Source organism: Tenebrio molitor, chromosome 1 (assembly GCF_963966145.1).
Source record: "Tenebrio molitor chromosome 1, icTenMoli1.1, whole genome shotgun sequence".
NCBI classification, from domain to species: domain Eukaryota; kingdom Metazoa; phylum Arthropoda; class Insecta; order Coleoptera; family Tenebrionidae; genus Tenebrio; species Tenebrio molitor.
In genome coordinates this window covers 19,151,538-19,294,433 of record NC_091046.1, presented here as the reverse complement: position 1 = coordinate 19,294,433, position 142,896 = coordinate 19,151,538, and the positions used below count along the sequence as shown (strand labels likewise).

The 142,896-nt window shown below is 32.7% G+C and overlaps 3 protein-coding genes and 2 long non-coding RNA genes across 9 annotated transcripts; 2 read left to right on the top strand and 3 right to left on the bottom strand.

The window, feature by feature from the left end:
* Window positions 1-5,303: 5,303 nt before the first annotated feature.
* LOC138139224 (uncharacterized) lies at window positions 5,304-6,185 on the bottom strand. Its single transcript, XR_011162241.1, has 2 exons — window positions 5,608-6,185; window positions 5,304-5,551 (listed from the first exon to the last, which is right to left on the bottom strand). It is a non-coding gene; the product is annotated as an uncharacterized lncRNA (long non-coding RNA).
* A 27,089-nt stretch (window positions 6,186-33,274) lies between these two features.
* On the top strand, window positions 33,275-33,968 carry LOC138134492 (uncharacterized). Its single transcript, XR_011160742.1, has 2 exons — window positions 33,275-33,724; window positions 33,783-33,968. It is a non-coding gene; the product is annotated as an uncharacterized lncRNA (long non-coding RNA).
* A 16,451-nt stretch (window positions 33,969-50,419) lies between these two features.
* On the bottom strand, window positions 50,420-127,246 carry fz2 (frizzled 2). 5 transcript variants are annotated; one of them, XM_069038334.1, is made up of 3 exons: window positions 127,105-127,246; window positions 93,293-93,370; window positions 50,420-53,990 (listed from the first exon to the last, which is right to left on the bottom strand). In XM_069038334.1, exon 3 carries the CDS (start codon window positions 53,816-53,818, stop codon window positions 51,986-51,988), a length of 1,833 nt encoding a protein of 610 aa, XP_068894435.1. In that variant the 5' UTR covers window positions 53,819-53,990; window positions 93,293-93,370; window positions 127,105-127,246; the 3' UTR covers window positions 50,420-51,985. The 5 variants fall into 5 exon arrangements, with proteins under 5 accessions (XP_068894435.1, XP_068892282.1, XP_068893701.1 ...); XM_069036181.1 differs by lacking the exon at window positions 127,105-127,246 and adding an exon at window positions 103,948-104,334; XM_069037600.1 differs by lacking the exon at window positions 127,105-127,246 and adding an exon at window positions 103,968-104,334.
* Window positions 122,006-125,454, top strand: LOC138124667 (uncharacterized). The gene is made up of 2 exons (XM_069040140.1): window positions 122,006-122,198; window positions 123,927-125,454. The coding sequence occupies exons 1-2, from the start codon at window positions 122,034-122,036 to the stop codon at window positions 125,139-125,141; spliced, it is 1,380 nt and encodes a 459-aa protein (XP_068896241.1). The 5' UTR covers window positions 122,006-122,033; the 3' UTR covers window positions 125,142-125,454.
* An 838-nt stretch (window positions 127,247-128,084) lies between the features above and the next one.
* On the bottom strand, window positions 128,085-130,140 carry LOC138125488 (uncharacterized). The gene is made up of 4 exons (XM_069041191.1): window positions 130,032-130,140; window positions 129,832-129,978; window positions 129,617-129,784; window positions 128,085-128,296 (listed from the first exon to the last, which is right to left on the bottom strand). Exons 1-4 carry the CDS (start codon window positions 130,134-130,136, stop codon window positions 128,147-128,149), a joined length of 570 nt encoding a protein of 189 aa, XP_068897292.1. The 5' UTR covers window positions 130,137-130,140; the 3' UTR covers window positions 128,085-128,146.
* Window positions 130,141-142,896: the final 12,756 nt, after the last annotated feature.

The window sequence follows — 142,896 nt, the reverse complement described above, 5'->3', positions numbered from 1 at the left end:
ATAAGGTGGATGGGATAGAACTTCCCTCCCTAATTCATCCAGCTTTGCCTTTGTTAATAGTGCGGTATGCGGTTTTGCGTTATCTTGTAAAAACACTACCTGGTTTCTGTTAACCAATGCAGGATAATTGAGACGCAGAGATTCTTGAACTCGGTCCAATTGTTGACAATAAAGTGCGGCGGTAATGCTACGACCATTTGGAATCATTTCAAAATGAACCATTCCATCTGAATTCCACCAAACACTTAACATAACCTTTTTCCCAAAAGAATTTATTTTTGGTACTGGTAGAGCAGGTTGACCAGGTGTAATTGATTAGCATGATCTGGGTCTTGAAAAAAGATCCATTTTTCGTCGCATGTAATGATTCGCCCATAAAATCGTCCATCAAGGGCATTTTGGCGTAATTGACGACACAGGTCGATACGTCCTTGCTTCTGTTCAGCCGTTAATTCTCTGGGAACTTTCCGGGCCCTTCTGTTCGCTTTTCCAATACGATGAAGATGATTCCAATAGGTGGATTTTGACAACCGGAGTTCTGTTTCCAATCTCCGAACACTAGTCCTTGGATTGCCTTCAATGTTTTGTCGAAAGTCTTCAAGATTATAAGCTAACGGTCGTCCCGAACGATTTTTATCTCTAAGACCTTCCTCCCCACTCCGAAATTTCGCAAACCATCGCCGACAAGTAGACTCTTTTACCGTCCCCGCACCTTCAATTCTGCATATATTTCTTGTGCCTGCTGCCGCTGAATGTCCACATTTAAATTCATATAACATTAAATTACGATTTCGTTCTTTTTCCATGATAAACAATCAATTACCAGAATGTAACCAATTGAAAATTATCTAACTGAGACATGTCAAATTGTTAATGGACAAGTGTACTTCCTATTTTAAAAAACTAAAAAAAAATACCAATTGATTTTACATTTATTTTATATCGAGAAACAGAATACCACAAAAACGCTCAGAACTTTCTGGACACCCTAATATAAAAAACCTCTTACCCGAAGATGTCAACGTTTTGAAATACAAACAGTGTACTCTTCAACAATGAATACCGCGATTTGTTTCTGGGTCTGCCATCGTGTAAATTTTTCCAATTCTTTCTGGTATCGTAATTTTGATTTTGTAGGCAACTTGTAGGCACTTGCCTCTTCCAGGACATCATCAGGAACATACAGTGTGAACATAAAGTTTGGTTATGTGACGTTTTTAAGCAAATCGCTCAGACGTGTCGACTTTATTTTGAAAAGAAAAATGCCATCCTATGACGTGTAATTTGTTTAAATGACATCATTGGTTTTTGCGCAATGACATTATCACGAATTTTTTTAAATGACAACTCCCACTTTTTTCTTCTCTTTCTGACAGACCTTCGTACTACCAATACGATGAATGAAAAAAATTGGTACCTTACATAACATTTTTTTGAGAAAATGACAAATATTACTTGAAAAATTTTAATTAATTTTTAATGAAAAATTATAAATGACCTCAAACAAAAACAAACAAATATCTAAGGTTAACAATAAAATTTAATGCAAATGTTGAAATTGTCCCTCGCCAACCATTTGGCACTCAACGACATTTTGTACACTGCACTCAATAATGTCAGGGCTTATTTGTTCCATTTCAGCGAGAATTCTGTGCCGTAAATCTTCTAAATTGTTCGGTCTATCTTTATCTTTAATACTATAATGCAAATAGGTGTCCGTTTCGTGTCACAATATGGCGGTACTCACGAAACTGTGTTGCTGTGACACGTCCCTTTTGACAGTAAAACTTGTCATTAATTTTATAAGAAAAATATTACAATAATGGATAGTTTAGACGAACTTGATCGACAAAGAGCAGAAAATAGAGAACGACAAAGACGTAGGCGGGAACACAGAAGCCAAGAAGAAAGAGATATCGAAAATGAGCGTAGAATTTTAAAATTGTATTGATTTTAGTGCGTAAGCACGGGCCGTTCCACTGGTTAAAATAAATCTTATATTTAAAAAAAATTCATAAAAAAAATTACACAAAAATTATATTAAATTTTTTACTTAAAATTTCTCATTTTCTCAAAAAAATTGTTATGTAAGGTACCAATTTTTTTCATTCATCGTTTAGGTAGTAGGAAGGTCTATAAAAAAAAGAAAAAAGTGGGGATTGTCATTTAAAAAAATTACTGATGACATCATTGCGCAAAAAGCAATGATATTACATATTTAAAAAAGTTGCACGTCACATGATGGCATTTTTGGAAATAAAATCGACCTGTTCGAGGGATTTTCCTCAAAACGTAACATAAGGCTATTATGAATTTTGTTCCAAACTTTATGTTCACACTGTATTCCTCATCATCCACATCCACAACGTGTAGGTACAGTTACGGCCACGGAATTTCCTCAGTTATTTTACTATCACTTCGAAAAAATTTATGTAACCTAAGCTTTATTGTCATTATGACTGACATTCAAAATTTTTGTGACAGAAATTCTGTCACGCACAATAAAAATTATTGAGAAATTGACATCCATGTCAAAAATTCCAATGTGGGGTTAGAAATATACAGGGTTATTCTAAATGATTGTAGTCGAAGTAGGCCATGCCCATGTTATTACATTTTTGCCGCTTTCATGTGAACTGTCAGTTTTGTCGCTGTCACTGTCATTTATTAGGTGAGAAGTGTGGTGATGAGATTTTTATTTATTTTTGTTAAATTAACGATTGAATCCAGAAATATTGAGTTGTATTGCAATCAATTTTAAAAATATTGAGTTGTTTTGCACCCAATTTAACTCCCGTGTGTACTCACTTATTCACATCATTTTGATGTTTTTTTATGTGGAGCGACAACCATAAATTTTACATTCAGTTTTCACGCCTACTTCGACTACAATAATTTAGAATAACCCTGTATAAAACCTGTTTTACAGCTAATGTCACTTGAATGACAACGACTGACGAAATTCCGTGGCTGTGACTGACCACAATCACTATATTGACGTTACATAACTTTGTCCATTTTGTCTTTTTTTATTTATTTATTTTTTTCTATAGCAACAGATCCCTCTGAACAATGTGATGATTTATTTATTTTATTTAAAATTTTGAATACAAAGTTACCGACTCACTTTCTAAGGAGGTATGTCAGATATCGAACAAAACCAAATACAGCACTCGAGAGCCGAGAGTAAGGCTACTTTCGTTCGCTTTAATTGCATCGTCTACTCTTATATTCTATTCGCTCGTTTACGAGTGCATTCGAGAATCGCAGCCCTGCTGCGCTTCGTGGACGAACACGAAGTTCGCGTGAACGAAAGCTTTACCTCTCGTAGCGTAAATAACTATTGGACACGTTCATTGATTTTCACAGTAAACAGGAGCTTGGTCAAATGTGGTATTTTAGAATTTATATTGTATAAAATCATAAATAATATAGCTGTCATAATCGTTGATAAGATATCCAATATTTGTGATTTTATTATACGAATCTTGTGTTTGGTTAACTTGAATAGGAGCTTAACATAGAATCATTGGTGTTATTCTTATGTTAACGAAAATGATAATTTTATATTCTAATTAATGGAGAATAGGTGTTTATTAACTTGAATTAACTACCTGACTAAGATCTAATTTTTCATTGTCTTAATTTTACACACGTAAAACACCACCATTTTTTATGTTTGCAACTCTGTGATTCTGTAATTGTGTTGCAAGTGCCTCAATATTTTGAAACCGGTTGATTCTTTAGTTTATTGTATACTCCGTCCAGGGAGAGATTGGGAGATTTTAAATTGTAGACTTGAAACCCATCACTACAAAATGGACTAGAATACATTAATTAGAGCATAATTTCAAGGCAAAAAATGTTATTGCTTGAAGGTAAATAAATAAATAATTTACTCTAGGTAGTACTATGGCGAGCATAGAATTTCGGGCAGCAATTTAGGGGAAGGACGGGTAAGATGACATAGTCGGGCAAGTCGACACAGCAGGCATTGTATTAAATCGGTCACTCCATCTGTCGACTGAGAGCTATAAACAGCTTATAAATATCGGTAATAATATACATAACATTGGTTTAAGTTCAAAATCTGCCGCCATTGTCTTTAAATGTGTTCAGCAGAAAAATACGCGCCAACGTCTCAAGGTAAGTACGAACTTTTTAATGCTGTATTATTACTATTTTATAAAGCATGACCTGGTTCTTTGGTAATATACATCTATATATAGTGGGGAAGTGCGTGGTATTTTGTTTCCTAATACATATATTAAGTCGTAGAAAAGTTTGGTGAAAAATAACCTGTAATCGTGTTCAAGCGGGCAAGATAGCATACCGCTATGCCATGCCATTTACCGACACATTAATGCCTGATGGTAGCGGAAGAAGAAAACCGTCTAAGCGAAAGCACAATTTATATAAAGATAACCTAACAGAAAGTCCTTATTTCCAGAGCCTAAGGAAACAAGAAGAAAAAAAAATGCAAAGAAAAAGTAAGCGAAAAATAGTTACAAAACGCATATTATCTTCAAATTCATCCAGTGAAGAGGTTGTCAAAAGTGTAAAAATTGGTCGCATTCAGAGTGTGCAGGACTTTCCCACCGTGCTAAATGTTTTGTTTGTGAATTATGTAAGTGAATGATTGAGTGTTTCATGGGTGTCATCTTGCCCTATGTATGTCGGGCAAGATGGTTTTTGTCAAAATATCTAAAATATATTGTTTTGCAATTCCAAATAAAGTTTTACAGAGTTTCCTTCTTACCATACCAATCTATTTATATTACCCTTACTTGCCGTAAAAGGATTCTGACTTAAACTTAACAGAAACAATTTTGCAACCTCTCCAAGTTTAAATATGGCAACTTGCCCGCTCTTCCCCTACATGTCATTTAAAAAAACCCAATGTAGTCTAAGCTTGATTGTCATAAATGTCATAATAATAATTTTGACGGAACTTCAAAACAAACTGTCACAGTAAAAACAGTGAAAAATAATAATTTATGTATCAAGGGCATTATGAAGATGTTTATGTTCGAGGGCAACCAGTTTAAAAGGTCGAGGGCCGCCAGGCCCCAAGAGTTTTTAAGTTGCCCGAGCATCAGTTTTTGTGCAATGACGTCATCATCATTTTTTTTAAATGACAACCCCCACTTTTTTCTTCTTTTTTTAATAGGCTTTCATACTACAGAGTGATCAACAAGGACTGAAGCTGTTGGCAACAATGACATCCTGATGAAAATTTCAGTGGAGTTGGTAGCATTACATTTTCAGTTGTCAGTTTTGACGGGCAAATTTAAACTTCAAAATCAAGTGTCATTTTTGTATCAATTTATTAATGAAAATGGTTTTTACACTAGAGCAAGACATTTTTATTGGTATGGCGTACTTTCGGACTGGAAATTTTGATGCTGCTAACGGTTGGCAGTATTCCACGGAGCACGGACGATACATTGCACCAATTTCAACAAATGTTCCCCGAGCCAGTTGGTACTTTGGGCGGCGCGGTACCTTATTCGCGTTTAGGCAGCATTGCACGAGATGGGTGCAACGTTACCTACAAACAGGTGATGTGAAAAAGGCCAAACCTACTGGTAGAACATCTACACTTACAGAAGATGTAGTTGAGAATGTTCGAGGTAGAATGGAACAAAACCCTCGAAAGTCAGTGCGAAAGCTTTCACTCCAAACAAGCGTGATTCTTATGTAAAACACACGCATCCAAAGTTCTTTGTTGGGTACGTTTAATGCAGGGCCTAATAATCCTTACCATTAAAAATCCCGTCATTCCTTTTCCTTACTTTACCGGCTTGTCATATGGAAGTTGCCTAACCATTTTAAAGAAGAAATTAAAGTTCCACCCTTACAAATTTTCCCGGATCTAATCCAGCTCGAAAATAATAACGCATAAAACATGTTTCTGTTTCTCAGGGGGGGCATGCGTGCACGGCCTGTCGCTTTTATGAATATCGAAACAGTGGGCCATTATTAAGTACCGCTAATTACATTTTATACTGTTTTTGGTCGTTTTGTACGTATCGTGTTTTAAAACTACCAACTCGTAACATAACCTAAATTTTTCGACATTCACAACTTGCAGCGGGTGCCAACACTGACGCACAAAAAAATTTCATAATTTGGGAATATTTAGCTGTCATTTGCTGCCAACAGCTTCAGTCCTTGTTGATCACGCTGTAGCTAACCGATTAATGAAAAAAATTGATACTTTACATAACAATTAAAAAAAAAAAGACAAATTTTACTTAATAGTATGTGGTTTATTTAACGAGTTTCACTCGCGTTTTAAAGGCCCACGAGTGCCAAAAAAGGCAAAATTTACACACGAACGAGTTGAATACAACGTTTTTTTGTTCGACGAGCCCCTTAAAGGCTCCAAAATCGCTTAAAATTAACTTGACGTTTCGTTTTGACAAGTTGTGACATTTATCAAAATCCGTTCACAAATTCTGACAGTGTTAATAAAAAAAAAAATTAATTTAATTTTTATTGTAAAAATTTTAATTGACCTTAAACAAAAACAAACAAACATCTACGGTTAACAATAAAATTTAATGTAAATGTTGAAATTGCCTTCCGCCAACCATTTAGCACTCACCGACATTTTGTACACTGCGCTCAATGGGTGTTGGTCAGTAGCGCGCCGCGGTCAGTTTACCCTTTGCTAGAAGTTTGACGGCCCCAAAAGGTACAGGACACTTGCGCGCAGATGAGGGATTAAGATAATAAAATACAGCTATACAGTTAAACAGGTAGGACTACTTATTGCCCTTTGCACTGCACATGTTTCTTTTCATTTTGCTATTCTTAGTAAAATCTGTAGGTAAAGTCGGGTTGTTTTGTGGAATTCTGAAATTTGAGAAAATCTTCAGGGGGTGGATAAATACAATAAATAAAATTCGAAATATGTATAGGAAGCGTTACATATATGTAACCAATTTAATTAAGTTCTACATGTAAGAATAATGGTATCTACCGATTTGATTTTGTAAAAAGTGTTTGTTACCAATATAGCAAGAAATTATATAAATATTTCCCCTAACATTTCAGTGTTTTATATAAATCTGTTACCTAGGTGCGATTCGCAGGTAAACTGACCGCCGCGGGCTACTGACCAAAAGCCTATTACTACTTGGCGCGCAACTGTCCTGTAGGATTAAGCCCACCCGTAGGTTTTTCTGACCGCGGCGCGCAAGTGACCCATGCCCCGCTCAATAATGTGAGGGCTTATTTGTTCCATTTCAGCCCGAATTCTCTGCCGCAAATCTGCTAAATTGTTTGGGTTATTAAAATAAACCTTCGATTTTAACTAAACCCATAGAAAAGAAATTTTTACCATAAAAATTAAATTAAATTTTTTAAATAAAAATTGTCATTTTCTCAAAAAAATTGTTTTTAGAATTTGCGTTTATAATACGTCTATAAACGTCAGTCAGTAGGAGTCGTTTATGGCTTTATAAAAGTACACTGTACTTTAATGAAATGTTTATCAATATTTCAGTGTATTACACCAAAAAACTTCCAAATCAAATTCTACTTTTTAACATCTGTTGCAGATGTACATAGTTGCATCCGTTACCTTGAATTACCAATTAATACGAAATTCCCTAGAATTTGATGATTTTTTTTAATTTAAAAATTAAGACAAGGGTGCAAATTATAAAAAATAACATAACAAACTGGATTTATAGGGGTATTGGCGTACTCGTCCCATAGAAAACTCCCCTACGGGTCGTTTTCTACACCTGGGACTCGTGCGCCAAATCAACCGTTATAAAACTCGTTCTTTAATATACTATAATTGTAATTTTTTTCACTCATCGTTTAAGTAGTACGAAGGTCTATCAAAAAGAGAAGAAAAAAATGGGGGTCGTCAGTTAAAAAAATTGTTGATGTCATAATTATTAGGAGATGAAAAGCTGTCAACATAAGTTGACCTCTTCGAGGATTTTTCTCAGAAATTAGTGCTTACAGTTTTATCGAATTTATTCCGAACTTTACGAATGCACTGTATAAATAACGTAATAAATTTGTTTTATTTTCTTAGGAATCATTTCCATGGGATAGAATGTATACAGGTGTCCCAAAATTGGCGTACTAACTACTTACTACGTTATCGAGGATGTTTAAATGTACACTTCTATTCAGAAAAAAAGCGTACAAGTAGTGAGCACAGTTTTGGCTAGATTTCCATATCGTAAACCTATCTTTTAATTGTTGTTACTTAGAAACCTGCAACAAAACCCGTGATGATAGCTGGATTTGATCGATGTATTTATTCTTCAGAGATTTTATAAATGTTTTGCCTTATTTATTAGGCAAGTATTACCAATTACTACAAACACAATTCAAACTTTTATTCACAAATTTATGGAAAAAGGCAACTCTCAACAATCTAACAACAATTTAAAAATTTATAAAAAACAGTGTTCACACATTTGACATACATACAAAATGTCAGTAATACGTTTTCTTGGAAACGATAAATTAATTTTATCCCCTTTACAGTAGCTCTCAATACGTGTATGCCTTTTTTTTAATAGAAGTGTACATCAAAAAAAAATATGGAAAAAAACTTTTAGACAAAAAAAATCTATTATTGTTATTATTATTAACGGTAATACAATGTAAACAATGATATATTCTTACATCATTACCTTGCAATGTTACCGTAGTGGATTTAAAATAATTTTTTCGATTTCCAAAGCTTCTAAATTCTCTATTATGCAGGATTAGATATTGGTAGTGAGTGGTCTTGTACCTTGTGATAATATGTACGATTAGAGGTAGCTGTCATGACAATTTAATACATATATTTCGAAATAATTGACCCGTTAAGTGCCACTTTCAAAGACCTCCAAATTAGCAAATAAGTCCAATAGAATTTTTTTAACATTTTTCTGACGTTTACGGTAATCTCTTCTACACCGTAGTGCACCGTTAGTACGCCATTTTTGGGACACTCTGTATGTATAAATATGGATGTACAGACTGGCTACGAAAATTGGATTCACTTTTCCACATTTGCCCAATTTCAGTTATTACTATCAAAGTAGGTACGTACGTGTATTCTGAACAGATAAAAGTCTGCTCCTCGTATATGCATTTACGGTACAGACTTACTACATTTACGAGTACTATCTTTTGTTGGTTTCTTACTAATTTAAGTTTTATTTTAGTTATTAGTGAATATATTATCAAATACATTTAGAGTCTGTTATACAAAAAACTGTTACAAGCATGGCAGAACATATTAAATACAACATATTTTAAAGATAAGTTTGTACAGTACTCTTATTGAAAACATTTTTTAATTCTACGGTTGGTGTTATCTTACCTTAATATTTGCTTAGGATATATATGAGTAAACATTTTAAACTGGTATTTGCTTTACCAGGCAATCACAGATATTTACTTACATATGTTCCTTGATTTTGACATGTATAAAAGTGTGTTATCTTTTAAGACTATCACTGATTCTTTATGAATTTGAAATATGTCTACAAATCAAATGTCAATATACGATAACACTATGGGACTATGGGGATGCTTTTTTATCTGAAGGTTTAACGATAATAAAGAAGCTGTTCAAACACATACGGTATAGTAGAATCAAAATTTTTGCAAAAACTTACCTTTACGTGAAATTACTATTCGACATTCATATATGTGATTGAATGAAACTTATTATATTTATAATATTTAATAAATGATAAGTTATCATTTACCATTCACGTATACTGATTCATTACTGTAAATCTTCAAAAAATTGTTAATACAAATATCTTTAAGATAAATTAAGACTACGCGCCACTACTGAATATACAGGGTGTTAAGGAATGATCTCCCAAGAATTTAAGGGTGAGTTTATCCGGGAAAATGTAATCGAACACATTTATACCATTTTTGGATAAATTAAACCGTTTTCAGAAAATAAAATTGTTCCCTGCTGTTTTGAGACTGCTAAAATATTGCTTTGTGCACGAAAAAATCTTATATGTTTCGATTTAAAAATGATTGTTTGATAACGATTCGAAATTTACTACTGTCAAAGTCTGCACTTTAACTTGATGTATGTTTTATCCGTCGCCTGCGAAGATTACACTCGTTTACAATGCCCGAATATTCTATCGAGCAGTATGCAGATATGTATTTTGTGTATGGGGAATGTAGCGGAAATGCCAATGCTGCTGTCCGAAGGTATACTAATGGTCGTGTACTGGGTGCCCCAAAATTCACGAAACAACTCATTGGGGCAGTGTCAATTTATGTTAGAAAATAACGAGAAAAATTCTATACCTTTGAGATTTGAAGATGTGGAGGCTCAAAAGGTGCAGCTTTGATCTCGTTTAATTAAAAAAAAAAAAGAATTTGACAAATTTGTCTTTTACTAGCCAGTGGCATAAAAATTCTGAATGATTGTGATCAGGTGTGCAATTATTCACTTCATTATTTCGAGCATTTCCAAGAAGTGATTTTATGTCGGTTTTACTGACCTCACTTGACCTGATCTGATATTTTAATGAATACTTAACAACGTACTTTTGTGGCACCCAGTATATTGGGTGATTCAAAATGATTATGGATAAGTTTGGCAACTATGTAGGAAATGTATGTGACAAATTCTTCAGATGTATAATATCGTTTTCATCATAATTTCATTTGTTGTGATAAATGATAATTTGAAGACTTCGACTTTATATTGTTTCTCTATTCTCCTGGTAGCGCTTCCGTTTTTTTTTTCTCTTTTTGCCCATTAACCTTCCCATTCGTACTCTTTCGGTAGCGACTTTCCCCTTTGTGCTTATTTTCCAGTTTCCGTTTTCTTTGTCCATCTACCTTTCTATTCATCTTTTTTCGCCGGTTCGTCTTCTCTTCTTCTCTCCTTCTAAAAATTTGTCTTCAGTTTCTCCTCTCTCTCATCCCATATAAACCTTTCCCCGTTTATCTGTATCTTCCTGTATCCTATTTCACCCTTTTTCCTCTATCCCTCACTTCTCTAGCCACCTCTCTTAACTTCTTTTATGTTTTTCTTTCTTCGTTTGTCAAATCGTCATCTATATACATCCTCTCACCTTTTCTTTCATTCAACTTACTCTTATATAGCATAATATTCTTCTTCTGCTCCCAACTTTCTATTTTTGCCAGCATCATCTTGCGAGTATCCTTATTTATTTTAAATGGTTCATTTACGTTCACTTTCACCAATATCTTCCTTTCTAACCATTCTTCCACCTCCTATGTATGTTCCCCCTATTCCGGTTATTATAACATTATTCTTCCTCTCCTTCTTTTCTCTTTGTGCCATCTTTTCCTCTATCATTTTCATCCTCTTCATCCAATCTGCGTCCTCCGCCTGCCATTTTTCTTCTCTTCCTCTCATCTCCTCTCTCATTGCCGCTAATTCTTTCCTTAGCTCCCTCTTCTCCTCTCTCACTGCCGCTAATTCCTTTCTTAGTATCTATATATTTTGTTCTCCTCTTATTCCCGCCGTATCCTCTCTTATCTCTCTAATCATGGTTTTCATCTCATTATCCATTTTCTTGCTTTTATTTCCTTCTTCCCTTCTACTTGGGGATCTGCCCATGCTGGAACTCTTTCTGAATTTCGAGTGTCTTTAACATTACAAATTTGAAATGCGATTCGATGCATAGGGGGATGTAATTTAGTATAGATGTCACATCATAACTCCGTACCCGGCCGCCCTCAATCACGGTCACTTCAAAATTTTAAATGACACCTTATATTTTTAATGGTTGATTATGAAAGAAGACATCTTTTTTTGAACGTTTGTATAAAGAAAAGTGGTTTACTTTAGCTACTTGTGGAATTTTCGCATTTTTTCTTGCCAGACACCCTTAGGGCCTCCTCCTACATCGTTTTCCACGACTCAAACCTTGTGCAAATGCCCTTGTGCCCTGAAAGGGCAACAAATGATAATAATATATGCGATTTCGAACAATTGTTATAAAGAGAAGTTAATCAATTTGGTGAGTGCTGTTATCGGTAAAAACTAAAAAGTAATGTAACTATGTCTGTTACATCCTGTATAAAATCAACAAGAATTGCGTTTTATAGGTAGTTTTTGTAATAGTAGTCAAACAATTTCGTGTTGTTAAAAATATTTTACATGATATACGAAGAAATCATTTTTATTGTATTGCAGATACCGCTGAAATGTGTGTAGCGTAACAGATAATGTTTCTAGTCGAATGATCTCTCTCAATCACCACACCTCATTACCCTTTCATTTACCCTTTCATCGACTCACCCTCTGTCAACGACATATGTAATCCAAAGCAGCTGATGGCTACGCCATGTGAGCGACCACAGTGGTTCTTAACGTTTTCACGCCTTTCGGCTTAAAACTGCAGACACATACAGGGTGAAATCGATATACACAGTGAGTGGCAAAAGTATGGAATAAATTCATTAAAAATTAAACAATATTTTTTTCAAAAAAACTTATGGTCCGGTCAATTTTAGTTTATAAAAATACATATTTTAATACAAAATAAAATTCCAAGCAGTCAATTGTTTTCGAGTTATGACGTCATCGATAGTTTTTTTAAATGGAATTTAAAATGGATTCTGATAGCCCTTTTAATTGTTTAAATGACAGTATAAAAATTTTGTTATCTTACATAAGGAGATTTTTGAGAAAAAAAAAAAGTTGGAAAAAATATTTTTTTTTGTTCGACACTGTCAGAATTTGAAAATTTTCTCCTATGTGAACGGATTTTGATAAATGTAACAACTTGTCAAAACGAAAAGTCAAACTAATTTAAAAAGAAAAAAAATTATTAGATCACTCATATTTGACAAATGCAATTACATATTACAATGACAGGTTTAGTGGATTTTAATTTTTTTCACTAAATGTTGTTGAAGCAATGTTGGCAGACTGTGGTAAGCCATTCCATAGCACACTGTCTCTGGTCAGAGTCATGGCCTGGTAAATGAAGATCGCCTTGGCCTTACCGAGTTTCGTGAATGACTCCCTTAGAAAGTAACTTTTTATTCAAAATTTTAAATATAAAAATTCGGAGGGATCTGCTATGGAAAAAAATAAAATACAAAATAAACCAAGTTCTTTAACGTCAATAAAATGATTGTGTAGACGTTGTGGAAATGAAAGATGGAGAATTATAATATTCCTGATGATGTCCTGGAAGAGGCAAGTGCTGCGAAAGTGCGAAGTACCAAATGTTGCATACAAAATCAAAATTACAATACCAGAAATAATTGGAAAATTTTACACAATGGTAAACCGAGAAACTCCAAGTAAGAGGTTTTTTAATAAGCTATTAGTTGTTTTAATATAATAAATGGTACAAGTTCAGTAGTCTTACCTCCTTTTTGAAAACAAAATGTAGAAACCATGAACCGAAAAAAGCTGCAACTTTTTCAAGAAACGATGTTTGCAAATTTTTACTGGAAGCGGCGCACCAAGAGTAGATCTTTCAGAAAGTTGTACCTACTAATGATGGGCATATTCGATGGCTGGCATTGTGATGCTGATGAAATATGTAAAATGATGAATTGTTAATTATTGGTTATTATTTTCAATATACATTTTTTTTTTCATAAAATCGAATTTCAATTATGGGTGAGTGAAATACAGTGAACGAAATTCAGTAAACTGGTAACTATGGATACAGATTCACTTTTTAGGGAGGTATCGAACAATAGTTATTACTTATTTGTATCACAAGGCTAGAAATATCGGGCCTTCAAATAAATATATATTCAGAGTAGGCGTAGGCGACATTCTAATTCTGTTAACAGTGTAAAGTAATTTTTATAGGTAACCAATTATTCTCCGGAGTTACACAGGTTACATAGTAAGCTTTTTCCCAATTTCATATTGTCATATTTCTTGGAGGGGGAATAGGGAGAATGCACTACAAAAAATAAAAATATTTTCTAACCTAATTTTATTTCGTTAAAATGTCAGACGTTTCTTGTGTCATTTTCTACGCTGGAAAAATGTTGCAAACAATTGAATTTCTATAGGTTGCTATAATATAAATTTATTTGAAGGCCTGTTAGTTATTTTTGATTCTAGATTGCGAAATGCTACTTTTGCATTCGAGAATGAGAACATTGGAGAATGCAAGAGAATTTCGCAATCGAATATAAAACAACGTTTTTTCGAAAACTGCACAGTTCCACATTAGCGGAAACTCAAAGAAAATTGTGTCTACAATTATCTTGATGTTTTATTAAATCTGGTATGCTCTGACCAACTATTATGACAGCAGCTGTCAAACAAACGTAATAATTCTAATTTTGTAAGGTTTGCCTACAATTTTGTGAGAATTACTGGTGTTTAATAAAGAAAGAAGAAAAAACAAAAATGAGTTCCGAAAGTGATGAAAATGATCTGTCTATGAATGTATTAGAAGCGGCACGAAGTGAAGTTTGTAGTCTTCTAGACAATATGAATCTGCTTCAAGCGGTATCAATTTCAAGAATTCCGATTGTACTAAGTATTACAAGTTTAAAATTGTGACCTCTTCTTTAATTAAAAAGGTGCTGAACATAATAGTATATTATGATACAAGTTTATAAGGAAACCTTTAACGTCGCAAGTGCTTTAAAGGCCCTTATAAACGTGTATCATACGCACTACAATCTGAAAATTATAACAAAAAAAATAAATTGAAATACCTTTTCCGAAGTAATCTGTGTCATTAATCGTTGATATAGAAATGGTAAATTGTTGTTGTTTCGTTGCTATTATAAATTGTGTATAAATGTCTATTTACCATTGTTCAAAATATAGGTGAATTTGTTGTTACCTAAGCGACCTTAAAGCTTTAGTGTTTTTTCGCATTTTAGTGTCAAAAACAGGGATTCTGATTCAGGTATAATAAAAAAGTCTTTTTTGTTCTAGATTGTAAAAGACTTTTACATTCAGTGAACAAAAAACAGTCACTTTGACAACCTATTTAGGTCATGTATAATTGTCCACTTACTCTAAGGTTATATTGGGGCCGTAAAAGTAGTTACCTCCTAATAAGCTGCCCCTTTGTGTGGGTTTCAGAAGCCACGCGCCCCTGCATACACTTTCATGCTGCGTAATGTATTACATTTTTTCTGAAATCGCTTTTTAAAAATTTAAAAATAAAATTCTATCGCATCAAGTCGGACACAGTCACCTAGGTAACGATTATAACTATTATAGTAAAATGCCTCGGCAGGCAATAATCGCAAAACTGACTAGGCTTGAAAAGTGACACTTTCCAGATACAACTGCGTCTTGAAATGATCCACTTTCTTGACGATTTCAGGAAAAATGATTATTCATCATATGGTGCTAGTTATTATTAACAGAATAATAACAATACAGGGTCTATCAGAACTGGCGGACCAAAATAATACGGTGAATTCATCATCTTCTGGGCATAATAGGAAAAATGTTTAAAAAAATCTATCTTAAATAGTGATTAGGAAAGAAGCAATTTAAACTGACCAATCCTGTTGTTGATGTTAAGTTACCTATAAATAAGTTTTCCTGCTTTATTTGTAACTATGTAATGTAATTTTATATCTACACGTGATTGGTCAATTAAAAACGTTCTTATTTTAAAATCCAATGAGGATGGATTTTTTAAAATATTTTTCCAATTATTCCCCGAAGATGATGATTTCACCGTATTATTTTGGTCTGCCAGTTCTCAGAGACCCTGTATAATATGCAATCATGTGAATTAGCCAGTAAGCGTACATATCAGATCCTGTGCAAGTGTGCACGTCTTCAAAAATGTATGTTGTAAAATTCTGTGAAGGATATGAAGTGATGACCCGTGACCCTTGGTGCTGATAACACAATTCTATCTCGGTGAGTGGCTTATTATCAAGAAAATTGTGTTTGGCTTCTCTAAAAGTTTGTAAACACAAATTGCCATTCGCTTTGTTAGTACAAATATGGAAATGTACTTACTGTTTTATTGGAAAAATAAAATTTTAATAATAATATTTTCTAGGAAATACGAAATTTCAAGATCAACCTGAATTGTTTTTTCTATGCTTTCAAGTAGGTACAGTTGCGGCCGTTGAAAACTCAGACACTTTGACAACGCCAAACTTTTAACTTTGTAAATGGTATTGAAAGTGACGTTTCTCAAAATGTCACTCAAACATTATCCACATTAATTTCTCTCGCAATGGCTCTTATACTCACACCGTCCCTCAGTCAAACACATATTTGCAAATCAGATAATTGCGGCATTTCAAAAGTTACACGCGATTCTGACCTAATATGTCAAAATACTGACACTGACTTTATAATCCTTGATAAAAATCCTGTTTACGCTAATCAAATTTCGGAATTTATACAGAGTGTTTAAATCTTTCCTGTCTGAGATTTCAACGGCGGCAACTGTACCAGTCGTTGAAAAAATTCCTTTATAGTAATAGTGTTTCTTATGTTCAAAGCAATATACAGTATGGAAACTTTAACTGGAATAAAATTCATAACTTGGACATTGGTGATTTTTGTGAAAAATCCCGAAATAGATGGATTTTTGTTTTTCCTTGCCCGGGATTCCCCGGGTAATTCCCAGATTGTAACGTACTCGTACGTGCTTATGCGTATCTCATCACGTTCAAACTCGAATGCCTCTCCTCGGTTTTCTCCAGGTTGGTGAAAAACATTTGTGATTTAAACTGAGGTTAAGATTGATGTTCTTATCAAAGTGACTTAATTAAATGACAACAAAAAAAATCTACTATGATTGTTTTTGACCCATTTTTTCATAAAATTCATTGGCTCCCAAAGTTTTTTTTGAAAAACTTTTAGTTCCTTTCTCTAGAAAAATATCAACATTTGTATACAGCCTGTGCATTCTCAAACTCGAACATAGGCAATTAACATTGTAGTGAACGTTTTTGCTGATTCCTGCTCGCCAATTGAACTTACAGGTAAGGTAGTGGTATCAATAGAAAGATAAAATTATTGCGCTTGAAATGATACTAATAATAAGATTAAAGGTGCTATTTTTATTTTAAAATACTAATTTAAAACTTGGCGATTTTTAAATATGACATGCCATGATTTTCAAATTTAGTAATTTGTTGGGTTAAGTCAGAGAATTTCGGTAAATTGCTGTCAAAATTATTTAAGGAAAAATGAATAGTTACTCCATACAGATTAAGACAAATTTCTCTTGAAGTAAGTTTATGTAAATCGCGGATACTGAATATCCTCAGGAAGTACAAATATCATCCCTACAAGACACAGTGCCATCAACAGATTTTTGCTGTTGATGAAGAAACTAAGAGTGAAACCTGTTATGAAATACAGGAACGTGTTAATGATCGTCGCTTTCTGTCGACAATTTGTTTCACATACGAATCTACTTTTACATTAAATAACGAACCAAATGTTCAAAACACGCGATATTGGGCTCAAGAAAACGCTCGAGTAAATATTCCTACTAGAACTCAGTATCCTCAAAAAATTCATATCTGGGCTGGGATTTTTAATAACATTTTTAATAAAGGGAAATTTAAATTCAGCAAATTATTTAGATTTATTATTTACTAAGGTAGGAACTGCATTGTAATTTTTTCAAAGAATTTATAATAAAAACTCCTTAAACTGAAGTTAATTACTTTAACATTATAATTTAATTCTTTAATTTTATTGATGTATCGAAATAATGGCATAATATCTATATGACTGAATGCACAGTGTTAATTGCCTATGTTCGACTTTGAGAGTGGACCTGGACACCCGGTATAACAGGAAACAGGTTCAAATATCTGCACAACCTTCAAAGTCAGCCTGTATGTACTATCGGATAGCAAAAAAAACTGGTACAGTATGTTACTATAGACACTTCCAAAAGTCATTCCAACTCATTCAGTTTGGAACTGTCTACAGGAACATACTGTACCAGTTTTTTTTTGCTATCCGATAGTACACTTGCTTTCAAAACTTTCGCGTACACATTCAAAATCAAGTAACAACGATTTTGCAAAATTTAAGCAGTGTAAACGGTTGATTTTGAGATTAGGTTAAAGATGACATTGACGGCAATTAATAAAATTCTGATCGGCCTTCTACTCACGTTCCCTTCTTTTTTCCACTTCTTCTTTACTTATTACTTGTAGAAGAGTGTTTTTATTTAGCCCATTATGTGTAGCAACCATTTTTATGGACCAGTCCTCTTCTAATTTGGAAAGCATCAAAACTTTGTCTTATTCTGTCAGTCGAGGCATTTTGACTTTTCAAAAGTTTAAATGTCAGAGTTGATTAATTACAACCCTAATTTAATACATCGAAAAATAGGTGTACGCGAAAATGGGAACATGGGTTAAATGGGGCATCATTAATAGTTATTTATGTATTAAGGGCATAATCAGGAGATTATGGTACTAGGGAATGTTTAAAGCCCGAGGAACGACAATTATGCCCATGGTACAGTCGATGGACAAATAAAACTGGGACAAAAATGACAATCACGTAAGTCAAAATTTACAAATTTGCATCGTTTAATTACGGCTTTATCACAAATAGGTTGACTTTGGTTTGATTTACATAGATTAAATTTTAAGTTTCCCAGATTTATTTGTCCACCGACCGTACACTTCTATTAAAAAAAAAAAGCGTACAAGTGAGCACAATTTTGGCTTAGATTGCCATATCGTCAACCTATCTTTTAATTGTTGTTACTTAGAAACCTGTATCAAAACTCATAATGATATCTGGATTTGATCGATGTATTCTTCAGAGATTTTAATGTGTATAAATGTTTTGCCTTATTTATTAGGGAAGTATTGCCAATTACTACAAACACAATTCAAACTTTTATTCACAAATTTATGGAAAAAGGCAACTCTCAACAATCTAACAACAATTTAAAAATTTATAAAAAACAGTGTTCACACATTTGACATACACACAAAATGTCAGTAATACGTTTTCTTGGAAACGATAAATTAATTTTATCCCCATTTACAGTAGCCCTCAATACGTGTAGGCTTTTTTTTAATAGAAGTGTACTATGGCGGACAATAAATTTAGGCCGGCTTGTCATTGAGTTGACATCAAAATGTGAAGCTGGCATTATGTTCAACTAACCCCATTTTCGATTTTTGTCATTCTTGTCATCGTGACAGCGATCAAAATTAAAATTGGGAAAAGAAGGGTGCACCAGAGAGAAGTGTTACTACAACACAGTTATGCAAGTGCGTTATGTAAGTTACGAAAAAGGCGAAGGAAACGCCAAACAGCTTGAAAACCTTCAGTTTGACAAAATGTCAGAAATTTGCCGGCCTAAATTTATTGTCCGCCATAGTACAGTTGCGACCGTTGAAATCTCAGACAGGAAAGATTTAAACACTCTGTATAAATTCCGAAATTTTATTAGCGTAAACAGGATTTTCATCAAGGATTATAAAGTCAGTGTCAGTATTTGACATATTAGGTCAGAATCGCGCGTAACTTTTGAAATGCCGTAATTATCTGATTTGCAAAAATGTGTTTGACTGAGGGACGATGTGAGTATAAGAGCCATTGCGAGAGAAATTAATGTGGATAATGGTTAAGTGACATTTTGAGAAACGTCACTTTCAATACCATTTACAAAACTAAAAGTTTGGCGTTGTCAAAGTGTCTGAGTTTTCAACGGCCGCAACTGTACATACAACGTTTTATTCTATTTTATAATTTCTAAAAGATTCAAATAAATATTTAGTATTCCTTAAAGGAAATCAACTAAAAGTTGTGTCCATGCAAATTTAGTTAGCTATTTTGATGTTGTTAGGGTTACTGTGTATATAATGCATGATTTTCTTTAATAAAATAATGTTTGATACCATTGTTTGAATAATTAAACCAATCTTTGCTTGGCAGATTTTTGACAGATGTGTACCATAAAGGCTAATTTATGCCCTCATTTGGGGGCGTATAAAGACGATTATTGACTAAAATAGAATAAAAAGCTTATTTTTTTTAAATTAAATGATATAATAGGTTTGGTGATTTCTTCGATAGAATCTTAGAAAAAAAAATTTCAAACAAATTAATATTAAATTTAATTAATGAAAATGTTGTTACACAGTCTAGTTTTGTCATTTTGGTTTCATTGAAAGCATTTGTTGCAAGGTGTGTGAAACGATATCAAATTTTAAGACCACAAAACTTAGAAAACAATTACCTAATTGAATGATAAAGTGTTAAATATCAAACTTATTAACCCAACTATACAGTGTGGAAACTACTTATGGAATAAATTCAGTAATTTCAAAACTAATTGAATTTGTCGAAAACGTTGAAACAGGTCAATTTTTATTTCTCACTTGTTCATGACGTTATCCATTTTTGAGCTATGACGTCACACTCATTTTTTTTAAATGACAACCCCTACTTTTTTCTTCTCTTTCTGATAGAACTTCATACTAGCTAAACGATGAATGAAAAAAATTGGTACCTTACATATCAATTTTTTTGAGAAAATGACAAATTTTACTTCAAAAATTTAATTTAATTTTCAATTTAAAAATTCTTTTATATGGGTTTATTTAAAATAGAAGATTTATTTGAATAGACCAAACAATTTAGAAGATTTACGGCAGAGAATTCCCGCTGAAATGGAACAAATCAGCCCTAACATTATTGAGCGCAGTGTACAAAGTGTCGGTGAGTGCCAGATAGTTGGCGGGAGGCAATTTCAACATTTGCGTTACATTTTATTGTTAAGCTTAGATGTTTGTTTGTTTTTGTTTGAGGTCAGTTAAAATTTTTACATCAAAATTTAAATCAAATTTTTGAAGTAAAATTTGTCATTTTCTCAAAAAAATTGTTATGTAAGATACCAATTCTTCTCATTCATCGTTTAGGTAGTAGAAGGGTCTATCAGAAAAAAGTGGGGGTTCCCATTTAAAAAAATTGGTGATGACGTCATAACTCAAAAATGGATGATGTCATGAACAAGTGAAGCAACTTAAAATAAGCACTATGAGAAATAAAAATTGACCGGTTTCAGCGTTTTCTACAAATGTCATTAGTTTCGACATTACTGAATTTATTCCATAAGTAGTTTCCACACTGTATATGTATTTATTAACTATTAACCGTTCACGATTGTTTCAAATCCGGACTGTCTATGAAAATCTGACATTTTAGTTGGCAATATTGTGAGTTGGCATAATCAATCTATTTTAGGTTATAATTGAATTGCACTATTATCCGTTCACCTGACATCCGCACTGTCAGTGTCATTTTTTATTCAAATTGGTCGAATGTACATCAAAATTTCGACTTTTCTTTTGAGTGTACATTAAATAAATTACTACTGTCAGATAGAAGAAGTTGGGTTATAAACTGGTGTTTCAAATTACTTTATTTAACGCTATTTAAGGTATTGCATCTAAATCTTCCTCAGAATAGAACTCCAATTCTGATCCTGAATCGGACGCGGCAAGAGAAATAATTGTTGGAGGAACATCAGCAACAGATAAATGACTCATATGCCTTTCTAATGTGACAACATTATTTTACGTAAATTACCAAGTTAGTATAATAGGGATTTTAAATATTACCAACAGCTTGTCAACCTGACAGTGCGGATGTCAAGTGAACGGATAATAAATCAATTAGGGAATTGACAACAAGGCGAATATTTAATAACGAAACGTCATATGACAGGATCTGACGCCAATCTAACAAAAAATATCGTGGCCTCCTGCATGTTTAAAACAATCGTGAACGGCTTATAGGTACTCCTCTATTTACAAAATTTTAATATTCTCAATCTGATGTTTCAATGAGAAATGAAATAATCGACTTCGTCTCGATTTTTCAAACTCTTTCTCGATTCTGTTATAATGTACTTACTAACCTTATATCCCAATACTATAATAAGAAAATAATTCTTACATGATTGAATCTCGGTATCCCAACATTAACAACAGAGTAAAACAACATATCAAAAGAACGCGCAAACTGCGCATCATGTAAATAAACTAGGCAAAAATGAAGACGGAATTTTTTCTTTTTTGAATTTTTTATAACTACAGTTTAAAATTTGTAATGAAATGTGTTAAAAATATGTAAATATACCGGGTATCAACCACCAAACCTGGCCATAGGCACATTGCACATATTAAAATTATATATGAGTTGCTGTGAAATATATTATTGTGTAATGTCATATTGACAGCTATAATTATCATCCGTACAAACAATGCCATCAGGAAACTTTTGATGTAGGTAACGTAGAAAGTAGAAATACTTTTGAAATTTGGAAAAGGGAAGAACGATCACAGAGCAGTATTATGCTCAATTATTGGGCAAATTTGACGAAACAATAATATATTTCATAGCAACTCATATATTATTTTAATATGTGTAATGTGCCTATGGCCAGGTTTGGTGGTTGATACCCGGTATGTACACATTAAATGTAATTTTCAAGTACATACCTGTAACATTTAAAATTTATCTAGTGTTTAAGAATACGGGGAATATTGGCGCTATTACTTTGCTTTCCAAGAAAAATTGTGGAATTCCCTATTCATTTTTGCCTAGTTTATTTTAATAAGGAATCTTATTTAAACAAAAACAATCAGGGTAAGTGTTCAAACTGATTGCCATTTTGTTATAACGGGTGACTGTGTAAATTTTCACTTGGAGTTGGCTTTGAACGAGTTTTTATTTTTTCTGTTACTTCAGACACACGCAAGAACGAACGACAAATGTCAGTCTCAGTCAGTACAATTGAAACATAACCAACTTAAGAGAAAAAACATTTATTGAAATGTCAAACTTGTCAGTGTCTAAGGTGCAACGGAAAACAAAGAATGATCCATAGCCAACCCTAAGTGAAAATTTTAATAGTCACCCGTTACTTAGAACAGAACAAATATTTTGGAAAGTTTTGGGCTGAATTTTCACCCCGAATCCTATCTTTCAGTTGTCCAATTACTAATTTAGGAGGGTTCTTAGTTTAATAAATGTGCATTTTGTCGTTTTAGTTTGTTGATTTCAGAAATTACTTTGCACATTCTGAAATACAGGGTGTTTGGGGTATAAGGTAACAAACTTCTCCTGTGTAATAAGAAATAGACAAAATAAAACTTTTATTCTAGTAACATTTTTTAGTATGTGTTATAATTTTCTAGTAATCATTTTTTCAATTTGAAGAACTACTGTGTGAGATCCACCGGATTTCTAAATTATAAAGGCGGCAGCTAAGGCATTTTCCTTTACAAATCTTTATTAGCTTGGTATTAATTAAATTAATTACAGATACGAACAGTGGCTCTAAAACAGTGGAAACAGAGTTTAGTCAGTTTAGTTCGGCATAATAAAAAAATCAAATTGAAAAAAATATCAGAAAAGTTGTTCATTTAACCTGTGTATCTCAGAAAAGTTTGTTACCTTAAACACCAAACACCCTGTATCGAAGTTCAGCCCAGTGGTTATCAATTTCTCATTAAAGAGCTTGCTTTTTGTAGAAATTTCGATACAAAACTGGGATTTCGCTGCCACCCTCTTATCCCATTCAAAAAATGAAATCTCAGAAACCATCAGTCCAAAGTATGGTGCATGTGCAGCGCATAAATCTGGATTTAAAAAAATGGCGATGACGTCATTGGGCGGAAACGGAAAGGGACGGAAAAATGAAAATGATCAGAAAATGTTTTGACGCTTATTATAAAATGTATAAAATATTATCAATCCATGAGTTAAAATAATCTCGTCCGGTAAAAATTTAATTTGTATTGTGTATGTACGTATCGTATCTAGCACAAGAAATGACAAGTTACAATTTGTAATAGGAATATTAAATCAAAGGGAAATGGCTTGAGCTCTAATACAATTAAAAAAAAAAATTCTTTCTGATTAAAATTTGCAAATTTGATACAAATGTATATCAAAGAATCATCAATTATTATTACTTGTATAAATTAAATTCTTAGCAAGTTAGTTAGCAGGTTTTGTGAGTAACATCACTAGGGTAAATGTTCCACTGTGAATATCTACTTTCTTAATCTCGGTGTGCTTGGTAGTTTAGCGAAGCAATCCATTTTGGTGATGTCAAACTTACAGTAACACAATTTGGAAACTTTACTGAAGTTCTGCCTCGGTTAAATGCTTTTCATTTATAAGCGTCATCAGCAGTTCCTTGCATATAGAACAGATCGACTTTCGCTTATATTCTAATGTACAGAAATGAATTGATCAGGTGCATTTAACAAGCATTTTTATAGTTCGATGGTGACTGAAATATTGACTTTATTTTACTCCATTTTAATTTTTAAATTAACTTCATTCGCTTCAAAGCTTCGAACAAGATAATTACAGTCATCATAATGAATCATTGAACAGTAACAAAACGTTGAAATTGTTGTTACGTGCATTAATTAAATTTGCACATTTTTAGAACTTCATCCACCGCTTTATTCTATAATTTAGTTAGCTGAATTAGGGAACGTTTTAAAGGGCTTTTGAAATGGATAGCTAGACGAATAACGTTGCAATTAAATTTTGTATGCAATTCATTCTTTACCATCCCTTTGCTGTTAAAACTGCCACAATATTGATTTTATAGCTTATAAAATTGTGTTGCGTTTAAATACCAATATAATGTAAAGATATTTTGAGACAGTTAAGCGTCTCATTTATTTATTTTTGTTATTCAAAGTTGTAAAAATCTTAAATTATCATTTATCTATATATACAGGCTGTTTGAAAATTGCTAGTACAAAAAAAACCTGGTAATTGGTGATGGTGAGTTGAAGTCATCGGCAAAAGAAAATTCTAATAAAAATCCTCTAGTTTTCGAGATAAAAATTACTAAAAATTGGGTTAAAATTGTTAGTGCACCACTGAGTTAAGGTATTTTAAAAAGACACTTCACGTTGTTAAGCAATAACGAAATAAAAAATTTGATGTTCTTAAACTGTCAATCTGTCGTTGCCAAGATCTTGCAAAAAAATATAAATTTTTCATATTGTTGTATAGTCCTTCATTATCACTACGATCATCACGCTTGGTTACCAAGGTTTAAAAAATATTGCCCCGCCTGAGGCGTAGAATATGCAGGAATAGGGTTACTTTATCCCTTTTGTTTTAAAAAATTAAAAATTGGTTTCTTGGATTTCTTAGGGCTTCCAGATGCCACAGTTTTTTTTTGTACTAGGAATTTTCAAACACCCTGTATAAAACTGAATGTCTGTTTCTTTATTTTGTATGCAAATCTACAGTTTTACTCCGATCTTGATGAAATTTTGTACACTTGATCTTCAAAACAATGAGAAATTTACTGTCTACTTTAATTTTACAAAAACCAACCCCTACTACCATTTTCAACCCTGTTAAGAAAAAAAGACAGTTTTTTCGAGTTGGAAATACCCTCACCTTCGCCGCTTCACCCCTATTTCATCCTCTGAGTATATCGTCACCTTCGCCGCTTGACACGCACAAAAAGCAACCCCTTTTATCATTTTTAAGTCTGTTAAGCACAAAAAAAAGTTTTTTTGAGTTGGAAATCGCGTTTGCATGATATGTTCAGGTGTCATAGTTACATTTGGTTGTTTATAAGTAGCAATTTCGCAAAATGTGTTTGAATGATTGTGTTTTACCGGAAGATGTCTTAAATGAAGGAGAACAAGCTTCAAATAGCTTAATACCGGAAAAATCAAAAGGCAGGTATCTGAAATCAAACGAGACAAACAAACAATAGGCGGATCTAAGTAAGGTTACAACTGAAAATAAAAGTGTTATGTTGGCGTATTTTCATGAATTGGTAAGTGATCATCAACGTGCGGCACAGTACTTGCAGGGGGTCGGGCCCAATGTAATTTCACGATTTAATAATGGTTTGTCTGTTTCTTGAAGCAGTACAAGACTCGACAGTTTACCTGGCGTCTTATGATTTGAATATTGTTTCCATTATTATTTGATAATTTATTTTTTACTTTACAACCTTATCGAATTTTATTCAAATAAATTCGCTAAACACTTGAGACGCCACCGGACATTGCTTCCGTCTCACGCTGAATAAAAACGGAACAAAAACTCGGCAAAAACCATACAGTCGACCTGTTCAGCAATAAACACCATCGCAAGTCGGATTAACTAGCATTATTCCGTGCACTGATTGCATTTATAATATGAAACCACATCAATTGTGAGCGATTAGTGCTTGGGCTACTTGGTTAGGGTTTTTGCATGCAATTATATTAGGAACTGATTCTCCGCTTCCTACCTAACGCCTATTTGAATCCGATCTCTGGTGATCATAGTGTTAGTTTCTTATCGTATTGATCTTTTTGTTTATGTAGTCGAAGAAAAAAGTAGTCTACAGTAAAGTTTTAATTACATATTCTTCGTAAAAAGACAAACTTCATATTGAAATTACTGCGTTTATCACAATACCTGAAAGTAGAAACATAATTTTAAAACATTCTGAAATTTGCGGGCGAAGCCGCGGGTAAAAGCTAGTTAATTATAAAATTACATATAGGTAAGTAATAACAAAATTTACCTCTAATAGTATATTATATCATAAAGAGTAGAAGTGAGTCTTTTTGTGCCGACCCCAGAGAATGAAGACCGAGACGAAGTCGAGGTCGGCAACTGGGCGAAGCACAAAAAGGACCTTCTACTCTAAATGATATACATATACTATTTTATCTTCAAGTGGATCACAAAAAAAAATTGGACATGAACTCATTTATTTTTTTCCTCCAGTTACTTTAATATTACAATTTTCAAATTTTAAGGCAACACTACCTAATTCCCTTGTAATATTATTGGTACTTACCTGAAATTTTCATAATATTAATAAAGTCTATTACCTAAATTATCCGATGTACCTACTTTCAACAAATTTCCAGGTAAAACTTTCTCAAAACGTTGAATGATGGCGACTTGTAATTTTTAGTATCCTGAACTTTTACTAAGATAACAGAACCTAAATTTATAATTTTTCCTCTAGGGAACTCAGAAATTGTACCTATGTAGGTATATAGCCAGATACTTTTCATCATAGCAAACGATTATAACTTACAACTGTTTACTTTTTAAAACCGAACAACCATCTTGCTTGCTGATTTTGACATCTGACAGCATGGACACGCCCAAACAAACGGCTCGTGAAATACGACAGTGGGGGCGGTTAAATATTGGATAATAATTTCATTATTTCGCTTTTTAGAGGCTTTATTTTAACAGAGGATAATTTAATTATTAAATATTTCGTGTAATTGATAATTGTAATTCATAAATTAATCGTGACAAATGCTTCAAATGACTTTACATTTGACTCAGTCGAGCCGCCTCTGGGACACTTCTACTCCTAGGACTTGAAGTACTTCTACTCCGCTCAGAAAAAAATATGACAGTTTAACCGTCTCTATGGAGATACACAAAGTCGGCATTTTCGTAATAAATAAAAGTTTGGAGTAAAATGAGAAATTTATAAAATTTATTTTCGGGTCACATGTCACTTAGCTTAAATCGATCACAGCGCAACTTGGGACTTCATTAGCAACTAGTTAAGGACAGGAATACATTAGGAGTAATTACATCGAACAGTGTTTGAGACCGTTGCTTAATTGCATGCCCCTGATGAGACCTGCGACAGGTTGTAACTGGAGTAGAATGAGGAACAACGTATCATATTGATAAATCACTGTTGTTTGTTAATTACATATTTGTGAATTGTATAATAAGTAAATTAAAATACAAAATATATAGATAAATCAAAATTAAAATTTAAGAAAAACATTCAGGCTGTCTCCCAAAAAACGTCACAAGCCATAACTCCCTTATTTATTGTCCGATTTCACTATATAGAAACCCAATACGAGTATAAATTATTTTATCCTCAAGCTGTCGAAAATCGCGTCTTTTGTATTTTCATAGAAACGGGTAAAGTGGCATTTTTTTGTGAGCGGAGTAGAAATACTTCCTCGTCCTAGGAGTAAAAGTGTCCACAGGCGGCTCGACCGAGTCAAAATTAAGGTCATATTTAATAATTAAATGATCTCTATTAAAAAAAAAGCCTCTAAAAAGCGAAATAACGAAATTATTATCCACTATTTAACCGGTTTCATTATGGTGTACCACGAGTCGCCCGCTGTGGGCGTGTCCATGGCATGGATAATGGATGTCGATGTCAGATGTCAAAATTAAAAATAGCGCAAGATGACCGTTCAGCGTTAAAAAGTAAACAGTTGTAAGTTGTAATCGTTTGCTATTCACGTTTTGATAATTTTTGTTATATTTAGCGAATAACTGAAGTATATCCGATGCCATTAAAAAAGAAATGCATTGCACTCTTCCAAAACTGAGGCAGTCGCGGCAAATTCTCTGCAGGATTTAATGCCAGCAAAACCCCGAAAAGTGTATGAGTTCTACGTAGTGCTCCTGATGAAAAGTATCTGGCTACAAAGGTAAAATTTCTGAGTTCCCTAGAGAAAGAATTATAAACTATTATTGTAGGATATATTGAGGTTATAACGGGTGACTATTAAAATTTTCACTTGGAGTTGGCTTTGAACGAGTTTTTATTTTTTCTGTTACTTTAGACACACACAAGAACGAACGACAAATGTCAGTCAGTACAATTGAAACATAACCAAATTAAGAGAAAAAACATTTATTGAAATGTCAAACTTGTCAGTGTCCAGCTGGCTGTGTCTTATTTTGCACCTACCACAAGCCAGTAGATGGCGTCGGGGCACAAAAAACTATGGGAGTTTGCGTTCTATAGGTTTACTGTGTTGTCTATGAAATTTACCCTTAACCAACTCCATCTGTTAGCGAAATGGAAAAGAAAAATGTAATTTGAATTGAAATAATCCAATCACAATCACATAACGTATTAACGTGTTTATTTTGTTAGGTTAACACTTTCTATTTTGTCATTTTGACGCAAAATAAATTTTCACGTATACGTTTCATGCATGGAGGTAGTAGTAGTTAATACTACCTCCATGGTTTCATGAATGTAAGAATACCTAATAATTACAATAATCAAATTATGAAACATAATATTTAAATATAAAATGGAATTGCAAAATCTGAAAATGGATAGAGCACAGTAGAAAAATTAAAAGTAAAACTAGCTATCTGCAGGAAGACAATACCTTTCTCGTAAGTTTATAATTTTAAAACTTTCCTACTTGTGAGTTTATTCTGAATGGATTTCGTTTTTATCGTAATCTGTTTTTTTTTTATAAACAAATGTTTAACTTTGGTTTCATTACTAATTGGATAATAACTTTACAAATTTTATCTTTGTGTTTATCACAGGTAAATATGGAATTCTGTATTAAATGTGGATGCAAAGTAGTAACCAGTGGTTGACAAGGATTTTTTGGAATTAAATATTATAAAATTTGTGTGGCAATATTAGCCAAGTTTTTAAAAGCCCCACAAATTTACAGACCCCACGGTCTTGAAGCCAAACTAATCGTAACAAGGGTTCTGGAGTTGCTGTAGATAATAAAGAAACATGTATTGAAATGTTTCATTTAGTTTTTGTTATAATTTTATCAATTTTGGATTTGGTTTGGAGGTTGCTGGGAATTTGAAAATAACTGTTGTAATTTTCTCCACATGCAACGCACTATTTTCCCATGTTAGTACTTCAAGCTTGATGAAATTCAAGGAAATTTAAATTATTGTGGCAATTTACTTGATTTGTAGTTTAATATCTTTAAAGAGATGGCGCTAGTTAAGGGTAGATTTTTTTGAGGTTAGCCGAATCAATCATTCAGCCAGTTTGTTACGGCCGTAATAAGCGCAGCGCAGTTTAGATTTAGTAGGCCATGCTTGAAGATAAAATAGTATATACAGAGCCCCCAGAAATGTGGTAGCAACTTTTACACAAAGTGTCACAAGATGGCACTTTCGAAAAGCCAAATTTGTTCAATCTTGCAACATTCAATTTTTGAATTTTTTCAAAAGAATATGTTAAGGAGGTTTTCCGAACAATTTTTACCCCTGATTTGTGTACTAAAATTTGTCGAGATGTTCAGTTCGAAGGGTTCAGTTATGCATTGAGCATAATGGTGGTCAATTTGAACATTTTCAATAAAATTTAAATTTTAATGTGTTACGTTTGACAATTCTTGAACATTTATTTATCTCAATTTAGATAGCGGCGTTGCCATGCATAAAAAAGGTCTCTGTAAAAAAGTGTCATCTTTCGGGACCAATCGAAAAACTTGCTACCACATTTCTGGGCGCTCTGTATCATTCAGAATAGAAGGTCTTTTTGTGCTTCACCCAGTTTCGACCTTGACTTCGTCTCGGTCTTCAATCTCTGGGCTTAGCACAAAAAGACTTACTTCTCTTAGTGATATAATCTACTATTGATAATATTATAAAATTTCGATTTTACCACTTATAATTTCAGCAACGGGAATAGTACCGCAATCTCTTTTTAAAAATTTAAAAATTCTGGATTTATCGAACACATTGGCAGTTGAAATTTAAAAAGGTATATTATTATACTCATGTCATATCGTGAGGAAGTTCCTTAACATTGACACAGAACATAATAAAACACAACAAAGTCAAAATGTGAAGGCGAGACGCCGGTAATTATGTTGATTAGCACTGCACTATTACTTGATATTAATATCCGTAATAGTGTATGTACTCCGGCAAAATTGCCGTGCCTCCGGGTGGTGGAGAGAAAGTATCGCGCGTTCAAATGAAATCCTGGGCTGGGAAGGCGTTGGAAACCGTCACAAATTGTGCTTTTTTAAAGCGTAGATTAATTGGAGCATGTTGACAGCTAACCTAAAATTTAGAGCCAAAAAATTTTTCTTTTTTTCTTTCTTTGCAATGTTTTACATCAAAAATAGAATAACGTAACGATTCCTATTCTCGAAGCAAATATCTAAGGGCACCCTTTGCTGAAAACAAACATGTTCAATTATGTCCCGATTAAACATAAACAAATATCATTCGTGAAAGAACGGCGGGAAATTCAAACTTTACACTGTTCTAAACGGTTTTATTTTTCCAACGCCTACTCAGCCCAGGATTTCATTTGAACGCCCGATATATTATAAAGAAGCCCTATTTGTGGTTTTTTCAATATCAAACGATAGTCAACTTTTTGTAGAGAATTTTTTCTCCATCTAATGATGCCTAAAAATTTGACTTTGGTACTATCGCGGCCAAAATACTTTGGTCGTCAATGTGACATAAATGATATTCAATTGTAAAGCAAGCTTTAGGATGTTTAACCTTATTTTTTACTGTTGTCAAAATTATTTTAATCTATCAGTGTCATACAGGTGGGGTAAATCCAAGCTGCGGAAGCAGGGTTCAAAAGCAAAAGATCAACATGGTCGTGGTTTAGACGACCTTCAGAAGCAAGTAAGACGATTCTATATTTATCAAAAACTGAAGGTGCCATATTTTTGACAAGAATAATTTAAAATTGTCATGTATATTGACATTAATACTTGATTTACATTTGAAGTGTCAAAAAGTGACGACCAAAGTATTTTGGCCGCGATAGTACAATGTTCAATAGAAATACTAAATAAAATATCGATCATACGACCAGAATGTTGGAATATTTTATTAACATAATGAAAAATATTTGAACAAAACTGCAGAACGTATTACTCAAACTGACCATCACCTGGTTAAATGAATGTTCTGACTGACTACAATTACAATTAAATTTTATATTCGTTTGGGAAAAAACGAACTTCTAAAGATTCTATTATGGTCGTGAAAGGTAGAATATGAATCTGCCGCTAAAGCTATGGCTACAACATTTTCTGTTTATTAAAGTATGGTATAATCAAAAAGTCTTTGGATCACGATAGCCATGAAATGTAAAAACCATTATAGAATTATTTACTTCTACTGCCCGTAATTTTTATGTGTACTTCAAAGTAGCGCTAATCTCTCAGGGAACTCATTTAAACACATAAACGAGACGAATAAACCGAATTACATAGATGAATAGTTAATTCCACGGCAACCCTGATTAAAAGACTTTTTGATCATACTATATAATGTACACACACTCACACAGTGCTAAAGAATACCACTAAAAATTATTCTAAAAGTGAAAGATTACAACTATGGTTGCAACTATTGCAACAAAATTTTTGCACAATAAAGACATCAAGTGTGTGCTACATCCTTCCTATAGTCTTATTCTTGCGACTTTCGTCTCTACGTTCAAATGAAAAAAAAAAAAATAAGAGGCAGCGTTTTCAAACTGAAATTGTCGCCGTATAGGTTTTAGAGGTGATTTTGAAAATTCTTTTAATATACAGCTTTTTTCGTATATCTACAGTCTGGTGATAAAGTAAGGAACAAAATTTATAATTGCGTTATTTACTGTTTTCAAGCAAAACGCTCGGACAGGTTCATTTTATTTTTTAATTAGCCACCTTATGACAAAAAATTTTACTTATGCCGTCATGTATTTTTGCACAATGACGTTATCATTGGTTTTTTTCACTGACAACTCCCGCTTTTTTCTTCTCTTTCTGATAGACTTTCGTACGACTCTTACGACCTAAACGATGAGTGAAAAAATTGGTACCTTACATAACAATTTTTTTGAGAAAATGGTAATTTTTATTTCAAAAATTTTATTTAATTTTTAAGCTAATAGTATATTATGTTATGAGGAGCAAAAATGAAGTTTTATATGCTGCGGATGGTAGACTGGCTGCCGAACGCAGTGAGGCAGACAAAGCAGCCAAAGCACATAAAACCATTTTTGCTCCGAATAACATACATATACTATTTTTTCTTCAAACCTTCATAACAAATTATTTAAGACATGTTAAGAAGCTAGGTAGGAATTTCAAATGATTTAGCTAGTTTACTTTACAGCCGCTCATCAGCGGAGATAACTTCACGGACGCCCTCAGCGGAGATAATAACTTCACGGACGCTCCTCAGCGGAGATAATAACTTCACGGACGCTAGTCAGCTCGTTAGATGCCATGACAATGAAGTGACACTTTAGCATTATCAATGCAGCAGTGCAATGTCATATTTTACGGACGTTTGAAGAAAAACATTTTTTTCCTATAGGTTTACTTAAAATCGAAGGTTTACTTTAATAGACCAAACAATTTTGAAGATTTGCGGTAGAGAATTCGCGCTGAAATGGAACAAATAAGCCCTGACATTATTAAACGCAGTGTACAAAGTGTCAAATGGTTGGCAGGAGGCAATTTCAACATTTGCGTTCAATTTTATTGTAAACCTCAGATATTTGTTTGTTTTTGTTTGAGGTCAATTATAGCTATTAAGACAACAAGGGTTTTATAGACGATTTAAAAATCGAGATCGTAGTTTAAATCAGAGCGACCGCAGGGAGCGAGGATTTAATAGATCGAGATTTTTAAACTATAGAACACGCGTTGTCTTCAAGATTTTTTCTAACACTAACATCTTATCAGAAATTTTAATAAATTCAGAAATTATTCGAGGCGCGTCACAATACACAAAATGCGGAGGTTGCCGTGGGTACTATGGTAATAATATCAACAAATTTGGAAAAAAACAATTTTCATCGTTGAAATGTGTCAAAACGTTCCAGAAGAAATAAGAAAACAGGGGCAATTTGTTACCAATGAAGTCTAAAAGTGCATACGAAAAGGTGTATGTTTCGTTTCAAGGCCGGAACAATAAAAAAAGCATCACGGAGGTAACGGAAGATGTCATTTTGGCTTTTCTTGATATGGGGTAAGTGTGTAGAACTTCATTAAAAGTTAATTCACACTACGGCAAGAATCATTTGAAGAAAATATAAAGATTGCCAGTTTTCGATGGTCGGGCACTTGCATTGGATGAAACAGCAGAAGTTAAAGAAGGAGATGTTAGGAACAAGAGCACGAAGCTAATGTGGCAGTTCCAATTCAATAATTGTACTTTTCACTTTTGTGATAATTACTGTAAAAATGATGAATAAAATGTTACTTGAATAATATGTGTGAGCGTATTTTATGACTCTATAAGATACGTTGCTATTGACGACGTGTCTTATAGAGAAAAGCGTATTTTATGGGAAACATAAGGTGTGAGCTCAAATGCACCATGGAAACAGTATAAGATATTAGTGTTAGAAAAAAAATTGAATTACATTCTTGAAGTAAAATTTGTCATTTTCTCAAAAAAATTGTCATGTAAGGTATTAATTTTTTTCATTCATCGTTTAGGTCGTATGAAGGTCTATCAGAAGGAGAAGAAAAAAGTGAGGGTTGTCATTAAAAAAAAACAATGATGACGTCATTGCGCAAAAATACATGACGTCATAAGCAATATTTTTGTCATAAGATGGCTAATTAAAAAATAAAATTGACCTGTCCGAGCGTTTTGCTTGAAAACATTAAATAACGCAATTATAAATTTTGTTCCTTACTTTAATCACCACACTGTATTTGATTGGTGGTAACAACGGTGGGATAAGATCAATCGGATTCCAGGGTGATTACTGATTGTAGAGAACGAGATAGGGGTGTTAATGCAACAGATTAATTAATACAGTTTTGGTAGTATCACTCTCAGTTTTGTTTGAATATACCGGGTGTATTATGAAAAATCTTTGGTGCTATAACTACCTTATTTTTTATCCGATTTTAATAAATTATACGTCAAACAAAATCGTTTTAGAAACACTATAGCCCGACATGCTATGATTTTTTTTGACATTATATTTTTTGACAGACCCCAGCTAACTTTGTTTTTTTAAGTTGCACTGTATATTTTTTTATCATTATTCTGATAGATGTTTATCTTCTGAATACACAAACATTAAAATAAAAAATCAAAAATTTGTTTTTAATAAAAAAATAGAATTTCCAAAAATCAAGTAACAACAATTTACTATAGCAACTGTTCCAAATTACCTCCATCCTCTCAAAGGCACATTTGACACCTTACATGCCCATTGCGGCGTTTAATAAAAATTCTGGTGGTATTTGTTCACATACTGCTACGATTATTACTCTTACTAAATCATCTCTGTAATCGGCCGGAGTCAAATAGACATTGTCTTAAATGTCCCTAGCTCTCTTAGTCACTTTGCAAAATTAGAATGCACTTTTATTACTGTTTAATGTGACTGCTTGAATTTAAAAAAAAAAAAACATTATTTTTTTATTCAAAATAAAAATCTATAAGACTGAGCAAAAAAAAGTTACTTAATAGTGCAATTTGAAAAAAAAAAGTTGACTATCATCTGTCAAAAACAGAATTCAAGAACAAATATTGGATCAATTGAAATTGTAGCCCATTTAAAACGATTTTGTTTGACACATCATTTATTAAAATCGTATGAAGAATAAGGAAGTTACAGCACCAAAGATTTTTCATAATACACCCGGTATGTACTGCTGGGAGCAAGAAAAGTGGGACATCAACATCACTGTCTTGACCTTTAACGTGAAATGACCCTTATCTGTTTCTAACCCTACTTTGAATTGATTGACGTCGTCGTTCAGTATTGTAGGTTGTAGAAAATGAATGTACCTAAGTAAGCATATAGTGAATAAATATTCCCAATCAAAATCTACCTTTATCAAAAGAAGAGGGCATTTGGAAAAGGAAAATAGGAGTATAAAATAAAATTTTAAACTGTCAGCTACCGTGAGATCATTTAAATTTATAATTAAAGCAGGCTATGACTTTAAAATTATGTTGGCAACACCGCTGACACCTTGTTTTGAATTGTCAAAATGGCGCTTTAAAATTCAATACAAAATATGAAATGGCGAGCTAACAGTTGTATCCAAGCCAGGTGTTTGATACAACTCTTAACTCGCAGTTGCATATTCTGTATAGAATTTTGAAGCGCCACTTTGACAAAGCAAATCAAGATGTCAATGGTGTTGCCAATCTAATCTTAAAGTCATAGCCAACTTTAATTATAAATTTAAATGATCTCACGGTAGAATAGTCTCAAATTTCTATGACAATAATCAAAGGTAAAATGACAATAAAGCTTCAATTACATCGAATTTTTCAAAACTGACAGAAATTTGATGTCCCACTTTTTATAATCCCAATAGTACAAAAAAAATATATACCGTATGTCCCCGGATAGAGTTTACAAGAGGATTTTTTTTTAATTTTTGATTTTACGCAAAAACTTCAGAGGAATAACATTTTTTGCTTCATTTTAAACCCCCATTTCTGTTATTAAAAAGTCTTCTTCGACACAGAGGAAGACTTAACAAATTAAAATAAAAAAATGCAGAAAAATGTTTGACTTTTTTTAAAATCAAACGATAATTGAACATAAAAGTATTCTATGTATTAACTCTCCCCCGTTTTCTGCACATAATTCAACCCTACATGGAAATTCTTTAAAACTATATTTCGAATTTCTTCGATTGTTAATGATGCTACAGAGTTCCTATTGCGCTGTCTTAGTTCTTCAGCACTAGGTATTAGGCAGGTCTTCACATAATTTTTTTGTAAATTAGTCAATGATCCAGATTTTTAGAAACTTTTTTATAAGCTTCTGCATACCCATGCGTGATACATAAGTGTTGGGAAATTTTTCATTAAATTTTGTATTTATGTGACGAAAACCAGTCCAACACTGGATTAAATAAATTCTATGTTCTAAAAAAACATTTTGGAATTGTTTCTAACAGTAATAATAATAAGGTGTTTGCCAAAAACCAAGGCCAACTGTAATAAAATTTATAATATAAAAATTAAGTCCAAATTTTAACAGAAAAGAAATTTAAGAATGCAGTATATCGATACTGTGATTTTAATAACGCAAATGGGAGTTTCAAATGAAGCAAAAAATGTTACTTATTCCTCCGAAGTTTTTGCGTTAAATTAAAAAAATAGTAGTTTATTTAACGAGTTCATGTGTCAATTGGGGTTTTTTTGGCATGAGTGGGCCAATTTACACAAGAACGAGTTGAATACAACATTTTTTTGTTCGACGAGCTCCTTAAAGGCTCCAAATCGCTTAAAATCTTTAAAATTAGTTTGACGTTTCGTTTTGACAAGTTGTGACATTTATCAAAATCCGCTCACACAGGAGAAATTTCTCAAATTCTGACAGGGTCGAACAAAAAAATGTTTTCCTCTTGTGAGCTCAATTTGGAGACATACGGTATAATAATGTTCTTGGTACTCACCTAGATGTGAAACTGTTTGTATTTTTTATCAAAAAAGTTGATTTATGTAAGTACATACATATTTACAAAAACAAAATGTACAACTTTTTGGAAATACACAATTTAACAAAATAGCTATTTATGTAATAAGTACATAATATAGGTCTTTGTGGACGAGCCCTATAGTTTATGGCAGAGCGAGCTTGCGAGCGAGGCTAATAAATAGGGCAAGTTCACAAAGCCTAATTATGTACGAATTACATACAAAGCTTTATGTTCGATTGTGAAGTTAAGTTTCTTTTAGATACAAAATTAATAGATTCTAAAAATTACGATAATTTCGAAGTGTTCTGTTTTTGTTTCTGTGGTTACGAAATTATTTATTACTATTTATTTGAAAACGAACAGTGTTTGTGTTTGAAATACGAACTGCAATCGTCTTTATTTCTAGTTGTAATAATGAGCAAAGTAAGTGAAATTGCGGCAAAAGCTAAAGAATCTTGACTGCAAAGTTTTCTATTAATTCTATTCATTCCTGATTTAAATAAAATTAGGAAAATTTTGACGTTTATTTTGAAGTAATACCCAAAATTGACAAGCGGCCGTTTTACTATCTTTATGGACTAGTCCATAAACAGATAGTTTGTGGACACTAAACGATATCATAAATCATGAATTATAATACAATCGAACATAAAATATTTTTTAGCGCACCGAAAGCGTCCAAAAGTGGAAATCGTCAGGTGCTGGTTGAGCCGACAATGGCGCTACTCTGGCGGCCGCTCGACGTACTATTATTTCGGCGCCCTGAAAATATTTTTTTCACAACTTTTTCGACAGTTTGGGATTTTGAATTGCAATCTATCCGATAGTTTAAAAAATCTTTCAACTTCATTCCAAAAATGGTTTGAATATTTTCATCGGAACAAAAGTTAACAGGGGGTTGAAAAATTAGCATGTAAAACCCTATGGCCAGTCTTAAAAAAAACTCACTGTATGTAAATTCATCTATCAATTTACAAAGAGGGTTAAATGAACTGAATTTTTAAATTTAAAGATGAACACTGTTCATTCATAATAATTAATAACGAACATCAAATTTGCTTTTGTTTTTCATTTACTTTTAAATATTCAACTTTTAAGTTTTGTCCACATAATGATAAACAATTTTTTTCACAACTTTTTCAACAGTTTGGGATATTGAATTGTAATCTATCCGATAGTTTGAAAAATCTTCCAACTTTCTTCTAAAAATGGTTTGAATATTTTCATCAGAACAAAAGTTAACGGGGGGTTGAAAAATTAGCATATAAAACCCTATGGCCAGTCTTAAAAAAAACTCACTGTATGTGTACTATGTAGGTACACAAAAAACCGATTGTAGTTATAGCACAAATAGAACACACGATCAAGCACAAACCAGTATTTTTAATGAAACTGCATAACTACCTACATACATACATTTCTCTTGATTTTTTTTTAAATGTAAAACATAACATTTATGGAGAAGGTTCTACGTCGAAGTGGACAAAAAATATGTATCAATTTTAATTTTATTTCGAAATTTAAAGCATTTTTTTATTCCGTTTCCTTCATTGTCATGCCTATTTCATTTTAACAGTAATAATAAAGGTATAATTTACGTGATTCCCATCTGTAAAAGTCGTAAAATAAGAAATAACAAGCAAATATCCGATAAGTGTTCAAGCAATCTAATTAAAAGGAAACGTGTAACATGATAGGTTTCAAAGGAAAAATAATTATGCTATTCATAAAACTACAACGTTAAAAAGGGTTAACATTGGTTTAAGTCAGAACCGGACTTCACAACGCGTTAGTCACGTAAAATATGGTGTGAAACATTACCGTATGAGCACATTGCTATTACAATTGGAATGGAAAGAAAGCAATCGGAAACTTAGTTCATTCAACAGCCATATCTGCATACTTCATCGTAAAATATTTTATGGCTAGTCTGGAGTAATGTTAATCAAAAGGAGATTTATGGAAGATGTAAATTTAAACTTTTAATTAAGCGTTCTGGTGGTTCTCTTTAACACTGATTATCAAGTTACAATCTGTTCATAATAGCTCTTCGTAAAATATGCTAGGGAACTTCTTCACATAATTTTTGCTATTTGCATTTCGAATCAAAATTTATACTACGATTCATATACATGATACACATCCAAGGGCGTAGCAAAGGGGGGGGGGGGGCAGGTGGACCCAGCCCACCCCAGAATAAAAGTAAAACGCATTAAAAACAAGATACGGTTGGCTTCAAAAAAACGGGAACTGTCAGAAAAAGTTCTGTCAGATTTTATTAAATTTCTATAGTTTGAAACGACCTTTTAGAATTTAGGTTAAAAAACTGCACTTATGTGTCAGAAATACTACTGTTAAACAGACACAAATTGACATAAATTGACAAATTCAATTTCCAATTCACACTAGGTCAAATTTCATTTCCCGATTTTTTTGAAGTCAAGTGTACATCTGCAATATCTATCATCGGTCTGTGGTTTAAAATCTGGGCCACCCCAGCAAAAAATCATTGCTACGTCCTTGTACACGTCTCTGCAATCCTACTACGAAGAAGCAAATAAGCACTGATTTATTTTGTTGATTTGTAAAAACAAATAACATCGCAATCGCGATGACGATTCTACTACCTATTCGAAATCTGCACCATCGTATACCATTGTAAAAAGATATACCAGACACTTTAAGCAGAACGAGTCATTTGATCGGTGGAACACCATAGTCCGCTAATCTCTTTTGTCCCCTGGACAATCCTGATAGAACCAGGGCGACCTTGACAATATCTAGAATATCATGTTTCTAAAAACAAACGAAATTTCTTTTTATTTGACAGTTACTCTTTAATGATTTGCAAGTTGATTATCGTTTAGTTTGTTCGATTTTCTTTAATAATTAATTAAACAATTTTTTTGCATATCGACGTAAGTTGAGAAATTTGGTCCAAAAGGATTTATGAAAAATTACAACAAAAAAAAATAGGTATGGTTTGACAATCATCTCCAAGGGAATTGAATAAAATGATGCAAAAAAGTACTAGTTTCACTACGATTTTTCGTGTAAAAAAGTGCTACTTTCACTACGATTTTGCGTGTAAAAAAGTGCCACTTTCATTACGATATGCAAAAAACATAATTTTAAGTACTTAGTAACAAAGTTTTTGAGTTGTTGTAAGATTTGGTTTTTGCCCAAGGGCGTTATCCCTCAATATTTGATAATTAATCGATCAGACTCATCGGTACACATTAAATTAGACAATCTCAGCTACAGTCATACGATAATCTACAATCGGACTCACCTCCACCTCATTCAGTCATTCAAAGGGTAAAGCACAGGTCCGGACTCGGGTTTGCTCAATGGGACGGTACAAACATGTAAATGATAAACACCTGACACATCTGTCGTGAATGAAGGTTATACAGTGACTCACCCGGGGGATTCCTCCCCCTAGCTTCTAACATGATGAGGGGCTCGAACCACTGGCGTCGTCTTCAAAGCGCTACATTCCGGGGTTGCGTTGGATGGTCTGGCAGCACCTGTAATAGCCCCGTGTGCAGTTTGGGGTGCACAGCCCGCCCGCAGTCTCCACAGAGGAAGACCGCCACGGCCAGAGTATGAGCCTACAACCCACTTCCATACGTCACTATGCCCCCTCAGTACCTGGGAACCGGGATGACCTCATAACCTTTTGACCAGCAACGTATGATCGGTGCATTTGGTTGCCACCACCAGCCATCTCTACGAGACGCGCCCGGTCAACGGCCTAGCCGTGTCATGAGCCAAAGGTGCCCCACCCGGACATCCGGTGCTCAGGAATCATACCATGGTATAGGGAGGTTTTACGCATTAAGGTACTGATTTATAGCCCAGGTTGCCCAAACCTGCTATCACCCAGTTACCAACACACCTGGTAACTGTATCTCTATTCACTACACCACTTCCGGGTCACAATTATTCACCTGCTGTCACTCTCGTACTCGTACCTTGGACAGCCCGTCGGTCGCAGCTGCCAAGCGACACTGACTTTGTCTCGCCTGTGGAACTGTTAAAAATCACCCCCGAGTCAAGGACCTTTCAGAACATAATTTATGAGCCACATGTTTAGTGTGGAAGAGGTAGTTTTTCTGCTTCGTTTTTAAAATTCTCTTACATTGTTTTGTTTTTTATACAGGTGATTTTTAAAATTTCCAAAACGCTGTAGTACCTTTATACAGCCTGTGCATTCTCAAACTCGAACATAGGCAATTAACATTGTATTGAACGATTTTGCTGATTCCTGCTCGCCAATTGAACTTACAGGTAAGGTAATGGAATCAATAGGAAGATAAAATTATTGCGCTTAAAATGATACAAATATGTAATAAGATTAAAGGTGCTATTTTTAATTTAAAATACTAATTTAAAACTTGGCGATTTTTAAATATGACATGCCATGATTTTCAAATTGGAGAGCATTTGTCAAAAAAATTCGTAGTTTGTTGGGTAAGTCAGCGAATTTCGGTAAATTACTGTCAAAATAATTTACGGAAAAATGAATAGTTACTCCACACAGATTAAGACAAATTTCTCTTGAAGTAAGTTTATGTAAATCGCGGATACTGAATATCCTCAGGAAGTACAAATAGCATCCTTACAAGACACAGTGTCATCAACAGATTTTTGCTGTTGATGAAGAAAGAGTGAAACCTGTTATGAAATACAGGAGCGTGCTAATGATCGTCGCTTTCTGTCGACAATTTGCTTCACAGACAAATCTACTTTTACACAAAATAACGAAGCAAATGTTCAAAACATACGATATTGGGCTCAAGAAAATCCTCGAGTAAATATTCCTACTAGAACTCAGTATCCTCAAAAAATTCATATCTGGGCTGAGATTTTTAATAACATTTGAAATAAAGGGAAATTTAAATTCAGCAAATTATTTAGATTTATTATTAACTAAGGTAGGAACTGCATTGTAATTTTTTCAAAGAATTTATAATAAAAACTGCTTAAACTGTTAATTACTTTAATATTATAATTTAATTCTTTATTATATTGATGTATCGAAATAATGGCATAATATCTATAAACTGAATGCAGTGTTAATTGGCTATGTTCGACTTTGAGAGTGGACACCCGGTATATTATCCAATTTCTATAAAGTATCAAATAAAATGGCTTCTAAAAGACTATTAATTGGTGTTCAACAAGGTGATCCCTGTGGTCCAATGACTTAGTGCTACTATTCAGCCTTTGGTAAAAAAGTTACTGTCAGAATTAAACGTTTGGTATTTAGACGACGCAACTTTAGCAGATAAACCAGGGTAATTGTTTGCTTTAACTACTTCTGGAATTTTCGCGTTTTTTCTGTCTAGACAGCCTCAGGGCGTCCTCCTAGATCGTGTCCCACCATTCAAACCTTCTGCAAATGCCTTTTTTTTTCTCTCTTGTTGTGTTTCAAGGTCGCGTCAAGGTCGCGCCAAGTCTTACTATAACTAAAGGGTAAGGAAAATTTTGATTTGCACAAGGTTTGACTGGTGGGAAACGATGTAGGAAGACATCCTGAGGCTGTCTAGCCAGAAAAAACGCGAAAATTTCAGAAGTAGTTAAAGTGAACAATTACCTAAACCAGAAATTGTTTTAAATGATTTATATCAAATTATCAATTTAGCAGCAGAAATTGGTCTTAATGTAAATACTGCTAAATGTGATTTTTTTTTCTGGTATCCGAACCAGAATGAACGAAAACCTTCTAGGAATTCCAATTTTTGAAGAAGCCTATGGTGAAAGTTTTGGAATGAAAGAACACAAACTAGAGCTTCTTATGTCTCGCTTGAACCAAGTCAGTCCTCATGTCGCGTACTTTCTATTAAAAAATTATCTTTTTGTTCCAAAATTAACATATTTTCTCCGAAGTTGCGCTATATGGAATTTCTACCCTTATTGGAGAAAGTAGATTCTAATCTGCGATCATGTTTAGAATATTTACTTAATATCCGCCTAAATGAAATCCAGTGGCTACAAGCATCACTCCCAATATCGAGAGATGGTTTTGGAATTCGTAAAACTACAGATATTTATTATTATAGCCTTTCCCCTTTCACCGTACTGGTCTATCAGGTACCTTGCGGTCGGCTTGTTTTTTCCTCTCTTTTTTTCCCTTATGTGCGGGGGCTCCGGGGTACTTTGCCCGGCCACCCACGCCCACCCTCTCTTCTCCTTTTTCCTATCTGGACAACACAACACGAAATACAACACAAACATCCATGGGAGGCCCATCCGGCCTGGGATTTGAACCCTGCCGACCTCGCGGTGGTGTCGGAAGAGTGTCGCTCTTCCTTCCACCACCCTACCGTCAGCCCCTGAAAGACATACACACACATCCATGGCCCGGCGGAGGTTCCTTCCTTGGAAAAAATCCTCCCCCTTCGGTGAGGGACCGCGACCTCGGAGCACTGTCTCCGACAGCCATACGGCCACCGGGCTACCTACCTGTAAAATTACAGATATCTGTCTTCCTGCCTTCCTTAGTTCAATTTATGGTGTTGAGTATCTTGTAAACTCCATCCATTTTCAATATACATTACTGTTAGGGAATTTTCTTTTTTTGTATTGCAATGAAAGTGTTTTATTTTTTCTAATATTCAACATTCAAAGCGGACTATCACATTATAATTATGGAGGCCACAGGCAGGGTTATAAAGAGAAAATGCCTCACTTTGGAGACAAAATAGTGTTGACCAGTGTTTTAAAAATATTTGGGAAGTAAATGGTTTAAATTTGGGGAGGATGCCAGTTTAAAGAATGGTTGGGGAAATTTTTGCCGTAAGTTGATAAATCCACTTTTAATTTAAATTGATCTATTTAAAATGTTAGCTTCAATCTCCTACAGATATCTGAAGGAAAAATACAGAGTAATTTCTGGATCGGGGGCACAGGCACAGAATGGAAACGACGCATGATGGCACAGTGAAGGAATATTTGCGCCGTTGTGCGCTTTTTTTAACTACAAGACCGTCGGCCTTCAGGCTTGACTTGAGAGGGTTTGCTCCTGAGCACTATTCATTTTGAATGTAGGTATCATGCTTCCACTCTGTGTCCTGCTCTGAAATCTTTTCGTTAAAATCTGTTTATGTTTTTTAAGGTACACCTACTTGCTGGTTTCAATGCCGGTATTATATTAACCTGTAGTTAGATACCATATTTTAAGTAAAATATTCAAAACTAGTTTACTTTGCTTGATTGCGGGACTCAATTAGAGATTTGTCAAAAATGACAATAACCGTACATTGTAACCTCTTCAAAGTACACATAACCTGAATTATTATCGGTGACATTGCATTTACAGTAGAAAAAAATTGTATCCTATTACACCACAAAAGTTACTAAAATCACTAGATTTAGTTGTGTATATTGAAAATGGATGGAGTTTATCTAATATACCTACTCCATATCAAGGATAACAAGATTCAGATCCATCTTTTAGAGGAAGCCTTAAATACATGGTCATCTGTTAATGTCTATTTTCCAACATATAAAAGTTTGCAAAAAGAGTGGGATGTCATTAATATTAAAAGAATTATCGAGACATCGATTCATTTTGTGAGAGCAACGGATTTAGCTAGCTTTAAAGCACTACAACTTCCTGAATCTGGAACGTGGTTACAGGCCGTCCCATCCAAGAATATTGACACTTTCATAGATAGCCAAATCTTTCAAATTTGCTTTGGTCTACGACTTGGTTGTAACTTGTACCAAAGCCATATCTGTACCTGTGGAAATTTTGTTAATGAAACAGGAATTCATGGTCTTAGCTGTTCTAAAAGTAAAGGAAGATTCCTAAGGCATAGCGATCTTAATAATATTATCCAAAGAGCCTTAAGTTCTGCCCATATTCATTCTACTCAGGAGCCCACTGGTCTCTCGCGTGATGATGGTAAGAGACCTGACGGTGCCACTCTTACTCACTGGTCCAAAGGCCAACGACTAATTTGGGACGTCACATGTGTTGACACTCTTGCCACTTCCTATTTACCTCAAACAACTATAGAAGCTGGTTCAGCAGCTGAAATCGCATGTAAAAAAAAAACATGAAAAATACAAAAAATACAAAAAACTGATTATATCCTCGGGCTACAATTTCAAAGCATTAGCTTTTGAAACTCTCGGTCGATGGTGTGACGAAGCAGAGTCTTTTATTGATGCAATTGGCACTAAACTATTTTTGGCGACTGGAAATTCTAAAGCAAGATATTATTTGAAACAAAGGATTTCTCTTGCACTCCAACGCGGTAATGGTGTCAGAATTTTGGGGAGGTTACCAAATTCTCCAATTTTGGAAGACATTTTTCTTTTATAATTTTTGTCTATAGTTTTATTTTACGTATTTTGTTTTGTTTAGATTAATTATGTAACTATTATTGTTTTCTTGTATAAGTTATAATTAATAAATTTCATTTAATTGTCATACCTATAATAATATATTTTGTTTCAAATAGTAAATTTTGGGCCACACTCAATTTTAGTATTTCAAATTGATAAGCAGGTGTTCTTGAAAGTTGTACAGATATTTTAACCACGAGCTACTGGCTTCATGTAGAACTCGGAAAAAATATCTAAAAAATTCAAAGAATAAAATGACATTTATTTTTTGAGCTACAATTTTTAATTGCTTTTAGTCTTCTACGTTGTCAAACAACCACGTAGGTAAAATTTCGGCACATTTTAAAAATACACCTGTATATCATATTTTATAAAACGTACACCAATGCGGTTTCCTTGTTTTAAAGCATATTTCCTATAGGTTACTTCGCATTGGCGCACATGTTGTTAAAATTTTGATATATTTTACATACGAGTATATGCGTAGAAACTGCAGCCTTTATAATTAATTTTTTGACGTTAATTTAAATTTTTCATTAAATTCTTGGCAGAAATTTCTTTGTAATTTGCATCACGACTACATGAAAAGTCAACAAACAACTTCCTAATTTTACCTTCTCGCATTTATCTTTCTGGACTTCTTTCGCAGAATATACAGGATCAGGATATCTCAAATTCACTAAGGCAACACTTCAAGGTAATGATGTACGAGTATATCTTTGTTTACATTGTACTATCATTTTTGCAATATGTAATTGATTTTTTTGTCTGAAAATTTTTTTCAATATTTTTTTCATGTACATTTAAACATCCTCGATCAGGTAGTAAGTAGTGAGTGCACCATTTTCGGGACACCTGTATATTGCTAAATTCATATTTTTAATGATAAAACCTTATTTAAACATTTTCTTTCTATTGTTGTTTTTTTGTTTTTTTTTTAAATTGAACAATTATGGATGCACTTCAATCACGGATATTTCCAAGACTGCCATAGATTAAACTGATGGTTTAAAGCAGCGGATCCTTTGAAATCATCGTTTACTGAAACTACTTAGGTACTGTTATTGGAAAACGGCGAGGTGCCAACGCCAAAAGTGTGTGTAATAATTACAACCATACTACTATTATTACTATTAGAAAAGGTTAATCCACAGTTTAAAAGTACTAAATGGAAAACAAATACATACTTATACAGGTTGCGTCTGCTTAAACTTTATATTTGAATATCTTCGTTATTTTAAATGACTGCTCAATGATATTTAGTCTTAATAAAGGCTGCATTGCCCTCTTTACATAGGCACTACAAAAATTAACAAGGATCTGGACAGAAGAGGAATATTCAAGAAAAAAATTAATGAAAAAAATTTATTTTCAGCATTTTCTAACATTATAACTTTTATCATGCATATCAAATGTTTCTGTGTAGATTTTCTGCCTAATAATCATCCTAGTGCTTATTATTGACCAATAAATTAATGTTAAATAAAGACAATTTCCAGACTTCATTCACCAGTGTGTATTTACGTAAAAAAGTACTTCACGGCTTACTGATTTACAAAAAAAAAAAAACATAATTAATTTATTATTTGACACCGTCAAAGTAAAAAAGTTTGTGAAATCTTTGAAATAATCTTTTATACAAGATGTTGTTCTCACAGCAAGAGAAAATTAATATTATTTTTACGTATGGAGAGTGTCACAGGTGCTATCGAGTCGCAGCAAGAATTCTTCAGGCCCGTCAAGAAAATGATATATTTTCCGAAATGAATATCAGATGAATTGTAAAGCTGTTTGAAGATACTGGCAGTGTTAAAGAATTGCCACGAGTAAGGGATGCACTCCCCAAAAATATTAACTTTCAAAATGCCGTTGTTGATTAGGTAACTGAAAATCCACACACAAGCACAAGAGCAGTAGCGGCTACACTGAATGTCTCACAAAGTACGATTATTAGAACTTTAAAGTCTTTGAAATTTCATCCATATGAAATGATCCTGCAACTGCAACTTCACGGAGTTTTTATTCCAGAATTGAAAGGTGTGTGGAAGTTAATGGTCGAAATAAATTTTGAGCATCTTATTTAGTTATAATTATTTTGAGTACATTTTTTAAATTTTCTTTGGTGCTAATTGCGTTACATTGTTGAATTTATTGCAGATATTTTAATTGTTATTATTTAGGATGTGCTTAAATTATTTATTCACCTTCACCCCCTCTTTAAGCTTGACGCACCCACTTCCATGATAGCCACTTTTATAAATAAAAACAAAAAAATTAGGAGGGTACCGGGTACCCCATGATTCATTGTTTAAAAAATAAAATTAATAACATTTAAATTCGTTTTATTGAAAACTTACTTTAAAATAGTTTAAGTAAATTTTTCCAGAGAAGACTGATCCCTAGGATGCAGACGTACGGTCGGTGGACAAATAAAACTGGGACACTTAAAATTTAATCTGTGTAAATCAGACCATTGAATTGTCAATATATTTGTCAGTGTCTATATAATATGTCATACCAAAGTTAACCTATTTGTGATAAAACCGTAATTAAACGATGCAAATTTGTAAATTTTGACTTATGTGGTTGCCATTTTTGTCCCAGTTTTATATGTCCATCGACTGTACCTACACCGGGGTTTGTACATACATACCTATTTGAATTTTTATTGTATTTTACCGAATAGTTCAGAAATAAAAGAATTTTAAATAAGATAACAATGCCCCGTCAAATTGACATATCTAAATTATTTTCTGAAAAATGAGTAATCTGTGAAACAAATTCGTAACAACTTTTTACGCATAAACTCTTGTTTTGAACACAGCTGGAAAATTTGTTCTTTTTAACACTAATTTATTGCGTAGTCATCAGTAAAAGTGTAATAAAAACAATACAGGGAGATACAGAGGCCACAGCTGAATATGTTATACTCCATAATCTGAGAAAAAGCCAAAAAAAAATAAAATTTACTGCGGTTATTTTTCAAATAGCTCTGTATCCTTGTAGGTTTCGTTAACTTTTGTTAAGCACATGTCAAGAGGTCATTGAGATATATAATATTGCTAAATATTGTTTACCTTAATTGATAATTAAAAAAGATATTCGGATATAAAGTTTTAGTAGACGCACCCTGTATACATAATAGATAAATATAATTCAACTGTTTTATACGTCATTTATTTAGGAGGTATTAATTCGAGAACAATATTTTACAATCTTTGAGACATTCAGTTAATTCAATCAATTAAAAAGTTTAAGGTTTTTATAGTATGATGTTTTGCTAATTATTTTCGTTTAAATGTCACAAAGACAAATTATTATTATTAATGACCGAAATATAAATGAAATTATAACTACATAGAATAATTTTCATATTTAATAACTACTTAAAGTCCATTCACGTTGGATTTTCCTAGTCAAGGTCAAATAATTCAATATTATAGCGGTGTGATTTTTACTTCAAAAATGCTTTAGCTGTGTATGTCACCAATACGGGCTGATAAAGTAACCAAGTCATTCGTAGACTGTAGAGGTTATGTTATTCGCTGTCAGCAAAGAAACAGTCATTTTTCAAATATTGTTTCTAGAGGATAACAATAGGTAATAATACATCCATTTTGTTATCATTTGCACTAAAAATAGTGTCAGTTGTTAATCGGTATGATAGGATTAGGAACATACAATAGGTACCTAACTCCTACCTACTGGTGTTGTATTTTTCTGCTTGCGTTGTTGATTAAGTGAAAAAACCCTTAATGACTACAGTGATGACTAATGAGGAACCAGAATAAGTTATAGAAAATGAACCCAATACGAAATTGTGTGAAGTTTCTTTCATTGGAAGCGATGGAAGTAAGGAATGCATCTAAATGATGGAACAAATTTGGCAATAAAATTTCAGTTATTCAGAGACACTTATACGTTTTGATTGTGGTTGTGACGTTTCAAGAATGTATTGTTACAATTGCATACCACAAAAGAAAGGTGTATTTTGATTTTTAATGATTTTTTTCTAATTTAAGTTTTTTCGATGTACACATTACCTTTAAAATAACGTTGTATTGTTAAAACTGCTCAATAAAGGTCGTAAATAGATTATAATCATGTTAATACATACAATACATTAAATATTAAAGAATTCTGACTAATTAATTTTCGAACTGAAGCTATTTTTCTTGAGTCCATATTAGCTTGCGGGTTTCGTCACATTACGTCAGTTGTGGAAGGTTAACCCAATTTTAAAATTAACCTTTTTTTCTATTCGCCATGGTAAAATCACCCAGGAATAGAATTTTATTAAAAAATCTGTGACTTTATTTCACACGTCAAATTAACATTCAAAATTAAAGACGTCAAATCGTTCTCAATCGCTCTATCACGAATAAAACACGATAATGTAAAAATTACTAGGAAAGGAGGCGCAGGCTTGCAACGTGATAACAATTTGGCAGAGAAAATCCAACGTGAATGGACTTTACATCATCTATTGTCCAAATTATTTTAAATAGGACTATTTAATGTCGTCAAGTTTAAATTTAACAATAATTATAAACCTCGGCAGAACGTGAAAGAAAAACCTGTTTCTTCGAAAATGAAAAGAACATTTTCATCAAAGTAAATTTTAGTTGGGCTTGCTTTTCTTGTCATTCTAATAAAATACAAATTAACCAAGAATTTTTAATAATAATTGTTAGATCGATAAACAAGAAGAGTTTGGTTTGCATTATTATATTACATATCTACATACAAATCGGTTGCTTTTTTTTTAATACCTGCGATTATCTCCACTTCTTGATAGAGATTTTTTTACCTTTTCGATTTTCAACGAGTTACTTTAGTTTGAATAAACAGGAAGGTGCAAAGGGTACTTTTGGGAATTTGGAATAATAATGGGTTGAAATTTAAACAATAAAATATAATTAAAATCGTATACAATTTGAAGCATACAGACAGTTTACATAACTATGAGTACTATACACACAATTACAAGTAATTTGCTGTACATGATCAAGAAAAAATATATACAAAACCCATTTTATTATCATACCTGTGTTTTATTGTAACAAAATGTAATTTTGTGACAATTTATACCCACATGGAAAGAAAATTAATGTTGTGCATATATAATTTTTATAATAATATAAAATTTGATATGTTCTAACCTATAAGTTTTTAAATTTATTATAAAGCTATATTAGGTATTTGGATACAAATCATCACTGGATGTTTCTTAATATACATCCGCTTTTCTTTAAAGTAGCATAATGTTGTTTTACATCTAACAGCAGAGCTTTTTGTTTTAAATTCACTGCACAAATATATTTACATGATTAAATAGACAAAGATAAGTACAAAAGATTATTGGGGTCAATGAATATTTCATATAAAAACCTATGACTATTCGAAAACTACAAGAATATATTAAATATTTTACAAATTATTATCAACGAAAAAGTGCATACACTTCTATTGACAGTACTCCGATGAAAATTTCTTTGATGGTCCCTACACAATTATTACATGGCACAAAATTATGGCGTAACTGAACACTGAAGTTGTATTAAGACTACATATACAGCGTTACTAATAGCGATTACTATCACTGTATCTTTTTCGATGAAAATTTCAGTCGGAGTACCATTTTTACACTCATTCATCTAATTAACGTACTCATAGAACGTACCTGATCACATTTACTACCAATGTAAATTTCCAATTAATTTAATTACGTATATAAAATCTCACTTTCTATGTTTTGACGTTCACATGGATATACCACGAAATTTTATGATAGGTAATATAAACATAACCGCTGAAGGTAATGTTTTGCACGTGATTGACTATATGACCTTCGTTTTGAGGTTTCTATATCTAGTATACAAAAAAAATAATATGAAAATATAAAACCGATGTCACAAAAATTCGTATGATATTTAATCAAAACATATAGGTCATTTAAAATCAATTCAAATTAATTTCCTTTGTTATTTCATTTGTTACACGTCTGACGACAAAAAATCAGATCAACAAGGGTTAGTATAAATTATGTTTTGTGTACACTGGAGTTATGATGAATGAAAGTGTAACACCATTAATTAACACTGATACGAAGTTTACGATTTTTCATGTCGGTCGTTGTCAAATTGATACAACGATCAAATAATTTTGAGTATATCAGTGAAATAAAATACAGTAAAATTATGTTCCCAAAAATTTCACATTTATACACGCTATGTAAATAAATAAATACACATTAAGAACTGAAAAAAAAAATTCGTCTGTACAATTAAATAATGTCCACCTTGTGTACATACCGATGGCACGCAATAGACTAGAGAGCTGTGACCGAGTGGCGAGGGGCCAAGGCGGTCACTCAAATGGGCCCGTAGTTGCTCAAAGACGGTCCTGAACCTTGTGCGGGGTGTGAAACAACTACAGGCGTGGCCCCCTCGCCCGCTTGTCATACGTGACTTAGCGGCGGTTGTTTCAGAACGTGATGATGAAGATGATGTTGGCTCGCGGATGCCACGCTACCAGCAGGACCCAATAGAGAAGCACTACCCGCTCCAGCAACTACGTACTGTGGTGGAGCTTTTCCCGGTCTATTTTTTATTAAAACGGCATTTGCTCCACTAGGATCTGGTCGACCAAACAATCGCCTCCAAAGTCTTCGCCATGAATCTAACGTCTTACCCGACCATATCCAAACACCAGAGGTAATGCCAACGGCTAGTGCCATGAAGTATTTGAGCATTAAAACAGAATAAATGGGGCGGACTTTAGCACTGACCATTCGGGATTCAGGGCATGTGCAAGCTGCAGATCTCAGCCATTCATCATGGAATGCATTCTCATATAAATGACAACCTATTACTATTGAAGCTGGAACTGTATACAAAACACTAAATATTCCGATTCTTATCATCAGTTTCTCAAGTTTATCAGCTTTTGAGCCGGCACCGGCACCACCCTGCTTTTTAATCACATTTCTTATTCTGAACAGTGATATAAACCCAGCAACCAAGAAAGTGGTACCAACTACCAAATAAATGAAAAGAGGTGCAAGAACAAATGTGCGTAAGTTTTCCATATTCATGTTTCCTACATAACAAATTCCTGACACTGGATCGCCATCTACAGCACCCGATACCAAAACTACCACAGTCTGAAGAGTCGGTATTAACCAGGCAGCTACATGGAAGTATTGCGCGTAACTGGCAATGGCTTCGTTACCCCATTTTAAACCTGCGGCCAAAAACCAAGTGAAGGATAAAATAACCCACCATATTGAAGATGCCATTCCAAAGAAATAAACCAACAGGAATACCAACGAGCAAAGATTTGCTCCTGTAGAGGAGTAGCGGATCATTGATCCTTCACAAGCTACTTCTTCGTGACCTACACCAACTCGAATTAAGTAGCCTACTGACACCAAAAAATAACAGGCCGATAAAAATACTATGGGTCTTTCAGGGTATTTGAAGCGTTCCGTTTCTATGAAGAACGTTGTAAGTGTCATTAACGTTGATGCTGCGCATAGGCTCGACCAAAGTGTTATCCAAACGGTGGCGAACTCCTTTTCGTCTGGGTTGAAGTAAGTCTCCTTGCACGGGTATGCACAATTTGCGAGACCTCCTACGCTTCGGTTGTACTGTGGTGAGTCCCTCCCCAGAGAGACTAGAGGGCGTTGACACTGACATTTGCAGTCTTTCCCGCCGCCCTTTCTTCCGTCTCCTGGGGGGTTTGTGCAGTTTTTTGAACCTCTACATGGTTTTAAATTTTTTATACGGGTTGGCGGTTTTGCAGTTGAAGTACTACTAGCATTATTTTGATCCATACAGAGTTGGTCCGATGAGGCTCCATAAATAGGAAACTGATCACAGTCCATGCGTTCAGGCCACTTGAAACCATACTTCGTCATTATAGGTTCGCATCCTTCACGGGCTCTCTTGCATAAACCTTGACATGGAGGTAAAGGTTTCTTGTATCCTGGTAGGCAAATCGGGGCGTACATTGAACATAAGAAAAATTTCAAATCGAGTGAACACTTAATTTCGACTAAAGGCCAAAACTGATGAACTTCTAGGCCCGCTTCTTCTTGAGTTTCATGATTGAGTTCGTTCGGCATTCGCGTCAGATTATATCCGATACCTATACACATCGGAATTGTAATTTCTTCACATCTCTCTTCTTGATCACTACCATCCATGTTTGATATCAACGACGAACTTGACATCACCGTTCTTAACAGGAGCGCCACGAGTATTGCCAACCTCGTGGACTCCATTGTCATGTCTATTATGCAAACACTAAATTTTCAACTTACACCAGCGAACATCTATTTTCCGTAATGTTTATACAAAACAGAGTTTTTTCAACTGTAGTCACTGATTTGTTCACTTTTGTCGATATCTCTTCTCTTGTTCGACGAGGAACAACGACTCATAGGATGAAGCCATGGCACTCTGTAACAATAAATATGCGTCATTAGTACAATTACAGAAAGGAACTAGGATAGCGGTTTATACAATTGAACAAGTCAATCTTCATTACTAATTTACACGTAGTTGTTTCGAGAACTAAGCAGGGAGAGCAATTCGAACTTATTTAGCAACAATGATGAAAACAGAAAGTCGTCAAATTCTGTTACGGAATGGAAAATATTTATTTGTTTGCTGTTGGTATTTTTTGCCTCTAGTTTGGAGTTTGATTGAGATAAAAAAAAAATCAAAACAAATTCGAACATCGTAACAGTACATTTTTGTAACTTGATAGACAACGTAAAGTTTTACTTTTATTCCTAGAACTTAAAAATGCAATAGCTCAAACGATTTTACAGAATTTCGCGATATTTCAATTTCATAAATCTACAGTACGAACGTTCAAAAAACGAGAGACCCAAACTCAAATCCTCAAAATTTTGTTTGTAATATTTATCTTCCATGCTTTTAACTGTTTTTCATTTCTACGTTACAAAAATAGGAAGCACGGAAACTTCTATGCGAGCCACATAAAGTCACTTTTACTTTTAATAACGAAATATACTTTTACTTCAGAACTTAAAACAAAAGTTTTTGACATTAACATAAATCAAATAAAATTTATAGGAATAAATGTACTGTTAAAACCTTGAACATGTGTCCTTTATCCAGTAATCTTTGATGAGATATATATAAAATTAAGCGCCGGCTAAACCTTCGTCGTAATTGAAATGTAGGGTGCGTGACGTCACACTTTGATCTATTAGTATTCCCCCATAAGACGGATGTCAATTAGGTTGAAATTTATTTGGGGGAAATTTCCACCATCACTATTACTCATACCCCTGTATATCAGTGTGTGCAACATAGTGCATAGAAATGCAGTTATAGGATGTCGAAGCTTGTTTAACTTGAGGGTCTCTCCAAAACGAAGATTCACTTTCAATACTGAAATTGCAAGGGTGGAACTCTGTACGTGATTTAACCCTCAGCAGTGAGCAGTTTTTTATGACATTTCGCACACACCCTAAAAGCTTTTTAATGAATCATTAAACAATTTACAGCTCTTTATTTATGCGTAAAAAAAATTACTAAACTACCCCCACTGTTCGACGTTTAATGAGTTTAATGAGTCCTTGTGTTATAAAGGTGTTCGCTCTACTAGTATTTTGCTTATGGAACAAATCACTATTTTCAGTTTTTATAACATTTTTTTAATGAATATAAAACTAATAAACATAAATAGTTAAAATATTTATATATTTCTGGTAAATTCTAATAGTTTTTAAATTACCAGTTTACTCGTACATATTTGAAAACCTGTTTAATTATTTCAGTCAGCAATCTGAAATACCTGATAAAACAGTAGTGCCATCCACAACATAATTAGATTTATGAGGTCGGAAAAAATTCTTAAGGACGATTTGTGTTTTAAACATCAAATTATTTGTGGAATGGCTGCCATGTCAAGAACGTAAGTTTACTAAGTCAAAGCAATTGCACGATAAAACCACAAATTGTTTATAAATTATACAAGCGAACTCAATTTTCAATCTATGCTCAAGATTTTGGATTGTAATTTTTTTAACCAAGCAAATAAATTTGAATAATGTTCATAATTCACAAAAGAAATTTAAAAAAATTGTGTCTCATATTTGACTTACATATTTCATTGTTTACAAATCTTGTTGATATGAATTCGAAGAATAAAGTTATTGACATTTTCAACAATGGTCAACTCCGTTTCAAGTTCGGCAATTCAACTCATTCGAATGTCGATGCAGCTGGCCTCTTAACAGGTCAAAATCGATAAACTAACACGTTTTTCTTTAAACCAAGTTTAAACATTGCCACCTATTGTACATTAATTACTAGTTAAATTGGTTTCGAATCAAATTTAATTCTGGCCTGGTCACAAAATGGATTTACAACGCACGAAAATTCTCATGACCGAAAATCGTGTCGGCCGTAAACTAACAAGTGTTCAATTGAAATGTTCATCAAGTTGGCTTTGACTTTATTTTTTAAAAGACAACAACATTGTAAATTAAGTTGCTAAGACAAAGATCAAAGCCAATTTGATGAACTTTTCAATTGAACACGTGTTATAATGTTAAACAAATATCATTAACAGAACCTTACGGATATAGTTGTTAGGGATTGTAATATTTGCTGGAAAATCATTAATTCTGGATTCGAAATATAGATGCTCTATTTGGAGCAAATGGAACAAAATAGTATATGTATTATGTTATGAGGAGCAAAAATGAAGTTTTATGTGCTGCGGCTGGTAGATTGGCTGCCGAACGCAGTGAAGCAGACAAACCAGCCAAAGCACATAAAACCATTTTTGCTCCGAATAAACTCATCCTTTAAGTAGCAAAAAAGTTGAGTAAACTGACCAGGTACAGAACATTTTTGTGATCCTCTATACCGCAATATTAAATGGTTTTGTTGTACATATTTCGTTTCAAGCTCTTTTGACACGCTCTGGTATTCAACATAAAATCAATCCTCTTTACAAACACGACACAATTTTCATGCATTTTAATCCGTTCTCACAATTAGAAAGTGAAATTACAAAGTGTGCCTCCAATGACAAAGATGGAATACAAATTAAATTGTTGCTAATTTTTATTAGATGCCAATAATCCAATAACAAATTTCTTTACTGATAAAATTAAAATGAGTACATTCCATAGTTGGTTAAAGTGACAGATTTAATTATATTCGAATGATGTCTTACATACGTACACATTGAATAAATATTTATTTAAATTAGGATCTGTAAAAAAGAACAACTTCAGACCTTGACTTCAGATATGCCCGTTGTTGAATAAAGACGGTTTTACGGCTTGTGGTGTCTTGAAATGAGAAAGGAAGCAGGTGAGACTTAGAATGCGGAGAGTTTTGTTGCTCTACAGGCTGGTATTCGATTCAAAGAAGTGAAGCTTGTTGGGATTTTTTCTTCAAGCAGACTGTTTATACAACACCTTAGTTCAATTAAGATATTGAATTAGATAGTGGGATCTAACCAGTATGATAATAATTTTCGAGTCAGTAAACTCCTGTCGTTTTCTTATTATTACTTAACACTATCCCACTGTATTGAAACCATGATTATTTAGTAAGATAACACCGTGAAAATAATACGAGCGCACTATTCATTAAAATTAAACATAAAATAATGCTCTATGCATGAACATCACTAATCGAATAGTGGACGTGATTAATTATTATTTTTCGCATGGCGGGCGAGTAGAATTTTAACGATCTTTAACGTACTGCATACGACCTGCCATGATAGTACCATTTAGTGATAACACATTGGACCCACGTCTGTAAATAGCCACTTACTGTAGTAAACTAATATTATCAACAACATTCAGTTCGGAGGACACCGCTGGGTTCTGTGGCAAACGTCATTCGACGGAAAAAGTAACGAAATAAATTTCCAAATATAAAAACGATGAGGTAATTTTATTTTTATTTCAATTTCCAGCTCGATCCAATACATCTCGTATGTTTGAATTTCATTTACTTTATGACTGTTTCCAGGCAAGAACGAGACAAACTACACGTATGTAGAAATATTTACTGCAAAAGGAAACGAGCCAACGCTTTACGACTATATTTGTGTATGTGTGTTTGTGGGTGTTTTAGACACAGATGTTTAAAAGTTTTGGCTTTAAATTCTCGTTGTGTGTTTTGGAACTCGTAACGGGAGTAATGGGACATTTGGTTTTTGTGGTTTGATTATTTATTCTGGAAGCAGTCAACACTCTTGTTATTGCTTCATTTTCATTCAATGCCCTAAATATGGAACAAAACCTAGAGCCGTGAGGTTTTTTACGAGTTTAATTATTTAAAAAGGCACTTTTTATCGCATCCTCTCGACGATTAAGCTTTTTACACCATATCAAAAAAGCAAACTTTACTTCAAACGTGTACTCACAATTTGAGCTTTTGCTTCCACTCTAATTTACTCCTAGAAATTCAATAAAATTAATGTTACAATATTATTACGAACATGTTCGTGGCAAATTTAGAACGTTTATCATGCAATGTACCAATAAGTGAACTTTTTGACTTGTTAAATTAATTTAGAATGTTTTACGTTTATTACCTAATCCCGATCATATTTTATCGAACGTTATTTACGAGAATTAAAATTTTAAATTGACTTTAATGACATAAAATGAATTCACTTTATTCCCATAATTAACTTGAAAACGGCGAAATTATTTCTATCCTTTGGTAAAGTGACGGTTGTTACCAAAGTGCAAAAAGCACGAACATTTAAACTCACGAATTAATTTTGTTTGCAGTACTTTCCGAAAACAATTTTTTGATAATCAATTAGAGATCGTAAATGTAGACTTTATAAAAAAAACCAACAAGCAAATTACGTTGATGATTTATCACACCTTTATTACAGGCTTTATAGACCTGTAATTACTAGTCAGATCGTTTCAACCGTGTAATTTTTTAAAAGAGATACTGCTATTATTTTGACAGAAGTCATTTATTTAAATTTGTATAAATGTAAATAAGACAATGGAGGTTTTGTCTGTGAAAGAAGCTGCGTTGACGACCTCGCCTCGATCTGTCACATCTTCCGAGTACCACACCTACGCCTCAGTAAACCTATCTACCATCTAAGAACAACTCGTTTTTATTCCAAAAGGAAAACGGTCACCCACGGCCGAAGACAATCATTATCATTTCTTTGTTCCTCGACATACTACAACAAACTTGTTAGGCCGTAGAGTCCAGTAGCGGCTCGTCAAGATAAAAACCGGGTAGGCACTAGCAATTTTTTTGGTCAGTTTTTTCGCGTTATTTTTTTTTGACCTTGCACCAGTTAAACGGTGGTGATGGATATAATGCTTATTATTACAAAGGTGAGACGTAATTTCAAGATGCTCCACTTTTCCCTAACCTGGACGTTTTGAAAATGACAGTAACATTAAGAAAACAATATCATGCATTGGGTTTATTATGGAAAATAAACGACAACTCTTGCTGGCACAAAAAAATTGCAATATAAATTAGACTTGATAATTTCACGATTTTCCCGTACGCTATTCTTATCTAAACTTTTCTAAAAAAAAGAACGAATTTACAAGCAAAAGCAATATGCTCTTTACTCTTATTGTGCTTCTCTAATGCACGCCCTAAATCGTTCAAATCAGAATACCCTGTTTTTGTCCACACTGTCTCATTATTAGTCACGAATAGAATAAAAAAAAAGTTTTTTAAGTAATTTACTGCCAACAAGCCAATTATATTTTCCGTACCTACCACGAATTAGTAAATGCACTATTCTGTTTACCAGTAGTTACCAAAGTTTTACTTAGATCAGTTACATCAGGACAAGGTCTCTTTAACTGTTTAATCTACATAAAACTTATCTTCGTAGGAAAGTTTACAAGACCGGCATTTATTTATCAAAAAATCGAGATCGACGTTAACAGGAACGACAACCGCCTCTTGTTCTTGACTGGTACTTGCCATTGAGATCATTTTTATTAAATTGCTACTTACCTACTTACCATCACTAAGCCTGCATAACCTAACTAAACCGCAATGTTTAACAACAACAACATTAAATTTCAACTTCTGTTCGAGGTCGAGCTGAAGGAACGCATGATTCACGCCCGCGCGCTTCCCAACCTTTTCGACACAACCATTGTGTCCGTTAATCGCTCATAGTCACAATAATCATAATATAAAATAAAATTTTACGACTACAATGAAAATGACAAAACTACCGAGGCATAGCCTCGAGTTGCACTTTACTAACACGCAGTAACCAATAACAGTGTATGACGGGTTGATGGTATTCAGTTCTTTATTCCACCAACCACACAGCTTAGGCGGAAAAATGAAGTGGCATAGTCTACGGTGCCTCTACGGTACGCTGAACGCTCTGAATAAGTCTACGCTCTGGGCTCTGCAGTCCGAAGCGAAGGGGCCGAATGCAAAACGCGCCAAATACAAAATACATAATCAAATTAACACATGCAACAGTTATTCTTCGATAATAATTAATTCAATGTAGATACAAAATAAAAGTATACAAACATAAAAATATTTTTATACTAAAAAAAATCAAAAATTATCTATTAAAAAAGATTTTGGTTAGTAAAGTATTTGGTGAGGCACTGCCTCCCCTGCCTACCCGGAGAAGCCGCCCCTGGTAGAGTCGTACTTCTAATCCGAATATAATAAAATCAATGAAAAACACCATTAAAGAATGTTTTGTTTCGGGATATTGTAGACACAACTGTTTCTTTTTTGACACCAAGAATTTGAAAGGTGGATACTCAACTTGTAATCACGAATATGTACTTATGAAATACAAAAGCCTCCATTCGCTTACATGCCACAACAGATCTTGCAGAATCACCCACTTAATCTTTGACAGACACTTTGTTGGGCGTGTTGGACAAATAAAGAACTGAATTTAATTTAAATAAGACGAAAGACGTTCGCCTGTGGTTGGGAACAGGAGCGGACTCGCTGCAGTTTAGATCGTTCAATTTACATTAATGAAATAGAATATTTATCGTTGAATTTCACATTTGTTCATTGAAAAAATATTCAGTATCATCAATCCAATAACAATTTACATAAAATTATGCAGAATGTTATGACTGACTTATCGGTGTTAAATACAAATCTCAAAAATGACAATAAAAGAAGATGGATAATTTAACGGGCAATAAAAACACTTCATCAAGCCCGGCTCTGTCCAACGAAACCGCATGGGGTTCTAGTCAACATCGCATGTAGTCGAGAAGTCAGTATAGATGCGAGCTGGTTTCGCCGGCCCTTGTCTCAGGGACACTTTACGTTCTTGATGGTAGACAGATAGTGGTAACTTGAACTGGAGAGTAGGTCGCAGCACGACTGCTAAGTCAGGACGTATTAGTATCCAGCATTCTTCAAACTGATAAGTATTTATAGAAATGGTTCCTAAATCATAAAACTGAAGTCAACTTCTCATTCTAAACAACCATCATATTTCAAGTAACATCATCCATGCATATTTAGTCACAGAACATAAAGTTTAAAAAAATGATAAGTAATTTATCTATATTTATGAAGAAGTTGAGAGCAAAACATTCATATACAACCAGTGGTATACACATTAATCAGTATTAAAAAAACAGATGTTGTTTCAAATTCAATTCATAGAACATATGCTGCACTTCTTTATGTTAAAAAAAGTTAGACTCTAAGCATTATAATAAAGAAAATTTAACAGAGAATTCTTGTACGCACTCAACATGGAAAAAAAACAATATCCAAAACGAGAAATCTCTGTTTTAAAAAATCTGGAATTTTCTTTCGTACAGAGTTCATGTAAAGTCCCAAATCAAACTGGGTATGTACCTGATTTTAAAACTGACTGCATTAAGAGTGACATTATGTATTATGGTATGTGCCTGAAACCTTTGCCACATTTGCCAAGTCACCTACACACTGAACTGAGATGCTTTTAAGGACACAATTTCGTATGTATGTACATATGTATTCTAATTTCTTATATCTCTAAATGTTTTGCTTCTTAATTTTGGATAAAGACTTATCGAACTAATAAACAAAACTTACTTAGGTAATAACAGTATTTTACAAATATTTAAGATTGGTATTCCCAATCTTCAATAATATTATTATAGTATGTACGAGTATGTAGCAGTAAATCAACAGCGGCCGATAGATTAGAAACGTTTGAATCTTCTCTACAAATTTTCTAATAAATAAAAATAACAATTCGAATTATTTAACAATCTCAGTAGGTACACTTATCAATCTAGGTTTCGTTGTTAAAGAAAAATTGCAATAGCTAATCTAAGAGATGTACATATTGCCATAAAACCAATAAGGAGTGAACAATGTGGAAACTTTTTAAATTTTTACCGTAAATAGATCTAAAATTTGCTCAATTTCTCAGTTTTGTTGTCTGCTTTCCATACAATAACAATAAGTGCCAATAAATGCCTAGTAATACAAATACACAATACAAAATAATGTACAATGATGAAAAAAGGCCATATAAGTTGGTCGCAGCTTCAAACATTTATAAAGACTCGGTGAAATTAAAAAAAAAATCTGGAGACAAACCAAAAACTGGAAGACCACGTAAAAGTCACGTCATCGAATTTCGATAGAAAATTTGAAAGTACACCGGAAACAAATCCACATGTTAATCGGAAAAATACCACAACTTTGTGTCTGACCGAACAGTTTGAACAAGAGGAAAGGTGAGACACCAAAATATACTACAAAACATTTCAATTAGTCCAAAGAAAAATGGCGAATCGTGTTATGGAATAATCAAAGTAAGTTTCCTCTCTTTGGAAAACGCTATACATTCAACATCCAAAAAGTTGAAAGATTCAGTAAAAAATATCTAATACACACGGTGTAAGAAGTACATAGGCGGAGCCAACAACCTGCGCGACTCTGACGTCATAGTTATGAGCAGTGGCGTAACCAAATTATTTAAATTTATTATATATTTTTTATTAATTAAAACCTCGTTCTATTCCATTTGTCTTACAGAGAACAATGTTCTAAAGTGCAGGTTTCTATTAAAAAATACAGTTTTTATCGTTTATTACAACACGATCTTCAACACACCACAAATTAAACTTGGCTACCACAACTGAAAAACAGGACGCCACTGAATGATTGATTTAGCAGAGTGGGGCACGAGCGAACCAACGTTGGTTTACTGCGCAACTATATGGTGTGTACTTCTTGCAAAAACAACCTCTAACATACTTTTATTGAACTGTTTTTCTGCTTCTGGTGTTGGACAATATGGTTCGTTTTCAATATAAACGCATATTAAAAAATACTATGTTGTCATTCGCTGAATAAGAAATTTCTATAGGATAGCTTTTCCAGCAGGACAATGAACAAAAACAAACGGCGCGTTTTTTAAGTCGTTGGTTTCAATAGCCAAGAGCGCGCTAGTAATGCAATGGCCGTGTGTCGTCTCAGTCGTCGGATCTAAATCCCATAGATCCGAATGGAAAGCGATACTGATGGATATCTGCAAAAAGTTGGAGGAACTTATAGGTTGAAGACATGCAGCTGTCACTGCCCCATGTACGTGGTTAGCCCCAACAAAATATAATTTTTTACCAATACATATGTTGTTTGTTAACAAAGAAATAATGTTTCCGTACTTTTATCCAAGTGTATGTATTTTTCAAAATAAGTATAATAAATTACGTTAGTAAATACAATTTCTTGATTTAAAATGAAAAACTGAGATCTAGTAAAATTCACTTAGTCAATCCAGTACACTGTACCTATATTGACAAAACTCACCACACATTCACCTATAAGATCTTTTTGGAAAATGTGACTTAGAGATCTCGTTTTCAAATCTAATCCATAAAACAATCTAATGCAATCGAACAGTTAACCAGGTTTGAAGTTGAAACTTTAACGAACTATTAGTTGTATCAAGTGACCCCAGGTTTAAATTACCTGCAACGTGTCACCACGTTTAGCAAGTTGAAAACTAATAAGGTTTCATGACAAAAAGCTGTATGTATATTGTGTTTTATGTTAAAAGACGAGTGTGTAATGGAATTTAAAATGAGTAAGCTTAACAAGTAAACTAATTTACATTGCCCGTTGATAAATCCACGTTTAAATTTGTTGCCGTTGTATGAGCAGAACTAATTTATTCAGGGAATTATCGCCGCAATATCTATTAATGTCACTTCTTGATTGATAGAACCATTGGAGCAGACTTATTGAAAATTAATCACTTTTAAAATCGGTGGTTCCAGGAACAGTGAAAAAGTATCAGAAAGGAAAAAAATACATCTTACCTACATTTACTATCCGAAGATAACCTGCCAGCCTCGTCAGCGAGGTGAGTAATTACATCGACGGTGCATCTGTGTAACAAGCGTGCCGTGCAAAAGGCAATAAGGCAAATTGAATTTGTTCCGTTAAACACATAATCTTGTGGAAAATTTTATATAATAACAAGATTATATAAGCCAATTCGATGTTTATTTATTACAAACATGCGTTTGTTTAATACAACTTATGTTTTACTTCAGATTTTAATTATTATTCTTGTAATCCAGTACTTTATAAAATACGACTCTGATAACTTTAAATAAACTTTCCCATTCAGTTTGATGGACAGGCCAATGATATGGTATTTTTATTTATACTGACACACCATATATGATGGCGTTAAGCAAATAAATAATCTGTTAGTCGGTTTTACGATCGCTTGCTAAATTTAGAACGAATCGAATTAGACACTGCACATTTTTCAATGTAATAAAACCGTTTTATTTAGTATGTATTATAAAATTTTACGAAGCAATCAAATCCACCCTGCATGCCCAACTTTTAAAATGTTAAGCAGTTTTAGATTTTTACCCAATCGTGTATCATCATCATTCACGGTTCACGATTTTCATGCATACAGGAAATTCCAAATTAATCATTTTTTTTACTTTAACATTTTCATGCATGTTTATTGCCTTGTCCTTGCTACTATTTGCATATTTATATTCAACAGCATACACTGGAAGGGTGAGGACTGATGACTTTTGATTGATTGATCGACATGATCGACCCAAAACAGCTTGAATAATGCATGTTGGGTACTCGACATCCTTTGTATGGAAATAAGGATGCATAGGAAACATAAACTGTATGCAAAAATTAAAACTGTGACAAAAAGTATCTATAAAATTATGTCCAAATTGGCATTGGTGAACTACAGCCTCTTGATTCCACAGAAAGAAAGAGTAAAAAAACACAAATATATATGTTCGGGGGGAATCGTGCTAGATTAATCACTATTAATAACAAAACTATGGAAAACATTAGATTAGAAAAAAACATTCATACATAATTCATAACTTGTTATTTTGGTTAGCTTTCCCACATTCTGAGAAATATAAATCAGATTCTAATTACGAACTCGTATATCTGACATTAGGTTCTTCTTTTATAATATTAAAAGAAAACTCTGATTTTAGGCTGGAACATGTTTCCTTTTTTAATTTGTCTAGGCGCAACAAAGAAATACATGTGTCTATGTAATTTATTAGTACATATTTCATAAAATTTTGCTACAATTCGCCTACATACTGTATCGTTTTCAAACTGTATTTACTCACAGTTGCTTATATGTACAAAGTGTCTCAAAAAAAACATATATCAAGAGTCCTGTGAAATTCCAAAATTGGTAGATATTTAATTTTTGCCGTTCTGTAGCAAATAGAAAAACAGAGGTTATGTAAGTCCATTAATGACAGGTTTTTAAGACTTTTGTAACAAGAAAAGTAATCAAAATATAGAAAAACTGAAAAGAGCACAATCAAAACAACCAGGACGTCGAACTCAGTAGTCACTAACGACAGTAAGATTCAATAATTTGACATTTGATTGTTGACATCTAATTTGACTGTTTAAGCGGCTCGACATAGTTCAAGACAATTAAATCATAGAGCCGCACAATTCCACAGGACACTTGATATACGTTCTTTTATAGAGACTTTGTACATTCTGTTTGTTTCAATCTGACTTCATATAAAGATTTAAAAAAACCGGTGTTGATAGTGTTGGTTCGCCATAATGCATAATATAAATGCATAAACACACCTTTGGAAGGAACAATCAATCATAAATAATCATAGCGATAAACAAATTAAAAGAATTTATCGTTAATTTACTATTAATCGAATATAATATTAATTATGAATTCTTTTTTAGGTATCCCATATCTGCTAGCGATAAGTGAACATTCAAATCACATAAAACCTTCTTTGAAATCATCCATAAACCAATTTCTCTACTACCGGATGTGCACACTCATTTCATATTCTTAAACATGTTATAAAATGTTTATCAGAAATTGTTTCAAAAATTATGAAATTGTAAATCACAAGTTTTCATTAACAGAAGATTTTATAAGTTAAACTAGGAGATATATTTACCAACACAAATGTATAACTTCTGCAATTACATGCATTTATAAAAAAAAAAAATAATCATATACATATACATGTAGTTAATTTGGAGGTGGACAAGCATCTCACAAGAAGTTCCTGGCCATTGTAAAAAAATATTAAAACTGCCACCACTGCAACTTGCAATCTTAAGTAAAAAAAAAGCACGAATTGGAAGCTTCTAAAACACCAAGAAGACAAGATCTTGCGATTTCATGCGTTTTAAAATATGTATATCCCAGTTAAAAACAATATTTCTACCTTTAACATACTGTGGTTTAAATAATCAATAAAATAAACTACCAATTATTTTGGTCTGTGTCACAGAATCATCCACAATTGTCATTTATGTCTAACGCTATTTAAAGTTAATGGCAATATATATTTCGATGGCATTTGGAGAAATGCAATGGGAACGTTTCGATAAAAATCGCCGCTGTTTTGGAATTGTTTATGGCCGCTTCCACGACTGTCTTTTAAAAAAAAGATTCAGGTGGACCCACGAGGTAGAAATAGCGCCGTCGAACATTTGGGAAAATAAGAAAGAGAACAGTTTAATTAATAGAGCCAACTCATTTGCACAAACTCTCAATATTACTTTGCGCGTATCGGCTGAAAACATGTATTGATCTAAAATATAAATCTAGGTAGTCATTTCTTTGTCTTCATTCTGTGCCGAAAGCATCGGGTGGTTTGAAAAATTTAGGAACGTAATATGTATGTTACATTTATTTAAAAGTATGTAAGTAACTAACCCATGTAACATTGATCTTGCATTCGCTGCGGAAATGCGTAAACTCCTTTTCTCCACGACAATGAAAGAATAATATTAATCCCACGCCCCTTATTAGAATATACTGAAATCCACGGCTATCGGCCAATGACATCCCTCGTATTTTTATTCTGCAATCGAATGCGTTTGTAAACAATATGTCGCACATTGCGTTGCAACGGCTAAACGAGGCACAATTTTAATTGTCAAATATTACAAATCAAATTAAATGCGATTTTCAAAGATTGTTTTTTCTTGGCATAGTGGAAAGAGAACCTATAGTCTTCAACTCACTCGCGTATAATGGCTATTATTAGACGCTCATTGAAGAAAGTACATACATACTACTATTATTCAGTTGAATAAATCAATAATTTTGTAATACATGTGTATTAGGTATGGGTTTTTTTTTTGAAAAACAAACTTGTTTTTAATAAAACTAGAGCACAAAATGAAAAACAAAGACACTTAATCACAAATTGGGAGGTTAAATTTAGCAGCAAAGAGAGTGACAGGTTTCATAAACTACACCATGCGGGAAAAAACTTAATTTGTGACAAAGCATTCTTGATCAGATTTGGTAGAGATACCCAAAGTCATACTCACTATGAGGTAAATAGCTCCTCGGGCCCGCGATTCTGGTGTTCTTATTTTGCAATTTTTTCGACTCCGTCATGTGACTTTAAAATAAGTGCAGCGTATGTTGGTATGATCTTTTATTTTGGAAGTTGTAAATGGAAAAAACCAAATTAAAAAGAGGTCAGTAGCTAGTTGAAAAATGTAAAATGATTGTTCTGTGTTAAAGGTGAGTGAATTACATATTACACTTTCAACGCACCGTCAACAATGTGTAAATATGCGTAAAAGCCCAGACACACTGTTAAGTTTTAATTCTTTAATAGGTTATTCGAATCGAGTTGCGGTGAAAAATTGCATTTAAATCAGAAGGGAGTTGAGTAGTCTGCTGATTATATACCGTTCACGATTGTTTCAAATTCGGACTAGCTATGAAAATCTGAATAAATCTATTTGAGGTTATAATTGAACCGAACATCGCTGACAGTTTGCTACATTTTTTACATAAGTGATAATTGAAAACTTTAATTGAAATGAAACATACATATCTGTAGCGCAGTTTTCATTTAAGAACATTCCTAATGTATTAAAATGGATAAATTATTACTACTAACTAAATTAATGACGGAACTAACAACAAGGGGAATATTTAAAAACGAAACGTTATATGACAGGACCTGACGCCAATCCAACAAAAAAAATATCTTGGCCTGCTGCGTGTTTAAAACGATAGTTAACAGCTAATACATATGTAGAAATATTTTGTTGTGTAAAAATCGCCTAAATTATCGAACAATTAAAAGTGGGCAACATGGCGGCACTCTGTTTAAAAATTACAATTGACAATGAAAACTACTGACAGTTTTTTGACACAAAAACTAAATGTTTAATTAATTACTTGTATACATAGATATTTTAGATTTTATATTTTTTATAAAGAAATTATGAGTGGACATACAAGTATCTATTGTAATAAAAGACCTACGTTCCTAGTAGATATGTACTATGGCGGACAATAAATTTAGGCCGGCAAATTTCTGACATTTCAAAAAAGTCAATGCAAGCGACCATTTATTGTCATTATGACTGATGTGTCAGTTTGTCAAACTGAAGGTTTTCAAGCTGTTTGGCGTTTCCTTCGCCCTTTTCATAACTTACAGATCATGACGCACTAGCATAACTGATTTGTAGTAGCACTTCTCTCTGGTGCACGCTTCTTTTCCCAATTTTAATTTTGATTATCGCTGTCACGATGACAAGAATGACAAAAATCGAAAATGGGGTTAGTTGAACATAATGCCAGCTTCACATTTTGATGTCAACTCAATGACAGGCCGGCCTAAATTTATTGTCCGCCATAGTACATATAAAATAAAAACTCATGTCAGTTACACCCCCGCACTGTTTCCTTTTAGAAACTAAATGGCGCTGTTTCTAACCACCGTACTTACTTGAACCTACATATTATAATCATATTTATAAAAATGGTAATTTTTGAACAACACATTTTCATCGAACGTAACAAGAGTTCGATTAATGCGAAAAAAATATTAAATTCTAATTTGTTCATACGTGTTATGTTCCGTCAGACTTCTTTCTACACCATAGCGGTTATAGTTAAAAAGTTGTTTAGTAAATCTATGTAAATAAGAAAACGGGTTTTCTTGTCAACCTGAAATTGTTGTATATTTTCTCTATACACCAAATGTCCTTGTGGCTGACGATAACAGAGAAACAGTGCCCGTCGTAGATATACAGTGATTGTGGCACACACTGTCTATTTGAAAAGCTAACAAGGGTCGAGAAGGGGCGGAAACGAACGGACATCGACTCAACTTTAAAACTACCTGAACTTTCTGATTACTTCGGCCAGAAACTGAATACATGGTTGCCATGAGATAAAACGTTGATTGATTTGTTAATTAGCCACATCGTGCCTTAGAGATTAATGATTCTTTAATCGAAAGCGTTAGTAGCAAGACTATGGGTGGCTATACAAGGAAAGACATTATACCATAAATCACGGCACAGACGTTAACCCATGTCAAAGGTAAATAGCAACATTGGTTTAGAATTAGAAGTAAAAATCATTGTGTAGGGCTGCAGGATCACTTATTTTAAGTTTTTACCAAACATTTACGATCCTTAATAGCGTTTTGCAGCAACCCTCGTTTGGAAATACGTTTATTGATGTTGATTTAAAATTAAATTCTGGAGTTTCACAAACCTTGCCAGTTGTTTTGAAATTGGAAGTCAAATCTCCGGTCAATGTTTATTTAAAAAATTGAATAGATTGCCTGAAAATAGAAAGCTTGGACTTTTTTTTTGAATTCCGTGTTTCGGTTCACAATATTGTTTCTACGCTTCGAGGTACAAGTGAAAATTCCTAGTGACTATTTTTAAAATGTCAGTGATGGATTCTTTGCAACAGAACAACCGATGGAAGCAACAATGAAAGTCGATTAGTAAGTCACCATATAAGACTTTAGTTGTAAATAAATCGCCCACATGTACTTTCAAGCCAACTTCCTGTCTTACCTTGAAAATTGTTGAAGCATTTTTTTCAAGTGGGCTGTATATTCCGGGCAACATTCTAAATTTGCACAACACTTGGTAACATTTCAAAATTCAATTCACACAACATAAATCTGGATGATGTTTGAACTTAAATATTTACACTGCACAATTCGTCGGGTGATGAGGGATATATTCGCAAACTATTTATTTTGGTGGTGTACTAAATTACGTTCAACATACTACCCGAACTGACGCTAACTCAACCTCTTGCTAAACTCAACTGAACTGAACTAACCGAACAAAATTAAGAATAGGCACGCATGTGGATGGAGTCAGAATTTCTTACCGCAGAGCTGAAGTTCAGAACGATGACTGCCGACACTGTACGATTGTTAACGACCAATCGACCATCAACATTTCTCGGGTGTTTGTTGTAGTGTCAGTTGTCAATTTAATTGATTGTTTTGTTATTTGAGCATCTTTGATTTTTCGAGTTGATGCAATAGCCACATTATTTATAATGATGATAAATGTCATAGTAGCAACAGACAATCGAAATGAAATTTTGCGATTAAAAATAAAAATAACGGACAATTATTTGTTTACTGTTTAATGTAGATATAAATTTATTACGTCTGAATAATTTGTTATTTCTAAAATATTTTAGAAAGTATAAAAATTTAGAAGAAATTTAAACGTTTGTGTGCCAATTACAAGAAATTAATATTACACACGTACAAGGCGACTAATAATGTAATATGTAGCTTCTGAACTGTAAAATTTTAATAATTTGGTCTAATTTCCTAAAACCAAAAGAGTATAAAAGCAATTACATAATACATTATGTACTTAAATATGTAACGGGTGTTTTTTGTTGGCGTTGAAGAGTCGTTTGTGAACGCACCACCGGATTACAATTCTGATTAGCTGTTTAAATCTAACTTCACTTTTTGCGTGTTTTTAATATACATATGTACTATGTACAGTTTAAAAAACCAATGTTTTAAGACGAGTAGTTCATTCATAATCGACTCTTCAACGTCAACTTCGATGCCAAATTAAAAAAAAAAAAAACACACATCGTTCAGTAAATCCACTCCTAATACACGTAATAAGTAGTTACATAAAAAAACATTGATGTGCCATGTGTATATATGTAATATTAATTACATATCACAATAAAACAGAAAATGTAATTACCACCGGTTGGTGGTTTAGTAACTAAACTCAATCTGTTTAACATTCTAGGCATGCCTACCACCATGTTTAGATAATTTTATACTGTAATTAATTTCTTACTTTGTTTGTTTATACTAAAACGTAAATCAATATCTGAATGTCAAGTTACACCACACATATTTATCAACTACTTTATCAAATTATTTTTTAGCAAAATTATATTAAAAAATAAAAATAAAAATGCGCGTCTACAGCCTAAATTCGCTTTATCACATTTCTGGTTGGTGTTTCCATCATTAAATTGAACAAAAGGTAAATGTTCGATATAAAAGCTTTCATTGATTTGATATGACAGCAAAGTGTACAAACAATATTTTAAAAGCTGTTCATGTTATATTTTCAGAACACTTATACCGCTGATTAAAATGTACACAGGTAGCAAAAATATTTTTACTAATACATATGATCTAATTAATGTAAACCTTCGAGGTCACAACTATAACAGTGCATGCTGGTAATATACTTTGTACCTTCGTTTCGTGTAGATTGAAATGGGTTCTATATTATTTAACCGAAAATTATGTATTCAAAAATCGCACTGAGCTATTTGTGACATTTATCAAACTTCAAGCGATTAATGCAACTTGTTTAAAGTCTGACACGTGTTACAGTTTTAAATACAATTAAGCTGCCAAGCAAGCAAACTATCGCCACTGTTTTTATAACGTGCCTATAAAATATTTTAATGCAACAATTTATGGCCACGACGTGTTTTGATTATGCTCTGACCACGATAATTGAAGATACGAAGGAAAATAAAAAATAATGAAAGGACACTTCAAGTTCTCGAGATCAGATAAGAGGGAAGTGTTGGGTTATGAAATATGATGGCGGACAACGGAATACGTGGGACTATTTTGACTGTCATACTGGAAGATTGACGTATTTAGCCATTGTTATCGCATCATCTGGTTTATTCAGTTAGTTCTACCTGCGTTCTCCCAGCAGGTTAAAGATTTTTACCAGGTAAAATCAACAGTGACAAATCTTGTGGCTCTTCTCTAATGCTTACAAGTAACACTGGTATGAGTTTTTCGTTGAACTTGACAGCTTCCAGTAAAATCGAAGTATGTAATATTAATTTTTTGCACTGTTCAATGATTCATACAGGGTTATTCTAAATGATTGTAGTCGAAGTAGGCGTGAAAACTGAATGTAAAATTTATGGTTGCCGCTCCACATAAAAAAACATCAAAATGATGTGAATAAGTGAGTACACACGGAAGTTAAATTGGGTGCAAAACAACTCAATATTTCTGAATTCAATCTAAAAAATGACAGTGACAGCGACAAAACTGACAGTTCACATGAAAGCGGCAAAAATGTAATAACATGGGCATGGCCTACTTCGACTACAATCATTTAGAATAACCCTGTATAACGGGTGTTTTTTTAAATTTGGCGTCGAAGTAGGCGTTGAACTGTCGATTGTGAACGCACTATACAGGTTACGGATCACGGATCAGCTGTTTAAATCTTACACTTTTACACGAGTGGTGCGATCTCAATCGACTCTCCAACGCCTACTTCGACGCCAAATTTAAAAAAACATCCTTTATGTACTTATCTCAGAATAAAATTTAAAAAATATCATTGTGGTTTTCATTACCTTGTCATTATCATATTTATGGTCAATTGGTTAGTTTGTTTATCACATATTTCTCTCTGATTTTAAATTATTCAATATGTAATAACTTTGTTTTATTACCATTAAAGGTTTTCAGTTACCTACTGATAGAACACACAGAAAAAACTTGTGAGAATACACACCGTGAGACATTCCGGTCAATGTTCCCGTTTTAAGACATCTATATCAATTGTTTGCAAACTCTGCAGGCGAGCAAAAGAAAGCTGCTAACTTCCACCCTCCGGGACACTACATAATGCGGAGGATTTATGAAAATTTATGACTCTTTAAGTGAAAGGTTGGGTCTCTCAAATGGTAATCGGCTATAGAGTTTACAGTCAATTTGACTGTGGTTGGAAACCTTCAGTTGTATAAGTATTTAATTTCATCATGAGAAGCTTTTACAAATATTTCAAACAAGTAGGCGTTATTTGGTGTCCTTAAAATCTATTTTTGAAAACGACTAAAACTGGTTTTATCGTAAATCTATCTCTGAGTCGCCAACTAGGATTAAAACCTTTTTTTAATTTTGTCGTTGTGAAACCACAGGACGTCCAAAAACAACAAGCGGAAATGCATTAACCACGTTTTATTTTTAAGCATTCAAACGAAAATAATGGATTTTCAGAGTAACTTCGACTTGTCCATTTTGTGTTTGAAATGCAACATATTGTTTTATTAAATAGAAAATCTGACTAAAATATTTAATGAAATATTTTTTAATAATCATTTAATTAAATACAAACAAATCTTAGGACCAAGCGAAATTAAGTTAATCGTAATCAAATGCGAGATTAACTGAACACGTGATCAAATTGAACCAATCGAAGTTTCGGATTCATGGGTTAATCGCGCATGAAAATTTAATTCGAATTAAATATTTCATTCTCTTTCTATAAACTGGCCCTTCCCTTACCTTAGAGTAATGTTTGCCTTTTCCGCATGTACCTGACAACTGTAGTGACTTCGTAACAAATTCTTCGAAATAGGCTAAGGTTAAACAAACGTTCTGGCCAACACTTTTCTAAAGAATATCCTCGTCTCCTGTGGCAAAGTCGAAGCTTGTATTGAGCCAACGTTGCTATTTCAGTTCCTTTTAGGACTTGAGTAATTTATGGCCACACTAATGATTTATGTTCAGTCAATTGTCAGCGTGACATCTCCATAAACATGTCACAAAAATTCTTTAACAAAATAACTGTTGTGGGGCCTTTGTAAATATTTTTCCTTTAAGTCAGATAAAGCAACACGATTATTTGTAATTGTAATTATTGTTTTTTATTTGGGCTAAGCAGAAGAATGAGCTTATAATTTTACCCTAAGATTAACTAATGATTAAATAAAAATACTTAATAATGTACATTTACGGCCATTGTAAAGTGCGACACTAAAAATTGACACATTCGATCAAAATTTTAAAAAACGTATTTTGTCAATTACCTTTTTAGTAACTACGTTGTTGTCATTGTAATCGATTATGTCAACTTCAATAAATCATAGGCGCATGGTAAGTTATGCCTAATGTTAAATGTGCAACAATAAAATATTAACCCTTTTTTCATTTATTGTCTTTTATGTTTCTCCATTCTACATTCAATAAATTTTATTCTCTCCACCACTGATTCAGATTATTTTAGTGACATTTTATAAATGTCAGTGACTGTCAATTTTAGCACATTATGTACATACATATTTACAAAGCCAAAATGTTTCATTTGTCAAAGTGTTTCATTTTTCAATAGCAGCAACTGTACCTACCTACATGTGATTCTTATTTCTTCTATATACGAGTAGATATTGTAATGATGGTCAAGTCTTCAAGTAAAATTAATAGATACAATCATTATATTAACTTCAATAATGATTTCTACTTGTTTATCAAATTAAACTATTAATTATATTAATCATTGAAATAAAAATTCTTGAGATATGAAAGTTGAACTTGAATAAAGAAAGTACCAAAGCTTGCAGGTGTAGGTAAGAATCTACCAAAACGTCTCACCTCTGTTTCCAAATTATAACTGTGATTTATTGTTAATGATTTACTACCTTCACACATGCTAGTTCACACATGCTTCTTCACAGATACATGAATAGGCGTATCAACCATTTCAGCTGTTTTTAATAACAGAGAAAGATGGTCTTGTCTAACATTAAATAATTTAAAATTTCTTCTAATTATAAATCGACACAGTATAGATTTAATTTTTGACTTTATTCAATACATATGTATGTACAAGTATTAAAAAACATTTTCCTTCGTTTCTATAGAGGAAGATGGCCATAATCTTTTAATTTCAGTTATGGAAAAATCCCTTCAGACTTGTCGACAGAGATGGTCCTATGATAACTATATAGTCCATAGTTATTTTAATCATTCATTGCTCTTCTCTTTTCTTTGCAGTGAAGATTCTTTTTAAGTTATTTTTGGTTATTAGTTATTATTGTAAAGATGATATACATAAGATTCTTCTCTCGTTTGATTTTAATTTTTGTACAAAGTGTCTATAAAAGAATCTAGGTATGTATATCAAGTGCCCTGTGGAATTGTGAACTATGTTCTGAAAATACTATGTAAACATACTTGCTTCTTTAGATGTTTAATTTCATTTAATTATTCTCATAATTACCTATAAATTCAGCGTTTACATAATCACCTCGTCGAAGAATAATTCCTCGTACATATTTTGCAGATATAGTTACCCATAACGGCGTCTGACTCATGAAAAAAGAAAATAACGTAACACACAACAGTTTGACGTGATTTAATGTGATATACAGCGAATGCCCAGACAAAACAGAGTGGGACTTTTCCACTACATCTGTATTGTAAGAACTTTATTTTACACTTTATAGAATGAAATTTACTACATGTGAAAAACAAACCAATTATTTTAATCTAAATACAAAGTGTTGGGCAAGTTCAAAAAAGTCGTGGGCGTTTGTGTATGAAGATTATTTTTGCCTGGTTTTTTATTGGGATGTATAAACTTGTTTGAAAACCAAGATTGCCAACGCAATAAACAAGATTATAAATGAGGTTATGATAATTTCTCGCACGGTATTTGACTTTCAAATTAATTGTATCATTTTCAAGAACTTTCCAGTGGGCATAGGTTTCTAAAATGGCTTCCAACTACTTTCTGCATACGTGCTACTAAAAATTTGTTGAAATTATTTTTTTATAAAAATGTTTACAGTCCGGTTCTGCCTTCCGGTTAAACCATCCTGTCATATTCGTGCGGCCTGTTATAAAATATGCTTATAAATATGTCCATTTAATAATATTATCGTGTAAGGAAAGCGATGCCACCCCGTTGAGTTGCAAAATTTATTTTAGAACCGGCTTTCAAAATAAAAAGTAAAACCATTATTTTTAAGAAAATGCACTTTAAATAACGAATAATTTTTTGGTATGACATGCAAATGGTCTTCTCAGCCACCTATCTTTCATACGTAATTTTTATGAAATTTATTAACAGACAAATTCACGAACATTTTGGTTAAATCTTTTTCTTTTGTTGCCTGTATTTGGACAATCTAATTTTGTCAATATAAGTAACTCCTTCCATATTTTATCTGAATAAAAGCCTACTCGTACATTTGGGATTATTAATATCTGTCCACCTCCACTTCCTGGGTAAAATTTTTAAAACCCTGTAGTGTCAACTGTGTTTGCAAGAAAATATGTTAAAGTGTCAATTATCAGAAACGTCAAATGAGATGCCGTAAATATGAAAGTGTGCCTTGGTTATAAATTTTAACTCCCAATTATTTATGCCATTAGTGCCCACAAACTTTACTTTTGTGGCGAGGACTTCAGTGTTTTTTTCTGAAGGCAAGAAAATTGGCCAGTAAGGAATGTGAAGACTATCTAGAAGCCCTGTGTACTATTGTCATTGTTGCAATTATATTTGTTTACTGTTTATATGTAACGATGATAGAATAATTTGTTTCTCTACGACTATTAAAGAATGAATGCATTTTTATTGGATATTCAATGAAAGAATGATATCAGTTCCACGACCCGTGTCAGAATATACTGAAATCCACGGTTGTGGGCCAATCACATCCCTCGTATTTTCATTCTACAACGGCAGATCGCCGTTTCTAAACAATAAGTCAGCAACCGCTAAACGAGGCACACGTACAATTTTAACTGTCAAATATTAAAAATCAAATTAAATTCAATTTTCCAAGATTGTTTCTTCTTGGTATAGTCGTGTGGAAAATATAGTCTTCAACTAGCGTATAATGGCTGTTATTCACTCGGATGATTCCACCACTCGCCTACGGCCCGTGTTGCAATTTTCATCCTTTTGAATAACAGCCATCATTATACTTCTTTAATGGTAGTGCAAAAATATTTTATTTTACACTTTAGTACTCTTGCAAGTATGTAATTAAGTTTTGTTTAATTTGTTACAAAAATAAAGAGAATGTCTAAATACAGTGATTTTATTATCATTCACATTCAAGGAACTGTAAATGTGCTCACTTCGATACGATGACATTCTAAGTTACGCAGTGACAGTAGAAATTTAATTCTATCTGATTCATATTCTGAAGTTTTATTGTTTGCTTTTTCGTAATTATTTTATTTTATAAAAATAATGATGTAAAATTATGTATGCAACTTGTGTACAACACACTTTTTTACGTGTGTATACCTTCAACCTGCAACTGGAAAAAAGTAGTATATACATATGTACAGTTGCGGCCGTTGAAATCTCAGACAGGAAAGATTTAAACGCTCTGTATAAATTCTGAAATTTGATTAGCGTAAACAGGATTTTCATCAAGGATTATAAAGTCAGTGTCAGTATTTGACATATTAGGTCAGAATCGCGCGTAACTTTTGAAATGCCGCAATTATCTGATTTGCAAAAATGTGTTTGACTGAGGGACGGTGTGAGTATAAGAGCTATTGCGAGAGAAATTAATGTGGATAATGTTTGAATGACATTTTGAGAAACGTCACTTTCAATACCATTTACAAAGCTAAAAGTTTGGCGTTGTCAAAGTGTCTGAGTTTTCAACGGCCGCAACTGTACATACATATTTACTTTATGCACGTGTTGTATAAATAAGTATTTCGTACATTCGTTATTTTATCATACAATTAAATATTGTAGGTACAGTTGGTTGCAAAAAAAAACGGGAAACGAAAATTTTCCAAATGTAAATTTTGGTTTTGTCCATTTGTCAATTAATTGTCAACTTGACAATACCTGTCAAATAATTTTTTAAAATATCAATGAATTTTGAGGTTAATTCTAACCTATCTCTGTCGTAAGAAGGTGTCACACTATGGAAATAATTGTAAAAATGTATTCTTTATCAGTTCTGTTCCAATCGCTAAAAATGAAAATAGTTATGCCAAAATGATGTCGGAGAGATTTAACTTACAGCAACTTCATGGTGTTATACATTCTGTCAACGAATACTGCATTTGTTTTGTGAAAAGTAAGGTTTAAAATAAAATTGTTGTATTATTTAATAATTTCTTTATAAGTGAAACTCTCTACGTTAATTTAATGTCAATGAAAGTACCTTATATAAATGTATATGTTGGGAAATTGTAATAGATAGTTTAAAGTTTCGTCTGACAACCACATTTTGAATAAATTAACCAAAACTCAATGCAAATTCTTGTGTTATTTGCTTTGCGCTAATATGACATTTAAATTTCATATAAGAACAGCACTTCTCGCAAAATAAAAAGTAAGCTTATAGACTAGTTTTTGTTTATAAATATGTGGTGCGTAGCTTTATATCAGTATTGAATTGGTCAAAAGTAGATTCCTACATAATACATATGTGTACCTTTATATGTATAGGTACTCGTAAATTACTTGTCACGCACAGAGATGTGCAAAGCGAGAATGAAATAGTGATGTATCTATATGTTCTCCTGCTGTGCAGAGCCATTAGTCATATCGCGATAATGTTAAATAATGATACTCAGTGACAGTTCTTCGTTCCTGAACTCTGAACAGCAATAAGCGCGACTGTCCTGTTCCATGTTTGCCACGTTACCGGCCCACGCTTTTACGGTACCATCAGCTTTTTATTTTAATTCTGCCGTGAACGAAATCATATAATATTGTTTTAACGTTCCTGTTTTGATTGTATGGTAATAAAAATGATCAACAATGTTTATTTTAAAATAAACACAAGCGAATTGCTGGAACAATACTGCTTTACAATGCTAGTATTAACATTCTTAATTGATTCCATAGTTTATGTGAAAGGGTGTTGTTAAGCCAGACCCAGCACTTGAATATTTATAATACTGGTTTTAGGATGCTAAAATATGCATTTTGTCAGACTTGGACTTGGTGGTGCCTTCTGTAGATTTTGTTATTAGGTAATTTACATATTCATTGTTTGTGTACTAGTCTTGGTAAACAAAAGTTTAGATAAACAGACTCTAAATTTAGAAGAAATTAATATTAAATTACATAAAAATTTTATATTTTATATTATATTAGACATTCAACAGTAATTCAGTGAAACCTGCTGCGCCACAATGTAACATGGCGTAAATTTTCGATCGTACAGTGTTCATACAGCGTCCTCTGCAGAATTTCAGTGCAATATATAATCTTTTGTTATCCTTATATTTCTGCGTTGGCGGAACCGCAGCTGTTATAAAGTGACAAGGCGAGATTAGCAGAATTGTAGGTGATAAATGAGTATGTCCTTTCGCGTTTTAACAAGAAATTTATGGAATTCTAAATAACCATAATAACGAACCAATATAGACAAGACTTTTCTTAAAATGTAAAAAGTAAAAAACTAAATAACAAACCAAATTTTACGTAAATATTAACAAGTAAAAACTGCTTTATGTATACTTTATACATTTATCTTTATTTTATTTTCTCTTACTCAGGGAAAATAATAGGTTGAATAATTTGTTGCCTGAAAAACAATATGAAAATTATTTAATTCTGAAATTATAGCCTTAAAAAATATAAAGAACTAAAGAATGATGTAAATATGTAATGTATGCATGTAATAAACTTTTAAAAATATGTATATCACTCATACTTCTCGGGGAACAGGGAGATTTAAATACGATAAATTATAATGTAAGGTATCTACATAGACCCATATACAGCTTGACAAAAACAGCTTGGCACATGAAATGCGCAGAAGAGGAGTGTTTATAAGACAAGGATATGGCTAGGGTTGTAGGTACGATACACTTAATAAAGCAAATATGCTTAACTGTCCGGACATGCTATCCATGCATGGAGCGTTTTATTCTATTTATCATTTTTTCCCCGTTTATACACGATCTAACAGCACAAGAAACAAGTGTGCTCGGCCAGTGGGAGGGATTTCAGTCCACTACGCATCCATCAGCCATGTGCCAAGCTGTTTTTGTCGAGCTGTACCTACTCGTATAGTACTCAAGTAATATGTGTCGACGAGGGGAAGCTAGAATAGTTATTTATTTAACCAGTTCTTGTGTAAATTGGGCTTTTTTTGGTATAAGTGGGCCAGATTAAAACGCGAGTGAAACGAGCGTTTTAAAGGCCCACGAATGCCAAACAAAGTCAAATTTACACAAGAACGAGTTGAATACAAGGTTTTTTTGTTCGACGACCCCCTTAAAGGCTCCAAATCGCCTAAAATCTTTTAAATTAACTTGACGTTTCGTTTTGACAAGTTGTCACATTTAGCAAAATCCGTTCACATAGGAGAAAATTCTCAAATTCTGACAGTTATTATAGGTACTCAACTTGAGATTCGAAAAATTTTTGAGTGACATGCGTTAACCTCATAATAATAAAAGACAAAATGTAATGTCTTGTGCTGACATTAAAGCATTAGTTACACATTTGCATTTTAATATGACAGAAAAGTGATGGCTAGTTTTTATTGCCGGCCATTGTACTGTTGCGAGCAATAAATTTTGGTCGTCAAAATTTGGTTAGATTGTCACAAATTTAAAACATTTCCCTGCCTGATTATGCCCATGTCAACAAAGTGTCAAAAAAATGAGAACAAAATGACAATTAATGTCATACAACATGATGATAGGTTATGAGATTTACGACTGTTTTACAATGGAGCATTTTCGATTGCGTAAAAGAATGACCTTGACGACCAAAATTTATTGCTCGCGACTGTACCAGTTTTTTTTGCTAGTCGACAGTACTATGCCATGAGATTTTTTATTTTTTTATTTATAAAATGGTATAAAGCGCGAAAATAGAAAAAATAGTATAAAAGATTCGTTGCAGAAGGTCCTTCAAGCACTCATTTGTTCCTTAACTCGCCGCTACACGGCTCGTTTCGGAATTTCAAATTCGTGCTTGAATAGATGCCTTCTGCAACTTATATTTTAATATAGTATTAAAAATATTGAGTTGTTTTGCACCCAATTTAACTCCCGTGTGTGAACGGTGTGTAGTACATATGTATTATAACAACATAATATGGTTTAGCAGTTAAGAAGTAGGTACTAAGTGGCTTTTGAAACTGGAAACCCGAAGTAACTTATTAAATAATACTGGTCATTAAGTACAGTTGCGCCCCCTACAAACTCAGACAGTGTGACAAATAAAAAATGTTGGCTGTGTAACATGGTCCTAAAATTGAAGTTTATAAAATGTCACCCAACTGAAAGAAAGTCAGTGGCGTATAAAATAAGGAATTTGAAAAATTGGAAAATTCAAAAAATTCAAAATCAAAAAAATTCCTTTTCGAGAGGATTTCCCTTACCATTCAACGTGGAAACGCTGCAAGCATTCGGGGCACTTTTCCAGATTCCGCAATATTATCGGAAATTTTTGTATTATAAAACAAAAATCTTATGTAATTATGTTATTAATATAAAGTATTTCGTACAAAAATTCAAATACAATAAAGTTAATACATATTTTATTGTATCACCATTAGCATCTATGACCATTTGGAGTCTCCTCGGCATTGACAGAACTGTGCATTGTACACAGTCCATAGATATTTGCCCCCATATGTATCCGAGATACTTTGAATTAATTCTTGATGGTTTTGAGGCAAGATCTTATTATTAACTTCTTTGGCCATGATACCCCAAATATTTTCGATGGGGTTGCAGTCTGGACTTCTTGCTGGCCAGTCTAATGTGGTTACTTCATTATCATTAGCACATTAGCTTGCAAAAAATCCCTTATTAGATGCGCTGTATGAATGGGGCAATTATCCTGTTGGAATACAAAATTATTTCCAAAAACAGGTAGAACTGAAAGTACTCGTAACAGTGCTTGCTCCAGAATATCTCTATAAACTAAAGCCGTCAATTGTTCTTCCACTATAACACATAATCCCGTTCCACGGGAACTCACCCACCCCCAAACATTCACAGAAAAACGTTAGTGCGCTTAATTTTATGAAAAAACTACTTTTTCCCAAAAGTTGATATTGTTTATATTATATGTTGAAAGGCGAAACGCAGTCTTTCCTCTTTATTTGCTTATGACAAAAATTTCTTATTGACTTCACTTCAATTTCATAGTTCACTCTCTTATTCTTTTTCGACTGGTTCTTATGGAACCGGGAAAATTGGTTTCCACTTTTGTTCTTATTGCAGTACTAAAAGGGTGCTCCCTTAGAAAATTAACTAAACGCATATCTTCATCACTTCATTAGATTACCAAGATGCCTACGTTGTCGCTTTCTTCCAATAATTCCAGTTTCCTCAATTTTTCGTTTTGCCAAAAGTATCGTGTTTTTATCAACGTTTATTTCATTTGCGATGTGCCTAATGCTCATACCGTCCTCTAGCCTAGTTCGAATTATCGACTTTTGCAGTTCGTTTAATTGAGGCATTTTGAAAATTGTGCACGCTTCTGACTTAGACATATCGGATAAAAGTCAAATTTACACATTACAAATTTTTTGAATTTGGCAGAATGTGCCAAAAGTCAGTGTCTGAGTTTGTAGGGGCCGCAATTGTACACAGTGATAAAAATTCTAGAGTAAATTTATAAAACATGAATTTGTTCAGTTTTTTTAATCATCATTAGTTTATGTATTTCTGTGTCATATATACATACATATTGGGTGATTCAAAATGATTGTGGCCAAGTATGGCAACTATGTACGAAAATTTATGTGGCAACTGTGTGGATGAGGTAGAGTTGTCATTTGTATGACATTTCATAAGCGTGCATTTGATTTTTTTGATATCATTACACATTGATTTGACAGTTTTCAAAATTGCGCGACTATGAACTGTCAAAGAAATATCAACTCTACCCTACCCACACAGTTGCCACATAAATTTTAGTACATAGTTGTCATACTTGGCCACAATCATTTTGAATCACCCAATACTTACTTACATGGTACAATTCGAGACACGGAATTTCGGGCATCACTGTCAATATACCGTCAAAAAATGTAAAATAGGCTTTACATTATTATTATTAACCTTAATTTTACCGTTTGCGACGATTTTGATTGAGGTGAACAGAAAATAAATTTCAAAATTTGACTTTTGTTGAATGTCACGTTGACAATAAAGAGTGATTTACATCGCAATTTTTTGAAGTGACAGAAAAATGATGCCCGAAATTCCGTTTCTCTATCTGTACATACACTTAAATATAGTGTAGTACATATGTAATTATAAATATAGATTGTCTATTGTTTTGTAATATGACTTAACAGACACATTATCTTTATGGCATAGTATGTACCAGAATAAATTGATGAATTTCGTAGTCACAAGTTGTCTGCTATTTGAATTGAATTTTATGTATGCTGTCATTTTCTTCGTAGCTACGGCGTCTGAAATGGCACGTTGGGCGTGTAATCGACCCGTTACCAACTGCTCAGATGACACAGACCTCCGTTCGTATCGTATTTCACCATGAGATTGAAAATGAAATTATATTTGGATGTTCTTGTTCAATTTAAAAGTGCTTTCCCTTGTTTTATTACGACAAATTTATAACACTCTGCTTAAAATAATATCTACAAAGTGAAGTATCAATTGATCAATTACCATGTATGTACCTAAGTATCGAGAAAACATGCTACTGCTAGGTACTAACTCAAACTGGTTAAAATTTCAGTAATTTCTGAGAACTATAAATTTTGCATTTAATAGATTACTTTTTAAACAGTCCTGTCAGCCAATTGTACCTAATGAGAAAAAATTTCAAATGGACCAATAGCATCAAAATTACACTGACTATTTGCTCGTAGTAGCTAATTACCGCGATAATTTTTTCGTTGTTAAGGTAGCGCAGCGCAGCCATTTGTTTCAATATAAACATTAAAAATTCAGCACCGTCGTCATTATGGAGTACCATTCAGATTTCGCTTTTGAAATTTGACATAGTTTAAAAAATAATCACGCCGAATTACATTTGTGATGGTAATTTTTTTGATTATTTCATTCATCATCGTTTTCGACCAATCGTAAGGCTTTATTTTTTGGATTATAGTGATAATTCGATAATTCGTCAAGTAGGTTTCTCAGATGTTTTCAATCCTATTGCTAAAGTAATAAAATAAATACAGTTGTCAAATGGTATTATGGCGGACAATAAATTTAGGCCGGCAAATTTCTGACATTTCAAAAAAGTCAATGCAAGCGACCATTTATTGTCATTATGACTGATGTGTCAGTTTGTCAAACTGAAGGTTTTCAAGCTGTTTGGCGTTTCCTTCGCCCTTTTCATAACTTACAGATCATGACGCACTAGCATAACTTGTAGTAGCACTTCTCTCTGGTGCACGCTTCTTTTCCCAATTTTAATTTTGATTATCGCTGTCACGATGACAAGAATGACAAAAATCGAAAATGGGGTTAGTTGAACATAATGCCAGCTTCACATTTTGATGTCAAGGCAATGACAGACCGGCCTAAATTTATTGTCCGCCATAGTACTATTTAATTAATGAAATAATCAACCGAATTACACTCAAGCTCTCAAAAGGTAACCACTCGTGTCACTTTGACATAATTTCCCTTCACCTTCGGTGTCGGGAAATTAATACTGTCACTCCTTGTTACCTAGGAGAGCTTTCGTGTTAAAAATTGATCATTTCAGAGCTCTCGTGGAATTACAACCGATAATTTTAATTAGATTAGCACTCATCTTTGTTGCTATAAAGAAATCCCACTCGTGAACTTCGTCCACTCGTGAGATTTCTATAGCAACAAAGATTCATGCATCTATGTAGTTAAAATTATCAAAAAATCACCATCACTTATGTAATTACTGTTGATTATTCGCGTACGGTCGCGATCAATAAATTTTGAAGGCTAGTGTCATCCTGCTGTCATACATTCTAAAACGATCCTTATGTATTAATAACCTCAATTTTGATTGTTGTGTCAATTTTGAAAATGTGAATGTCAGATTTAACGACAAAACATTCCAGAAGCTTTAAAAATCAGACAAATAAGTATATAGAACGAGATTGTAATTAATAAAAAATATAAAATAAATAAATAAAAATTAAAACCTTAATATTTTAAGCGGGTGGCATATTAACACATTGATTTAGAGCAATTTTTTTGATGTGACAGAAAATTGATGTCCAAAATTTAATGCGTAATGGTACAACTGTCAGTCAAAGTCGAAAAAGGAAATTTAAATTGAATTTTATAAATCAAATGAGATAAACGAAACTCCTTACGATGAATTATATAAAATCCGATGTGTTTGACAGTTTTCAAATACATACATAAATGTATATTGTCTTATTTTTCCCCTTATACATATGTATTATACTCCTACATAATAGCCTATTTAGATAGGTACATTAATGGAATTTCATTTTACTTCAATTAAAACTCCATTTAATACTGCTCTAAATAGAAATTAATCGATAATCGATATTTTACTTATAGTACCGAGTGACTATAAATGATTGAAAGAAAATAGTGGATTGGCAACACTGATGCAGTTGGTAGTGCAAGTCTTGTCGTGCATTATCTGTCAGTCATTTCTATTTAGGTTAGGTTAAGTCACGAAGTACATTGTCGATTTAGATTTTTTTGACGTTTGTTTCAATTTTAAAAATTACGTGTGTCATGCCAACGATGTCGCCAACTAAAGATTTCAAATGTGTTACCAACATAACAAAATAATTTTCAATCATTTATAGTCACTCGGTAGTTATTCCATTGAAGGATTTCTTAAAAATTGTTAAGTTTATAACCATACCTAACAATTAAGGCACATATTCAATTTGAAATATAAATATTGATTATTTCAGTAAAGTTAATAGTAACAGTATGTATCATGATTCTTCAGTATGTAAAGAAAAGCGTTAAGGGTGAGATAATGAGATAGCTTACCAGTGTTACAAACATGGAAAACTAAAAAAATAAATATCATATTGTGGAGGTAGAGCTGCTGTCAAGAAAATTTTGGATTCCAGATATTACACGTATCGGTTCCAAGTGAATATTCTTCTGTCAAACAACGACGATAAATTTGTCTGAATAAGATAGAAGCGATAGGGTTTTACCAATTATGAACGTTGTTTCTTCGATGTCACCACAGAACCATGATGGAAATGATAAAATAAAGTGGTTAATGGTCGAGACTCTGGCCAACCAACATGGTGGTATGTGACAGGACGTGATTTATTGAAACGATTGTGCGAGAAAACGCCAGAAACTGAATCACGGCGAGAGATTGATGAGCGTCTAATCTTTAAACACAAAAATGTAATGTCAACGTTCTGGTGTGTTTAGCATAAATACCACTATAAAACGATAAGGATGTGAGAAATTCATTAATTGGATTAAGAATTCTAGCCAAGAAGCTGTAGTAAATTATGATGTTCGCATGTTCACATGTTCTGCATGATCAATTAGCCATTTCACAGCTCATACATTACTAAATTTTTATTTGTCCAGGCATACAAATTGCTAAATCTTTTTAATCCTCCCACTTTAATATAAACTTGCCGTGTCAATCTATTTGTATTTATAAACTGACCATTTAATAACGTTCTGGTTTGCATATACAATGAGGAAAACCGCTAATTTATTACCCGGATACGTGAAGGTTTTAAAACATTCTTGCCTTGTTTATAATTATTCAAGCGTTCTGTACAATTTTACCATTATTGTCAAAAGTCTGATGAAGTTCTAATTCACATAATTATATTCGTATCATATTCGTATGCTATTTTTATATCAAGCAGATTTAAGTAGAACTTTTGTTTAAATGTCAACCATCAGTCAATAGAATGATATCGTATCATGTTCATGATATGATTTATCGTGAGTTTCAAAAGTAAAATAAAATGTGAATTTGCATCGAAATTCTCCGAATAATCTCGGTCAATCTTCCAACCACAGTGAAACGCCTAAAAGGAACATGAAATGACTTTCTTAATCTCGTAAGCGGATTACCTCACTAAAATGGGGTCCGAATTCAATCACAGTAAGCCAGTCTTGGTGTGTCTTTTAGACGTTTTTATGAATTCAAGTCTTTTAGACAGTTACCAATGCCAATTAAATTTTGCTAGACTGAACTTTAATATGCTTACATCTGAAACTTATAGGTACAGACAGATATTATCATTTGCCCTATCTTTATTTATCTATACTGTGTTGTCACTATTCAAAGAGGCTGTTTTTAGCAGATTACTCTGCTATACATTATATTATACAGAGTGTTATGACTGTTATGGACATAAATTATTTAACCACCAATAGAACTCATCAAAATACGCAACAAATTTATTTATTAAAAACTCTCCATATCAAAATTAAAATGAAAATAAATTTGCATCCTAAAACATATCCCTACCTATTTTTTACGTGTTTATTCATAACGAAACACGATAATAGTAGCTAATCGAGTAAAATACCTATTCGAACACAAAAACAATAAAAAAATCATAACTTGAGTTTTAGAACTAAATTTCTACAGATTTAACAGGCACCGTATTTGTGGGCGAATCAGGTATTTCGCGGTATGGAAATGGACCTTTACATGTATCTACCGAGTGACTATAAATGATTGAAAATTATTTTGTTATGTTGGTAACACATTTGAAATCTTTAGTTGGCGACATCGTTGGCATGACACACGTAATTTTTAAAATTGAAACAAACGTCAAAAAAATCTAAATCGACAATGTACTTCGTGACTTAACCTAACCTAAATAGAAATGACTGACAGATAATGCACGACAAGACTTGCACTACCAACTGCATCAGTGTTGCCAATCCACTATTTTCTTTCAATCATTTATAGTCACTCGGTATTATTTTTCTAATAAATGTGTTTATTTAATTTTTATTGACCAAAAAATACTCATCATAATCATAACATGGAAAATAAAACCTATCGGGTTGGCAGCTCTGTATATCAAAAAGTTTGACTTCTTCTGGTGTTACATTTAACTTACTATCTGAATTAAACATTTTTTTCAAAATCAATTTTTGAAGCACTAACAGTGAAAATTTAGCCTAATAAACACAGCAAATAATTTGTTTGGAAAAAAACAAATCCAGAGTCACGCCGTCAAGGAGTTGATTCCCCAGCATATGATCCTTTATTGACGATGTCAAATTCTATAATAAAATGAGTCTGGATTTTTCAAAAATTTAATATTTTGGTCAGCTGAAAATACAATGCAAATATCGTACGGGAGGTATTTTCCGGCGCTCCAAGTAATCAGTCCCTCGGCTGCGCCTCGTGCCTAAAATTAGTTGTCGTGTCGGAAAATTCACCTCCCGTACTCTAATGTAAATAACTATTATTTAATACGATTCTGCGAAGTATCAAATGAGGGGTTGGATAATATAATGTAAAAAAATAGTTCAGAAAAATACATATGGTTAAAATTTATACTCGTACATTATTTATACATAGGTACTATCGCTGGTCCAAAAAAAACTCGTACACAGATGATAGAATAAATCCAAAAATTAAAAATTTGAGTTGTGTAAACAGCGCTTTTTTAATAAAGGTTATATGTGCATAGGTTTGATTTTTTGTTTGGCCAATAAAACGGTACGTTTATGAACACCAACCTCAGCAGCAATTGCCCGTATCGAAATCCCGTCTCTTTACAGATGCCAGTAACTCATACGAGTTACTAAAACTGAGTACTGGATTTTAGTACTCGCCTCGTGTAAATAGGTGTTTTAGTGTTCCAGTATAGTTCTCGCTCCGGTAGCCATTCCAGTCGAGTAAATAGAAAGTTCTATTTTTTAGAGTTTACTGGAGCAAGTGGTACCCCCACCTGACCTTGTGCGACTGTCTACAATACTAAACACGTGTAAACGGCTAGACTGTACCTGTCCGTTTTAGTGAAACTTCTTTTCATTGTTTTGCGGAAGTTTTGTGTATGAAAATGGCTTCTAATTTGAACTAGGATTCAAGAACCAAGATTAAAAATAAAATTAAAAATTTAAGATCAACATACAACGTGTCTCAGAAATAAGTACATTAATTTTAACCAGTGACAGTTCTCGTCAAGAACAACAAAATTTTTATGTACATATCATTTTTTCGAAATATAATTTTCATTTCAGTATTTTTCTATTACCAGTTAAAATGTATGTACTTATTTCTGAGACACGTTGTATAATTAAGAAATGTTAAAGCATGTTGAAGACATTCTCATATACTTTCGATAGTCTGGAACGTCTTCTGAAGCAAGCTCTTTTAAAAACAACTTTCTTTCTTTAAATCCATTTTGAATTAATTGGCTTTCGTAAACTTCTACTTGTAGACGCCAGTTTCTTACGAAACACTCGTTTCCAGTACTCGGTTTTAGTAACTGGTATGTACGAGTTACTGGCATCGTGTATCCGAGCCTTTAAACGTGCATATATTGGGTGATTCAAAATGATTGTGGCCAAGTATGGCAACTATGTACGAAAATTTATGTGGCAACTGTGTGAATGGGGTACAGTAGACATTTGTATGACATTTCATAACCGTGCATTTGATTTTTTCAATTCCATTACACATTGATTTGAAAACTTACAAAATTGCGCGACTATGAACTGTCACGGAAATGTCAACTCTACCCTACCCACACAGTTGCCACATAAATTTTCGTACATAGTTGCCATACTTGGCCACAATCATTTTGAATCACCCAATAGTCTGTTTTTAAATTTCAGTTAAACCCATTTTTTCGCACTGACACTGACAATAACGTTTGACGTTGTAGGTTGTAGACTTTGATTTACAATACTAAAATTTTGGCTGTATATATACGAGTTTTTTTTGGCCATAACGCACTTTACTGTATATGAGTATGTATAATGGGTGCCCCAAAATTCGCGGAACAGTTTAGCAGTAGGTACGTTCTTAATAAGTGATTAAAATATCAGGTAAAAATGTTTAAAAAATCAGTCTTCTTTTTTGTAGAAGATATGGACCTATTTGTTACACTAAATGTGGCAGCATCTAAAAACATTCTATGTGTCCCAATAGTCTGCAAATATTTAATTTTTGCTGTATCCATGGAAATGAGAGAGAAAAATCAAAGCCATGTTGTACGCTATTTGAGGTAAAACGGACATAAAATTACTACTCGGAAATGCTGGAAATAATTGCAAACCTGATCACAATCGTTTAGCATTATTATGCCACTGGCTAGTAAAAGACAAATAGTCAAAATCTTTTTTAATATTTAAAATAAATGAGATCAAAGCAGCATCTTTTGAGTCCCCATATCTTCAAATCTAAGAGGTATAGATTTTTTAAAATTATTTTTCTCATTGTTTTCTAACATGAGTTGACATTGCTTCATTGAGTTGTTCCGCGAATTTGGGGCACCCAGTAGTATGTAACTACTTAAAAAATATATTGTATATAAACTCTTATTTATATCGTAATTTGTTTGTATACATGCGGTCGCTGTACTCATAAACCCCTAAATTGCCTTTAAGTTATTAAATCTAATAATGTAGATGGGAAAGTGAGTGTTGGTCAACGCGGCGGCTCAGTTTACCTCCTGCTAATAGTCTAATGCCCAAATCAGTAATAGAACACTTGCGCGCAAATGGGAGATTAATATGTATTTCGGTTACATACCTACCCTTAGTGACATTGGGTTTTTCCCAAAACAAACCAATGTCGATTTCACATAACTCAATGGTAGTTTAGGAAGACTTAACATTAATTAGTACTGGAATGGAATACAAAAGAAATGATTCTGAAAAGTCGCAGGGGTTACCATGGACGTTTGGTTTACTCTTTTTAGATCCTCACGATGTCGACATTTCGACAACTATTTTGTCGAAGATGTATATGTACTCTGAAATGCCTCAAAATGAAGAATTATTGGCTATAATTGATTGCTGTAGAAATATTTGCTAATTCTCTTTTCACTTCAAACATTAGTATGGACATTTTGTTGTAAGAATACAAAACTCACTACAAATGCTTGGGCATTTTTTCACTCCTTTTAATGCAAATTTCTATGCTTCGCACAGATATTTACAGATTTAGGGATATGTTAAAAGATATTCTTACGATTGAACACTTTCTTATTAAAAATTAATAGTGTTTCAACAGAAATAAGAGTATCAGCAGATTTGATTTTATGAAGAAATAAAATAATTTCAGTGATACAGGTATGTGCATACACTCGTTTGCTAATATGAAAATAATTTTATTGAGTGTCTCTTCATTCGGGGTAATCTTAAATTATAATCAATTAGGCGCGATTGAGTATTCTGATGACCAGGTAGGCAGCTGTCTTACAGGATAGGATTAACGCTACCCACAAGTTTTTCTGAGTGCGCCAAGTGAACCATGCCCGGGAACACTAGTGACAATGCTAGTGGTTAAGCATTCAACATTTAATCCTTTCTTGACAGGTTTTAATTCTCAATGGTGTTTTAGGTAAATGATTTATCGAACCAATTATGGGATTGTCAAAATTGTATTGTGACGGGTACACCAGCTACAAGTCTAAATACAGGGGGTTTAAATAAGTGATACATTATAAAAAAGTAACCGTTAAAATACGGAAAGATTATTATTATTACACACATTCATCCGAACCAAACCGAACCGAAGTGACTGAGTTAAAATAATTTGTTCAAATTCTTAAAACAATAAACAAATGAAAAATAACAATGACTTGAAACAAAGCAATTTAAAAAAATAAGGGTACCTTTACCTTTATCGCATTAGTTGCAGACTCCACACTCATACTGTACAATTTAGGAGTAAAAAATGAAGCATGTAACAGAATCTACCGGAGGAAAACTAACTTTAGTCGACGTAAACAACTAATTAAAACAATGTCTGGCTAAGTACAAGGAAAATTAATTACCGCGTTACGTACGTACCTATGAAGTTTAATTTCGCGTTTCTACTAGGTACATAATTAGCAAGACGTACATTTATTACAATTTTTCAGTTCTAGTGAAATTTAAATACCCATCTGTTTTTAGGTATAAGACAAAACAAATTGTTTATTAAAAATTTGTATTTGATTTTAACTACAACTATAATGATTCTGAGAATTTGTCTTGTAAATAACATCGTGTTGAAAGTATTTTGTATTGGTTAACGCCATTCATACGATTTTCTGATCTTAAATATAAATTACTTCTGTATATTTTCGGTAAATCTGGCATAAAAATTTTGATCATGGTATACAATTACCGAAAGCTAATTTTACGTTATATGAAATAAGATCCATACTTACGTAGTCTGATCATAATGTTGTTGACAGTAATTATGTATCATACGCTGAGATATCCTATCATTAAAACACAAGAAGAGTTGACAGACACAGCCGTGCGCAATTAAGTATGGTCTCGTTACATTTATGACGAACCTAGACCATGAAAGACGTTGAAATAGCGTCGTGGCGCCACTTTCACTCAATGCGACGCTGATTAATGATTTCTCGATGTGTAATGTAATAATATTTTATTATCCACAAATAAAGGAGAACAAAATGTCTCATAGATCATAATCAAGATTATGGAATATATTTCAATATTTGATTTACTTTATGTTCAGATACTTTAATGGAACACTAAATGTTAGATGATTATTCAAATTTCCAGATGTTAACCACTTAAATAAAAATATTTAGTACATAGTATACATATGTACAGTCACTTTTCTGGAACTGCGATATGTTGATAGTTAGATCTATTGTTTCGCGTACAAAAATTGCGATTTTTGTGTAACTGTAAAAATCAGAAGCTCCCTTTGCACAGTTACGTGCATTTGTATGATCAAAAAATCATGAGAAATAAAAAAATAGACACTTTCCGACTGCAAATTGAAAATCAGTGAAAGCTTTAGAATTCATGGTTTTAGTCACTTGGTATGCAGCACATAAACCAGGACTGTGTTGTGACTGTGCCTGTCGGTTAGTAACTAGCGTTTTCCCCGTTTCCCTTGTTTGGCACGTTTATCAACTGAAGACCACAATTTTTCATTCCTCTTCGTAACATGAATAAAACTTATTCGTCCCTTTGTGCGTCAGAAGGCAATTTTTCATTTTTTAATTATCAAAATCTAAATAGCACGTAAAATTCAACCGAAATAAATATTATTATTTATAACCTCACCTTTATTTTAAGATTCAGACTAATCGCTGCAATTCTTCCGAAAATAACTTGACGTTTTAATCTTTGTTTCCACTGGTCCTGTAACAAAAATAATATTGCTACATTAACTATCGTCACAGAACAATTAACGAGTTCTATAAATTTTAACAATCAGTAACCTGAGTGAGTTTAACATTTCACAATTGTTCTTAATTTGTGAAAAAGATTTTCTTTGAATAAATACATAGTAATAAATTTCATTTAATTTCATAACTTCAATAATGATGTTTCAAGAAAGTCGATAATAAATATCTACTTATTGAGGAACTCAAAAATTTATCCACGACAATATACATATAGCTACGACATAAAAGCTTGAGTAACTTCCGGAATCGTTAATATAGAATCATTTTGATCAAAAATTAACTCGTTATTGTGTTTTTATAAAATTAGAAAACTCTAATTGCACCTAATCAATACTTTTCCTCCGGATAAATTAAAAATTATGGCCAAGAATGTCAAATGTAACGTACATACGTCTGTTAAATTATTTTAAAAGAATTTTATAACAAATGAGTGGCCAAATTTGAACCTGTACGAGAAAAAAGTAACCAGAGGATGAGTTTCTTAGTTTGTCTTTGTTAAGATTTTTCAGTTAACATGAATAATTCTGTGAAAAGTAAACAAGGCAAAATTAATATTGCTTCAGATCAATTTTATAGCAGTATTTGTTCTCTAAAATATAGTAAAAAGAAATCGCTGAAATAATTCATTGATTGTAAAAGGTTAATTTACTAATATTTTGTACATTCAAAACTTACCTGCATTAAAATCTGTGTGTGGGAGTAGATATAATTTTCGTAATATTTAAAAAAAATATCTTAAGTTTCAACAATGTTAAATTTTAAATACGGAACAAGAAAGGTTTCCAACTACATAAATTGAAAGATTTAAATATGTAGTAAGTATCTTATTGACACGAAATTATGTAATTTGCAATCTGATCAATAGTGATTATTAGCCGTTCACGATTGTTTTAAACACCCAGCAGGCCAAGATCTTTGTTTGTTAGATTGGCGTCAGGTCCTGTCATATAACGTTTCGTTTTTAAATATTCGCTTTGTTGTCAATTCCGTCATTAATTTAGTTCGTAGTAATAATTTACCCGTTTTAATACATTAGGAATGTTCTTAAACGAGAACTGCGCTACAAATATGTATGTTTCATTTCAATTAAAGTTTTAAATTATTGTTCTTAATGGGTTCACTTATTTAAAAAGGTAGCAAACTGGCAGCAACGTTCGGTTCAATTATAACCTAAAATAGATTTATTATGACAAATCACAATATTGCCAACTAAAATGTCAGATTTTCATAGATAGTCCGAATTTGAAACAATCGTGAATGGTATATAATATAAAAAATGATATATGCAATCATCTCGAATAAGTATATTATAATAATCAAATAATAATTTCTAAAACAGATCATATTTATAATACCTCCAACCATTTTTAAAGGAAAATACTGAAATGTTAAGATATTAACATGACTGGAAATGCCATTTTCTATAACAGAAACATTTTGACCAAACTTGGTTCTATGAAAAAATGAAACGAAAGTACATATTTAACTTGCTACACTGGTAAAACTAATACTCTAATATGAAGTAACTTCATGAAATCGATACAATCAGTAGAGTTATTAAATTGTTAAAATTAAGTTAAAAATGAAATTTATTTTGACTATACTTATAGGCAAAATTAAATTCGTCGTTAACTTTTCTAGAATGTAAGTTAATTGAAAACCAAATAACGAGCTTTATTTTACTCGTACATACAATTTGCGAATAGAAAATAATAAATAATAACCTTAAAACAACAAACACAGTAAATTATATAGGTTTGTAATATATGTATTATATATTGATTAAAAATGTTTTTTATAACTGTATCGAAAATGAGGAAATCGAATTCGCCCTAAATGTATTTTTAACTTGACGGTTTTTGTCAAATGAGTGAACGATAGTTCGTTCGATTTATCATCGTACACGCCATAACGCCATTATGTAGACATCCTAGGCAAATGACCAACAGTAACTTTAAATTAACGACATTCTCAAATAGACATTTTCATAAAAATAATGAAGCCCCTTTTTTAAATCGGTGAAAAATATATTATAATTATAGGTAGGTACTATCGCGGCCATCCAAAAGTGAACGTTTTTTTTATAGTTTGATTTTTACTTTAAATCATAGGCGTTCTAAAATGTCAAAGTTTGACACTAGCGATAAAAAAATTATTGAAACAATTTTTTTTAAATGCAAAGCTAGAAGAAAATTGGTCTTTGACTGCTGTGGCCAGAGAATTATAGTTGTCCATTTTCTCTAAGGTTATATTGGCGTGGTAAAATTATCCCATTGTGTAAAAGTTGATTTGTCTACAATAGGAAACATTTTGTGGTTGTAAAGAGCAGGCAAATCCGGCTGGTTGTTTCGTTCAGAGTTTTTTGATTTATTGCAGGGGCGCGTAGCTTCTGAAACCCACACAAAAGGGCAGCTTATTAGGAGGTAACTACTTTTACGGCCCCAATATAACCTTAGAGAAAACGGACAACTATACATTGCAGCAAGACTTGCATCTTCAATTTAAAGAGGCGTTGGCAAGAAAACAGGCTTGAGAGGCCAATACGAATAGGTGTTGAAAAGGTTTCTTTACTAAAGTTTACTTTCACTTTAATAATGTATTAATTATTTTCAGTCTCATTTTTATTGAAAATTATTTATTACAACTTTTTATTATTAAAATAGTAACGCCTGCTGCACGAACGCCAATGAATACAGCCTGATTTAATCTAACGAAAAATACGGAAATTTTCGCAAGCTATCGTTCACTTTTGGATGGCCGCGATTGTACCTGCTTGTATTTGGTTATTTAATAAAGTTTCTTCCACAAGCATTAAATTAAGATCATCTTTCTTTCACGCTCTTTAAATATTTAATGCAGCCATCCTCATCCAACAAATTTATATGGCCGTGTAAAGAATAAAAATATACATGGACAATTTATTTAGTGTTTCCGGATGATTCACATGATTAGAGTACAAGACCTCCATTAGAATTTCCACAGAAGAGCCAACGTGTGATTTGTTTTCCGAAGAGAGACAAAGTACAGGCATGTATGAGTCGTTGACGGATTTATGTGTTTATGAAAACAGACATTGGGCGTAAAATATAAACAAATTTCCTGGTTCTCAACAGTCTCAACAACTTCAAACTTAAAGATGTTGACTATTGCATGTCGCTATAAGTTCATGTTCAGGCCAATTCATTAAATACCTGTAGTTTTAGAACTTATTATTTTCCAAAAAAAAAAACAGACTATTCTGCCAACTATACTGGGTGCCCCAAAATTCGCGGAACAACCCAATTAGACATTGTCACTCTTAGATTTGAAGATATGCAGGCTCAAAAGGTGCAGCTTTGATCTCATTTATTTTAAATACTAAAAAAGATTTTGACTATTTGTCTTTTACTAACCAGGGGTATAATATTTCTGAACAATTGTGATCAGGTTTGCAATTATTTTCTTCATCACTTCCAGCATTTCCAAGTAGTAATTTTACGGCAACATGGTTTTGATTTTTCTCTCTCATTTCCATGGATACAACAAAAATGAAATATAAGACTATTGGGATACATAGAATATTTTTAAATGTTGCCACATTTAGTGTAACGAATAGGTCCATATCTTCTACAAAAAAGAAGATTGATTTTTTTAAACATTTTTACCTGATATTTTAATGACTACTTAACAACGTACTGCTAAGTTGTTCCGCGAATTTTGGGGCACCCAGTATAGTATACATAATTTATAGGTTAAACAGCGTATTTATTATACAGAGTTCTTATAAATGTTTTTAACATTGTAGGTGGCTGGCTGTGCGTTATGCCGCTACGCCAACTAGATGTTAGAAACATTTATAATAACCCTGTATACGTAGCAATAACGACATTTATATGTTCGCATGAATATAATTGTGAACGGATTTTGATAAATGTCACAACTTGTCAAAACGAAACGTCAAGCTAATTTTAAAGGTTTTAAGCGATTTGGAGCCTTTAAGGGGCTCTTCGAACAAAAAAACGTTGTATTCAACTCGTTCGTGTGTAAATTGGGCCTTTTTTGACACGAGTGGGCATTTAAAACGCTCGTTTCACTCGCATTTTAAAATGGCCCACTCGTGCCAAAAAAGGTCCAATTTACACATAAATTCGTCAAATAAACCACTATTTTGTATGGGTTGATTTAAAATGGAAGATTTATTTTAATAGACCAAATAATTTAGAATTTGCCTTGAAATGGAACAAATAATCCCTGGGTGCAGTGTACAAAGTGTCGGTGAGTGCCAAATGGTTAGCCGGGGACAATTTCAACATTTGCATTAAATTTTATTGTTAATCTTAGATGTTTGTTTGTTTTTGTGTTAGGTCAATTAAAGCTTTTACATTAAAAATTAAATTAAAATTTTGAAGTAAAATTTGTCATTTTCTCAGAAAAATTGTTATGTAAGGTACCTACTAAATTTTTTCATTCATCGTTTAGAAAAAAGTGGGGGTCATTTAAACAAATTGCGCGTCACAGGATGACACTTTTCAAAATAAAATCCACGCGTTCGAGTGATTTTCTTAAAAACGTGACATAGCGCTATTATGAATTTTGTTCCAAACTTTATGTTCACACTGTAGATACGCTCCAGTAGCACTATAATTCAAAGTTACGTTATGTGAATCTTAATCTGTCGTTACGTGTTCTAATGTAAAACTGCGCCAAACTTTCTTGATGTTTTTGTTATTCACAGTTGCTCTTAATCATAATTTTTTTGAAACAAGCAGCGTTCACATAAGTAGACATTAAAATAGAAATTAATGATAATTAATTAAAGGCGTAATCATTAATTATGAAACAATTTGCGACATTTTTTTCATCATACGATTCGAAGAAAATAAACTCATCCTTTTAATGATTGTGTTGTAGGGTACATTGTAAATTAGTTCAATTTAAGTTGTAGCTGTTAAGCTGGAGTTGTACATTGAGTTTCCAAGTATGTATGTACATATTACGCTCACGTGGCCACTGACTAGACCGAATTTAACCTTAAATTTCATTGCTTCGATAAATACTTCTTTAAACTTGCACTAATGAAAAAATCAGCAAAATTATTATCTACTTCTTCACATGCAAAATGATAACATCTTTGTTTTAAATAATTTCATTGTACTGTATGCTCATTCATGTATACCATACCTTGTCCGACGTGGCATTTGCAAGAATGACGCAGTTGCGTGACCGGTCTCACTACGTCATGAGAAGTCACCCTCGCTGTGGTGCCAGTGAGCCCCAGTTGCAGAGTAGCCCTCTGCCGAACATTGAATAATCCAATTCCATACGGGTGATATATTAATTTCACACGCATATACACGTATTTTATGTCAAATTCATATATAAAATTGGCCCGCAAATTACGAATATGGTGCTAATCGATGCCGGTTTATGACTTAATTTTGTCAACAAATTGCGTGATACCAAACCAGCATCTAAAAATACTGATTCTTGCAAAAAAATGTTGACGACATTCGCGTGTTAAATGACAATCATGTACGATTATGAAAGATTGTGACAAAAATATGAATAATTAATTCGTAATAAAAAATACGGTACTTTGCTTTTGCAGGTTAAGACTGAGGTTAGTTCAAAACGGCATAATTTAAATCCCCTGAAATAAATTCGATTCATTGTTTCGACGGGAGGCAACATTGAGATGCAAAGCAGGCTTTGATCCTCTGAGGAGTGATGGGTTCTGACAGGCTAACAAAGCCCGTTCACGCATTTGGGGCAAGGGAGAAGAGCTTTTATGTCCTCTTCACCAAAGAGTGTTATGAGTTTTAAGGCTTTATAAGCGAATCGTATTTTCACACGCAATTTTAAAATACAATTGCTGGGATAGCCTTCAGTTTGCCGCTAAGAATACTTAGATTTATTAATCCACTCTGATCATAAAAAAATATCCATACTAAAATTACATATCTATAAGTAAATCGTGCTGTGTGATCAAGAGCTTTGAAATGTCATTTGTTCCATTTAAATACATACATGCGTCGAATGACAATTCAAAGCACCCTTGATCTGAATTTTATTTGATCATATGATACAATAAAAAAATCCACAAAAGCTGCGAATTACAGTCGATAATTTATCATGTAAAATTTATTTAGAGTGTGAAGGATGACATTCTCTTTATAGGATGATGGATAGCTGTCTCACATGCGGTTCTAAGTGATATATTTTTATTTATGTGACAGGAAATTTCACTCCAGATGCGACCAAATTTAAAACAGATTTTTGCAATCTAATTCAATTTCTGTAAGTAAGAAAGATTCCCAAAATTTTTATATTTTTATTTTGAAAATGTAAGACTGATTTCCACAAAATTTCTTTTCTAAAACTTTTAATTAACAAACAGTACTTAACAAAAATATGATTTGTCTACGAGATATCCATTGATTATTATCTTTATTTATTGAAAATATAAACAAATTCTTTTGACAAGACATCAAGAATCATTTCAAATATTGTGAACATTTTCGCGTTATTGCTTTCTCTGTAAGCAAATCTTTACCAACCGACGGCAAAAAATCCTTTGATCTCTCATAAAACTGCAAGCCACTTCTGTACTTCTCTAGTCTTTTCATTTCACTTACATTGGCACTTGTAGACCTGACGTTCTGGTAGGCATGACTACGCAATACCGAGGACGCTGTTATTACATCAGCTTACGCTTGAAAAACGACGCCACTCAACGACGCCTGTACATGAGTTATGAATTTTCTGAATCGCAAAATCTCATAAAAAAGGATAAAACCCGAATGTTAGTTATATTACTAGATATTTTAAAATTATTTTCTGAAGCTACAATCTTTATTTTTTGAAAAAATGGGGTAGTTAAAATATTATATTTTGTACCTACCAACTTTTCTTACTTTTCCAACATTATCGTTTGCGTACAATTGAGTGTATTAATTGAGACTGAAATATTTATGAATTAGGTCACATTCGCTTACAAATTAAAATACAAACAAACTCAAAATTTTTAGTGAAAGAAAACGTTTTTTTTTTTGTTATTCAAATGCGCATATTTCAAGTAGTGGCAAATCTTTAGCCGATAAAAATCTTAATAAAATCACGACAGTGAAATTATACTAGCAATAAAGTGTTGTAAATTATATTTTGATATGTCGGCCACTAAAGAATTTATTTTTGTGTGTTCATGGCACTGATAAGATAAACTGTTTGCGTATCTATATTTTTCTATATTATCTAAAATTTTTCGATACATATAACTTGAATAAGTAACGTATGGTTTTCAATATTTTGCTACTTTTATGAGGTTAAATAACAAACAAAATGACTGCGTTGGTAGGTATCGGGTGTTTCCACAATCGACTTTTCAACGCTTATCACGAGGTGAAATTTAAAAAAACACCCAATATTTACAAATATACTACGTGTAATTAACTGACATTTAGAGTAAAATAAAAACTGACCATAAATTAATTTGGTATAGACAATATTATTCTGATATTGTTCTTTAATAAATTCATCGTATAAATGCAATTCTAATCTATACCTATGTATATTTCACGCAGACACAGTTATAATAAACATTCCAAATCAATATTTGATTGTTAATTATTGATTATTAATTAACTACAAAAATAAAATATGTAAAGTTTGTTTAAGGATGAACTGGAGTAACATTGAAAAATGGCGAAATTTGCTTAAAATTGGTACAATAGTCCTTTCATCCATTCTAAAGTACTGTGCCAAATTTTAAAAAATTTGATCGAGGAATTTTAAAGTTATTACCTTTTAAAGTTTCGGGATATTTTACACGTGTTCTTATGAGAAATGGAGCAATGGTCGCATAAAAATTGATAAAAAACATATTTCAAAATGGCCAATTTTTCTTAAATTTTTCACACATAAAGTATCGATATCGTAGAGTTTTCTGATGAATTTACAAAAAAAGTTGGTCGAGGATTTTCCTTGTAATCGCTAATTACATGTGGAAAAACACGGTTTTTGAGGTTATGTATCTGTTTTAATTTCAACAAAAGTGAACAAAATGCATATAATTGACGTCGGCATGCAACATTACACTCATATCGCACGTTTTACTGCAGTTACGTTAAGAACTTTAACAGAAATCAATGAAAATTGAAATTCAGTGTGCTTTTGTTTACTTTCACGTACAGTCTTAGTCAAAAGATTGTAAAATCACATGTAAATAATTATCTAAATATCAAGAAAATAAACACAACATTTACTTGCAACTCATTACAATTCGTTTCCAAAAATTAAAAACTATTTTTTCAAATATTGATTTCTCGTAATAAACGTTTCATAGCATTATAAGAATTCCGCAACTTTTTGCTGAGATTGTTACTCCAGTTCATCCTTAAAAGCAAGTGTGTAAAAGCTAGTTAAAGAATAGAATAGAACATACTATAATATACTTAGTACAATACTTTAGGCTACTTAAACTTTCTTCTATGATTAAATACAACTTCAGTCTCAAACAGTTACAGTTGGTTGCAAAAAAACGGGAACTGTCAGAATAAAATTGACACATTTTTACAATTGTTCCATAGTGTGAAACCTTCTTACGAGAGATAGGTTATAATTAACGTCAAAATTCAATGACACTTTTTAAAATTATTTGATAGTTATTGTGAAATAGACAATTAATTGACAAATGAACAAAATCAAATTTACATTAGGAAAATATTCGTTTCCCGATTTTTTTGCAACCAACTGTACCTACAAGTTCTATAATATTATGATTTATAAAAGTGAAATACATTTTAATATCAGATATGCGCTTATACTCAAAGAAAATGAATTAAACATTTTTTCTGATATACGCACAACTCAAATTTTTCGATTTATGTATTGAATTGTGCTACCTATAGGATTTTTATAATTTTTGAGAAATAAAATATGAAATTTCTATTTTAAAAATAGCTGTCATATCTCGCAAAATCAAGATAGAAATCAGGAAGTATAGTTTGTCCAGCTAGATATAAAAATTACTAAATTCTACCCAAAGAAAGTATGTACTACCTAGCGTAAATTATTTATTTATGTATTTACCTTCAAGCAGTAACATTTTTTTGCCCTGAAATTATGCTCTAATTAATGTATTCTAGTGCATTTTGTAGTGTTAGGTTACAAGTCTACAATTTAGAAACACCCAATCTCTCGCTGGACGAAGTATAAGTACTAAAAAAAATGTAAATGGAATATATTTTTATAAATAAAATAGGGTAAACCACTAATAATTGTACTTACTATGTAATAGTATAGGTAACGGAAATACGTGTGTTATTTTTAACCAGTCAATGGAAGAACTCGCCAATTTACGAAACTTTTATTTATAACATTTTACAAAATTCGCAAAAGTTTTTCAAGATTATTTACCCCCCAATTTTTACCAAACGAGTCATTTTGTGTGATTAACTAGTCTCAATTTTTTTTTGTGACCATGAGAATTTTAATTTTAATTATTTAATTTTTTCTATAAAAATGTAACTTTTTTAACCAGGGCCCGTTTCTATCACAACAGAAAATAGGCGGGTATGTACGAGTATATTGATAAAAATGTCAAAAAATCTTTTCATTTAATAAGCTTTGCTACGTCTTAAAATTAGCACACGTATTTTAAATACATACACCTGTATAGTACATATATAGGTACTATTATTTTATTCTAGGCTACTTTTTAAAATAAGGAATTTTGGAAATTTGTTCCTTACTTATACAAAGAATCAGCTAAATAGTTATTTATGTATTAAGGGCGTAAAGTAGGCGTTTTTGGCCCGCGGAGTGAGATTAGAGCCCGAGGCCAAGCCAAGGGCTCTAACACGATAAGGGCCAAAAATGCCCTTTACGCCTGTCATACATACAAAATTTTTTGCACGAGACACTCCTAATACATTCCTAAATGAAAAAAGAAAATGCATTTGGGACGATACAATAGCACCCGGGCTCCGTCTTGGAAGGTCCTGTATATCCATAGTAATAAAACAATGGTTCTGTTATTTATAAATTTAAATGAAAACCACAATTAAAACGTGAAAGTTTCAGTTTATTTGCGTAAATAACGCAGCTTAATTATGTTACAAGGCGAAGAAAATGATAGCTCCTGTACACCATCCGATGTGGCAAAAGCTGCAAATTCAGCAGCCTTGAACTTATTGCCTTTAATGTCAACGAAAATTTATAAAAAGGCATATGGCCCTAGGGCTGAAAACCGGCCCTAGGGCTGAAAAGTGCTATTTTACGCCCGCTAACGGCGTCTTAAAATTCAATTTCACGCCCGCTCGTGCAAAAAAGAATTTATTTAAATGAATAAAGAAATGAAGAATTTATGAAGCGCCGTAACCGACTAAAGACATTGGAGATATTTGTTCCGATACATTTAACATTGTATGTTAAGCCAGAAAAAGAAACCATGAAGAAAACTGCGAAATACGCTTTTTTACATTTATAACTAGACCATAAAAATATTAAGCGTTAAAGTTAGCTAATAATTTAATAATTAAGTATAAACCATACCTGCTTGTATAAAACCGTACCTCAGTAGCATTGATAAGATAAAGTGAAATGGATAATCCTCAGTTGATAGGAAAAATACACTAAATATATCGATTCTTATGTTATTATTAACGCCAAAGTCACGTGAACGATACTTAAACAGAACCACCGAAAAAGTTCTCACTAAATGTCACATAGCATTTCCGACAACACTTTCTCGACGTCAATCACGAATTACAACATTACTATACTATTCAGTTTGAATTGATCAAAATGTCCCCATAACGATGAAGTACATGTTTGTATAGCTACCGTATACGATTTATCGATGAGTAAGTCATTTACTACATGATAAGAAACACTGATAACAAGTACTCTCGCGTTCGAGTTAGACTGAACGTTTTCCCGAAGGGCTCGATGTGTTTTTATCAGCGATAAGACCCCTCTAGTTGCTACCGTGCGCGACGCATTTTAACTGGCGTCGGTTTGCGACGCTCTATGCACATCTCTCTCGCCGCTACTAGAAAATGCTGAATACATCTCTCTTCAGAAGGGAAACGTTGTTGTACTTGTGGCTACATCGCGCCCCTCACTGAAATAAAATTCATTCTGTCCGGCAACGTATTCTTTCTTATTTCGTCTGGTACTATGTTCGACAATAAGTCGACAGATTTGTTCACCATTGGAAATTGCTACATTTTGTTTATACTGTTTGATCAATTTTCCTCCGATTAATTTTATCTATGTATTGTGTTTTACTAAGTTTGTATATGAGTGTATCTTCCTACAGATTCTTTTTAAATGGCGAATACATACTGAAAAAAGAAAAACAAAACATCATGTTTATTCAGGTTTCTTTCTTATAATCGTGTGTGGGGTTATTAACCAAAATTAATTTAAATACATTCTTATATTTCTATCCATTTTAATATTCTATGTATAAAGAAATTGATAGAACATTAATAGGGTTCATAAGACTTTTGTTGACCCTTGAAATTGTGACCAAAGCCTATCAACATTGCATCTACCACTCTACAAAAATTCAATTTCATCTAAAAGGAAATACTTCAAGAAAATCTAAAGAACAAACAATTAAATTTCGATCAAAATTAAATTACGAAAACGGAATTAAATTTAGATCTCTTCTATTCACTTCGCCCTTACGTAAATATCAGAGAAGGTTTGATTGATTTGAGAATTTAATGATATATTTGTCTGACGAAAACTTGAAAATTAAATTTAAAGTATGTATACACGAATCTAATTTTTTTTTCCTAATAAAGTTTTTTGTTGAGTGGTTCCCAATCATTTCATTTCTTGAATTTTATGTTAACTCACGGCTTATAAAGCGTCTCTCACCTGCTCTCCCCAAATCTGTTGTATCAAATTGTTACACCCATTATGATTTACGAGGGGAACACAAATAGATTAACGGCCAACTAAATTCTGTTTTACCTTAATAAAAAAAAGATAAGTCTCACTGAACTTTTGTTTGGACACTTTTAAATTAAATTTATGTACCCTGCATCAGACATCTATTTCTAACAGCAATTGTTAATCATCAAAAATATTGCAATACCTATACCTACAAAAAAAGACAATGTTACAATTATTACTCATTTAATAATACTTATTTATGAAATAACAATGCGATAATTTATACGCGCTACCAACGCAGGAAGCTTTTATGCTGGGGTGGTAGCAATTTGTTCAGTGAGAGAAATGTATGGGAATATAATTGAGTAAACATCTATATATGCGAAGGGCATGTGGCGTCATTACTGTTGGGAGACTTGAGCAATAGTTCTGTTTAACCATTGGATTAAACCCTGTGCATCCCCAGTCGCAATGAGTCGTAAAACACGTCGTAAACTCACGCCTGAAATCAAATAATTAAACGATAAAACAACCCTAATGCCTGTATTTTATTGCTTCTAAGATTGATGTTAGACCTGATTCTTGACGCTGTTACTTGATTTACGAGATTGTTTTGAAAACTATTTTAAATAAATGCAGAAACTTGACCTAATGATACTGTTTGACTAGTTACATATTTTATAAAAACTCTTTTCCATTATCAATATTTTCTGAACGTGTGTCTTCAAAAATGACAATTTTTTCTACTGTTTAAAAGGAACATATTTTACTTAGATTCCTTATATTCCCGAATTAAACTGAATATATGCCGTAGTTGTTTATATATGAGTAATAAATTTGGAATTAGGTAAAATGTGTTATATTTAACTTCTTTAATATATCAGTTATTTATTTCCATTTTGTACCAGTTAAATATTTAGAGTAAAACAATTTAGTAGTCTTAAGATTTATTTATGTAAACTAACCGTCCCAACACAACAAGGTGTAGGTTTTCAAAAACGCCTGTCTGGCGTCAGTAGTGGAGTCTGCCAGCAACATGTGGAAAGTCATTAGATTACCTTTCGTCGAGAAGCTTTATCATCAGTCAGCCCTCGCATGATAATTGTGTCAACAAATACTGGAAGTTGGTTTCAAGCTTATCATAGTCCATGGTTTCGCAAGTTGATGAAATATTAAAATTAACAGTTCACACAACCAAGAGTGTTCCTTTCTCGAATTACACTGCACGAGGGTCGTAAATCTCCTATAAGAATGCAAATAGGAAGATTTTCATATCAAACGAAATATGAAGGGGAGTTTCGCTTTTGTTATTCACCAATATCTATTCCACTTTGTCGATTTTTGTAGCAATTTTCTGCTTAGATATTGGAATAATTCTCAAATAGAATGAAAAATTAAAGATCAGAGCAAATTATTTACTTGATCAAGACGATCAGTTATTTCGTATACGGTTCTTTGAAAATCGTATCGTGTCTGTTCGTGAGACGTGACATGTTGCCCTGAACAAATTTTAAGTTTTCGTCTGATGACGCTTGAAAAGCCCCTGCCTGTCAACATCGAGGCCCTTCGATTGCCATCTGTAAAGAACCGGCGGAAACATTTGGTTTAAGCTTATTCAAATTTGTCATGTTTGCAGATGTTAAAAACATACATATATTTTATTTAGTAAACATGTCAATTTTTTTTAAAACAATTTTTGTTAGGCATAACAGTGGCAATTATTTGTTGTTCTTATGAACTACAGAAGCCTCTAATTAACTTGTTTGTTAAATAAAAGTGTTGGAAAATGTGTAACTGTAGATACACGTACTTGTAACTCATAAAACAAACATTAAACAAAGTAATAACTTGGGTTGAGTTTGAAGTTTATATTTCGAATCAAAATTAGCTGGAACAAAATTAATGTATGTAATAAATACAAAGGTGAAACTTTTTTTAAAGTTAGAAGAATGATTTTTTTTAATGACATAATAAACATAAAATAGTTATTTGTACAACTAGTTATGAAAGTCATACTTTTTTTCATGAATTTGCAGTAGGTACGATTAACGAGGGCGTAGCCCAAGTTAATCAAGCAAATAAGTGAAAAAAGAGACTTTCATAACGTGTTGTACACACTATTTTTTTTGCATATCTATGTAAGTTGAAAAATTTGGTCTAAAAGGATTTATGAAAAATTACAAAAAAAAAAAATTGGTATGCTTTGACAATCATCTCCAAGCAAAAAAGTATTACTTTCACTACGATTTTTCGTGTAAAAAAATGTCATCAGCATAATGATAACCTATATTAGTTTGTCTGACGACTGAGTTGGGTTGAGTATATATGATTGCGAAGTTATTAACACAAGAAAATATCAAATCGGTTTTAAATATGTATTTCATAAATTTGTTTGCAAAAGAACAAAACTCGAAAGTAATTGGCACCACACTTTTGTCGAGAAACTATGACAATTAAATTCACAAATCTATGTTCAATATTTGCAAACTTGTGTAATATACAGGATTATTCACGGAAGTTGAGGAGCCTAACCAGGTAAAAATGCAACCCAAAATACATTTGACAAAGCATACATTGTGTCTTGGTATATAAAAATTAAATCAGGATCCAAGTAGGTATTCTTTTAGTGTGAGAGGTATATCTGTCATTACATTTTTCGTTCACATTTAGTATGTATTTGAAAATGTTTTCGAACCATGACAGAACCGACATGATCCTACTTACTCATTACTTTTGTGATTTTAATTGCTTATTATTGTTATTAAGGCCCGGTTTATTCCCTTCAAGTAACTTTATTTGAACGGTAATTACCATGGATTCACCAATAGCAGATTCTAAATCATAGCAACTACTGGCCAGATAAATTTACTTGAAGGGGAATAAACCGGGCCTAAATCATACTTTGTTGAAAGAGGTATTTTTCTGTCAATACTTGACACCCATTAATTAGGCTGACGTTAAAAACTATCTGTGTCTTATGTGCATTTTGATAATGTAATCGCGATCAAGATAGCTTTATAATTTGTATTTTGGGTTGCATTTTTACCTGGTTCGGCTCGTCATCTTATGTGAATAATCCTGTATGCAAGTAAAAAAATGAACATCATTTTTTCGTGGGTGGTCCGATATTCTTTAAATGCGAACAGAAAAATTGCTTTGAAAAGATACAACATTTCAAGTTAGAAAATAATTTACATTTAGGTTGACAATTAGCTGTTTATAAACTTGATAAGGACACGGAATCTTGAACGATTTGTCATTCAATTGACATAAAAATGTAAAACTGGCTTTGGGTGCAACTAACCTCACTTTAGATTTTTGTAATTTTTATCATATTGACATGCCAAAAATACACTGTCAAATAATGTCAAATAGTTTTAAACGTCAATCATAATAACAATAAAGCGTGGCTTACATTAACATTTTTTGTATTCTGTACTTCAAAGTTGAAAGTTGTCAAGTACCTAAATGTCAAAAATAATTGAAATAAATAATTTCATAGATACGAGTAGCTTCTTAATTCCACGGCAACCTTAATCCAAAGACTTTTTGATGATACGATACCAAGGCGGCCTCTATTTTAACAGGCTAGGACACTGGCTGTGTTGCCAAATTTCTTAGTGAGCCATTCCATAGCATCCTGAGTTTCAAAAATATTGGCACTTACATAGAAAGGCAGTTCCTTCAAAAATCATTTTGACAAGACAATTAATTTCAGTAATTGAAAAAATAAACATGCCACACAAATGTTGCGTACCCAATTGCAAGTCAAATTATGCTTCAAGGAAGCCTTCCTACGTTAGCGTTTTCAAATTCCCATCGAAGAAGATTAGAATGGATGCGGATTTTGGAACCAGAAAACTGGCGCGTTAACAAGACTAGTGTGATCTGTGAAAGTCATTTTAAACTTACGGATATGATCGGTACCGAGAGGAAGCGTCTCATTGCGACTGCAAAAGGCAAAACCACTTTCGGTTGTTGCTCGTTCCATTAGGTCTAAAATCCATTTTAAATTATAAACCTGTATTGGTTGTAGGGTCCATACACCCTTGTGAGTAGCTTTTGCAGTTCTTATTTATTTTTAACAATTCATACTGCACCTTTATTAGTCTTTAATGGTGTTGTCGTGATCTGTACAGTGTACAGGTGGCATGCGTTGGAATTTTCACTGGAGCTAATGCAATCACGGTGAACTAAAAAGACTTCTATCTTCATTTTGGATAGGATACTTGTTCAGACTACAGGACTCTATGAAATTTTACTAACAATAGCTATCTTATTAAACAGGATACACATAATTCCCTTGACTGGGACACCTGATATACTTTGACTGAAATAAAATTGCAATACGAGAATTAGAAAAATCTTTCAGTGATGATTGACTGACAGCTGGCAATGACCAAATAGTGAGTGACAGCGAGTGATCACAAAACTTCAAAACTAGTAACTTTTTTTAAAGGTTGGCGAAGCAACGTTGCCAGACGTTAGTGCGCCATTCCGCAGACCACTTTCTGAAGTCACGGCCTGTTAAAATAGAGACCGCCTTGACGATACTTAATATTTTTTTCTGGTAAGTATCTATTTCAAAACCACCCTGTGCATATAACTATGAAATAAGTTTGATTGTTATTATTTTCCTTTATTATTTTCATTATTTATTATATCATTTTTAAGACAATTTATTGTAAAGTATGAAAATAAACTAGGCAAAAATTAATAGGGAATTCCACAATTTTTGTTGGAAAGTAAAATAATTGTCACAATCCTCTCACGTATTCTTAAACACAAGATACATTAAAATGTTACAGGTACTTGAAACATTACATTTAATGTGTATATTAATATAAAGAGCGATCAAATGAATTTTTAATCGAGTTATTCATAATTTCGAAGTCGTATGTCATTACTTGAACTCCACGCTCCAATAATCACAGCGCGAAACACAGGTTGATCTCGACATATCAGTTGGAAAAGACATACGGATTCAAATCCATGGATGACTCGATTACAAATTAATTTGATCGCTCGATATTTCTAACACATTTCATTTTAAACTGTATTTATAAAAAATTCAAAAAAGGAAAATTTCCCTATTCATTTTTGCCGTTTATTTAATTGTTAAATGAAAATTCGGACCACTTAGTGTTTAATACAATAATAGTTTGTTATTATACCGCTTACACGAAATCACTTTTTCCTTAAACTAAAAACTTTTGAAAAAAATTACATATACAGGTGTCCCAAAAAAAGACGAGTCCGTAGCTCCCTTATTTATGGTATGATTTTAATTATTTATACACCAAATTAAATGGTTGTGAATGGACTACAAAATGACCTAATAAAATCACGAATAGCTTCAAGACTAAACTATCAAAATCTAATTTTTTTTAATTCGAACATATACTTTTTTTTAGTAATTCCAATAGAAATTTTTATTCTGAAAACAACAATGTGTCACAAGTATACACTTACATACAAAAAAAAAACACTACTATAATACATTCATTTTTGTTTTAGACCAGAGAAGGCTGTTTAAATTTTGTTTAATCTTGGTATCGGACCCGTCAAAATGACAAAATTAAAATAGTTCGAGCCGCCAATGTCAAATTTGACATATAATTTTTTCTTCCGTGTTTTGTGTTCCAAGATGCCGTATTAAAAGGTACCTAATTTATTTTTAAATTTGTGCAATATTTACATTTATCACTAAATACATTATTGAGTCCTAGAAACTATGTAATTAATTGGAAAATGATAATGCTTCGCTAGATGGTCATGAACTCATGAATTTTGACAACAAAGTCTAACCTCAAATATTATTTATACATGATGTATATTGTCACTGAGCCACAGTCTTACCATACAACTCGCCAAATTTCCATAGCCTACTCTGGTCTAAAACAAAAGTGAATGCACTGTATCTACTAACTTAAAATATTTGTACAGTTTAGCCTTGAAGCCCTTGGCGATATACGTGATTTTATTAAGCCATTTTGTAGCTAACCACAATCATTTAATTTGGTGTACAGATAATTAAAATCCTCCGGTAAATAAGGGAGCTATGGGCTCGTCTTTTTTTTTTTTTGGGGGACAGCCTGTATATCAATTGACGATGTATATTAAGGCAGAAAATATTTTTTACGCGTTTCCTGAAAGAGTACTAAGTAGGTGAATTACATTTTAAATAGGTAAGTACATTAATTATCCTGATTACCTGATAGATGTATTGTACCTAATACATAATTTAATTTTCTAAAATGAGACATTACATATAGCTTTTACAATAGTTAAAACCAGTTGTTATTAAATAATGTTTCTTTTTGTACGCAGTAACAATAGATAACACTCCCGAATATACAGGAACCTATACAATAACGTTAGATACCATAATTTTGGATCATAAATCCTGTGGAAACGATTCGATAACCGGTAGCAAGTACCCTATAAATAAAAGATTGTATACATGTAATACAACACCTGGATTATAAATAAATATGTAGTAGGTCGCGATAAAATACAACTGTACGTACAATCAATAATTTTATTGTATTTAAAACGGAGCGGTGTTAATGGTGCCTCAGAGAAATATGTACTTATTTTATGTAAGTCTTGTAGAAATGATAGGCAGAATTATAAAGATAAGCCGGTTCGTTTGACTAAAGTTTTTTATCAACCCGATGAGTCCATAAAGTTATAAATCATAACTGAATAGTCTATATGTAGAGATTATATTAAATAATATTGAATAAATATCGTTAAAACACAAAGAGAGCCACCAATGTTTGCATTCTAAATAATGGTGGTAATAAGGTTTTATTGCCATAGTAGCTATTAAACTCTTGATAAACATTTTTACTGCTAGATTTGGTAAAGTGGTATCATAATGGCCATTGAATGGAAATTAAAACTGATTTTATTTATTGCATTTAATGCAGAAATTATCCAAATATTCGTGTACCTGAGTTGTTTTAAAGAGCGCGAATAATCTTATCTAAATTAGTAGAAGTAGTAGTAGAACATCTGATGAAAGTACTGTCGTAAAAAATTTAAATAATTTAAGAAAATGTTCAAATAATGTCCTACTTTCCTCAATTTCATTCTGATGTCTGTGATTGGAGTCGGTGACTAAGAATTCGCATGGACTCATATGTTACATACTTGAGATTTTTCCTGGATCCATTTTCGGTTTCATCAGGGAAAGCAGTAAGTGGTGTAGTGAACTATAAAATATGGTCCTAAGTGCGTTCAGGAATGTATTCGGTCAGATGGTAACCCGTACTGTGGTTCTTATCACTCCCGGACTCCATCAATCACCCGGAACTTTGACCTCGCACCGGAACTTGCACGTGTGCCACATTACGGGTGCTAGCCAATAGTGTCGTTAATGGTGACCTCCCTTTTTGATGTGCCGTATACAACGCTGAATGTAAAAAACATTAATTTGATCCTAGGTTCTTAAATCGTTTCCGACTAACAGGTGGCTCTCAGAACAATTCATTTATATTAAGCTTTGAAATTGTGAGAAAGGTATACTCGTATTATATACGCCGTCAGATACTTACGTTTATAAGGATTGTAAACATAATCACTACAGGATTAATTATTGTCACCGAATTTTAGGGTTAAAACAATTTCCTAAAAGCGCAATACTTTGTTTTTAACGAGTCGTATTACAGATTTTATCATTTAATGCGTTAGTTACTTTATACATTTTTAATAATTTAATGACTTGTACTTTAGTAACACGCACAAAGTTAATTTATGACATATTGCGTGTTTTTTAACTTTTTCAAACTTAGCAGTGCTGGTAATATGTAATTTAGTAAACAAAAATAGATTTATTTTTGTATTTATTTTTTAAGAAATAAAGCAGTTCATACAACGGATGACTATTTCAGTTTTCACTTAGGGTTGGCTATGGATCGTTCTCAGTTTTTTGTGTTACTCTAGACACACAAGAACGACAAATGTCAATGAATACAATTGACATATCGGGTGTTTTTTTAAAATTCACCTCATAGTAGGCGTTGAAGAGTCGATTGTGAACGCACTATACAGGTTACGGATCACGGAGTGGTGCGTTCACAATCGACTCTTTAACGCCTACTACGAAGTGAAATTAAAAAAAAAACACTTGATATAATATAACACACATAACACGGTGCCTGTCTAAAGTAACACAAAAAACAAAGAACGATCCATAGCCAACCCTAAGTGAAAATTTAAATAGCTATGCTTATTGCAGCGTGGAGTTTAAGAAACGACATACGATTTCAGATTCATGGATAACTCGACTACAAATTAATTTGATCACTCTTTATAATCAAGAACGGCTGTGAAAAACAAAAGCATTGAAAACGTGTGGAGCAGCTTTACATACAGCTTGTCCCAAAATTGGCGTACAAACTATTTACTACCTTATCGAGGATGTTTAAAAGTATGTACATGAAAAAAATATGGAAAAAATATTTCCGACAAAAAAATAAATAACCCACCACCACCGGCGGCACGGAAATTTTGCCGGAGTACATACACTATTATGGATAATACTATCAAGTAATAGTGCAGTGCTTATCAACATAATTACCGGCGTCTCGCCTCCATATTTTGACTTTTTTGTGTTTTATGTTCTGTGTCAATGATAAGGAATTTCCTCACGATATGACATGAGTATAATAATATACCTTTGTGAATTTCAACTACCAATGTGTTCTCTAAGCCCAAAATTTTTAAATTTTTAAAAAGAGATTGCGGTACTATTCCCGTTGCTGAAATTATAAGTGGTAAAATCGAATTTTTTTCTAAACACCAAAGATTTCTCATAGCAACGGAGAGTTCTAAATATTTATTAATTGTGTTATATGTCTCTGTTATATTGTGTGAATTTGGAACAGCTATATCTAAAAGAAATGCTTGCTTTTGTTGTTTATTTAAAATAATAATGTCTGGTCTGTTATGCTGAATATGAATGTCAGTTAAAACTGTACGATCAAAATATAATTTGTACTTGTCATTTTCCAAACAACTTTCTGGTTTATAAATATAATGTGGTTGTGTATTCTTTAATAAGTTGAATTTAACTGCTAAATTCATGTGTATAATTTTAGCGAATATATCATGACGTTTCTTATATTCGCTTTGAGTCAAAATTTAGTAGTATAAATAACGTAAACTAATTTATTATTATTAACGATAATACAATGTAAATAAAGATATATTCGTTGCAATGTTACCGTAGAGGATTTAAAATAATTTTTTCGATTTCCAAACCTTCTAAATTCTCTGTTATGCAGGATATATACATATAGATATTGGTAGTGAGTGATCTCGTACTTTGTGATATGTACGATTAGACGTAGCTGCCATGACAATTTCATACATCCGCCAAATCAGCAAATAAGTCCAATAGCATTTTTTAAACATTTTTCTGACGTTTACGGTAATCTCTTCTACATCGTAGTGCACCATTAAGTACGTCATTTTTGGGACACCCTGTATTTAGACAGACGTAATCTAAAATTCTATTTGTAAATTACAGTGCCATTAGACCGTATCTGAGGAACATAGGTTCGGTCAAATGTTGGCAAGGGCGCCTCATTCATCTACTGTCGCGAGCAAAAAATTCTGGTCGTCAATGTCATTTCAAAATTTGGTTAGATTGTCACAAATAAAAAAATTTCCCTGCCTGATTATGCCCACGTCAACAAACTGTCAAAAAATTAATTAATCAACATCAATTAATGTCATACAACATGATGACAGGTTATGATATTTAAGACCGTTTTACAATAGAGCATTTTCCATTGCGTCAAAGCATGATTTTGACGACCAGTTTTTTTTTGCTCGCGACAGTAGGAACTGTTGTCAAACCAAAACCATTTTTGATCTTCGTAGATGACATAATGAATTATTCAAGTTAAGTCATACATTTTCATTTTTCAAATGTTTTGTTTTTAACAGATTCTATCGATCATGATTTTTTTTATATGACAAATGAAGAGAGGTCGGTTAAAAACAGGACTTAAACTAATTTTATCTACGGCTGCTTGGATAAGACCTTATAATCACATTCATTTATAGTCATTTGAGTTGCATAATGTAGTCATTACCGCACTGGTTTTATTACGTAACGCATTTTTATTTAGAAGCAAACGGACAAAATTTATTGAAAGACAACAATAGTGAAATGAATAGCTATAGTTTGTCTCAATTCTAAATTTCCACCACGTGTTGAATTATGTTGGCAAAATATAAATATTTCTAAATTGGGGATTCTTATAACCAAAGTTGGCGATATAGTTACATATTTAATAAATATGATTCGAAAACATTAAAATTAGTTCATAACTTTATTTTGCTTTTAGAATTTGATTTTCTACCTAGTTACTTGCTGCATTTTAAAAAAGGTTTTCGTTTTTTTCCTTTATTCTAAAATTTTGAGTTGTAAAAACGGAAATTGACACATAACCTAACAAATACAATCTGACGCGTTTTTCACCAAACAGTGTTGCCGGTTGTTTTTCCAGCGTAGATTGCAGTGTTGGTGGAAATTTAGAATTGAGACAGACTTTAGGTACTATTGCGGGCAAAAAAGTGGGACATCAACGTCATTGTCTTGACTTTTAATGTGAAATAACGCTTATCTGATTCTAACCCTACTTTGAATTGATTGACGTTGTCATTAAGTATTGCAGGTTGTACGGAATGTTTGTAAGTAAGGACGTAGTGAATATTTATTTAATGCAAAGTCCCGATCAAAATCTATCTTTATCAAACGAAGAGGGCATTTGGAAAAGTAAAATAGGAGTTAAAATAAATTTTTAAACTGTCAGATAGAATAGTGTCAAAAGAAATGACAATAAAGCTTGAACTACATCGAATTTTTCAAAACTGACAGAAATTTGATGTCCCACTTTTTTTGCCTGCAATAGTACTTATTGTATACTCCAATTTTTTTTAAATCAATTGTCAAAGTGTTGTCATGTTGGTATAAACCATTGGTTATTTGATAGTTATTAGATTGGCAACGTAAAATGTCAACTCAATTTCAGATAAATGTGCATCGAAGCAAGCCATGAAAATCTGATTTTCTGTTGGTATCAATTGGTATTAAAGCTAAAGCTAGTGACTTTGGTTTTCAAAGTTGCTTGCTCTGCGCGAACCCGATTTGACAAATTTTTCAGTTTTTGTTCGTTTTAATATTGCTGATTTCAAAAGCAATGTTACGTCTTTTACTGATTAAATTAAAGTAATTCTTATTTGTTTTTGTCTTTGTATTTTTACCAAGTAAAGATTTATTGGACATGACCTTCATAAATGTGATTTTTGTAATGTAATTAAATTAAAGGTGCTTTTACAAATGCACAGCTCACTTGATGAACATTTACATATATGAAGTCAATTATACAGGCTGCCCCCCAAAAAAAAAAAGACGAGTCCATAGCTCCCTTATTTATCGGAGGATTTTAATTATCTATACACCAAATTAAATGGTTCTTAATAGGCTACAAAACGGCTTAATAAATTCACGTATAGCTCCAAGGGCTTCAAGACTAAACTGTCAAAATATTTTTTTTTAAATGGGATCACATTCTTTTTTTTTAGTAATTCTGATAGAGATTTTAATTCTGAAAACAACAATGTATCACAAGTATAACTTCACATAAAAAAAATAACACTAACTTTTGAAACCAATGACGAGCACCAAGCGAAAAGCTATCAAAATGCATTGCGTTACAATGTAATAACTAATAACCAAATTAAGGTAGCCGGAAAAACAAATGACAAATAATAAGATGTGGGATTGCGCAAATATGCCGCCAATGTTTAGCGCAAAATGGAACATAGACGATATTAGTGTTTCTTTTAGATTTTTTTTTGTGAATTTTTGGTATTTAAGTGTATACTTGTGATACACTGTTATTTTCAGAATAAAAATCTCTATCAGAATTACTAAAAAAAAATATGTAATCCCATTTGAAAAAAAATATTTTGACAGTTTACCTTTGAAACCCATGGGGCTATACTTAAATTTATTAGGCCATTTTGTAGCCTATTAACAACCATTTAATTTGGTGTACAGATAATTAAAATCTTCCGATAAATAACGGAGTTATGGACTCGTCTTCTTTTTTGGGGACACCCTGTATATGTCAGTCATTTTGATTTAAAGGCGCTTGCGCTATTGAAGGCGCAATTATATTTAAATAAAAATACAAAGTTGAATGAGTTTCCGAAAACAAGGATCTAACACAACGAGAAAAATTGGCTATGATTAGATTACGTGAAGAAATGCAGACAGAAAAACCGACCATGCTAAATTGCAGTAAAGATGCACACATCATATTCGAGGTATTTTCTTTTAATATATGGGTTCGTCACTGCGAGGAACTGATTAGAGAGAACTTGAAAAAATTGATGAGAAATCTACCAATTGAGGACATTCCTCTTCCGCAGAATCATATTCGGAAGACGATTGGGGGTTAGATTCTGAAAATGAATAGGTAAACTGCTTATATGTATAACCCATTAAATAAATTCCCATTTTCCTGTATATGTTAAGTTGCACTTTTTAGTGTGATTATCGTCTTTATTTCTTGTCTTTTGGTATAAAATTTGGTTACACCTGAAACTTTTCTGACATTTGAAAATTACTGATATAACCTCAAACCTGATCTAGGGAGATTTTAGGAGTTTTAGGGTGGTACAGCCTGGTCTTTGAGTGAATTTTGACATTGACAATTGATTTAAAAAAAAAGGACTATAAATACATAATACAGTTCTTGCATTTTGTTCGCCCAGTTGTCGGCATCGACTTCGTTTTGGTCTTCAGTCACTGGGCTTGGCACAAAAAGACTCACTTTCACTGATATCATATACTATTCTCTTTTGCGTTGCTCGCACAAGAGACCACTTTGTAATACACGCCATACTGGAAAAACGACGCAAACTGCAGTGACACCTCCAGAGACGCTCGTCTCTTGCACTCCAGGTCGTCCTCGAAACAGGATCACACACGTTTCCGTTCCAGGTTCTGGTACTTTTCTCACTTGACGTGGGGGTAACCCTAATGTACATTTTTCGAAGTCACTTCACTTCCGAGAGCCGCGATAAGACGTAAATGACCCAGCTCTCAATTATGAAATAGTATATTAAAGTATGTATAAGTGGATAAAAAGGTCTTTAAAACACGTGCGATTTTTCGGGCACGACGGCGCAGCCGGAGTGTTCGAAATAGAGTAAGTGTTTTAAAGACCAGTTATCCACGAATACTTTACGCTATTTTTTTTATTGGTACACTTTGAAATCATAAATATTACAAAAAATGGAAATAAAAACGTGAATAGATTAGTGATGTGACATGAATATACCTTTCGTTGTCATGGAAAATGAAAAAAATCAAAATTAATTTCCGATCTGTCACTTAATCTCAACTACACTACTCAAAAAATAAAAGTAGTCACTTTTTTGAACGTCGATATTTTTTTTATATTTTAAGGGATTTGAATCAAACTTGGAGTGTATATTGAACCGTCATTTATTAAAGTAATTACAAAATTGTACGCGAATGCTCCTTGTTATAATCAACTTAGTACCTCAAATGTTCGAACAATACAAAAACTAAAATGAAAAAAATCACTTAAGAAGAAATGTTTAAATAGACTTTGGACCATTTTAGTCTTAAACAATATTAGATCATTCTGACAGTTCACTAACATTTAAAAGAAGCAATGGCTCAGCAATTAACGTCGACAGAAGTTAATAGAGCTGTAACGTTACGCGAAGAAGGACATCCACAACTTTATGTTGCCAAACAGCTTGGGGTTGTGCAGGAAACTGTGTGGAAGCTTTAGAAACGATACCGAAAAACAGGTACCGTAACAAGGCGAGCAGGTACAGGTCCAAAGAGTAAAACTACTACAGGTGATAAGCATGTTCTGCGATTGCAGGCCCTTCGAAATCGCACACATACTGCTCGGAACCTGCAAAAACATCTAGTGAGAACAAGAGGAACAAGAATTAGCGACCAAACAGTCTGCAATAGGTTAAGAGAGGCTGAATTGAGAGCAAGACGTTCTGCAAAATTCCCCAATTGACCAGAGAACATCGTTAAAGAAAATTTGAATTTGAACGAGAAACTGGCAACTTCGTCATTGGACTCCTGTCATGTTTAGTGATGGGTCCAAGTGTATTCTGTCAGGTAATGGTGAAGGCGTAAGAGTCTGGAGGAGGGCTTTAGAAGATTTCATGTCAAATACAGTGCATGAAATCGTCCCTTTTGGTGGTGTATCCATAATGGTGTGGTGTGGAATAACAATAAACACTCGCAAGGACCTTGTTTTTCTTCGCAATGGTGACCTAACAGCTCGAAGGTACATTGATGAGATTTTAGAACAAAATTTTGTCAACAACATTTGCTCTTGGGATCACAGAACGTCAAGTGATCCCAAGAGCAAATGTTGTTGACAAAATTTTGTTTTTATGCAAGGTAATGCCAGACAGCACATTACTCACATCGTCACTGATTATCTTGATGATCACAAAATGGATTGACCCGCATGCAGCGCAGACATAAATCCAATCGAACATGTTTGGGAACAATTAGGGAAACGTGTTGGAGGACGTCCAAATCCTCCAATTACAACTGAACAGTTGGCATAGGCTTTAGTTGAAAAACGGGTCAATTTTCCCCAAGATGAATTGCGAAGGCTTATTCGAAGTCTGCAGCGACGTTTGGCAGGCAAGAGGAAGCCACACCAGATATTAACATCACAATTGGTACAAATTAGCCAAATTGTCAGACTTTTTTTAATCCAATTTGATTTCAAACTCTTTATTTTTGCACATGTTAGTACATAAATGTTAGTAGTAGGTTGCTCCAGGGTCTCTCTGTTTTTAATTTGTTAAAATAAGTTCAATAATTAATGGTTCCTTACATATTCCAAGTTTGAATGAAATCTCTTAAAATACAGGGTGTTTTCGAAGTTGAGGGGTTCCTTGTAACACGAGATACTATACATTATTCCTAAGAATTTTAGCCTAAATCTTCTTAGTAAAATGTTTGTATTAACGGAGATAATTGGTTGTATATTTTTATTGTTTTCTAAAATTTTGAGTCCGGTCCTGTCTATTTCTCCGCTGTCCTAGATTAATAACTGACGTGGCCCAGGATGGTGTCTTTCTGGAAATCGCTCTGCGTACTCTCTGGACGGCGCAGCTGCATTCTGATAACGTGATAACGTTGCCCATGCATTAGCAACATATCTGTGAGCTCATTATTTTCGTAATGATAAAGCCATTCCGACTAATTAGATGACAACTCTGACAGTATTTTTTATTAACGTCCATGCTCATTTGATTTTTTTTTTGTCAATTCTAATTTCTAACAAATCAGCGCAAATTTGAGCAGGACCGGTTTCAAAAATTTCAAAAAGATTAACTTATTGTATCTTCATTGCCGTACACATTTTACCAAGGTGACTTTGGCTAAAACTCTTTAGAACAACGCATACTATCACAGGTTAAAAGGAACACCTCAACTTCGAAAACACCCTGTATAAAAAAAATATCGAAGCTCAAAAAAGTGACTACTTTTATTTTTTTCATTTAAAAGATTAGGTAAGATTGTTGAATATTTGATTAAAGCTTTTGAAACGTTTGTTAGTAGTATTTTATTTGATGTTACAAGGTACTCCTGTCAGATCAATCATTAATAAGTTAATATTTAGACTTCACGTTTCTCCGGTCCTCTCGGATTGTTGATGATGCCATGGAAACTTTAAAAAACGCGCGTTTTTAAAAGTTCGATTTATGCACGCTCAGGCGTGTTTTAAATGAGCAAAATAGCTTACCAATAAAAAAAAATTAAAAACAACGCGTTGTTTACAAACAGAATTAGCTGGTTGTCCTGGTATTGAGCAAATTGTTTCAATCTTATCGCTTTGATTTTGAATGAAAACGATTGAAACTGACATTTAACAACTATCAACTATCAAAATCAAAAATTGATTTTTTTTTATTAATAATTAGCAGCGGTAGATAAAATGATGTACATAACACGTGGGCTAAAGCATATTACAGGAAACTCGTGTGTTACAGATGAACTCGGGCTAACGCCCTCGTCATCTGCAATCTTCACACTCGAGTCCTGTAATATTGCTTTTATCCCACTAATTATGTAATAGTAGTTTATTTGACGAGTTTGTGTGTAAATTGGGCCTTTTTTGGCACGCGTGGACCATTTTAAAGGCCCACGAGTGCCAAAAAAGGCCCAATTTACACACAAACGAGTTGAATACAACGTTTTTTTGTTCGACGAGCCCCTTAAAGGCTCCAAATCGCTTAAAACCTTTAAAATTAGCTTGACGTTTCGTTTTGACAAGTTGTGACATTTATCAAAATCCGTTCGCATAGGAGAAAATTCTCAAATTCTGACAGTGTCGAACAAAAAATAACTATTACACTTTTAAATTTTAATGTGTCTTGCGAGGTGTCGTTACTCGAAGAAAACCCACCTTTTCCGAGTTTTGGCTAATTTTCACCAGTTTTTTTTTTAAATAACTAAAATGCATTTTTGTTTCGTGTTAAATAATGCATTGTTAATTATAATAAAAAGAGATAAATCACTGGGATTCCTATGAAATTATTGTATTACGATAATGATGAGGGACGGGAAATCCTTTGCTGATAAATACATTTTACAAACAGAAAATTCTTTATTAATTAGCACAATGTCTTTCAAAGAAGTTTGGAATATGATCCTCATATTTTTAGTCGCTTTGGTTTCTTGTGACTGTGCCAGAATATATTTTTCGAAATGTGGAATTGGCGGATTTTCATGTGTACAAGATAATGGTAAAATCCGGATCGCTTATACATGTCCTTCCAATGAAAATGTAAGTTTGTAAAAATAACTAATGTACTTTTAAATAATTTAATTGTAAATTTAGGCGCAATACTTATCAGTATTAGTAAAATTTCGTTTTAAAAATACATAGTTGAAAAGTAAAAATATACGAATGCATAATAATAAGGAAAATAAACAAAAAATTGATAATGTTGATGATGATGTTGACATAATAAGATGATAATGTAAATATAGAATTTACGGAATTTTGAAAGTTATATGGGCTTTTCCTGATATTTGCTAAAATCAACTATCCTTCCGCCACCCGGCGGCACGGCAATTTTGCCGGAGTACATACACTATTACGGATATTACTACCAAGTAATAGTGCAGTGCTTATCAACATAATTACCGGCGTCTCGCCTCCGCATTTTGACTTTGTTGTGTATTATGTTCTGTGTCAATGTTAAGGAATTTCCTCACGATATGACATGAGTACAATAATATACTTTTTTGAATTTCAACTACCAATGTGTTCCCTAAATCCAGAATTTTTAAATTTTTAAAAAGAGATTACGGTACTATTCCCGTTGCTGAAATTGTTAGTGGTAAAATAGAAATTTTTTCTAAACTCCAAAGATTTCTCATAGCTCTAAATATTTATTAATTTTTGTGTTATATGTCTGTGTTATATTATGTGAATTTGCTTAATGTTTAATGTCATTATTTTTTGCAATTAAAATATTGAAAATTCATTAGCACTCCTGTATTCGTGATTAAAACAATTTTGAACAATTTACCATAATATACTGTAGTGTCCATGCAAATTTGAATTGACTTAAAGGAAGTTTAAAGTTTTTTAAGGATTGCAGCGCTATCCTATGTACTTACAGTTGTACAGTTGTCCAGAATTCCGTCGATTACAAAATACATTATAGCAGCAATTTTTATATTTGTATCTACTGTTATTTAATGAAAACTATTATACAGTGTAAACATAAAGTTTGTAACAAAATTCGTATTAGCGGACACATCGATTTTATTTTGGAAAATAATATCACCAATTTTTTTAAATGACAACCCCCACTTTTTTCTCCTCTTTCCGATAGACCTTTCTACTTCCTAAACGATGAATGAAAAAAAAATTGTACTTTACGTAACAATTTTTTAAGAAAATGACAAATTTTACTTAAAAAATTGAATTTAATTTTTGATGAAAAAATTTTAATTGACTTCAAACAAAAACAAACAAACATCTAAGATTAACAATAAAATTTAATGCAAATGTTGAAATTGTCCCCCGCCAACCATTTGACACTCACCGACACTTTGTACACTGAGCTCAATAATGTCAGGGCTTATTTGTTCCATTTCAGCGCGAATTCTCTGCCGTAAATCTTCTAAATTGTTTGGTCTATTAAAATAAATCTTGTATTTTAAATAAACCCATACAAAAAAAATTACATCAAAAATTAGTCATTTTCTCAAAAAAATTGTTATGTAAGGGAGTCCGTTTCGGCTCAGAGACGCGAGGGTCGCGGGTTCAATTCCGACCCAGGGCGAAATTAAAAAGAAAAAAAGGCTATATTCTATCTCGTGATTCGGAAGTCACGTTAAGTCCCTGTCTACTGAGTTGGTCATCATGCCCCTCATAGATTTGTAAACCAGTCCTAAACTGTGTAACAAATTTTTTGTATACCATATAGCATGCATTAATAAATATGTAATTAATTCTCGCCATTGACCAAATAAACAATTAATATATTTATCTTTTCAGGATATTACTTTTTACCTTTGGCAATTCAGAGCTCCAGTGAATACTGAAAGTGTGATGATAAGGAACTGTAGCAATTTAAGATTATCATTTCAATGTGTATCTGACAACAGGCCCATTAATCAACTACATGTGATTAACATAACAAATGTATTTATTGTAAAGTCCACTTTTACGCACAACCCCGTAACTATCATATTTGAAAACATAGCAGATCTAGAGTATATTCCAGAAAACACGTTTTCACAAATTAAGAGAAGACTGCCTCTACCAGGATGCTTCAATCCAGCAAGAGATTTTCAAAATTTGCTTTTTAAAAATATCAACATAGGAACAGTTGCTCCCAAAGCATTCAACGATTTAAAAGATTTTTATAATTTAACATGGAACAAGGTGAAAGTAAAACGTCTGCAACACTTAGCAGTTGAAGTCGCATTTAATAAAAGCGGCAATTTTTCAATTCGACAAAGTTATATAGAAGTTTGTGAACACTTGGCTTTCAAAATAACCGGAATTCAAGCCGTTTTCGTGGAAAATAAATTTATAGATATATTTTCTGGTGCAATCAATGGAACGATTGGTAATTTCGTATTTAGCATGAACAGTGTGAACAATTTGCAATCCTATGGGATTTCAATTTTGGCTGAAAATGTAGAAATCTCATATAATCATTTTGAATATATACGTGCCAGTGCTTTTGAAAGGATTAGTCCAGGCTTATTACAAAACTCTCAAAGAAATTTTGGCTCCCTGAAATTCATATACGAATTTAATCACAATTTCATAAATTTTATGGACGCTGCTAGTTTGAATCCAGATATGCAAGCTTATGATAATGTGGCTACAGAACTCAAATTTCATCATAATGCCTTCTTTTGTTCGTGTGAAAATTTAGGTTGGATATTTTCAAGTATTGGATATGGATATAACACAGCATTGCTGGGCGAATTTTATGGGACAATTGCAGAGGAAGAATACAAGAATACATGTTCTTATACATCATGTGATTTACCGTTGTATGCCGCCCAGAAACTCATAGAGAATGGAAAATGTATTGATAATGACACCGCAGAAATTTTGTGTCAAGTAAAAAATAAATTCAAAACAAACGACAGACAAACAAGTCTTCAAAAGAAATCTGAAGGAAACACCAATACATTACCAAATATTCTATCAAAAATTTTAATAATCCTTAGCGTTATAGTATGTAACATCTAACTTATTTAGAAAGAAGGACTGATACTAGATTTTGTTTGTTTGTAAACAAGTTGTTGAATGTAAATGTTTACACTTTTATAAACGAACACGCCTTTAATATATATTTTTTAATCTGTTTGATTTTTTTGTTGTATCTATATTTACTCGTATAATATCCAACCTTCGCTTAAATTTTTTTTTGTTAACCTGATTTTGCAACAAATAATATTTTTTTATCACAAATAGTAGTTGATGAATATTCTTAAACCGTTTAAATTTAGATGTATGTTTATAAAATGTAAAGGACAGAACTGTAATAAAAGTATAACTTTTATTTAAGGGTTTTTAATTACTATTCGATATTTTTAGTTTGCTATAAACAAATATCAACAGTGTTGCATATTATATCCTGGTAGGTTTATTATAATACTCGTACCATCATATTAGAAATAAGCTGCATGTTACATTTGAATACGATTTTCTAAAAATCTTGGAAGTGAATTTATTTTCTTTAAAACATTTACTATAAAAGTTGAAAGTAATGCATCGCAAATAATTAAACTGTTGAACAATAACAATATAAACCCCTGTTCAAAATTATCACATCACTGCAATTACTGCCTGTATCGTTTTTTTTTTTTGGAATTATTATTCAATACTGGCATTTGGTGATGTGAAGGGAAATTGCTAGACAATAAGACAATGCATTAATTGAATATTGAAAAAAATATATTTCTTTTATAATTCCATTTACAATAAGAATATAGGAAAAAATATCGAGTGGTGCGATAACTTTGAACAGGGGTCTGTTAAACATTGTAATCAAATCGAAATTACTAACGTTAAAAAGTCTGCAAATTATATTTTTAAAGCATTAGCTTTCGAAACGTTAGGTCCATGGAGTTTGGAATGTAAAACATTTATCGATTTCATTGGTGCAAAACTTATGATTGAATCCGGAGATTCTAGAGCAAAATTTTTCTTCTACCAAAGAATCTCATTGGCAATTCAACGTGGAAATGCTGCAAGTATTTTAGGCACTCTGCCTTGAAGAAGTGCATTGTTTATGATTTATATCTATATGTACATTTAATTATTACTTGTTTATTAAATTTTACTACCTCATTTTGTTATTAGTTTTTACCTCAGAAAAATACATAGTTTTTGTTCTAAAAATGTCCTTATATTCTATTAGATTATTAAAAAGGACAATATCTATAGCCTGATCACTGATCAACAATGACTGAGTCTGTTGGCAATGAAACAATTGAAAAATGTTTTTTGTTTCGTAATTGGCACTGACCGGATGTTTTAACACGACATTAAACATTTTTTGGTTATGTCGGTTATGTTTATGCTACTACAGAAATGATGGTAAATTTCAAATTTGCCAAATTTCATTGTTACCATCAAATTCAATCATTCTTAATCACGCCGTATATAATCTGTATTTATCAATAGAAGTTTGTAAAATTACTGACCAGTTTCCTCAACAAAATAAACTACATATTACAATATCTATTAAAATTTTGAAAGGTACAAAACTATAATGAATTAATAATTTCGTTTATTTTGCCAATATCATCCATTAGCATGTTGCAATTTACAAGTGGAGTAGTAAGAGGAACTACAGTGTGTAGTGGAACATTACAGTAGAAGTATAGGAAAGTTTTTCGATTGCAAAATTGTAATTAATGTAAAGGTTAGTTATAAGTAATACCAGCAATAAAGGATAGAGTTTCAGTTTTTCGAAAATGACTACTACATATAACATTAGGTATAGTTTACAATTCTGAAAATGAATCAGCTAATTTTTGTAATGATTTCTCCAATAACGGTTCCTAATGTCAAAAACACACCAATAATTTTTATTTAAAATATGGTATCAAAATTAGATTAAATAATAATCAATTTTATAAGAGATTATATCACTACCGGCAAAATATGCATAACCTCATGTAGAACAATCAAGGGTGGAACTTACCTCCTAATTATCCGATAATTGTAAAAAATGCCATAAAACAATACTTGGGAAAGAGATGATAACAAAACGGTTCAAACATCCATGAGGTCCATTTCCTCGCACAACAGCCGCACCAGAAAACGACACGAGATACCGTAAACAAAGCAAATGGCGGAATCCGCTTTCCACGCCGCGACGCCGACGGATCGATACATAGACGTAGCTTCAAGCAGACCAAATAAGTATAAAAGATGAGAGTGTTAAATCTGAAAGAACTTCGGGTAACATTTTGCTGTCTAGATGGAAGGGACACATGCGTACAGGATCTGTACAGGTTGATGTTGATTTTGCAGGAAATTTTATGATTTCCATTGCCTAACGCCTTTAACCTTTTGTATTTCCTGCTACATAGTCTTTCGGTTTGTCACATGTTTTCATAGAAGGTGGCAGACTGGTGATGGTTTACACATTTAAAATTCCGTCGTTAAACGTTTTAAGACACATACTTAAGATAAATTAGATATTAATTAGATGGGCCAATAAATTACCAATTTATAGCTAATAATGTAATGGCACATCGGTATTAGAATATGTAAGAGTGTAGTCTGCGTTATCTCATAAATCCATCACGAATCAAGATTTAAATGTTATAGTTATGACTGTATTAATTAAATAGGCAATAAAGTATAAAGAACATAATTGATAAATGCCTACGTATAAAGAGAAGTTTATTACAACCCCGTAAATCAATACTCACTGCAATCACATTTTTATGACCACTAAATTAGCGCTCACTTAACAAGATGATAACATGTTCCCTACAGCAAACGTTCATATCAACTATCTGGCAATAAATTATGTTAACGATAGAAGCGTCAATAATGCAAGGTGTTCTTTAAACTGATTTGGTTTTTGTATAATTATAAAATTTGTGGTTGCTACTGAACATACATATACAATGTAAGGATATAATAATTATAAGGATCAAAAGAACTGTACAATTAAACTTATAAAATTTACTGATTCACAATTTTAATACAAGCTACAGAAAAAATTACTTTGTTTAAGCATTAATTTCTATGTGCAATTGAAAGCATATAACGGTATCTTCTCCGCTATATACTGTAACATCAAATAAATAAATTCCTTGCATATTCAAAGGAACTATAACGTCACTATCGTTGAGTTCAAAATTTGTCCATTGATATTTTCCCTAAAATAAAACTAGGCTTAGAAATATAAACAGTGCGAGTATAAAGTAAAGAATAAAATTCCATAAATTTATGTCCTTCATTTTTCACAAAAATCTTCGGACAAATACAATCATGTATTTATTCAAAGCACTAGTACTCACAGTTAAAATTACCAGTTTCAAAAAAGGAACCATACGACAAATAAACTAATGAAAATCGCACGACACTTAAAAATAGCCAATAGAAAAACAGAATTCGGTGTCGTTTCTATAACAATATTGAGATTTCCTGGAAATTTTTTGCACCTAGCTAACCCAACATGAAATTAATAAGTGGAAATTTTTTCAGCCAATCAAAATCATTTATTTTGTTGTTGTCTTGGTTATGGCTCGTGAACTAATTTTTCTATTGGTCTTTAATGAGTGTCGTACGATTTAAAAATTTATAATTTAAGAAGCATAATGTCCGTGTCGTTGCGATTTTCTTACCGAATATGCCCTCGTGCATTGATTAATATCCGGAAATTTTATTCTCATGCATTTCAAAAACGTAATTAGCCCTCGTGTTCCACTCGGGCTAATTAATACGTTTTAGAAATGCATTCGAAAAAATTTCCGGAAATAATCAATGCACTAGAGATATTATAAGTGAAAATACCATTACGAAAAAGATCACCCGTAATAATATTTCTATACAGCAATGTTGTATTTTGAACGGGGTTTTTGTGAAAACATAAATTAGTAGACTTCGACGATTTAAGGGTAGAATTAGACAATATTTAAAATTTAATTTATTTGTTTTCCTGCTCACTGAATGGAATAGACCAGTGAGTATACGAGTATATAAAAAAATGACAAATAATGTAGCTTGTTATAATTATAATGGTGTGGTAATGCTGCGAACCGTATTAAAAATATTTTTTACTAAGAGTGTCAAATTGTAGGTACTATTGCGGGCAAAAAAAGTAGGACATCAAATTTCTGTCAGTTTTGAAAAATTCAATGTAGTTCAAGCTTTATTGTCATTTTTTTTGACACTATTCCAGCTGACAGTTTAAAAATTTATTTTATCCTCCTATTTTCCTTTTCCAAATGCCCTCTTCTTTTGATAAAGGTAGATTTTGATTGGAACTTTGCATTAAATAAATATTCACTACGTGCTTACTTACAATCGCTCCCTACAACGTACAATACATAATGACAACGTCAATCGATTCAAAGTAGGGTTAGAATCAGGTAAGGGTTATTTCACATTAAAAGTCAAGACAATGACGTTGATGTCCCACTTTTTTTGCCCGCAATAGTACATATTAAAATAAGTGAAAAGTCAATAAAACTTACTTTTAGCAAACCACAAGTTTCCTTAATTTCGGGATTAGCATTTATTTTCGCTTTATCCCAAGCTTTTGATAAAAACTGTTCTATGTACTGACATATTACCCCATCTTGTTCAGTGTAATATTCCCATTCGTCCGTATCCTCATTATATTGATGAACCTTCATGATAAACTAATAAAAAGCTTTAAGTATCTGAAGTTACGCTTAAATTTACTTACCGTATCTTCATTGTTAAGATCAACCGGTGTATCCAGAGTCAAATCCATATTTTTGTCGTCTTTTCTGAAAGTTGGTTCAAAAGTTCCCTTACCATCGCAAGGTTCCCTACATTCCTTTGTTACATCAATTATGTTGATTTTTTCGCCCTACAATGAGAAATTATTAATGTAGTATAACACACTATTACAAAGAAGCCTACATTTGTTATAGATGCTAAAAGGTACACTAAATTTATTTTTACGGCAAAAAAATTCATTTTACTGATCAGTAGTTGAAATAAACGTAAAATCCCCATGTATCGCATTTATATACATAGCTAATCTACATTAATACACTGAAAAACCTTGTAATTAAAAAAAAACTTACGATCTTGTTATGGTATTAAATTGCAGGATATATTTTTTTATAATAGATAACAGCATGTATCATGACATGTGTTACGTATAATTTTTTATTTCATACTGTCCGGTAGATGTTCGATTGCATCATCAATTTGAGTCCGGTAGGTGAATTATAACAGTATCAGAGCCGGAAAGTGTCACTAAGCAACACCTACCGGACTGTTTTATTTTTATCCATCAAATCTGACATTGAAAAGTGAAAAAGTCAAAAAATATTAAATCTAAAAAAAACCATAGCAACGGCCGTTGCCACAGGAAAAAGGTGATGCTATTTTCACAGAATAATGTGAGTTTTTAATTTTTGAATTAAAATTATTATGCACAAGAGACTTCCAGTATGAAATAAAATACATTACGATATACATCCGGTAGTACTTGTAACCTACCGGACTTATAACGTAAATTACTATTGTTTTTAATAATCAAGTTATTTATATTATTTTGAAATTATAATTACAATTTTTATTATTAAAAATTTGTAAAGGCTGCAGTTTCTACGTATATGTTTAAAACATTAAGTAAGGTAAAATTAAAGTAAAGTAAAATTTCTTGTAATAAAATCACCAAACGACGTAACTTTAGATGCCGCGATTAACCAAATTAATCTAGGGTATACCAAGGTTGGTAGAACTGACTAATTTGTATAGTAGGTTGCCTCGTTGCCATTTAAAGCAATAGTTTGAATTTTTTCCCCGCGCAAAAGTTACTCGTGAAGTCACAATGTACTAAAATTTTACGACAGAGTCTGTAGATCATGCTTTAGGTGTTCCCTCGCCAGAATAAAGCCCAAAAAGCCACCCAATGCACTCCACGGAGCTTATAAACCTTGGGTTCTATTCAAACATTCAAAATTTCTGGGTTGATTTTACGTCACGAGTTACTTTGCCTCCCTCCCCCCAATTTTCGAGGCAACCTATTATACAAATTAGTCAGTTCTACCAACCTTGGGGTATACTATAAAATTGAACCGAATTGATTACTGAATATTAATATAGTCCAATCAATAGGTAGGTTTTACCTTGCAAAATGTACAGAAAAGTTAATACTTGACAGGAATCTTCAATTAGGCATATTATTAATATTGCTGAGTTTGCGACCTTGGCGGGTTGCCGCTCGCGCCGCCATATTGGAGAATAGGGGTGGAAAATCACTTTTTTGGGATTATTTCGTTATCTGTGCGAGATACATACGTCTATCTAAGTTATTATAAAAAAATGTAGAACATGCAATTCTCTACATTTTGTGTTCTTTATGTTTTTTTGTCACATCAATTCGTAGTTACAGCGTATAGAAATCGAGCATTTTTATTATTTTTGTACTTTTTACTCTTTTCCACATCACCACAGAGGAAGAGCAATAGGACGTGTTTTTTTTTTTAACGTGATGTCCCCGGTAGGCATAGTCCACGCTGCAGTAGCAGTTTACCGTTTTACTTTTTTTGATCTCTTTATGAAGATAGATAGTATTGATGAGCTGAATCCGTCATTGTTTTTTCTTGAGAATTTTTCTCTTGTTCTTCAGGGTCATCATTCATCATCATCATCAGGATCATCTGGCCCTTGCCAGGATAGAAATTCATTGATTTCAGATATTTGCTCGTCTTCATCTTCAGAATCAGGGAGTACGTTGCTACACGAAATTGGCACTTTAAGCCCACCTGCCTACAACCGCATACAGCACCACATCCTTTTTTACATTTACATGAAATGCATTTTAATAATGTATATTTCAGGTGCAGGATCTTTTATAGTTGGTATTGGAGTAAGACCAAATTTACTGGACTTCCATCCCCATTGAAGTTCCTATTTATAATTGTTGAACCACAATTGAATAGATATTAAATTCTTTAAATAATCGTTTATCCTTACCATCTCCCCGTTTCGCACTTGATTCTCAAAAAATATAAATAACAGAAAATGTAGTACATACATAGTCTATTTTTTTTTTTTGTAAAATCGTATCAAAATAAAGTCATTTATACAGTAATTTGAGGACGTAAATAATGCCTTTTGCGCCCTAAGCCCTAAAAGAACAACAATTAATTTTAAAAGCTATTTTATTTGTTGCATCACATTGGCAACCAACAACATAACTCTTGATTTTTGAGAACGAATAATGTCATTTATTTTTTCAAAGCTTTAAGGTGGATTTAAATGATTTTACAAAAAATAATGTTTGCATTTCGGGCGTAAACGGCGATTTTGGACAAAAATATCTATTATAATAGCTTAGAATTTAGATGTATTACTATTGATAATTTTCCAGAAGTACAGTCATTATATTTAGATTTAAAAAAATCTTTTTAGGACCTCTTAAAAATACAAATTATTACATAATTACGTATTTAAATTTTGAATACATAATTCATTGTTCTGCTATTGTCAGCATTTTAGCATTGAGTTCTTAGAGAATAAAATAAACAGAATATGTATGTGTAAATAATAATGTGTAAATAGGAAATTTTCCGATAAATAACAAGTAGCAGTTTTTTTTTTGTAATTTCGTTCAAATATTTTTATGAAGGCAGTTCTAAACTTTGAAGGAAATATATTGTCGATAAATCTTTCACAGTAATATCAACAAGATAAATTAAGAATCACTTACAATATAATGATGCTTAATTTACAATTTTTTAAATCAATTTTTAACAAACAATATTTGAACGATGTTCGTCGACTCGTTAATTTTAGATCTATTATTCTGTCACTTACCCTACAAAACTTTCATCATCAGCTGCTTTCCATTTTACATGTATTCCTGTTACCCTTCGCTTGTATTATTAGTAAAATCTTAAATCTTCTTACAATAAATACCGAAGCCATTTATCACAAATGAAATAAAACATTCCACGCTCAAAAGATTTTTACAAGATAAACGTTTAGTACAGAATTCTTTATGGGTGTAGCATACACATACGTATATATACAATATTCCAAATCTTCTCCCTTAACAAGTTAACCCCTTATGTGTTTGCGTGGTATCGTGTTTACACTGGAAGAGCATCTCTGACGTTAGACAGACAAACGAAAAATTTAAGTAATTTTATCATTAACATGTACACTGATCGAAAAGAGTTATAGATGTTGATATTATAATTTATAACGTCCTTATCCCAAGAAGAATAAAAGTTTTACATAAGTCAAAACTTATTATATGTGTGAAAACGTTTATCAAAAAAAAAACATTTCAATAATGCTTCTTAAAAAAAACTTACTGATGCATTTTAATAAAGTTAACTTAAATATTTAGCAATATCCCTAACTTTTTTCGATGAGTTTATTTGAGTAATTGTTCTTACATATTCTTATATTACCGAATCTATTGGAATCAACTTGTTATCAAAAAGTCTAAAATGTAAACATGAGTCATAATACCAAAACGGGTACAAGATTCATAACAGACTAATCAGTGTACCTACTTTAAATTAGTGATAGCTTGTGAAAACTCTTTAATTAGTGGAATAATTCTATTACAAATGTATAAGTAGGTACTATGGTACCTCGTTCTGCTGAACTGTAATGTTTGCCTGTAAAGTGGGTACAGGTTGCAAAGACATACTTGTCATTTGCAACAGCACTTTTATGGCATTAGTCGTTTGAAATTACTTTAAAACTGTACTTATATGGAAAATATTCAATCCAAACTATGATTTTCTGCTCCCTTTGTGCCTTTATTTGGTTCAGAAATATTGAAAAAATGCTGTTGCAAATGACAAATGTGTCTTTGCAACCTGTACCCACTTTAGATGAATTTGGACATAAAACAAAAGGTACAGATTAGTTCAATCTAAACACAAAGTAAATATGTAATGGAGTTAGGCATTTGAGTAGTCAAATACACAAGATTGTTTAATTTTAACGGACTTACGAGCCTATTCTGTAACTTTTCTGTTAATTTTAACCATCCGCTAATAACTTAATTTTTAACAACCTGTTATCTACAAATAACCAAAATTCTATTCTGTAAGACAAATTATTAACGGGTAGGTTAAAATGCATTATTTTAACGGCTCGGTTATTTTGAAGAATGAAGTCAGGCATGGAAGCGTACAAATGCATATGTCGTAGGCTAATTACAAATTCACTCGTTTTATAAAAAGCTCAGTCAGTTTGTAAATGACTAGGCAAATTGTAAAATATCGAATAAATTGAGTATTTTTATAATTCGCACTCATGACCCACTTGTGAGAAAAAAGGCCCAATTTACACACGAACTCGTTAAATAAAATAAACTACTATTTTTTAATTTTCAACAATTTTTTTCTCAAGTTTTTTTAAATATAAGGGGTTACAATTTTTATACTGTCATATTGACAGTTAAAAGACCTATCTAAATTATGAGTTATGACGAATAAATATAGGTTGCTATTTAAAAAAAATAGATGATTACGTCATTACTTCGACAAGGAATACCTTGTATAAAAAAATGTTACGTCAATAAACGTGAATTTGAAATTAAAAATCGACCTGTTTTTGTTCTTTTTTCAAAACTCAACAGTTTATGATTTATCGAATTGTTGCGTTACTTTTGTCCCTCACTGTATAAATGAGAGTAATAATTGGTAGGTGTCAACTCAAATATGTTAGATACTTAGATTTGTCGCCTTCTTTCCAGTTCATGCAGCAAAAGAATATTCATTGGAACGCCATTATAGGTAGTTTGCGTCTTGCGACCGTTTTGACGTAAGTTAATTTTTAACGGCATGGTATGATTACCCGCTAAAAATTAGCAACTTGAGTTAAATTTTAACCACTTTTGGTTAAAATTTTAGCTTAGAGAATAGCGCAATGGGTTAGTTAATCTTTTAATGGGGGTTCAAAAGATGCAGCTTTGATTTCATTTATGTTAAATATTAAAAAATATTTTGACTATCTGTCTTTTACTAGCCAGTGGCAAAACAATTCTGAATAATTGAGATCAGGTTTGGAATTATTTTCTTCATTATTTCCAGTATTTCCAAGAAGCGATTTTATGTCGGTTTTACCTCAAATAACGTATGGTAACACGGCTTTGATTTTTCTTCCTTATTTCCATGGATACAACAAAAATGAAATATTTGCAGACTATTGGGATACATAGAATATTTTTGGATGTTGTCACATTTAGTGTAACAAATAGCTTTTTTTTTTAAACATTTTTTCCTGATATTTTAATGAGTACTTAACACCGTACTGCTTAGCTGTTCCGCGAATGCTAACATTTGTTTATAAAATATCGTAGATGATATAGTTTAAAAATTGCATATGAGGATACAATATTATTCTCATCTTTTTTTGAATTGCTGTTAGTGCTGTTACACAATAACAGGCGTAGAAATCTGATACTGACAACGTACACAATGGTGGCTAAATTTGTCTGCACTTTAGTGGCACTACACAAATAATTGTTGTGTCCGTATCATATTTCTACTACTGAAACATTCTATCAAAAATTTTCTGGTTTTGTCATACATAATATAATTTTGCGTATGACGTATTATGAAATAGGACATCGTTTTTTAGTACGTCTACGTAAAATAATAACCGATTAATCGAAAATTTTTGAAATATGTATTTAATTTTGAACTGTGAAAAATTGAATGTTTTCGCGATTTTGAAAAGCAAGTTGCCCAGTTAGAGCAACAAACAAATGAATAAAGTAGTCAAAGCCTAAATAAAGAAAATAATATAATTAATTACACACTTAACGATAACAATTTAAAAAAAATTAATAAAACCTTAATTAATTAAATCAAATGTTAAAAAAGACTGTTACTGTTTACGGTTAAACAACAGTACAATGGCCGGCAATAAAAACTAGCCATCACTTTTCTGTCACGTCAAAATCTAAATGTGTAATGAATGCTTTAATGACACTGACATTTAAATGATGGCTAACTTTTTTTGCCGGCCACTGTACAGTCGAACAGTACATTTTGAACATTTTAACAATTTTCTTTAGTTTAATTAAGTAACCTATCACTTTTTTTACACAAACGTTACTAAAATACATGTCTTTGTGTGCAACCGTACCCGAAATGAGCACTTCGCGTGCCTACAACAGGCCGCGAAATTGAATTTCGCAGCCGTTGCCTTGACGACGGCCGTAATTATATTTATTTATTATCACAATTACAACATATCTATCTGCATATTTCCGGTGTAATCTTACAAAATCTGGATTGGTTATAGTTCTCCCAGAGCTGCAGCGGTTTTATGGCAGGGCAATAGTAATTATTACGCCTGTTGAGATGCCGATAAGCGACATAAACAGACCCCTGTCAATCATCATTTTCGTTCTATACCTGTCAGTTTACAGGGTAGTACTTGGACGAATTTACGATTAGGGGTTGTACTTGCGGTTTAAACCTATTGTGGGTGTTGTTAACGTTTATACAATGGTACCCTGCCATAAAACCGCTGCAGCTCTGGGAGAACTATACAATTAAAGTTTGATTTTGTGTCAGGAACGGCCACTATTAATACAGAATTTTCATCCGGTTTGAAATTTCCGCCAATTTCAAATAAGAAAGATCCCTATTATCGATCTATCATCGATATAAAACATACACTTCTGAATTAGGTTGATTTTGGTTAATTTTTCACCGATCAAAAAGAGAAATATCTCGTAACATTTCCTGAATGTCGTCAACAGACATTTTAGTTTATTTCTGCTTTGCACGGCTCCTGATATTTCCACGATTAAAATAACCTAAAAAGGAGCAGATCATTGACAAGTGTACATTTTTATTACTAAACAGAAGAAACTAACAAACTAATTTCTGCGATTATTGTTACTTGCTGTACCAAAATTGGTGGTTATTTTTTATCCAAACAAAAATACAATACAACAGAAGTCGTAATTTTTGAAAATTAACTGAAAGAACTTCTTCGAGATATGCACCTACTTAATCAACCGTAGAGTAATATTAACGGTTACTCATTTATTGGATATTGATGTTTACTTCAATCTGAGGGTGGTCACGTGTTCTGGAAGCAATAAGTTTCGACATGTGATCCCCCGGGCTGGTAAATAATTGACTGTTTCCATGTATTGATCTTCATATCATACATATATTATATTTTTTGGTGTTATTAACAACTGCAATTGTATTTTTAACAAGAAGTACACTCCGCCAAAAAAATTAAGGATATTGTTGTTTGTGACCAGCAAATGAAGAAAAGGGAACATAATCAATACAAATGTTTAGTTCCATTCATTTTTAGCCAAATCAATACAGAATGAAACCAAAAAAAAAGTCAAATTTTTGAAATTAAATAAAATTTAAATTAAATTAAATTAAATAATTTTTGTTTTAATTTCTAATAACGGGTACTTCGTCTTCGTACCCGTATAGCTTATCGAACACGACGTGAGATACTTCGAATTAAGTTCTCAATCTCCTGGGGATCTGTTGCCACAAAATAGGGAGCAACTCACTCAATTCCCGAATATTCTCTGGATAAAGCAAATGGTCGGTCAGACGGTTTTCAAGAAGATCCCAAGGCGTGTTCAATGGAGTTGAGGTCCGGAGATCATGCAGGTAGCTAAAAATATTGAATTCTGTGCAAATCTATCGTTTCCAAAACCTATTGTGTTCTGTGCGGACGAGCGTTATCGTCCATATATACGAAGTTTTCACGAATAGTAGGTTGAAATTGTGGCAAAATATTGTCAACAATATCATTACCATACATGTGTTCCGTCATAGTCCTTTGGCAAACATAGAGATCAGTGCGCCCTCCAACACAGCCGCCTACATACACCATAAGAGACCTATCCCGAAAAGGTGCTCTAGTTTTCATAAATCGTTGTAAATACCATTCATTTGATCACCCCCAACCTCGTACACGACCACTATCGCTATGAAGACCAAATCGTGATTCATCCCCAACCAGAACAAAGTCCCATTCCACTACCCAATTTTTATGTTTTCTTGTCCACTCAAAACACGCTGCATGATCAGCTGGTGTTAATAGAGGTGCTATGTATGGATAAAAACTGTCTAAACCAAATGCTTTTAATCGATATCTTACTGTTTGAACGTGAACTGTTGGTCCACCAGCATTTCATGCTTGTAACGCTCGATAGAAAGGATGCCTTCTCTTGTTAGAAGCATATAACGATCGTGTCGAGCTGTTGTACTTCGCAGTCTTCCACTTCTGGGCCGTTATCTACCAGAATTTGTCTCAGCAAACCAATTCCACAGTTTACTTACAATACTGTGGCTAACCCAAAAATTTTGGGCTACTTCTACTTGGTTGACCTCCTTCAAGCATTCCAATAGCCCTATTCACTTCAAATTCACTTAGATGTGGTCTTCTTTCCATATTCGGCAAAAACAATACGGTACAACCGTACAGTACACACAAAGTGAGATAAATGATTATTCTGTTGAGATCAACATTTCATCGAAAAAGAATTCAGTAAAAAGTGTAACAAAAAAGAAGTTCTTTTACGCAGATTTGGTACAGAAAACCACCATGACGACGTTGTTGTGACTTTTTTTTTTTCTTAATATCTCAAAAAATTCGACAATATCCCTAACTTTTTTGGCGCAGTGTAGTAAAGATGAAGTACCTAACTAGACTTGTATTATTTTTTTAACTTCAATTCGTTTACTTACTCTGAGTTAGAGTAAAAACCTTTTTATTTCCAGAGTTTCCGGAGTACCTACTAAATTTTATAATTTCATTATAATAGTATATTATGGTACAAGTGTATAAGGAAGCCTTTAAAGCACGTGCGACAAATGTAAGAGCACGACGCGATAGCGGAGCGCTTTTAACGTCGCTAATGCTTTAAAGGTCCTTCTACACATGTGTTATACGCTATTTTTTATTATACCTTCACTACAATCTGAAAATTATAACAAAAAAAGTACATTGAAATATCTTTTTCGAAGTAATCTTTGTCATTAATTGTTGATATAGAAATGGGCAATTGTTGTTTCGTTTCTATGTACAGGGTGCCCATTATATCTCTTCCCGCCTTATGGTTTAGCAATAGGCAACACATAATACATTGCACAGATATCTTGGTAGAAATTATTTATTTTTTAAAATAAGAAACATAGTTAGCCAAAGTGAAACATTTAATATGCCACGAAGTGACATAACGCATCATTTAATTTTTGAAGTATTTGATGACTGATGTCATCCATGACGGTAATATTCAATGCAACCTTTTGAAAATTTTCAAAAACATTTTTTTTTAACATAGCAATACCCGAAAAGTAAATAGTGTTGCCTATTTTGTAGTTTTAAGGCGGGAACCGATGAAATGGGCACAGTGTATACAGGGCCTATCAGAACTGGCGGAACAAAATAATATGGTGAAATCATCATCTTCTGGCAATAATAGGAAAAATATTTAAAATAAGAATTTTAAAATAAGAACGTTTTTAATTGACCAATCGCGTGTAGATATAAAATTACCTTAAAAAATCATATTAGTAACTATCGAAACAAATTTGATTGATCCAAAGACATACATAATAATTAAATATTATGTCATAATTAATTATTTCTGACAATTACAAAAGTTTTTATGTCAAATACTATAACCTGAAAACGTCCGTCATTGCGGAAACAATGCGGATACCCAACAATGCATATGCATCATTTGAAATGCATCCATTGTTACAAATAAAGCAGGAAAACTAAACTTAACATCAACAACAGGATTGGTCAGTTTAAATTGTTTCTTTCCTAATCACTATTTAAGATAGATTTTTTTGAAATTTTTCTTATTATTCCCATAAGATGATGAATTCACCGTATCATTTTGGTCCGCCAGTTCTGATAGACCCTGTACACTGTGCCCAAATTCTAGTCGCATTTTGATGATATGAAATGTCAGCTAAATAAACAAGATTATTTTATAAATATGTATCAAAATTTATCAAGTCATAACACATTGTGAGCAAGGGATATTAAAATTAGGTTACACTTTTCTATTATTCATCTAATAATAATAATAATAAATAATAATAATAATAAATATATTTCCTACAGGAAGCACCCAATTCCAGGAAATAATGTGCTGTACAACTAGATTACAAGCTAATAAATAAGTCATAATAATGATCAACTCTTTAAAGACAACAGTCGGTATTCTACAGCGTCAAGAATTGTTTTCAAAGAGTCAAAGTGAATGTCACACCTTGTAGCGAACCGATTAAAGTTGTTGCACATTAAAATAATCGGCGACTTAAGCAACACATTTGTTCTGTAGCTAGGAATATAAAACGTAGTGTAGTTTCGACTATTCATGCGAGGAACATGAAAGCTAATTTTGCTTAAAAGAAATGAACAATCAATTTTATGATGTACAAGCTTATACAGAAATGATACAACAGCATTTACTCTGCGAGTATACAAAGACTTAAGCTTAAACCTGCCTAATAACATATTGTTATCATAATTTCTTATAGGGTAAACACCGTCAAGTTGAAAACTTAAAAACTTCAAAAATTTTCGTTGGACTTTCTCGAGTTCATTAATATTTGTGATGTATATAGGATACCATATAAGTGAACAATATTCCAGTTGAGATCTAATCAATGACGTGTACAGTAACAATAGAGTTTTTGGATTGCTGAAGTCTTTACAATTTCTAAATACAAATCCATACGTTTTTAGAGCTTTGCTAACAATATTGTTAAGATGATCGTTAAAATTTAATTCCGTATCGAAAGTGACACCCAAATCTTTGAATTTGTAGACTCGTTCTAAACGATGTTGGTCAATTATATACGTATGTTCCTTGACAGAACGAATCCGGGAATATGAGGATACAAAACATTTAGCAGTATTCAAAGAGAGCCGATTTCGAGATGACCATTCAACAACAGCGTCTAAGTTATTTTGTAGTAGATTAAAATCACTATCAGATTCGATTCTAATAAACAATTTAAGATCATCAGCGAAAAGCAACTTTTCACAGGTAATAACATTGACCATATCGTTTATGAAAAGTAGGAATAGAAGAGGTCCAAGGTTTGAGCCTTGCGGAACGCCTGAGGTCGGTGTAAAGGACTTGGATACAAAGTTTTGGTAGGTAACATAGTGGCGCCTATCTAGCAGATATGACTGAAATAAGGCAAGTAAAGAATTATCAAAACCAAACTGTTCAAGTTTTCTGAGTAGAATGAAATGATCGATTTGGTCAAACGCTTTCTGAAAATCTGTATATAGAACGTCCACTTGATATTTAGAGTCTATTGCCTCTGAAACGTATTGCGAAAAATAAGCGAGGTTGGTGAGTGTTGATCTTCTTTCTACAAATCCGTGTTGATGAGGTGAAATATAGTTCTTTACGCCTGCATAAATGCGTTTATATAATATAGATTCTAAGATCTTTGAAAAATTACATATTATGGAAATGGGTCTAAAGTGTTCGATGTTTGACAAATCTCCTTTTTTAAAAATCGGTGAGACCCGTGCTTGCTTCCAAACTGTGGGAAAAGTTGAAGATTTAATTATGAGGTTGAATATCGAAAACAGTGGTGTTACAAATATTTGAGCACAATCCCGAAGAAGGAAACTTGGAATCCCGTCAAGCCCAGCAGTCATGGAGGTTTTAAAAGATTTTAGTGAAGATATTATTTCCTCTTCGAAAATTTGTGTAATTGAGATAATATTATGAAAATTAGTGTCAACAACTCTCTTCGTATATTCAGGATCGGATGCTAAATATACTTGATTGAAAAAAGAGGAAAATGCATCAACAATGTCTTGAGGTGAGGATAGCGTTAGATCATCAAAATGCATCGTGCCAGGTATTCGAGAACGGCCCTTTTTCTGGTGAATGTAACCCCAAAACCTTTTCGGATCTTTCGACAGTTTACATTGAATGGACAACATATATTTTTTGTAGGAAGTAGAAATTAAAAGTTTACATTTAGACCTATATCCTTTAAATTCATTGTAATGTCCAAGATCCTTGGATCTTTTGTATTTACGGAAAAGCCTGTGCTTCATCTGAATTGTCTTTATGATCTCCCTGTCGAACCAAGGTGGATATTTTCGACTTTGGTTTATCAGACGGCGTTTAGGGACATGCAGGTTGAATATTTCATGTAACTTGGCATAAAAAGAAGAACATGCAACATCAACATCAGTCAAATTATTGAGAAACGACCAATCCGTCTGCAATAGAGTATCATATAGTCTGGGAAAATCAGCTTTCTTGAAGTTGAAAAATGACGCTCCATCATTTACCCTGAAGTTCATAAATTTTGGGGTTTGATGTAGAAAACATATATCCAGAGACGGATGATAAGAATCCTCATCAACCAGCTGAAAATTTGATTTGAGCACTTCGCAATTGAAATTAGCAAAAACGAGATCAAGTATACGCTGAGAGGTGTTCAGTATACTGTTGTATTGCCCAAAGTTTACAAAGTTTTGGAAGTTTCGTAGAACTGTAGCGGATCTGTTGTAAACATTGGTACTAAAAGTAGGTGTATTAAAATCACCTAGAACGATGACTTTGTCCTCGTGTACTTCATACATGCTGCTAAGTATCTCGAAATAATGTTCAAAATCTAAAAAGGAGGTGTAAGGTGGAATGTACACAACTAAAATTACCATAGAGGAGGAACAATTAATTGAGATCCTAACTCCTATTGTATCGATGGATGGGATAGAGTCAGAAAGCGTGGCAGTGTTTAGCCTATTA

Coding starts and splice junctions, on each gene's coding strand:
- LOC138124667 (XM_069040140.1), top strand. CDS start 122,034: ATGTCTTTCAAAGAAGTTTGGAATATGATCCTCATATTTTTAGTCGCT. Junction 122,199..123,926: donor CATGTCCTTCCAATGAAAAT/GTAAGTTTGTAA, acceptor TTATCTTTTCAG/GATATTACTTTTTACCTTTG.
- fz2 (XM_069038334.1), bottom strand. CDS start 53,818: ATGACAATGGAGTCCACGAGGTTGGCAATACTCGTGGCGCTCCTGTTA.
- LOC138125488 (XM_069041191.1), bottom strand. CDS start 130,136: ATGCGATACATGGGGATTTTACGTTTATTTCAACTACTGATCAGTAAA. Junction 129,979..130,031: donor TTTTAGCATCTATAACAAAT/GTAGGCTTCTTT, acceptor TTCTCATTGTAG/GGCGAAAAAATCAACATAAT. Junction 128,297..129,616: donor AAACTTGTGGTTTGCTAAAA/GTAAGTTTTATT, acceptor GTTTTATTTTAG/GGAAAATATCAATGGACAAA.